Raw genomic sequence first — 144179 nt, forward strand, 5'->3', positions numbered from 1 at the left:
GAAAAATGAATTTTCTTCCAGACATGTTTATAATAGAGAAAGAATGGAAAATAGTTATTATAACAATTATTTTTGTTAACATTATCACTGTACATGGTGGGTATACTTTAAACACCAGTAAGTCAAGTATCTAAGGACTGTTTGTGTTATTTTTGAATTATGCTTGTAGTCCACAAGTTTTAAAATGCAATTTCAGGTCTTAGATACAGGCAGCTGACTGAGCACTGAATAATGATTATTGGCTGTTGTCCACTTTTCTCACTGAAAGACATCTGATACTCTCTCCAAACCAAACAAAAACAAAAACAAAACAAAACAAAAGCAAAAAAAGAAAAAAGAAAAATAGATTACTAGTTACATATTCAACCAAGAGCAACATACAATCATTTTGTGAAATGTGAGTTGTGATTTTTTGTAAGATGTGAGCATTAAATATATTTAAATAGTTATATATTGCCCTCATTTCTATATATTATTTATATTTCTATGTATTAATACTTACATATACACGTGTATTTATGAAGAGCAAGCCATATATTCTAACATATTTACACCATGTGAGAAATTTATTGTGGTTATTGGTGGTTATCTGTATTATATAGTTAGAAAAGTGAACCTTATTTCAAAAGTAAGTACTGTTCCCTTTCTGACATTGATTCTACCTATTCGGAGCTCCTAGTAATGGGCTTGAGGCAGTTAAAAGCTCTGTAGTCGTGTTTATTACACTCATACAAACTGTTAAGAAGTAAGAAGGTGAGTGGTTCACAGCACGGTTTTGCTATACCGCTGGACATATTTCATCCTGTTCTAAACTCTGTCTTCTATTAAAAGAGAAAGATAAAAGACAGAAGGACATAACATCCTAATTGCAAAACAGTGCTCTGTTCTTTTGCTAAACAAGTTCATTATTGGATACAATTTTCAGGTAAATGAAGAGAACATCTTTCCAGCTGCTGGACCCTTGACAAAGAAACAACTAGGCTGACACTCTCCAAACACTTGTTTAAACAGTAAAGGTCATGAACGCAAGCTTTGTCACCACAAACTTTTCACTGAATGACATTAATGGATATCAAGTTAATCCTAAATGACTTGGCAAAAAAAAACAAACAACATTTTCTTAACATCTTTTGTGTGAAAAATGTTAACAGAGTTTTGGTAGATGTGCTAATATGTATTTTGAACTTGCACATTCACAGAAAAAGAAATCAGTCTCAAAGATACTAGTATTCTTTTCTGGTTATTGGTATTTTGCTGAGGAAGGGACTTCAGTAACCCTCAGACTAAATCAGGCAGAGTGTTAGAGATGAAAAAACCTGGGATGTAATATGTTGAGTGATTGGCCTGCCTGCTGCTCACTAATGCAGAACTTATCAGAGAGATCAAGAGCAGAGGTAGCCTGAGGTGCAGAGATTCATTATAGAGTACTCAACCTTTAGGGGTACAGGATAGGTAAAAAGTAAAGTGAAGATCCTAAGCTTCAGAAAGCCACTAGTGCATAAGATCCCTTGGGAAATGTCACGGTGTTCTGATTTTTGGTGCTGGCATTCCACATCATAACATCATGTAGTGCATTGAGAATTGAAGAGTTAATGCTCCAGCTCTGTGGATCATCGATAGTTATGGGTATACCTGTCTCAGAAGAGAAGAACTACATTCCCCAGAGGAATTTGTGTTGCTTTGTATTTTTACGTTTTTCCACTCAGAGGGAAAGATAAAAACTGATTGCTTGTCACGAGACACTCTTCTTTCCTTTTGGATCGACTCAGCAGTGGGTGCTTGCTGCCGTCTCACCTTCAGCATCAGCGTAAGGCCTTCGGTTTATCGGACACTCTCTCTTGCTCATTTTATTTATTAGGTTTAATTACAATTGTATTGTATTATATTGCGTTATTTTGCATTACGGTATCTTATTTAGTAAATTAGCTTTCCTCCTTGGATTGTAGCCGCTGTTTTGTTTCTAGGACCATTTCCCTTCTCTCTTCTCCCTTTTCCCTTTCCCCCTTTCCCTTTCCTGGGGCGTGGGTCTGTGGGTCTCCCACACCAATTGTCATGGAACCGGGCTGAACCAGCCTGTAAACCATTGACAGGAAAATACTTTCAGAGGTAAATTAATGAAAGAGATGGTAGATATTTTAAAAGCTTTTCCTTAGGACACAAGGGTACTCAGTCCCAAAATGCAAAAAATGGGAGGGTGAGGCAGTAGACCAGCTTAGCTAAGTCAAGAACCTCTTAGCCAGGCTAAAACAAACAAATAAAATGCATTAGTAGCAGAGGCAGGGATACACATCCTGTGAATATTACAGAATCACAGAATCATAGGAATTGGAAGAAATTCAGTCGGCAGATCATCCAGTCCAACCCTCTGTTAAAGCAGCTTCCCTGGAACACAGGAAAGTATCCATGTGTGTTTTGAATATCACTAAAGAAAACATCACAACCTCTTTGGGAGGCTTGTTCCAATGCTCTGTCACTCTCACAGTAAAGAAGTTCTTTTTCATGTTCAGATGGAACTTTCTGCTTTCCAGTTTGTGCCCCTGGCACCTTGTCCTGTCAATGAGCACTGTGGAAAGGAGTCAGGCTCCATTCATTTGACTCCTCCCATTTAGATATTTATAATATCTGTTGATCCCCTCTCCTCCTCTCCAGTCACAAGTCTCTTAGACTTTCCTCACCTCTTCTTCACTCTTGTGAGATGCCACCTGGAGTATTGCTCTTCTGCTCTGTGTTCCCAGAGCGAGAACACAGAGTTGTTGGAGTGAGTTCAGAGGATGACCACGAGGATGATCAGAGCACTGAAACACATCTCCTGTGAAGAAATGCTAAGAGAGCTGGTCTGGTTCAGACTGGAGAAGAAAGGGCTCTGGAGGGACCTTATAGCAGCCTTTCAATAGTTGAAGGTGGCCTTTAAAAAAGCTGCATTCTTTATCAGGTAGTGTAGCGATAGGACAAGGGCTACTGGTTTTAAATCAGAAGAGATGAGGTTTAGATCAGATTTAGGAAGAAATTCTTCACTGTGATAGTGGTGAGGCACTGCAACTGGTTGTTCAAAGAGTGGATATTGGAAGTGGATATATAGCACTGGAAGTGCTAAAGGCCAGGTTGGATGTGGCTTTGAACAACCTGGTCTAGTAGAGTGTGTCCCTGCCCATGGCAGGAGATTTTGAACTAGGTGATCTTTTCCAACCCAAACCATCCAGATTCCTTGATTTTATGACCCTATAACTACAATTAACTTAACTCAAGACAGAAGTCTAATGTGATACAAGAAATACCCTTTGGTAATATGTGTATAAAGCTCTGAGTTTTCAAAATGTACCTAGCGCTCTTGTGCTGTTTAGAACTGTGCTTACGTTTTCCTTTTACCAGCATGAAGCCTGTCTTAAAAGGGTAGGGGGAGGGTATATTTCTGGGTCTCCTGGAGCTGATATGTAGCTGGTGCACTCAAGAAACAGACAAATGTTTTAGGGTTTCACAGGTTATATTTGGACATTTAAAAGGATTACTGATACATCTAAATATTCCCTTGATCATTGCAGACTTTTGGAAGAAACTTTAAACTAACTACATGACAAATAAATAGATCTTACATACTTAGGAAACCTCAAGGCAGGCTTTTTCGTTGATCAATAGATATTTGACATATAGTAGCTGCAACTCATAATCTAATTAAAGGATTATCTGACAGTTAACTTCTTTGGTACCTAGCTCAAGTACTCCTGACACAGCTCTCCAGAGGTAAGCAAGGTCAATATTGTATAGAACTACAGACTTCAATTACTTCCCAGTGAATTAAAATCATGGTATTAAAAAAAATCTTATATAGAGTCTACTAGATTCCATAGAATCAGTTGTTATGACTCTTCCAAGGCTATTGAGAAACTGCTGAAAGTAGTTGAATGAGGAGGTGTACGTGACCTAATGGAGTTTGGTACACAAGGCTTCTACATCACCCTGAACTGTTTCTTGCTCCCAAGGCCACAGAGCGCCAGCACCCAGCACACATTTTGTGTTTTCAGTTCCTTCTGAAGTAGATCAGTATCGAGGAACAGTAATTCTAGCACGTTGGAGTAGGGTCAGGAAGGTAAATGGGAAAAAAGTGTAAATAAAAATGTTGAGACATGGTCCTGTTTTCCTTCCTAGCCTTCTTCTGTTTCACTGTGTGAGAATTCACTGTAGTACTCAGTACTTAGCTGCAAAATTTCTGTTTGGGATCTTTGGTTGCCTGCTATTCTGAAACTACTGTCTGAGGTTTCTAATTCAAGTCCTGTTTAGACCGTTCTCAGCCAGACCTTCTTGGTCGGCAGAGAAATGAGTAAAATGATGTGTGTGTAAGAATGTTCACACTGTTTCAAAGGAGTGGCATAGGAAATTTTTAAAAAATAATTTCAGCGAACTATTTAATTTAATTTGACTTCAAATCTGCTGTGAGTCAGAAACATACCTGAACTCCTGTCAAGAATCCCATCTTCTATTTTTTTATGTAGTTTCATGTACACAGGCCACTTAAAGTTGGTATTATTGCTACCTCCTTCGCATCTGAATGCTTGGTGGTTTTTTTTTTATTTTTTATTTTTTTCCCCCATAATGTATATCATATTTTGGGAATGTAGGCCAGTAATGTAGAGATAACTTCAGAATATAGCTCAGAGGGCTTTACTGTGATTGTCATTTACTGAGGTATTAAGCCTTCGACCTCAAGAGGGTATAGGGTAGATATTTTAAATATTTTCAAATGATAAGACAAGAATTCAAAATATAATAGAAAATAACATCCTGGAATATAAAATTGAGTTATTAGGTTGATAAACACTTGCTCATTCAGAACTCACTGTGCAAAAATAACAAAAATGCTAAGCAAGTAATCATCATATGTTGTTGTGGTCTTCATCTGATCAATATATTTACATAGAGGCGCTTGCAAGTATATTCACCCTCAGACTAGAACACTGATTAATGCTGATGATATAGTCCAGGATTATGTCATTGTGCAGTGAAATGACTATATTTAGGCAAGAGCAGATGCATTTCATCTCAATGCAAACTCTTACCTCAGGTTTTCCTTTGCTGTTGATGGCATGCAATCACTTCCATATGGTATGAGATTAAAATGGGCTGCTCAGGGGAAAGAAAATAAGAGATATGGCAATTATGTCCAATAATGAATGCTTAAGGAAGATAAATCAAGGCATCCTGTGTTTAGTGTTGAACAAAGGAAGGCCAAATATGCTGTGCATTCTTTTTAGATACATCACAGCCTATGGGAATGTCAAACTCATTTTACAATGTATCCTAAAATTCATAGAAAGTTTTTCTAGATTTAGGATGCATAAGAAATAAAAAACAGTATACTACACAAGAAACCAAAAATCTAGGGAGAGATTTTTGAATAGAGATGAGATTTATCATCTGACTTTATCAAAATTAATTGTAAGACAGAAGTTAGTTACAAACAATATACAGAAAATCTGGCATTTATGTGCTGCCTCTCTGATGCTCAGTTGATGAAACAAAGATTAGAAACTGAATTTGTAACTTGTCTGATAACTTCTAAGAAGGAGCCAGTTCAGGCAGAGTGCTGGCTTCTGACATAGTTCATATGTTATTGTTCTAGGCATATACTGGAAGTCAACTTTTCTTTTTTCATATATATATATATTTATGCTTGTAAATCTTATCTTGAAATTTGCCACATTACACGTGAAAACGAGCAATTAACAAAAATTAACTCATATTTGATTGATTAGTTCATTAATTTATTTTTTTTTAGGATGCATAATATTCAGAATCACAAACAATGGAACTGAAATTAACCTTGAAGAAGGTTCCTGATCAAAGAGTGATTGGATATTCCAGGGTGGGTATTCATGAGTCCCTTTTGTGGAATGTGTTGTTTTATGTAAACAAATTAGTCTTATTATTAGAAGTTATTAGCATAACTTAAGTCCTAAAAATACCTGTTGGCCATTCTTTGTGCCACAGACTTGTCTCTCCCCCAGGCACAGCATTCATTTCCTCTGGCTTTCATATAGAGACATTTCAGCACCTGTAAACACAAGTGCAGCCTTCCAACACAAATGTACCCAGGCAGGTCATTCATATGGTACTAACCCACTGTACTTCTGCTGTGAGCTTCAGTATCATCCACTATTCCAAAATCTAGATTAGCTGAGGAGTTTGCCAAAACTCTTTGGTTATGGCAAGCACCTGGAGTGTAAATAAATCAGTTCCAGTCTTCTGTATGCTCACCCTTGGGGCTTCCTGTCACAGAAAATTGTCCTACAAATATGAGACTTCTATATTTTCTTCCCATTTGAAATGATAGTTCATTCCATTTCTAAGCCAACAGTCTTCGTAGAAGAGAAATGAAATGTAAAAGTTTATGACAACACATGATGGTTGAAAATTAATGTAAGATTAAAGGAATTCTTCATCTGTATGCAGCAGTGCAAGAATGTCACAAATAAAACTGCTGATAGATTGTTAAAGAAAATGCATATGTGTCCTGAATGCTTAGATACTTTTAAAGGTATAAGTGGACTTTAGTAGCAAAGCTTGCTATTAATCTAGACCATCATCTCTCACAGCCTCAAGTGAATATTACATTCCATTGAATTTTGCCTTTAAAACAGTTACAGCTTAGGAAGCCTAGGAATGAAAGGAAGCATTTTCTTTGTAGCGTTAGATCTGTGAAAGAAGTGATGGTGTGCTTGAGGTAAAATACTGATTTAAGTTTTACTGTTTGGGAAGAAGTGGCTTTCATTTGCCAGAAATACGCAAAACATAAGTTTAATGTTGCATATAAACAATGTATCAATCAAGATCAGTATCAAAACCCTCTAAACCTTAGGGGAAAGTGAAATCACGTGCACTGAATATAGCATTTAATCTGTGGAGAGAGATGTTAAACTTGACATATCATTACAAGCTACAGTTCATTTTTATTAAGAGATACACAATGAAATAGAACGCTAGTAAAATGTGATTAGTTGTTTCATTGATGCTAGATATAGCCAGCCTATTTTAAATACCAAGTGTACTGAACAGGGTCAAGAGAATATTGCTGTTGGTGAAAGGGAAAAGGGCAGTGATAAGAAATAGGTAGGGATGAAAATAAAGAAATTTCAAAATATCCATGTTAAATTTCACATAGAAACTCCTCAGGCCTCTGGATTTTCCTCAGATGTGGCTTATACTGTGCTGGTTGATCCAGTGTAAGAGCAAAGCTTTGAAGGAGAGGACAAAGCAAATAACTAAGGCACGTACCATCTTGAGTGTAAATTGGAAGTCACATCAGACTTTCTGAGCCACTAATTTCTTCCCCCAAATCATTTTCTTACAATTCTAGTTCCATCCTCACATGTCCATGTGTGGCTGTCAAAATCATTGAAAATAAAGTTAAAAAATAATAATTATTGAGAAAAAAATTAAAAAGAAGCAAGAAATCAGATAACTTCCTGATCTTTTTATTACAAATCTTCCTGTTCTAGACTTGTAATTATGATGGTATTTTATTTGAGGCCATTTTATTTCTTAGTATGGGATAGGGAGAAAATTTATGGTTTGGTAGGGTTTCTGACTTGAAAAGTCTTAGAACCTGCTCATCAATTATGTCATATCTATGAAAACTCGCGATTATTAATAAAACAGAAAATAATCTGTATTGTGAGTCACTGAATATGAAAACCATCTAAAATTTCCAATTCACAGAAATTGCAGGTGGCTCAAGGACTACACATATTAAAAATATGATGTGAGAAAAATTCTTACTGCTGGTCATACACGTATATAATTTATGTGTACATGTGTATGTGTATATGTATTTATATGTGTATGAAATGCATACAGTACTTCAAGTTAATGAATCACATTAACTTGAGGAGGATATAGGTAGCCGTTTTCTCTTTGTGGATAAATAAACACAGTAGAAAAACTTACAAATTAAGTCTGTAGCTGGCTGCGCTTGATGCATGGCTCTCAGGGACAAGTTTGGCACCTCAAGATGAAAAGAGGTGTCTAATAGTGAAAATTTTGCCTGCTTCCTATATGCATCTGTTAGTGCCTAAACACATTGAAAAACGCATCACATAGCTCCCAGGGATACAAACCATGCCAATATTTATGAACAGCAGTTAATAGGCCACCATTAGGAGCCAAATGTTTGCCTGCACATCATTTTAAAGCTGGGTTTTGGATTTCCAGCAAATAAAAGGTTAAGTTCTGAACAGATAACAATGAAGTCTTAGAAGGCATATTTGTGTGAGTTTTTATGTGTGGTGACATATATCAAGAAGATATCTCAATAGTTAACACTCTTTCAGTCTGAAAATACCTCTTAATCCCAGACTACCTGATAACTAGTGTTATCAAGTTATCAGGTCTGGCAACAGATTCTTCTAGCCTCTTTCAGACCTGTTTTCACTTTATATAAGTAATTAATTGTTCCCTGAAGCAGGACCATGAATTAGCTATCCAATTCCTAGGTATACTCCCAGCATTTGAATTTGTTCTACTTTATATAAATAATGAATTGTTTAACTGTATATATCAACTGTAAAATACTGTATATTTGAGTATGTACTTAGTATGCATTTTAGACATATCTATAAGTAGATCATATATTGGTGCAGAATAATTGTCATTTATGCCAAAAGACAAGGTTTTGAAAATTTTCTTGCCATACTGGAAGTACAACTAGAAATCCACCCATTTTTTTCACTTGGAAACAAAGTGATCAGTACTGACCTGAAAATTTAGAAATGAATGCATCTAAATTTGGTTTGAACAATTTTAGGTTCAGGATTCTATTTTTAAACTATAAATGCTATGTCTCAACAACATTTATTGCTACCATAACTATTTTTTTTCCTAATTCGTAATTATTTATTCTGAGTTTTGTTGCTGCCAAAATTGTAAGCTAAATTCAAGAATGGTCATAAACTATGGACTATTTAATCCATTAAGAACCTTAACTCTGAGTCAGTTTTTCAGAAGCCTGTAACTTATGCCATTAGATAAAAAATATGTTCTGTCCATACTGAAAAGAAATGGAAATATGTTTGAATAATAGATGTTAGTCCTACAGGGAAGCAGGGAGTCTGTAGGCTGTGTCTCTTGTTTGCTCCAAATGAGATAATCTAATAAAATTGATGGCTGAAGTCATTAGAAGAAACCATGTCTGGTCCAAAGGCCATATCTTAGTCCAAAAGCACATAATACAGATGAGATAACTCACTGTAACTGAAATAATGTGATTGTAAGATTTGATGTTTCATGATCCATCAGCAATAACAACTCTCATCTTTCCTTCCCCCCTTGTATAGCACCGGATACCTTTTCAGTGTTTGGAAGTTATTACAGTTTATAACTGCTGATTAGTGAGAACAGCATGCTTTGTATGATCGTTTGGTTTCCAAATGACTTATGGACTTCAATATCTTATTAATATCCAGTGCACTGCTGAGCACAATCCACAGCTGCCCAGTCACATTAATCAGTAAGGTTATGACTGAGGGGAAGAACAAATAGTCTCAGGATCAACGCTGGGCTTTGAGACAGAATTTTGAGGTAGTTTGCACTTACATGCTCTTTAGGGATAGCTCTCCCTGGGGGGATTTGTTTTGCAGGAAGAAACAGTTCAAAACAGAAAAGGGAGATAGCCTAACAGCTAAGGAATGCTGATGTTCAACAGCTTTCCATACTTTCCTTGAGTTAGGTGGCTAAATCATTAATGTGTTCACATAGAAAACACTAAAAGAATACACACCTGTGCTCTGTTACACTCAACATCCAGCATTTAAGCTGCTTTGGAGATGAAAAAGCACTTTTACATTACTGCTCTCACTGGTCTGAACCTGTGTCCCCTAGTGCCTAAACCACCAGCCTATGGGATATGCTATAGTGCATGAATCATCTGATGTGATCCCAGCTGAAGAATCTTTGAGCTAAAGAACAGGTGTAGAGGCAAGAAACAGATTCTGTTCATGAGTATTCAAAGGATCCAAAACAGCTGGATTTGGTACACTCGGTGTATGATTTAATTATGTACATAAATAAAAAAATGCCAATCTCCTGATGGTTAGGACACCTCTTGTGCTGGGCTGTTGCAGATGATCCCTTTTGTCTGGTGGTCAGAGATCTTCTGTACACAAGAGTGCCTTCATCACTGCACAGCTGAGGACGGTGTACACAGAGAGAACTACAACAGATCATGACAGAAAGTTTTATTTTGGGTGTCCATTTTGACACATGAGGCATTCTCTGAGAGTCACACGGGGTTTTGCAAGCAAAATAAACTTAGGCATCAGCTGGGATGCAAATATAGGCATCAAAATGCAGAAGACTGTCTAACAGGAAGATAATACCTGTGGTTACACATTAGCCGACCGGGAGTTTTAAAAATGTCGATGAAGGATAAATATTGGACTTCAATTTCTAGAATTACAGTTATATTTTTAGCGAATTTTCTTTTTTTTAATCAGTCAAATATGCCCAAAATTGTAAGAAATGTCTTAAAAATAATTCCTCTCAGTACACTGGAATTGACAGTTCTACCTGTCTAAATAATCCTTGTGGACAGATTTTCAGCAGTTATAAATACCTCTTTTCTTAATAACTCATTTCCCCTCCTTTGAGCTTGGGAATCATCTTTACCTGGCCATCTCATCTCCCCCTACTAGATAATCTTTTAATAGCCTCAGTCATTTTCTGGTTGTCCTTATCAAAACGTATGCAGTAAATTAACTCACAAGATATTCTTGGCTGGGTAAGTACTCTCAAATGCATTAATTAAAAGAAACTTTTTCATTCTGTAAAGAATTTTGCTGATATTTGTAATTGTCAAGATTTTGTTCTCCTTTTATTTATTTTTTTTGCTTATTTATTTCCAAGCAGCTGGGGTACATGTGTAGGTAAGAATTTTGCAAGTCTTTTGGTTGCTCATGCTGAGAAGTTAAGACATTTACTACTGGACCAGGATCAGTAGAAGTTATAGATACCTGCCAATGGCCTTTTAAGGAAATTATCTTAAACAGCCTTCTGCACAATGATTCTTGCAAAATGTAGCGGAGTTCAGGCACATTTAGAGGTGACCCATTCCCCATTAATTCTATTTTGCTGAGAAAAATGCTGAGGGTGTTACAAAATAGCAAATGCCTTTCACTCCCTCAATAAATTCTCTTTCCTTTTTATGCTATCCGCACATATTGCTACAATTAAGCCACAGTTGGATGCAAAAGTACAATTATGCACTCTGCATTATTGTAGAAAAGAAAGAATTACCTCAAAATAAATGCCATTCAAGTACTCTGTCAATCTCAGTGGTTTTAGATGCATACACTTTAGGACTATTTTAGATGAGCATTTTGCAGTCCAAATTCTTACTGAAGATGTTCTAATGCAAAGTTACATATAAAGTCTTTTGTAGTTTAAGAATTTACTTTGACACATAGGATTAAATAAAGAGAATTTAAATAAATCATAGAATCATAGATTTATAAAATAAGTTTGTATGGAAGGGACCTCAAAAGTCATTGAGCTCCAACCTCTTGCCACAGCCAGGGTTGCCACCCACTAGATCAGGCAGCGCAGGGCATGATCCAGACCACCTTTGAATAACTTCAGAGATGGGGTACCCACAACTTATCTTGTTTCAAGCTTCTCCAGGTCCCTTTGGATGGCACCCATTCATTCTGCTGTAACAATTATACAACTCAACTTGGTGTCATCTGCAAACTTGCAGAGGAAACGATCCCGCTGTCTAGGTGATTGATAAAGATGTTAAAGAGTACCTCCATCTTTCTTTATGGCCACTGTTGTACAAATGGGATTTTCAGAGATTTCACAGAATTTTGCAGATTATTACTTGCCAGAATCTGGACAGATTAAGGCTTCATATCTTGATGAGAAGAAAGAATATCATCTTCATAAATCTTTGGAGCAGATCTTATAATTTCTAAGGACTTCCATTAAAGCTGAGAATTGTAAGGCATAAATGAAATGAAGTATTCATTAAATTTGTCTCCCATTTTCACTTTTTAGAACAAAAAAATCTGTTACAAATTCGAGGGTATTGTATCTCAGGAGTACATTGACTGAGCAGGTAGACTACTTTGGTTTGTTTCTACTTTGTATGACCTATAGTACAAGACATTCAAATGCGAAGAACTGTGCAATCTCTTCATTTTGGAAAAGTATCACGTGCCCTAGTGTCTGTAGTAAGACCCTGATTATATGTGACATTTTTCTGTTATGTTGTTTTTGATGCATTGAAGGCCAACTGAGAGAGGGCTCAGGAAACTTCCTCCCCAGTGAAACGCTACTTTCATCAGCATTCATCTTATCTGAAATGGTAGAATGCAAACTTGTTAGTTGTCTGCACATTTTTGTTGGAAGTGAGCATAGATGTTTAGAAAAGGTAAAAAAGGTAATCTCTTATTCTTTTTTTAAATATTTCAAATAAACAGAGTTTCTGTGCTCAGTGATAGTTTCCTTTTGCCTCCTGCTGTTTTTGTTATTACAGAATCAAAGAATCACAGCATTGTAGGGGTTGTAAGGGATAGCTAGAGATCATCTAGACTAAATCCCCTGCCAAAGCAGCTCCCTAGACCAGGTTGCACAGGTAGGCCTCCAGGTGGGTCTTGAACATCTCCAGTGACGGATATTCCACAATCTCTCTCGGCAGACTGTCCCAGTGAACATTGTTGTTCTTGTTAAAGAAAATAACCAAAAAAACCCTGAGAAAAAGCTATACTCCTGAAGATTACCCTATGCTTACTACTGAAAGATTGTTACGGATAGTTTGTCAGCTGATGTATAAACTCAAATGTCTGGAAAAGGTAATACAGAAGGTTTTAAAAAACTTGCATTGCTTTAATGCAGATGTATCTCTAGGTTACCTTGTTTCAAAGTGACCCTGAGGTTTCAGAGGAACTTTTAGGAATATCCTGTCACTCTCCATTGCATGAATGGTCATTTATGCTGTTAGGGTAATAAGTAAAATGGCTTTAACATGATACAAATACTATATTTGAGTAAGCTTCTGGGAAACCTCTGCAAATTCTCAAAGTTAATGGCTTAACCTTAAAAGTCTCCAATGGAAAATAAATTCTAAAGATTTTACAAACTCCATCTACATTTAAAGCCATGAATTTCCCCTAACTCCACGCTACCTGATTCCTGTTAGCTGCTAAAACTAAACAAATAACAATTTATTATCCGAAATGTTTTGTGGAAATACACTGATAATTGTCTATTCTGTGTAGGAAGAGCTAGACATTTCTCACCAGATAATTGGAGCAAAGAGGTTGGAAACTGTAACATTACAAGGTCATTTTATAATGCCTGTAAATATATGCAAAGAGAAAAAACATGTGGGGACATGAAGAATGCACATGACACTTAGTAGACTAACATCAGGGTGAGAGGGTATTTGTAGATGTTATATCTGGTTAAGGCCTACTAGAGAGAAATAAATATATTTCTGAACACTGGAAGTTTTGAAATTCTGCACAAGCAGACATCTTTGGCACAGTTGTGCTAGGTTACAAAACCATGCGTAGCGTTTCTGAACAGTCACCTGCTTCACAGAAAAAGATCTTACAAGAGTATCCTAAACCAAGGAGGCAAACATTTACCATGCTGGAAGCTATTCTGAAGTATTTTGAGCGATAGTATTTTGTGTGTGTGATTTGAGGTCTGATACAAAGAAAATATTTCTGAGGGATACTGGACCTTCAACAGGCATTTATAGCATCCTAGATTTTAACTATTGCTATAAAAAATTGCCTGTGAAAGGACAGGAAGCAAGGATTAACTATACATGCTAGCAAAGCTGCGACATGCAGTAAGAACTGGCTCCAAGGTGATAGAGAGAAATTCTGATTTTGACATTCAGTTTTGGTAGTAATGAAATGAGTTTCTGGTTTGTATCTGCTTAGCAGTAACACAAAAGCATTTTCCAGCCAATCAGTGTACAGGACACGCTTTCATGGGTTTCTAATCTTGTTCTTTTCTTGCCTTGTTCTCTGACTTTGCTAAACAACACACATTGTATTAGTTGAGCAATGCATATTGATGTTTCTTAGTATTACAGTGAAAAGGGAATACTGATCTCCTTGCTCCCATTATATGTTAGCGCTATCTCTCTTCAGTGGATTACTTGGAGTTTATGCAAGTGCCCCAGAGTGATTTGTAATCACCATCCTTAGTTTCTCTGTCCTTGCAATATAAAATATTAAATTGTTTGATTTTATATCTTTGCCATGTATTTAAAGAACGTATAATATAATGATGAAGGGCCAGATTCTTCTGCTCCACACTGTGTAAAATATTTTGGGATTGGCAGAAAACATAATGTTGTTTTGTATATGTAAAAGAACAGAACACAACCTGCAATAGGTTCTATCATCCCTGGAAACATGCTGGGAGAATTTTCTCTTTTGAACAGTATTTGCAAGCCAGAAGCTCATCGTCTTCCCAAGGTGCTTTGTTTGGTTGAGTGAAAGGGCTGCATACTGGCCAAAGACATTGTAACTACCTGAGCCAAATTCACATGTAAAGCTCTGACTTTAGAACCCTGTACACTTTGCTGTTGAGTAGGTTGGGTTGGTGAGCTATTCTTTGGGGATAGATTTGGGGAAGATGGCATTGACCTTTTTTTTTTTCATGGAATTCCACAGAATTTGCTTTTCCCTAGGGGCAAGAATTTGTAAGGTAAATTGTCAGTCTTTCTGTTTTGTACATCTTTGCTGGAGCTGATGTCTCCCTTGTAAATGGTCCCTGGGACCTCCATTACAGTGCTCAATGGCAGTCCTGTAAGATACTAATTAGTAGTTTGGCGTGACATTCCACTATCCCAATTGAGACCTTACTTCCTTGATCCTTTGTCATAAGACTTTTTCTTCAGGGGAAAGAACCTCTGTGGTCTGGGGTTTGTATTACATAACATTAACTTGGAGACAGAAAAAGATACTGTACTAAACTACTATGGCCACGCTACATAGCAAATATCAGGATCTTCTGCTGAAAGGTTTACTTTAAAATCTAGACTATGGATGTTTGTGTTAGATGCTACTTGTTCAGATATTGATTGTTGAGGAGAAAAGTCTCTCTTTTCTAAGTCAGCTTTTAACGTGGGAAGCAGAAAATCTGATAGCACCCTGGATATTTCAAAATACCAAGTCTTGATAAAATGATTCATCACTACTTCTTTTAATGGTGTTTCTGAAAGCCAGAGAAGAGAAAATGACAGAAAGTAGCTACTAATACAGTTAAGAATCAGAGTCAAGAAACAGTAGTATTATCCATTTTATTCTAGAGAATTTTATGGTAAGAGCTGAAGACAATAGCAGAAATCATGAGCCTTGCAATGCACATTGTGGTCTCTACCAAAGAAAGGTAAATTAAACAGTTTTGTGACTGACTTCCAGTGCACAGGTATAGATCACATTGCCAGTGGAAGAATCTGCTTGGTGATTATTGGAAGATGGTGCTATTTGAACTCACCTTCTCTAGAATACATGGTGAAAGTCTACTCACGATCCTTCAATATCATACTCACATCATTCTTCTGCTGAATCAATTTTATACAAGTTAGAAATATATATATTGATATATTAATTTTCATCTTCCTATATCTGCAGTATACTATTGAAGGCATGTTAGATGTTCAGCTGTATGCTTAAGTTGCTCCAAAATTAGTATCTCCTATTTATTTCCATAGAAACTATGACAGAGACCAAGAGTACAGTAACATTATTTGATAGAGCAAATGGTCAGCTACAAAACACTACTTGTCCACATAGTCATCACCATCAGCTATGCAGTTTTGCCAGTGATGAAGAAGAGTCTGCATGTTGTGCTCATAAAAATCTGCACCAGTGACCCACTGTTTCACAGCTGCTACGATGATGCCATTGCTAGGTTGCCTACACAGTCCATATTTCATCAGCACATACAGATGGCAGTCAGAAGGCACCAAACCCGGACTATATGGTGGGTGTGGTAGGACAGTTCAGCCAAGATTTGCAGTGTGCTACATGGTATTTAAATGTGCGTGTGGCCTGGCATTACTGTATTGGAAGAGAAAAGTTGTCTTCTTCTCTGTCCTGACTCTGAAAGTTTGAGCCTTCAGCTTTGTGCTATCCCCAAACACAGTGCACATCACTTTACTTATGTGAGGGTGGTGAGACACTGGAACAGGCTGCCCAGTGAGGTTGTGGATGCCCCCTCCCTGGAAACACTCAAGGCCAGGCTCTATGAGACTTTGAGCAGCCTGGTCTAGAGGGAGGTGTCTCTGCCTATAGCAGGGGGTGGAACTGGATGATCTCAAAGGTCCCTTCCAACCCAAACTATTTCATGATTCTTAGATTCTATGATTGTATGTATATTCAATAGTTAAAGTCATAAGTATGACATTATTTGTCTCTTAGATGTTATTTGTCTCTTACTTCCTGACTTCCAAGATGCCTACACACATAGTAATAATAGTGATTTAAAAACAGTACCAGTGGATCCCTTAGGTACATCGGATTTCTGCACCATTTAATCTACTGCCAGTAAAAGTGTGAGAAGTTTATGTCAAAAGTAGTTACGAACAATATTTCAAATGCAAATGTAGCATAAGTTTTTGCATAAACAGAACTAGGCAGAAATGACACTGACTTTGCTGGCTGTCGCATTAGATAGCATGTGAGCTTTAGGAGTTATCAATACACATTGGATTATACAGTGAAATATTTTAAAAATATATGTTGCCACAATGAGATGTAAGAACCTGGATGAGCTTTCCTGCACAATTTTGAATTAGGAAGTGACAAAAATTAAAGTCTTTCTATACCATATTTGGTTTAGAAACCACATAACTGTATCATGTATTAGAGCACTGTGTCAGGTTGTGATGGATGAAAAAGGACCTTCAAAGCGATGCTAGGGGGGAAATAAGAAATATATTGTTTTATCAAAAACACTAAAAAACCTCCTCTTTTTCTTCCCATGTAATCACACACTACAGATTATCAGACTGAAAAAAAATACAGAATGTGCTTTTCATATTTTTATGAGGAAATTTCTTCCACAGACAGGCAGATACTGAGAAAACGGATTTGTGTTTTGCGTAAAGATGTGGAAATAAAGTTGCCAGATTGGAGGTCTCCTAGATGTCATGTTGTTCTTTAAGCAGAAGGTGGTGCTGTTGAATAGCGACAATACAGCCCAATGTTCTCCCAACAAAGATGATCAATTTGCTATCACTGCAGTCATTCTTTATTGAACTTAAAAGAAGCAACCATCTGGAACTTATTCCAGTATTTGACTTCAGTTACTTTACTGCTTAACAGTGACCTACAGAACAATTTAACCTCCACCTTTTTATGTAAATCAGAGAAAGCAGCCTGAGAAAATAAGAGGTATAATGTGATACATAATGTTTTGTTACTTGCATTAAAGCATAACACAATCTGTTCCAAATAATAATAATAATAAAAACAATAAAAAATGAAAGCATCAAGATATTATATGAGGAAGTCAAAGGAAGGCTGTTATAAAGAAAGTAATAAAAGATTCAGATATTTTTTATCCAGGTGTTCTCAGACTTTTAAAGATTTCTATTCAGCAGAGCCTCCGTATGGGAAAAGAATCCTTTTTTTTTCTTTTTTTTTTTTCTTGTTTAAAATAAATTCTGCAGTACAATGCAGAGTTCTAATGAAAATGTTTAGTACCTTTAGTGCTTGTGAAACACTGCAGATATCAGGCCCATACTTGGAAAACTGTAAAGAACAAGAGCTTGCATTATGATTTTTCTTTCTCATGCTGATCTTATTATGTGGAAAAAAAAAAAAAAGTCCTGTGATCAGAGCTGGAAGGCTGCTCTTTTGGCAGTATGGACACTTTTGGTGATACAGTCAGTCAGGATTCCCATTGCAGTTGTATTTTTTTCTTCTGTTCACTGCATCTAACTTCATTTTCAGGTAACTGTGCTTGCAACTAATAGCCGCTAGAGATTGCAGCTGAACTACAGTCTTATTTTTCCACTAAATGAGCTCAGGATGCATTAACTTTTGGCCACAGGTTAAAGAGCTAGACTGCAATTTGGAGTCTCCTGTGACATGTTTCCTAGATGATGGGTCCAGATGTAGCCTCCTCTTCCTCATGCATGTGGAGACAGCAGGAATGCTCTGCAGTCCTTGCCCTCTCCCGAAGCTCCCACCCCTCTCACATTCTGTTTTCTTTTCCTAGCACTAAGGCTGAACTGGCTTGAGAGCTGCAACCACAAGCAGCTGGGCTTTTTTTCTCCAACTTTTTTTTTTCTTTCTTTCTTTCTTTTTCTGTCTAGAATCACAGAATCACAGAATCATAGGATGGCTTGGATTAGAAGAGATTCCAAAGATCATCTAATTTCAGCCTTCCTGCTTTGGGCAGGTTTGTCACCCACCAGATCAGGCTGCCCATGCCCCATCCAACCTGGCCTTGAACACCTCCAGGTGCAATACAACCACAGTTCCTCAGGGCATCCTGTGCCAGCATCTTACAGGGAAAAAGATGTGGTACTCATTTCCATGGGACTTAATCCTTCAGGAGCACAGCATATAGAAAATGCTAGACAAGTCTTCTCCTGACAATAAAATCTGATCCTGAATCAGCAGGACAGGTTTTACCTGAGGAAATTATCAACACCTATATCTTGCCTCTGGAACACCTTTCCCTTTTGAATCCCTTTCTCCTTTTTACTTTCACAGCATGTTACAGTAATTGATTGCATTCTACCATTTAAAGGGATTATGTGTGGAAAAGTATCTTCTTTTTTAACTTCCTGATGAAAAGAGTCTTGGGGCAAAAGTGGCCAGAGAGATGTCTCTTGAGTAGCTTTAGGCAAATGAATGATCCATTAGTCACATGTCTTTTCCACATATGACTTTCAAGACTTTTCCACATTACCCTGTTTGTTGGTGTATTTCCTAAAGACTCTTGCTGTATTTTGGCTCTATGAACTATACAGTGTTTCACATCCACAAAACAACCATCTGTGGGTACCAATGGGCAAAGAATATACTCACACTTTGGAATATAAAAACATTAAAATTAGTATCTGTAAAGCAGTCAGATCCTCAAAATAAATTAAATTTATTTCATATTTAGAGATGAAGAAGCAGAAACGTAAGTCCCATCAATTTAACTCCTACAATTTAGATGTTTACAAACAGTGATGAATTCCAAGTGAGATGATTTACAAGTTCAGAACCTGTAAAACAATACTAATTCCCTAGGATAATGTTACTGTTAAGGATTCTGGAGTTACTGAACTTGCTGCTTGTATTCATTACAGAAGTCTGACAGTTGGGTTTTACATTTTGGATGTTAATTGTGGAAAAATCCTCACTACAGTCCAATGCTCTGGATGTCCATAGGGAAAGATCTGCTCAAAGAATGGTTACCAAATTTACTCTGCCAGATGCAAGATTTACAGCTTAGCTTCCGTGAGATCCCCAGGTGCATAGCTGGACATCCACTAGAGAGATTAGAGATGAAAATTGGTGACATTTCAAGATGCTGCAGGTATCTGAGAGCCTTCAGTGCAAATTACAGAATGTGAGACTGTTCTATCAAGAATCCTTGGAGAGCATTGTTATTTTCAAAGTGCTTTCAAGTGCTTTCACAAAATAGACTTCCCTTACACTGCTCTATGCAACTACTCCTCCTGTCTCTTTGCTCCTTACGTGTTTCTCCTGCGACCTGAATTTTTACTTCTCAAATTGATTTCATTTTGCTTCTTTACCAAGAAATAGGATCTGTGAAACTGTTTCTTTTCTCAAGCTTCTTATTACCAGAAAACTTTTTCAATTCTATGACATAAAATTGTTTCCTATAAAATTTTCATTTTATTCTGTGCTTCATAGTCTCTTACAATAAAATATTAGTCATTAGAATATACACTGTACTTATGATATTTTTACCTTCTGCCTACACAGCTCATGGCTGCATCTGTACATGCAGAAAGAAAATAGTGCAGAAAACACATGCAGCCATACCAGTGTTTCCAGTTTCAAGTTCTTTGTGTCTGAGGTTTTGACTCATAGATAATATTAGTACACGCTGGTGTAGAATACAATTTGTTTTTAAACTATTTAACCCTTTTGGTATTTTTTTGTGGACATGCTGCTTTTATGGAGAAAGAGCAATTGTGAGCTCTTGTGTTTCACTTTTTGCTTTCCCAAAACTAGATTTTAATAACCAAAATTACAAGCTGAGGATCTTTAAAACATCAGGAAACTGAAAAAAATTGCCAGTGATAAAACTGCTGCATGCTGTGTAGAAAATATTGGTACTCTGAAGTCTATATTCATTCCTAATTTTGACTAATTGGTATGTCCTGTCCTGCTAACCTTCTATTCCTGTGGATGTGGCTGAGAGACATCCCCGTATTGCAGGGTGGACCATAAGGACTTGATGGTGATGCATTTTCCATTATGGGCATTGTCTTGCTCCTTTTATCTTGCGACCAGTGCAGAACTGGTAAGCTGAATTGTAAAACTGTGGGTTTTCTCTTTGTTTTTGGAGCTGATTTGTAGAACATGCATGCATAGTGTGACCATAGTTATTTTATGCTCTATCAGTGTTATACTTGATTTACTTAGAGAAGGGTGACAAAATACATGCAATAAATGCTGATGCTTTCTGTCTTTGAATATTATACTATATTAATTATGCCATTGCTCCTCAACAAATGAGATAATTGTGCTTATAATAATATCACGGGCAGCAGTAAAAATAGTAACTCTTTGTAACAGTACCTTCAGTTTGAAACTGGCACTTTGAAAATAAATTAGCTTATGTACTGAAAGAAGTTCACATGGAAATTACAGGTATCTGGGAATAGTATTCTTATTGCAAAGCCTCCACTTGAGGGATTTATTCTGATCATCAGAATAAATATTGTTTCTGATACCCTTTGCTTTCTCACAAACCCCATATTAGGCAGCTCTCAGGATAGTCTATTCATGATACTAGTTTATTTTAGCATATCAAGTTCAGATGAATTGCTTGAGAGTACTCACACTGTTAAGATTGTGTCAAGCAGAAGAATTATTATCATTTATAGCAAGAAAATTGTATTTTTCTCACATTAATGTTTCTGTGGATTATATGTGAGAGAAAGTGATATACTAGAGGCAGGAAAAACTGATATATGACAAACACTAGCAATTCACTATTTTTTATATATAAATATGCACAAAATATCAGAGTATCTCTGTGCTTGGTCCAAGATAATTCCTGATGAGAAAGCTCATCTATTTTTTATGTAAAGCAATACGAGCCTGGGACAGCACTTCTGATGCAGAAGGAGACTGGCAGCAAATGTCACTATAAATTCATTTGAACTACCAAAGCCAAATGATCTGTTCCCTTCTATAAAGGAGAACAATTCATAAAATATCTGCAAAGAAAATGAAATAGTTAATAGTTTTGCTGCTGTATTTGTAAAACTTCTACTATACTGACAAACTGTTCTTTTGGATGAAGAGCATCACTGCTGTTATGGCTTTTTCCTACTGTTTGGCACTGCACAGAGACCCATTCCATGCTATGTACAAGTTCTACATCAATATCAGAAAAAGTTGTGCATGAGTGAGTAATAACTTCACAAATGGTCCCTGAACCATTCTGTACATGGTTACACTTCCATTAACTTCAATAATTACTTCTGCTTACAGCAGCACTTAATTTTTCCCCATGTAATTGCAGTGATGTGCCATGATATTTCAAATCTATGAACATTTGGCAAATTCCTGGAATAATTTTTATAGGATGTCTTCCATAAAGTGCAGGTCTTCCCTGTATCAGAAATAATAATAATACTGGTATGTAAGAAATGATGAACAGGGCAGTTACTACTTTAACTTTCCCCTGAATATTCTTCCTTTCAGAATTTAAAAATGACTTCTCCATAACATCTTCTCACACGAAAGCTTTCATCTACTTACTGCACCTTTTTTTGAGCCTACTTTCATGGTAACTTACTTTAGTATTTTTTGCTTACGACATAAATAGGAAATGTTTTTAGACCCTGGATATTAATCTCCTTATTGCCTCTCTTTGAACAGAAGAAGAGTGTACTCTGCCAGAGATGGCCTGAATGTAGTATTTCCCCATGATAAATATCTTTTCCTTTTCTTCAGCCCTGCAAAGTACTTTTGTCCTTTATTTGCCACTAATGCTTATGATAAAAAATTAAATTACTGTTCATCCTTTCAATAAGTTTCCCTCAGAGAATCTCTGCTAAAGAACAAACATTTAAAAGGGATGCAGAAGCTTTAGTTTTATACACAGCCCTACTATATTATTCATTGCAATGCATTTTTAATGTCACAGAAAGAAAAGTAAAATATATTTTAATTTCTGGGACTAGGCAGCCAAGCAATCCAGGGAATCATAAATTCACAAAGCCTGTAGACAAATGCATACAGTGAACAAAAAAAAAACCCTGAACCAAGCCCAAACTCTCTTAACCTCCAGTAACCCTAAGATTTTCATGAGAGAATTGTGAAAACTCTTTCTGGTTGAAAATCCCCTGAGACTGTCACCATGGCACACAGGCACTGGGAACCTCTGACCTACAAGCATTCAATGTGCTTCAGACAATCTTTGTGGTTTTCTTTTTTTTTTCAGCGTAGAAATAGGTCACTAAGATTGAGATAATAAAAGAAAAAAACACTGAAAACAAAGCTATAGCTATTAACATAGCTCTGAGATTATGATCTTCCTCTGCCTCTCCTCCTTACCTTTAGTTTTTATAAAAAAGCAACCTTTTTTCTTTCAGTACATTTGCTCATAAACAAACTCATTTTGACTAAATAATTGCAGTGATTTATGTGAGCATCCTTTTTAGTGTTTGAAACCTGGATACTATTTTACAAGAACAAAGAGTGAATAATGTTCTTTACTTTGTTTATGAATTGTCAAAGCTAATGGTTTTCTTTGTGTTGTATTCTCTTGGAATTCAGCAATTTATCTTCAATCCACAAGAGTTAGAGCATCTAGTAAAGAATCGATTTACAAACCTCTCAGAACATAAGACTGCAGATTAAACCTTATGGACACTGCATTCTTCAAACATGGATGCACCTTTTGTGCTGCACATTGATAGAATTGCATCATTGTTTGATATGATAAACAAAAAGAGGAACAGAATTTTCAGCTTTTGTTCTGCAATTCACAACAAAGAGTCTAATCAACTGTAATTTTCAAGCACACATTTTGAAGTTGGAAAATGTGTATAGTTACTAGATATTTCTGTAGATTAAGAAACTTGATTTGCATTGTAGTCTGCCAAACAACTGATAGCAACCCACCCCCTGCATGAAATACGACTTATTAGACATCTGAGAATAATAAGGACAGTTTACTTTTAAATGGTGATTGCAAGGGCTAATTATTTTAAAAATGTAATTACTTTTATGATGAAATCATCATATTACAAAAGCAATTCTCACAAGTTGATAATGTATGAGAACTACTCTGAAAGTAATGCCTTGTATTTTATGGTGTTGGCCCACAGTGCCAGAGGCAGATGTTGGCCAAATGGCAGAAGATGTTGAACCTTCCCAGACAGAATGGCATCTGACATGGAAGTGTGTGTTAAGCAGAGGTGTTTCACTGAATTCCTCCATAAATAAAAATGGCTCTCATTGACACTCAGCAATGCTTGCTGAACATTTCTTCAGACTATCCAGTGGATGTGAGCACAGTCAGGAATTGGATGACTGATGTATTTCAGCAATGGAAGCAGCGACAGTGGGTACCTCTGATGGTGCAAATTTTTATGACTGTGACATGCAGGCTCTTCTTCATTACTGGCAAAAATCCTTAGCTGATGGTGGTGATGATGTTGTGACAGTGTTTTGTAGCTGAGAATTTACTCTATCAAATAGTGATATTGCATTCTTTGTATCTGTTGCAGTTTCCATGTAAATAAATAGGAGACATTACTTCCAGGGCAAGCTAAGTTTCATAATTTCAGTGGCTGCTATGGATTGCTAAGGACTTATTTTTATGAAAAATGAGAATGCATATCAGTGCAGGTAGTTGATGATTTTTGAGAGAGGCCTCTACTTTTATTTTTGTTTATTTTTTTTGTTTATTTTATTTTTGGAAAAGGAGTTCAGCTGCTTGGCAAATATACTGAAAGCTGTGTAAATCTTGATGATACTGCATTCCCTCATTCATTTTATTTTTTTCTCATCTTGACCAAGGCAGAGTTCAGTGTTGCCTTGAGATGCACAGTCTGATTATATATTGCATGTGGAGTTCTTGTAAAGATATCAGAGAGTTTTATGGAATTCACCACTTACACAGCCTAAAAGAAAGAGAGAGCACTTCATTATTAGGCATTGGCTGGTAAAGACGTTAGATTAGAAAATGCCTGTGGTCTTTAAAGATCTGTGGAAAAGAGGATTAAGTAAAAAAATCCTGAGGCTTGAAAAATAGTTACAGTTGAAGACAAATTTGATTTTGATGGAAAGGAAGTTCTACAAGGATGGCATACAAGGTAACATTTAGGCAGTTTCTCAGTCTATTATTTCATTTTTATGAAGAAATTTTATTACAGACTGGGCGGGAAATATCCAGGGAAGCAAAACCAAGTGCAGAAAAAAATATTATTGGAGGCTAAACATGGCAATAACTGGTTACACTATCAAATAATTAAGATACAAAAAGAAATCAAAAAAGTTTTGGAAAGAACTCAACAACTTAAAAGACATCAGGAAAACAAAAATAGAATGAACTTACAAAATGCATGAGCTAGGAAGAAACAACAGCCGAAACAAGGTCTGATAAAAAAGAAGTTGGGAAAACTTCTGACTGCATTCAGATTTGATGGAAACTTGTTTGGGAATTAGAAGAGAAATGAAAGAGCTGACTACAGTTAACAGCTGAACTTACTTGATAATAAGATCCTGCTAATAATAAGATACTGTTAAGAAACACATCAGAAAAATCCCAATGAAAGCGGTAATTCGTAAATAGAAACAATTTGCTGCACATTGCAGATGATGGGCAACAGGCACAGACTGGAACATGGGAAGTTCCATGTTAACATAAAGAACTTTTCAATGTCAAGTTGATGCAGCACTGGAACTGGCTGCTCAAGAGAGGTTGTGGAGTTGCCTACTCTGGAGATATTCGTTGCCTGCATGGACACATTCCTTTGCAACCTGCTCTAGAGAACCTGCATTAGTGGGTGTTTGGACTACATTAACAGAAGTCCCTTCCAACCCCTAAAGTTCTGTGATTCTATGATGTAAGTGACAACATGGTAATGTTCAGCCAGATTGAAACTACACTGACCGGATATGCATAGCTTGATGGCTGATAAAAAAATGTGGGAAGACCAATAAGGATGTTTGTTATTGACTTTTGTTTTGGCTTGGTTGGAAGCTGTGGAAAGATGCAAAATCACATGGCATTCAGATAAAACAATTGCAATTACAAAAGTTATGCTTGAAGACTCCTGCAATGCTGCAAAATTTAATGAAAAAATAAACAGCTGGTTCAAGTTATATCTGGATATAATATAGAGAAGCATAAAATCACCGTAGATTTCCATCATGTTCATAAACTAGACAGTAAGAATGATAAATGAGGTAAAGGGCATGACTTGAGATGATCTAAAGTTTAAGTCCTTAGCTAACATAGATGACATCATAAAGTTGGGAAAAGCTTGAATTATTGATGAATGAAATTAATAATTAACCTCAGAAGATTGGTTTGGTCAACTTTGACTCATAATAAATGCCAAGAAGATGAAGTGGCCGTAACACAAAAAAGATGCAATAGGAAGGGCAAGTGAAATGTGACAGCAGTGAAGTTAAAGAATGTGCAAGACTCCAGTGTTCGCAGAGAAAACTTGAGCAATGGTGTGGTTACCATTAGGATGAGAATAAAATGATAACTGCATCACTGAAATGGATGATATTATAAACTGATGAAAAGCTTACTTCTCAAAGTGCAAATATATCAAATCTTTGCACTAGCAGAACAGTATTACTCTGTGGCTTGGAAGCAGTTAATTCAAATGAGAGGGACAACATTTTGCATAAGAGCAATTTTGAAGATGAAGTCGAAAGCTTTTAAGTAAAGAGATTGGAAAAAAAATAGCAGATTAAGACAGGGAAAATTATTGGACATATTGAGAAAATAATAGGAGTAGCACTGCAGAAGACTCAAATGTTCACATAAACATTAAAATAAATCATGTAATTATACAAAAGTCTGCCTAGAGGTCAACTGCAAGCTCTATGGCATGATATTAACTCAGGGATTAATAAAGCAAGATGGCCTGCATGGAAATGACCTTGTTCAAAAAGATATTCTGAGATGAAAAGATGAGAAATGGACAAAAACAGTGGATGACCTAATTCCCTAAACAAATGATGTAACTTCTAGACAGGAATAGAAAGGAATAAGTAACCTCTTATATGTCTTCTCCAGACATGCCCTACTGGGCATCTAGCTTTGAATTATTTGAATTAGATGTGGACACTTACTATATAGCTTCATAACTTCATTTTCAATTTTTATGCTGTTAGAAAAGAGTAGAATTAGGACTATTTGGAATTTTTCTTCTCCCTCTCTGATGAACTTTAAACAGTTAAAACACAACTATTCCTGATGAACATTGATCATACAAATGAATTTGAAAAGCTTTTAGATTATATCAAGATAGAATCATAGAACAGAATCTTAGAATGGTTTGGGTTGAAAGGGACCTTTAAGATCGTCTAATTCCAGCCTCCTTCTTATAGGAAGGGACACCTCTCTCTAGATCGCTCAAAGTCCCATCCAGCCTGGCCTTGAATGCTTCCAGGGAGTGACATCCACAATCTCACTGGGCATACTGCACATCCTTCACAGGATTCCTTACCCTAGTTCTTGTTTTTATGGATTCACAATGCAGACAAATATCACTTCACTCACTGAGGTTGGGCTTGATAGTTGATCAATTTACTGTACATAAGAAAAAAATAGGGCCTCCTCCACCAACCTTTTCATGAGTAGAAAAATAAATTGTTCGACCCATTTCCACCACAAACTATTAACTTATTTACAAAATATTTTATGAATTCTGTATCACTGGGCCTCAGGGTTACTCTTGACATTAAGCAGAGTGGCTCATGTGCAGCAGTGCTCTTGCTAATGTCAGTGCATGCCATAACAAGGAATCTATGAGTAGCAGATATCTTGCAATAGTGTTAGTGTCTCTGGTTTATCAATATCTGCTAATTTATTTCATCCACTTCATCCTGGGTAGCAGTGTAGAACTATCGGAAGGCTCACTTCTTTTCTTTCTCAGTATTGTCTTTGGCATTCCTTCTAGCATGCAATTCTGCTGCTAGAAAACTGGTACTTGAGCATTTGTCTGATCACTTCTTCATTCTTTGTAGTCCCATTTATTATGCAACCTATTTTATTCTGATCAGTGTGAATATGAGAACTACCTAAGACATTTCAAAACATTTCTAGGAGAAATTCACTTATTTTTGAATAGCCAGTGGTTGAAAAATATCCTTTATTAAACATTGTTTCATTTTTCTTTCCTTAATCTGCCCCATCTCTGTTTAGAAATGATCCTGTTGCCTTATGTGAAGGAATATATATTATCCGCATATGTATTCCTTTATCCGCTTAGAGTTCAATAATGTAAACCATCCTGCATAAGAACTAGGTGAAAAATATTAAATTCAGAACACATATCTACCATTACAAATTTATCAGTGCAAATAAAAAGAAAAGCACATTCTTTCTGTCAAAGACTGTGCATGAAGACATGACATTTTGTACTGGCAGCATCTTTATTAGATTCAGTCTTCACACTCACTTATCTGAAAGAAACACACTTGCAGGACTGGAAATGAACACTTTTCCCTCTTTCAAATTCATATATTATTTAAAATTACAAAATATTACTTTGAAACTCACTACATAAATTCTGGAAAATGTGTAATACTTACCCTACAGCATAACTAAGTTAAACTCAAATTGACTCTATATGAGGAACTTTGCCAGTAAGCTAAGTGAAGTCAGTAGACATGACTTGATGTATTTGTTCAGTTTTCAAGGATATCAGCTAGGTGCACAGATTGAAGGCAGTTAAGTTACTTGCAACCAATTCTTTTTATTTTAAATCTACGTGGTTGACATGCTCCCTTTACTACAGTACAGCAGAACAAGCCTTTGAAGCCCTATTTTTCAGATGTAAAAACTAATTTTCAACATGCCAGTTGCTTTGTGCCAAAATTTAACTTGGTCACGTGACCTTTGGATTTTTTTATGTGCTTTTATTGCAGTCTATCTCAAAACAAGTGTATTTTTACAGAAAATTGCATAGAATCATTGAAGTGTGATGTATGACAAATACTATCTTTCTGCTTTAATTGTTTCTTTTTTCTTTGTCTCTTAAATTTCTTAAATTCTGCTAGTTTTGCTCCGCAGTTTAACACAAAGCATGACAAAATATGAAAGACAAACATCAAATTATAAAACAACAGATTATTTTGGATTTTTGGCACACAAAATTTGTATCCCCTCTCATCCCTCTTAGCAAGAGTTTTGGTGCTTTTTAGAACAAAAGTGGTCTGTAAAATACAGAACTAAGGAGAAAGAAACATCTGAACAGTACTTCAGTGTTCTTAATTTATTTTTGTAGATAACATATATCCAACACATACTATTAACATTTTGGTTTTGGTGCACAAACTTACAAAGACTTAGAGGTTTCCAAAGAAATTTTAATTTTCCAAACAAATCATAGTCTCCAAAAGCAGTCTGGCATCTTTTGCAACAAGTATACAATATATTTTATGTTAACATTAATTTTTTTCTCAGAAACTCTATTCTCCCAGTTCTTAATTATAGAAATATTTATGAGAAAAACATAATTTTCTTGTTTTCTATCAAAGATTGCATATACACATATGCAATAGTAATTACAAAAGCAAGAATATAAAGACACAGGAATATAAATATGAGATTTGAACAAGAACATAATGCTGTCTGTCTTTCATGTAGTACTTCCTGACCTGAAGAGGTTAGTTGACCTTCAGAGTTTTGGGATGCTGAATACAGGAGAAAATGTGCTCTGGAAGTCAAAGAAAGGAAAGGTCTCATAGTGGTTCATACTAGTTGAATAGACAAGATGTCACAAGGCTAATTGAACTTCTATCCCAGCTCTATTAGTCACTTACTACTATGACCTAAGTCAATTCTCTTCTCTATTCCTTGTCTTCCTCTTTATGTTTTAAACTGAAATTACTGGTCAGGCTAAAACAGTTCTGAGAACATGTATTTGTAGAGAGCTTGACAGACTGAGAAGCTGATCCATTTCAAATGGTTAAATATTAATACATACGAAAGAATTGATAAAGGACATTTGGAAGCTTATTATAAGATATGTTTATTTATTTATTTTGCTGTAAAATAGCTGAAAAGGTATCCAAAACTATCATATTCCAGACTATTTTTACCCTTGTACTGCAGTTTATGAGCCTCCAACACATACCAGATTTTCGTGGGGAAGTGATAGTGGGATAATGAAAAAGGCATTTTGAAATATGGATAATTTCATTTATCTACTGCAGAGGCTTGAATATATATATATTTATGACAATATGAAAATGTTGAAAGGATGCAGAGATGTTCAGAATTCTTCAGTCTCATATGCACCATATCCCACCATGTATGTATATAAATCTACAAATTTTGCCTTAAGGTTTAGAATATTTTCTCACAAATTCCAAAATTTATAGATTTACATATGTATATATATATTACATATCTGTTTTTTCACCTGTCTAGACCAAGGTCAAAGCTATAGCATATCTTTCTCTTGTAAAAATTAATAAGCAATTAAAAGCAGTCTAAAGACTGTAGTTCCCTGTTCTGCCCATGGTGACAGCTGAGCAAATGCAGAGCAAAATTAAAGAGACTGCAGGAAAAACTTTTCATTTGTTAACTTTTAAGAGAAAAAAACATATCACAAACTACTGTATGAAGTGATTACCCATATGGTTCCATCCTCTGACTTACAGAACACCTTATTTCTTAAATATGCATATATCCTACAATGTTTACATTTGTTGCTGAGTACTAAAGCATCAGTGAAGTATCAGCTTATTGTTGTAGTAGGTGTGTAGGTGTGGCTGGGACATCAGGATGTTACAGGACAGGACCTCCCCTGAGATCGAACCAGGGAAGGGGAGGTCCAGTCCCGTAACATCCTGATGTCCCAGCCACACCTACTACAACACTTATCAAACTGGGTGAAATTCTGTGCTCAGATTCTGTGCTCAAATTCTGTGCTCAAATTCTGTGCAAGAAAAAAAGAAAAAGAAAAACCCTCTTTCTTACATCCAATCTAAACTTCCTCTCTTTTAGCTTGAAACCATTTCCACTTGCTCTATCACAACAGATCCCGATAAAGAGTTGTTCCCCTTCTTTCTTACAACCTCCCTTTAGATACTGATACATTTTTGAAAGTTAAAGAGAGATTCTCTCTCTTTCAAAGCCTTGGAACTATATTAAGGTTCAAAGTATGATGTATTAGAGGTATTTACCTGATAAACAACTGCATATTGAAAGTTCTCTTGGAGGTCTGCTGAAATCAACCACACAGGGACTATTCATCCTATATCTAGGACACTTTCAGATGTCCTGTTTCTATTTGACATTTGTACTTCTTAATATCCTCCTTTCTGTACATCCTCTTAATCTATTTTTACTCTAGAGCTTATGAATTTCACATATTCTGAAAATAATAATATTCTGAACTACTTTCCTTTATATTTCAACATGGATATTTTTCTGAGCTCCCACTGCTCATAGTAATTTGTTAAGGCTTTGTTTTTGTTGACAGATGTTATAAAGAACTCAGTAGAATGTGATGTCTACGTGGCACTGTGAGAACTTGAATGACCCCATGTAGATAATTTTATTTGTGTTGCATGTTTATATAAATAACATGCAGGAAGGTGGTTGAGTTGTACAAAATTGTTAACAGTGGCTTTGGTAATGCAACATGAAAATATGGTATCTGGAATACGTCACAGTTTTTCAGTAATAAGGAACATAACAGTGTAGAAAAGGACTTCTAGAAGATTGTACATTGGTGCAGATAGATTAAATATTTGACAAGTTCACAAATTGTTCCAGCTATGCCAAATAAATTACTAGCATTACTACCTTCACTCAAACACTAGCCTTTAGGAAAATCAGTTTTCATTTATTTATTTTCTTAGTCAAATTAAGACAGTCCCAGAGGAAACTCACTGTGCTAAGTATACACTTCCTCAGGCCACTGCTCAATACCCTCTGTCTTCCTGCACCATTCCAAGGGTGTAATCAACATTTCTATTTATTAGGAACTGAATGAGTGAGGAGTTTAATTGTGCTGAGTGAAACAATTCACATTTAAATAAAATTTCTGAAGAAACCTTCCTGTGAACAAGAAAAAGCTTTTCCAGTAACAGTAGAGATTCCCATTAAAGGTCATTGCATCTTGTATTCAATGCATTCATTGCAAGGAAAAATTTATGCTTATGCATGTGGGGCAATTGCAATAACAATAGATGATGCAGATGGTTCTGTACACAGGACTAATAGTGAAACAGAAATAACAAAGAGGTAGTTCATTGTCCATGGGCCACATTCATCTGATGTTATAAATGAATAGAAATAATGAAAAACTTATTAAGCAAAATACTAAAACTCAATTTTATTTGTCTTACTGTTTGAATCTTTTTCCCTCACTCTTGATGCATGAGACAATTAAGCCCAGATTCTTGTCTGATACTATTGCAATACGAATTCTATTAATGAACGATCAAAGAAAAACTTGACATTGACTAAATAGTTTGCTGAAAATACTTTATTCACCTATTTTACTTGAGTCACTGACTTTAATTCCCCTTCCATCTTTTCACTACATTAAATAGCCTCTTATTTAGCAGTTTCCAACTTTCCTTGCTGTTATTTGAGAAAAGCAAGGAATTCTGGTTACAGGCCAACTCTATGAATGTTCACAATGTAACTTTGCTAAAAACAAACAAACAAACAAAGAAAAAAAACCCAACAATTGAATTAAACAATATATTGCAATTTTTTTTTCCTAAATGTGGATTGTAAATTCAGCACATTGTAACTGCAAGCCATGTAGATGTTTTTTATCACAATGCTACACGCTAACATTATTCAAAGACAAATGCCCTTGATAAACCCTATCATCTTCACACTTTGAATGTTAAGTGTTGAAAAAAAAGCTGATGAAACAGTGTTGAAGTAGCATGTTATTTTCAACATTACCTCTATCATTTGCCATTTATCTCAACACTATATATTGTACATTAAATACTTATCTGTCAAGGAAGCATTTGATGACTGAAGATATGGAGATGCCTCTGAGCAGCAACAAATACTGGGGCAACACTGATGGGTCAGAGACTGAAGGAAGAAGAATGAAGTGACTGAATACTGCAGGGCTGAAGAATGCTGGAGTATCTTTGGAGATCGCAGACAGTGTGATGTAACACTAAAGCGGTTTGAGAAATAAGTTCTTCAGGATAATAATGAGACTAGATGGGTCTAGCAGGTCACTATCACACACTTTTCAAAACAGAGCGCTGAGGGATAACTAGCTGCTCATAGCAGTAGAAATTTGTGGTTGCCTTGATGCCTACATGGGTGCCAGATGCCAACACTGCACATAGTTTCATGAGTATGTTGCAGGAAACTCTCACTTCTGTGCAATGGAAACTTCCTTAAAGAATATCATTCATGCTGCTGAAGTCCCTTGTCATCTTTTGTCAGTCATTTCAGAAAAAAAAAAAGATAATTTTTAAAGGATTTTATGGAAAATTAAGAGTTCTTTATCTGGCAGCAATAATAATTCAAGATACGAATTCGAAGTGTTAGTTAAAGTGCATTAAATCCTTATGTGAACACCTTTAAAAGTGACCTAAGTGAAATACTTCCACTATATTTCTAAGGTTGTCCACACAACTGTTTAATGTTCTTTAAATAATCTACTTGAGATAAAGACCTTTAATTAATTCAGGCTAATACATCTTGATGCCTTTGATTCAACACTCTTGAAAATAAGCTTTTCAGCACTTTTTTTATGGGTAAGATTAGAGAAAAATGTAGAAATAGAGAGGACTGTGCAATCCATTCCTTCATTTTTGCAGATTTGCATCAGGATTTGAACATACTAGGGAAAATGAAAAGGTTGGAAGAATGATCCCTTTTCTTTTGTTTACATTATCACTTATTTGCCTTATCACTTTCTCCTAATCCTATTACTATTTAGTTCCTGACCTATTTCAGCTGATCTGGGCCTATTGTGTTCATAAAGTGGTACATGAGTATCTAGGACACGAGATATCTCACCAGGATGACATCTCACCTAGTAAACAGTGTTTGACCCATGACTTCTGGGCTTTGTGATGAGTTTTTTTCTCTTGAAACCTAAACTAAAGAAGATGGTAATATATTCTCAGAACTTACCAGTGGATGGACCATTGATTGTTCTAGGTTTGAGTATTGAGACCACTGTTACAGCAAGAAGCAGCTAATGTTGTTTTCTGGACAAGACAAGCTGAACAAGTTCTTGTTTTTATTTCTTTTATTCCCTAGATTTTCACTAGAAAATTGGACAGGAAGGTAGATTTTTTTTTTTACCTCAAAGGAAAACATGTTTCCATTAACTGATACTAAAAACATATATTTGTACAGTGGTGTGAATGTGGTAAATTCCTGGCACAGGAAAAGAATAAATAAAACTGCATGTGTTCTACAGAAGCTGCTTGAACACACTTCTGCGTTTTTGTACTTATATTGAAATTAACCAACAGCAAAATATTACTCAGCTACTTCACAGATTAAACAAAATTTAAACACAGAAAACAGCCTAATTTAGGTATGATACTGAAAATTAGGTTACACTTCTTTAACATTAGGGAAGGTTACCTTGTGTTGGGGAAAAACTTTTATTTTTAATGTATTCTAAGACAGAGAAGCTACTTATTCACAGATCTAATGTGTTTGCACTATACTTAAACATAAAAATGCTACACCTAAATTATACATTAATTGGCTTTTCTTATTCTGGATGAGTTATTTTAATTAAATAAAAAATAAAACCAGTGTTGACCTACCAATTTGATTTCTTTTCTGGTAGAAGTACATGAACTGAAATATCTAATGTTCTCCCAATATGATAGTTATCTGCTGGGAAATTTAATCTTTCAGGAGCACAACTTGAACTGACACCCTGCTGTGCAGTGTTACATATGGTGACATCATACTACAGTGTATTCTGCAGTGATAAGGCATGCCGGATCATTGAGTTTTTATTTTTCAGCTCATTCTGAATGAATGGACCAAAATAATTCTGTCTTACTTCTGTTCTGCTGTGTAGGATCTGAACCACTCTTTTTTTTTTTTTAATTTTCTGAGATCATATCGCATATTACTTCTCAAATAAACCCATAATTTAGCATAAGAGTTAAAAGCTATCATAATATTCACATTTACCAAGTATACCTGAGTAAGCCTGAAGAATTCACGTCATTCCAAAATCAAATGTGATATAAAAGTACAGATAAAATTGTGTTCAGTGGCAGCCTCAAAAAATAATTCCAGACTGTAATTTTTACCATATCTCCTCTTATGAAAAAAAAAAAAAAAAAAAGAGTAATGACATGCTAAATCCCACTCATGTACTTTTTCTATTTACTTGCTGCTGTCATGGTGTTCAGTAATGTCTTTTTGCTCCTACTTTCATATGTTGACAACAAAAACTCATCTCTATTGTCACCTGGAAAGATTTCTCAAAACCTGCAAGCAACAAACCAGAGATATTCATATACTTCTGATAGTTCTTTGAAAATCTAAATTGACTTGGTCTAAATTATCTTATCTAGCTTTGATCATTTTGCATATTCAAAACACAAATCTAATAATAGATGTGCAAGATACTATGTTCTCCTCTATATACCAAGAGTATCAGCGGTTTAACCTCTTTCAGTTTAAGAATAGTAACTTGATAGTACTGCAGAGAATTTCTTCCTGGACATGTGTGAGAATGCTGCATTTGATCCTTTCATTGTAGTCCATAGTTGCTGTGGTCTATACAGAGAAGAAACCTTACTTATGGTCTTCACATTCACACCAGATAAACAGCTTCCCCTCAGGTATCTCCTCCAAGGTACGAACCTCAAAAGCTGAACCTACCCAGGCATTTCTCATAGCTGCTGCATCCTACACAGTCTGACTCACCCTGTGTGCATACTTTGTGTTATACTCTCACTCTCTTGAAGGTCTTCATGGCAGTTTAAGCAGTAACATAGAGTGAGCAACAGAAGACTGAAAGCAAGTGTATTTACAGTGTATAAAATCCTCAAAATCTAAAATCCTATGAAAACACAGCAACTATCTTTCTTTTTCCATCATCCTTACCACTTTTGATTTTTAGCTACTCCTTTTATATTCATAAGCATTTTTTCTTCCCATCTATCTTGGTCTTCTCTTCTATTTTGGGTTAGTGACAGTTAGTGAGATAAAAACTCTGGAAAAAATTGTTTTCAGTTTCCAATTTCTAAGACACATGAAGCCTCAGCATAAATTCAAGAAAAAGGCTCCTTGAGAAAGGTTAAATAGATCCTGATGGTCACCTCATTTGATGAAGAATGATCCTGCTTAATTCTCTTCTTTTTTCTTCTTCCCACTTCTAGCTGCATGCTCTCGCATGTTTTTTTTCCCTGTGAATTGAATCAGCCTTAGGAAAGCTCTAATGAGCATTGGTGCTCATTAGAAAGGTGGAACTGCAAAAGAAAGCTAAAATACACGAGAAGGGAAGACTGATTTTTTGTTGACACTTAGACTGGTTAAGCTTTGTGTGGAAAAATAGCTCAAATGTCTTTGTAAGTAACTCATTTAATAATTATCACTCAACTACAGTCCAAACTGGGAAAGTTCACTGTTGTAGGCTTACACTAGAAAAGGAAGATTATCCAGTCTACTGATTCTTAATTACACTCTCTTGTTACCTTTATACTAATAAACAATGAAACAACCTTGTGATATGCCATTACTAATTTCAGATCTGTGGAAATAAAAAAGTGAAAGACCAATATTATCTACAAAGACCTTGGAATCCTCAAACAACATTTGTTTTGCAGACGGATGTGGATGCATACACATGTCTGTGTGCACTCTTATCCATCACATGGAATTCTGTTTACCCATTCTAATCAAACTACAGATTTAAGACGTTTGGTCCTGGGAAAATCTTAGATGCAGTGAAGTGATTTTAACCAACTGGTAGATTCTGACATACTTTGAGGTCATAGTCTGAAAAATGGAAGAACCATCCAATGCCATCGAAGATCAACATAACTGAAGACCAAGCATTACCTGTTTCATAAGGTTTATCTTTTCTCATGAGAAATGCCTAATCTCTCCAATGAAACAGAGTGGACACTGAGAAGCTTAGTTATATAATAAGTATCATATTAATTGTTATTTGTCACTGATTTTTATATCCTGTGTTTAAAGATATTCATTTCAGAGGAAAGTATTTCTGTTGTGCTGAAAGCAGGGAGGTTTATTCTCTGGAGAATGTTTCCAACAGAATTATTAAATGATTTTCAATCATTCTTGTGCCAAAACACTCATAGATTTACACCTACCTTTGATAGTTTGAGAAGGTTATCTAGACTTTTGTTGAATATAAATGACTAAATGCAAATGCAGGAAACTCCTTGTGTGAAAACCGCCCTTACAATGCAATGAACTGTGTTGGAGTCTGAATGCAGCAGTCTGTTCCAACTTGCCTCATGGCAGGGAGCTCAGACTGCAGCTGCTCTGCTTTGAGAGCTGGCTACACAGGGACTAGAGCATCCTCAGATCTTCTCCCTGTGATCCTAAATTTTAAACAAAATCAAGTCATGGAAATCCAGCAAGCAGTAGAGTGCTTCCACACAAACCCTGAAACATTTAACCCTTCATTCCTTTATTTGGAGTTGATATAGCTTCCATAACCATAGAACATAAAACTGCAGACATTGAAATGAAGAGGCAAGCCTAAAGCAATGTACACCAAGGAAGCCAACGAAAACGCTTTGGGTGCTCTCTTTAAAGCATGAATAAAAGTAACTGTGAACTGGAAAGGACACATTGAAGAGATTGATCATCTTCCCCCTGGGTAAATACGCCAGTACTGGAATAATACTGAAACTCTTGGAGGGCTTTTTCAAGTTTTCAGAACTTCTCTTTTTTTATAGTTTTGATAGCTTAACTTTCTATGGGTCAACTTATTCCTCCTTCCTTCCCTAACTGCATTAAAAGCATTTTAAATTCAGCATTTAATCTTACTAGTGACAGCTGTGAAAAAGAGTTTGGTTGTATAATGCTGATTCTATGATAATTACTGATGTTAGTTTCAAATGCAGGGTTTTTTTTTTGTTTTGTTTTTTGTTTTGTTTTGTTTTTTTTTGTTTTCCCAGAACATTTTTTCAGGGCTGGGATGGAATTTCTGCACCAAGTGAGCACACTGATGTTTGGACTAGTTATATCAGATGCTAACTTCCAGGCATGTATTTCTGACTTCTCAGCAACATTAAGAAGATGAAAGGATGCAAATTTTCTATTATTTTCTAAACTGGAAAAACTTTTGTTGCTTTTTTTTTTTTTTAATCAAGACAAGCTAGGAAAGAGTTTCTGAAGCTCAAGTCAAAATCATTTGTTTATTACTTCCAAATCATGGATTTTTTGCTAAGAACTGGAGAAGCAAGAAAGAAAATACCCACAAAACAGGAAGAGAAGTGCTGTATTATGTTTAATCCATAATCTAAATAAAACTCATAGAACTTGTTGGCAATTTTATGACATTTTTTATGACAGTTTTATGTTGGCAGTTAAATAACTAAAATACTGGCTGAGGAATTTTGCCCATTTTCAGTGAAAATACAACAACTTTATCACAATTTTTTTCTCCTTTAAGATTTCAGAAGTACAAAGATTGTCATAAGGAAATAAAGAACTTTATATGATTTCTCTGCATAGCCAATCTTATTATTTCTTTTCCTTTCTCATTATACTTTCCTCTGTGAATAAACTTCTTTAACCTGAATTAGGAGAGACTTGTGTTGGATTTCTCAGCTAGAAGTGTAACTGAAGATGTACTGTGATAACTCTTTGTTAGCAACTGGAGAATAGGCTTATGAGGATTCAATAACCACATTGGTATGATTGCACAATTCATTTTGCTTGCAGTAGCTAGTAGATTAATATGGGCTTTCAGAAGTGGTCTGGTTACTCAGACTAGCTACAGACTAGGCACAATATTTGCATTTTTTAAATTCTCTGTGCTGCATATTTCTGTACAGAAAGCATCTGAACATTAGTGTAAAGGAATATATTATTTGGAGATGTTGTGGAGATAACTTACTCATGACCTTTTTACTTGCATTATTTTCTCTATTTTCCATGAGGATACCAAGCTAAAAATTTACGCTTATCATAGATGCATTTAAAGACAGAGAAAAGAGGTTAAAACATTAAAAATCTGATAAGCAATTCTTTTTCAAGTCATCAAAATAAAATATTAATGAGCAAGTTCTATAAGAAGGATAAGTCAGATACTGAATGGGCTTTAAGTGAAGAAAGTGTTTGTATAACAGCTGATAATCCCAGTCTGATCCTAGCTGGTATTCAGTAGATTCAAATATCAACCTTTAAGAAGCTAGAATTGAATCAATATGCATGTTGCACATACACTGACAGAGATGAATTAAGCTGTTTTATCTATCATAACCTCTGGATTATTCATACATTACTTTCACCATGTCTCATGAAGTAAGAGTGATTCAAGTTTTCTATACCATTGTGCCTGTCATCTTGTCACATTTTAATGTCAACAGTGTGTTTATTAGGGACATTTTGCCCAGAGGGATTTTCATTTTTGTCATTCAGCCAGTGACGAGAGAAAATAGCACAGCATCTCTGTGTTTCTGCATAGCATCTCACCAACATAGTAAGTAGGTGACTAACAGTGCTGTCATAATAACTATCAAGGCTTTATAAAATGTATAATTCTACTTCTTTATTGTTTAATGACTTCCCTCTTTTATTCCCACTGCTTCACATGGTGCAGCTATAAGTCTGCAAACAAAAGGTGGACTGAATGAACCAGAAAATCATTATGGTAGCCAAAAGTTTGTGAAAAATGGCCTTTCATTAGGGATGGAAAGAAAAAGTAAACAAAGCATCAGAGAAGCAAGCCAGTGAACTGACATGACTGTCATGACACATCCAGTTAGAGGCTGAAGGTAAACGGTAAAAGCTAAGTAAAAGCACATACATAATTCAACATTTTCCATTGTTGCTATGAATCCATTTTTGAGACATAATTTACTAAGCAAGATCAGTAGCTATGTCCACTATAGCACTGGTTTAATCAACTTTATTCACAACATTCACTACTTCATCACAGAAGGAACTGTATCTTTTCACTGAAGTGGTCTCTGTTTTAATTTTGAACACTAAGTGCTGAAAAATATCAGGGCAAAATGCATGTTTATCTTCAGAGGTATTATGTATGATTGTATCTTTTATACACCTCTGAGATACTATTTTTCTGGGATGCTGGTAGATTGATCTGGGGATAAAACATTGGCTTAACAGGTTTAACAAACTGATTCCATGGACAAAGAAACTGTACAGGGTGGTTCACCCTTATAGAAAAAGACAAGTTATTATGAGAATGGGCTTTTTATTCTTTGAAATTTGTTCCATCTACTTGGCAGAAAGTTCTACCAAAAGTATAGAACACTTTTTCTTGCACCTTCAACCAGAAATACTGAATACAGTAATATTTTTGGACATTTTTGGTATTTTATTGACTTTGATGAAATAAAGTTTTATGTAGAAACTAATTGCTTTGATCATAAAGCCCTCCCCTTGCAGAGACAAATCTGGTTAAAACTGCAATTAAAAAAACAAAAAACTACTGGGCATTCAGCCATACAGGAGAAATTACAGGGTCAAGCTACAGAAGGAGGAGCCCATCTGTGAATAATTAAGTCTCTTAATTATTTGGAGGAGCATCTGAGTTAGTTTATATCCCTAAAAGAAGACATAAAAAGAATTTAAGCACCAGAAATGTACCTTCCCCACCCCTGGCATCATGGGGCTCTAGGGGTGCTGCATTATTTGAGCTATGAAGTTCTGGCCATGACTAAAACAGGCTGCTGTCCCCTTGTTGGAGCTGGGAATAGAAACCTTAACTCTGCTCCAGGAGCTCTTTATCTCTAGGTAATAGACTGACACAGCCTTTTTACACTAAAGAAAAAGTCAGATTACAGAATTATTTGTAGTAAGACTATTTATGAGGGATAAAATTTAAACCGGAGAAAGGCTAACCTTAAAATACCAAGGCATGGAGAATTCAGGGCTCTCTGGGGAGAATGGCTAATAACTAAGGAATGGTCAAAAGAAATAAATATTTACTTACTACTGAGTAAGTGTATCTGTGTATGAGTGGCATATGAGCACTTGTGTTCTCTCACGTGAAATACTGCAGTCTTTTTAGGAGGATTGTAGGAGTGTTTTAAGCACACTTCCAGCTAATCAAAATCAAGTGGCCATAGAAAAAGAAAGAATAAGCAGTAAAGTTGATATATTTAAATCTAACATTAAAATTCAACAATAAACCTACACTCTTTGAGCGTGCCTTTACTTTACTAAGTATTTCAATGCAATATAATTAATTTATTAGCAGTAATTAACATACTGGTAGCAATATCCTTGAACAAGGGCTTTAACTCAAGAGATCACATTTAACAAAAAGAATTACTGTGCTTCTAGTGATTTCTACATAAAGGGAGATCTGATACCCAGATATTTGAAAGTGAACAGGGAATCAAAACATATTAATCAGGAATTAGAAGAGGACTTATTATGCATTATGCAACTATATAGTATGTTTTACAGAGAGTTGCTATAGCATATGAACATCACAAAATGAGAGAATATATTGTCTTTGATTATTAATTTTTTTAATAAACTTACAGGCATGCTCAGTTCCTTTGTCTTCTTTGTGACAATCTGACACAGCTTGGGAGAGCAAGTTCACTGTTCATTAGAGAAATGCCACCCAGAGGGTCCTTTCAGAAAGCTTTGTATATTCCAGCTGGGAAAAAAGAAATCTGAATGTTTTCTGCAGCCCTGCACTTCATCTCTGATGTACTGTCATTACCTCTACTGCAGAAAAAAATGTGATATTTCTTATTGCACTGCCTTGTAGACCAGTGTCATTAGGGAAATATCACAGACTGCTTTATCGGAAACTGTCCTATTTTAGATGTAGGCATATCATAAATAGCTTTATATCTGACAGGTTTCCTTGGATCGCAATACTTTCTACCAGGTAAGTATCTTCCTTTATTTCCCCTATATGATAAAGTGTATTCCCTACTTACCACTTTTTTCTTTCTTTTTTTTTTTTTTTTTTTTGTCAATATATAATTTAAGAACATTTTAAATCACTCGAGTTTTAAGAAATCAGTCAGCCTCTTCCCAGTGTGTTGGTCACTGTCCTCCATTTTTTTTTTACCTCAAAACCTGTATGATTAACTTCTGTCACCTTAAAAGCCATTCACGCAACACATTGCTCTAGTTATTGAAGCATGTGTAATTATATCCAACAGAACCTGTCCTGGGGCAAGCTGATTTCATACAATTTTTATACCACCTTTTTTCATTATTTAAGCAGAGGGAAATCTTTAGGACAGTGTGATTAAACTGAAATTGGAACTGTTCAAGGTATGTTATTCTGAGAAAAGGCGAACACCTGCCATATTTATGAAGAGTTCATTTATTTATTTTTTTGTCTTTATTTGTAAAAAGAAGTTCAGTCCACCTGGCATAGATATCAGCCACATATCCAAGACTGTCATCATCATGATTTTTCATGAACCCATATTACTGTTCATTAGTACTTTATGGCTTGGATTGAAGCTTAATTCAGTGGAAATAGACAGTGATTAATATCACATTATAAGCATGTCTAAAAACCTTTTCCATCTATAATAGACAAAATCTGTATAGATAAATCAGAGAAGTTAAAATGAATCAGGTAAACATTACACTAGCAATTCCAGCAAGGTATTTCTTAAGAGCACGTAAATGCCACTACAGAATACACAGATAAAGGTTGTAAACATTACTAAAGCTTGCTGGGATGGGAATTTCTGCTCCATGGGACATTCCAGATTGGATGAGAACAGAACACCAACACTGCAGTCTTCTGCTTTGCAGAACAAACTATTTTGGGCTCACAACCTCACCCACAATCAGGCAAACTGGGCAGCATGCCAGTCTGCTGGGGAGCTGGGCAGCAGGTAAATTGGCCAGCAGACAAAAGGGAGGCTAGGCAGCTGGCCAGCCAGGCAGTTGACAAGTCCATCTGCCAGTCAAGCAGCCAAAAGTCTGATATGCTAACACGTGGGTTGTCTCCCTGACTGCCCAGCAGGGCAGGTTGGGAAGTGGTTAGCCAAGCAAGCCAACAGTCTGCCAGGGCAACAGCAATGTAGCCCTGCTGCATGCTGCTCCTTACCAATGAGTCAGAAGGAATGCATGTATTCCAGTGAAAAGTGTCAATTCTATTCTTCTGATATCAGACTGTTCTAGGAGAATGTGTCTAACCAGCCCTACTTCTTATAGGAAATATGTATATTTAATATATTGAAATACAGTCAGCTACAATGAGGGATTTGATTGTCTAAGGAAAGACTCAGACACAATTTAGGATTAAATGTATGAAATGTGATCTACCTGCTTCTTAGTTGCATATAATTCACTGTTCAAATTTGCATTTTAAAGATGTTCTGCTGCTGTGTATTTGCAGTACTATGTCATGTTCAGAAACTTGCCACCTTCTGCTGCTAAATTCCACATGGGATCAAAGAATTAGGTACTTTTCTGCCTAAGTTTATGATTAAATTGTATCTGGTGCATGTTCTTGGAATATAGTTAGGTGTTCTTGGAACACACATAGCTGTATGTCACAATGACACTACAAAAAGCATTTGCAGTTGCTGCTTAGAAAAAATGGTTATTCTGTTTACGAGAAGAAAAACAGACCTGTGTGTCCCTTCTGAATGAAGGATTTTAAAGCCACCTCCAACTTTCTGGAAATGCATCCTAAACACAAAGTTTGAAAGGAGTAGAAAGCAGAAAACTTTGCCTGCTTTGCAAAGATTGTACTACAGCAGAAATTATTGAAGATCTGAGAGAGAGGATGTGGCATGCACTCCTGCTGGGCGGCTGGTGTTCTGATCCTTATTTTAGGGCTGCTTCTATATTTTAAAGTAAATATTCTCCACATAGAAATAAAGAACACAGTGAGACTAGGGGTGGAACTCCCATCTGCTTATTTGCAGATAAGCATCCTCAGTATTGGCTGTGCATAGTTATTCATATTTATCATTTTCACCTTAAATATTTAATTTTTCTTGAGCACCCCTGCTTCAGTGAGCAGGGTAGGTAGTACTGCTCCATTCATACTGCTCTGCAGCCTCAGAAAAAGATGCTCCATTCTACCACTAATGTGAATTTTAACTTTTAAAGCCTGGTGTGCTTTAAAAGATGAACAAATGGCTATTGAACTAGTCAAGAGAACATAACAAGAACATGTCCCCAACTTTTGTTTTGTCTATTTGTGTGTGCATTGTGTGCATTATACAATATATACATCTCTATATGAATAGATGTAAATATAAATAAAATACAATATATACTGGATATAGAGATTATACAGTAGGCTGTATTTGAGGGCATGGAAGAAAACACTGTATCTGTTATAACCTCAAGGTTTATTAACACTGTTAACTGCTCTTGTATCAGCATCACAAAGCCTCAGATCAGTAGTATGCTGTGAAAATGTGTGACATGGGATCTTTCTACAAGCAGCATCTGGTATCTAGCCACATACTGACTATCTCAGACTGTATCTCATGTCTATTTATGAAGGACTTGGTATATTTTGAATGATATACAAGGTCAAAAGCGGGAATGAGTAGAATGAGGGAGGAGGAATCCTGCTGTTTCTGACTTCAAATTGGAAGAACAGAAGAATCAAGGGACTGACATTGAAGAAAAAGTTTTAGGAAAACAAAAGAAGAGACAACAAGCAAGTAGTAAACAGAGTTAAAAACATAAAATCAGGTTAAAGCTTTAGAAAGGAGAAAGTTTTGGATTCATGGGAGTCATAAAAGTAAGATTTTCCTTTTCTTGTGTCTTTTTGAGCAGTATCAACAATAAAACGCTAAATTACATTAGCAAACATAATAAAAATAAACTTCTTGTAAAATATTTAGTAAACCAACAATAAGCATTTTTCAGTTTACTATTAGGAAACAATCTCAGTACTTACTGCAAAAAGATGATAATGAGATTTGAAAGTAGCAACAGGGAATGGTGGAAGGCTTCTATAGGAACTTAGAATATATCTTCCTTCAGCCAGTGCTTAACCTGAAGATTGTCACTGCTTGATAAACATGTTCATCTCACATGCTCACAATCTGTCTTCTGTGGAAGGCTCATCATTCTACTTCAACATCAAGGAATCATTATCACTATTTCAAGCTAACTTTTCTCATTTTCTGAACTTCTTGATTTTCTGATGGGTGACAAATTTGAATCTTTTTCTGTTTAAAAAAAAAAAAAAAGTAGAAATGTCAAAATAGCACAAAGATTTCCAGTGTTTTGAAATGCTGGACAGCTAGTCCCTAGATTCTGGGAAGCATTGGTGAGGGTAGGGTTTTTTTTTTCTTAATTATCTCCTGCCACCTGACTGCAGAGTCTGAAAGAGAACCTTGAGACTTTTTCTTGGTCAGAATGCTCAACTTGTCAGCTTTCAGTGAATAGCTTATAAACAACACTGCACACTTTTATTAGAGTCCTGATACAAAAGCAATTAAAAGTTCTGTTTTGGAGGATGCAGTCTTGAGTCAGCTCTAAGTCTCAGTGAGCTTATTCTTCGCTCACTCAGCCCCACAGAATACAGGAACATTTTTTCTAGCCTCTGTGACTTCTATCCTATGACCTACACTGCTTTACTAGAAGTGAAAGAGGGAAAAAAGAGGCCATGCTGTACAAGAATCAAAGGCAGTAATGAAAATATCATGGTAATGCCACTGCATAATTATCTGATGGGATTTAATATTGATTACTTTAGAATTACTCCATTAACATAACTTCATATGTTGTCCATGTCCATCACTCCTTTTTACCATTTCCCTAGTGCAAAGAGAGTTAATCTCAGTTCTTCTGCTGGCAACTTCCTTGACACAAAAACAATCATTGTCAATAGGAAGACCTGTTAGTCAGTTCCTTCTATGCAATCCTTGAGGAAAGAGAGCTATAGATCTGCTATAGAGAAAATTTTATTCAGTTCTACTAATACATGACAATATTGGTAAAAATAAACAAAGAAAAAAACGAGCTTCTCATGGAATTTATTTGTATTAACACAGCTGTATGATTATTTGCAATGTATAGCCAATGGGTTATTGAAAGACTGGGAGATTTTCAAGAGCTACTGAAAATTTCAAAAAAAAAAAAAAAAGACCAGACAAGAGCCTTTATCTCCTATGGGATTTCTTTTTACAGTCCACAGCCTTAGAAAAGAAAATCCTAACTCACAACAAAATAACTGTAAATTTGTGTCAAAAGGGAGCGAGGCTCTTTTCAGTGGAGCCCACTAACAGGACAGGAAGCATAAGGCACAATCTGGAATAAAAGAGGTTGTGTCTAAATATCAGGAAGCATTTATTCACTTGTACAGGTGATGTATTTCTGGAATAGGTTTCTCAGAGAGACTGTGGATCCTTGGAGATACGTATCTTTAAAAGACACCTGGCTCTAGGTGTTCTTGCTTGAGCAGAGACCAGATGGGAGTTCAACCAGATGGTCTCAAGAGATCCCTTTCAGCCTCAGCCCTGCTGTAATTCTGTAATGCTCACAGAAGTGATGCAGAAGTGGACATAGCTTTTGTGTCGTTAATGCTGATAAGCACATTACAGAAGTAAGTAAAACACCACTGCAAAAGCTGAGTACAGCTACAGAGATGGTAAATTTCAAAATTCAAAAATTCTTCTTCATTACAATAGTACTCTTAGTGGAACTGCTTTTTAATTTAAAAGTTGAATCTTCTTTAATATTAATCTAGTCCCTGAAGATGGTTTTCATAAGTCCGATGAAGCCAAATTTTGTATATATTTTCCTCCTTTTGTGGGTTGAGCATTTTGCTGTTTACCAGATCGCTTAATTAAACATTTCTATTCTGATGGACTTTGCTTTCTACCTCCTACTTTGTGGGAAGGAAGATAAGAATAAGGCTGAAGATAACACCTTTCTTTTTCTTTGAGCTGTGGTGTTAGATATTATAACACTCAAACAGGATGTGATATTGATCTTTTACTGTTATTTGGGTCAAACATAATTATAGCTTTCTTTTGTTTGCATTGCTTAGTAACATTACAAGACCTGACAGCTGTATGAACATCTTAGAAGAAAAAAGAATCTTGCAAGAAGATTGTTCAGATCAAGTTTTGTGACGTATATGCATTTTTTATACCTTGCTTTGTACTGCAGCTAGACTCACTAGGCAAATTCACATCTCTGCTTATTTACAAATAAGTGGTATTCTTCCTACATGTATAAGATCTGAATATGAATTATAATCTCTTGCTGAAATTTGAAAACAAATGGAGGAGCTATTTAAAAAATAGGTAACATCCTCAGAAGACTGGAAATGGAAGGCTCAGTTTCTTCCCCTGTTTGCCTGTATCTTATTCTATTACTCTAAGAAAGTCACTCAGACATCAGCCCTATTTTTTCTACAGTCCTGGCTTGCTCTATATGCTTAGATTGTAAACGTCTGGGACAGAATATATCTTTCCTTCTCTCTGAGAAGTAGGTAGTATGAGCTAGCTAGAATACAAATATTGTATTATTAACGAAATTATTTAATAATGTAATATAGTATATAATATAATATAAATATATTGTTACCACAGATGCCTAAATAAATAACTACATTCAGAAGATGACAGTTTTGCATGAATTTCAGGTTTACACACAAGACAAAAATCTGTCTGTTGCATATTAGCAACTTATTTTCCCTAGTTACTCTCCCAAGTGTTTTACCAAGTGTTGCATTTTTATTTTATGGATATTTAAATAATTTGCATTACAGCCTTGTCCAATGTAAGTTGTCTCTGAACTGAGGAGAAAAAATAGATTTGATTCTTTTATCTTCTTTGTTAGCAGCAATTTATGATACTAATCCTGTAGCATAATTCATGAGTTGGAGTACTGAACCTTCAGGTAATCATTCAAGGTTTAGAGGGTGGCAGAGCATTGATATCAGCACATTAAAAATACCAAGAAAGAGTTGATGATAATTTCTGGAGCAAAAATGGTCTTGCATGTATCCAGTTAAGAAACATCTAAAATGTGACTAATGTTACAAATGGTGAAGAAATGCAATAGATCTAAATTCTATTAATATTGGTAATATAACTCTCAAGATTTTTGACAAGACTATGTATCTTAGGGTAACTAGCATTCTGTCTTTATTATTTGACAAGCTTCTCACTGACTTGATGGCTTTACTGGCATCTGAAACGAGTTTATGCAAACTTAATAAATAAAGTTTATTTTTTCCTTAGTGAGGAAATTTATTTTGTCAGTTATGGAACCAGTGTCTTTTTCATACAGTTGCATATGAAGTGATTCAAATAGCTTATTGACTAACCTCAAATGAAGATCATAAAAAGTTTTTCATCTTATGTTGAATTATGATCATGCTGGTTCACTCATGCACCGTGTTAAACAAATGAAATCAGGCAAGACATATTAGGATGTTGTCTTGCTCCAATTTATAGAATGGTTCTTTGATATATGTATACCCAGCATGAGATTAAGAAACAAGGGTTCAGTTGGTCCAACCAGTTTATTACAAATCATAATCAGGGAGATGGGGAAGGGGAGAATGGACACTATTACCAATTAGAGTGATGAGGAAGGGAAGGGAAGGTGGGCAATAGAAAAGATAGAAAAAAAGCAAGAATTGCTTTAAGCGGGAATAGTCACCATCTGCATCCAGTCCCATTGCACACCATTCCAATGGTCTAAGGCAGAAGAGCAGGATGGGAGAGCAGCAGCAACGATGGCTGGCCTTGGGCAGCAAGCAGTTACCAGGAAGAAGCAGCAGAGTACAGGAAGAAGCAGCAGGTCTCAAGTAGCAGGCCCAGGAGGGACTCTCAGCATGCAGGTATCAGCTCATGAGGGTTTCGGTGGAAGAACACCTAACCTCATGGTTTTTGGTCCCTCTTTTAAACTCCATTTTTCCTGTCTACGTGACATCCCCGGATGCTTGGGTAAGTACGATGTGAGTACCTCCCTCAAGATGAACCCACACAAAAGATTGCTCTCCAGCCATTGAGCTGCAGCTTATCTCTTTCTCGTTACCCCAGGATGTGTCCATCTGTGTCCCTCAGACAAAGGATTTTGCAACCCTTGCCCAGGACTTGCTAGACTTCTTCAGTAAGCTTTGAGGCCATGGCATAAAAAAATAATAATGTCTTACACATGTTAAAGTTCAAATCAACAAGTTTAATTTTTTCTGAGAAAAATATTAAAATATTACAGCTTGCTTGTATTTATAGATGTATTTTGGAGCCCAAAAAGAAACTCAGAGTGCAATTTAAGAAGACTCACTTCTTATGTAATAGTACTTTATAGAAAACTAGTAGGCAAAATAAAAGAGGGCTGGGCACGTACAGAAACATTGCAACATCATGAAGAGATAACTTGTTCACATAACAAGATAAAGAAGGCAGAATAAGGAAGCACAGATGAAATAGAAGATGATAGGGTTTTTCTTTCTTTTATTTTTTTTTGACTTCAGAGTGACATTTCTGTTATTTCTAGGGTCATGACTTAGATAATCTTTCTTGCCTCTTGGGGGGCTTTTTAATTTCTTTTTTTTTTTTTTCATATACTTTCTGTTCTCTATATCAGTCTATAAGAATAGCTCTATAAAGTTACAGAGTCTGCAAAGCACTTGAAAATCTCATCTAATTTATTCTTGGCTGACGGCAAATTCAATGATACCTATATCATTCCTAACAGATGTTTTTTCCTAACTTCCACTGAGAGTTACTTTACAACCCACCTGGACAATCCTTTCTCAGGGCTTGAGATGCTAACACTTAGCAATCTGAAAATGAAATTGCTCATAATTCATAAACTGCTTCTTTGTGTGCCTTTAAATGAACTTCAGCTCACAATTTCCAAGAGATTAGAAAATATTGGACACAAATACCTTGCAACCTTCTTTTTCAACATGCAGAGTTTATAGACCCATGTCACTGATACTGGTTGCAATAGCTGTCTGATGATAGCTATACTGCTTGACAGTGTTGTGAAGATCTTTTATACCACTGTCTTTGAACATAGATTGTCATTAACTTTTCTTATCCTCATAATAATGTATCAGGCTTTATTTCCTGATCTTCAAACTTGCTGAATTTACAGCTGCATGTATGTTATTCCTCCTCAGATTTTATTGATGTTCCTCTTTTTACATTCGTGCATCATTTTTTAATTTGTACTTAAAAACATAACTTGTATGCCTTTCTTTGTGGTCACTGAGCATTTAGCAAGGTTGTTCTTCTGCAGTAGAAAATTTTCACCTTATTTCCTGTAAAGAACTGCTTGCATCCTTATTCCTTTTGAACTAAGAGGCTCCAAACATACAGGCAGAGATTCAGATATATTTTTTTGTTTATGAATTCTGAGTTTACTGAAGTTGTTTTCCTGAAATCTTTTTACTTTGTATCTTAGTCCTGAGAATCACAAACTCAAACATTTCACCAATATTTCCCAGACCTTCCTTTAATAATCTTTTAGCACTGTGTAGAATAAAACCTGTTCTGAAGCCTTTGTTGAGAAAAGCCTTATTATTACTCAATTCTGCTGTGTTCTCCCACCTTATTTAATTTAACACCTTCCCACTCAGTCAGCAATTAACTGGGAAGGAATGATGTCCTTTGCTCCTAAGGTGAAAAAACCCTTCCTTGTTCAACATTCACAGCATGTCATCTTATTATCAAGAGAGCAGAAGTCTATTTGATAACAACAGTTACCTTGGGGTTTACACCTCTCACTTGATCCTCCAGTGACAGGACTGCGAAAAGCACTGAATTCTACCTCTACTGATGTACCTCAGAAATTATATATGAGTTTACATTCCTGAATGTTTTTACATTGATTTACAAACTCTGAAAATTTAAACATGAGTCAGTAATGTAAGTCAACAAGATGATGAAGGATCATTTCTCCTGTAAGAAAAGGCTGGGAGAGCTGAGACTTTTCAGCTCATTAAAGAGGGGCTTCAGGGGGGAACTCACCAATGTCTGTAATAAATACCTGAGGGGAGTAAGCAAAGTGGATGGAACCACGCTATTTTTAGTGCCAGGAGAAGAGACAGTGGGCACAAACAGGAACAAAGAAAATTCTGTCGAAATATCAGGAAGTTCCTTACTCTGCAGGTAGTGAAGCACTGTCACAGGTTGTCCAGAGCTTGTGGACTCCCCTTCTTAGAGATAATCAAAAGCCAGCTGGGCATCTGACTCAGGGTGTCCCTGCTTGAGCAGAAATTGGACCAGACAAACCCTTCCAGCCTAAACTATTCTGTGTTCTCTATTATATCTATATGGAAAGCTTTACTGTGGCAGTAGTCATGGTGTTAGATAAGTTACCACAAAATTTCAGAGGCTTCTTACATATTTGCTGCCTTATTTTCAAAATGCTTGATCCATTCACGTGGAGTACTTCTGTTTCCTTTTCATATTCTTGCCTGCTTTGTGGTGTCTTGCTTTTCATTTCCTTTCCAGCCTCAACTGCTTCCTACTGCATAACTCTTCCTCATCTCAGAGATTGACTATTTGCAGGTGGAATGTACCTAGATTTTGATACTTACTGTCTTTTTTGACTGTTTTAACACAGTCTTTATTTTTTAATAAAGCTAATGTCTTCAAAATAATAAGTACTGTTCAAACAGAAAAAAATTATCTACTAATGTAATATATCATGCAGTAAGAAAATGGTTGAGTCAGAATCTTAGATACTTTCTGAAATTCTTACATATTCTGTAAAAATCAGCCCCTTCTTTTTATACTCACATACCTTCTTTACCTAATTACAATATGGAGATGACAAAAGTAGACTTTTCTGCACATCTCCATGCAATGAATTTATCCTTTTGGAAGTTACATATTATTTATAAGACATCTTTTTAATTGTCCACCAGATGGTTGCACTCTGTAGCTACTGTTTTTGTGGATTACTGCTAATTGAAACATTAACATATATATATATATACAAGGAATCTGCAGTGGTGTTCCCATCAAAAGCTCTATGGCTGTGGTCTGACAGGGTGGTATATTCTGTACTAACTTTTTCTTTTATATCTTAAAATGAAAGAAAGAAACAACATAAGAAAAACAGAAACTGAAAAAGCAATGCTGGAAGAACTTCCTAGAAACTGCAATTTATCAGGGGGGAAATGAGGTATAAATCTTTTTTGCTTTTTGATTTTATATGGAATCTCTACTGTTTTCCTTAAATGTGCAAGAAGACGTTATTAAACTATTAGGCATCTTACATTAAATTAAGCCTATAAATATAAAAACAGTCAGAAGTGACAATTCACTCTAAAGCAGCAGCTTTCAAATTCAAGACTGTCCTTAAACAAGTCTTTATAAAACCTAAAACTCGTAATGTAATGTTTTCTGTGATTTTATAAAAGATCTAGAGCAATTAATGTAAAAATATGTACAGTGCTGAAAGTACACTGCAAAGGGCCAATAGGATAAAGATATAGCAATACCAAGCAAGAGTATAAAGGGATGACAGGAAGACTGAAGTTGGGCGTAATGCATGACAGAAGAATGAAACCTGAAAACTATAAATGAATCCTGCTTCTTCGCTAATTATCTGCAGTCTCTACTAATAGATATGTTCTTATTCACAGTTCATGAAAACTATCAGAAAAGTTGATAATGAATTTGCAACTGGGAATAAATGTTTCACACAATACTGGCAGAAAGAAATATAAGGAATTTGGTCATCAAGCAGTCAAGCAGAAGGTGGCTTAAATAATAGTGCCTTTTTTTATTATTGTTTGTTTATTTTATGATAGGCATATTTAGGGATATATTTTAATGAGAGAGAAGATATTTATCATTAGAGGATATCTACATTAGAAAGTCTGCCCTTCTTTTGCAGCTTCACTTGCTAAAGATAATATCTACTTTGGAAGGAAGTCAGCTGAAGAGTCTTATTTTCCAAGGTTTATCGAGAAGTTAAATTATCTTATTTTAGTTCTCTCCTCCCAGGACACTTTGTAAGTCTGCTTTCTCATTTGTATGTCACTTAAAATGCAGTGCCAGTACTGCTGACTGCTTTAATCTATAAACAACTTCTCATACTGTGCCTCTTGTGAATTCTTCATGTTGTCTTCCCTGGGTATGAAGAGGAAGATTGGTTTTCAATTCTTGATCCCAATTTTTCAGATCACCTAACTTAATAGCGTCGGCCCCACATACATTTAAGAACTTTTTCAATCTTAAGCTGAATGACATGCATCACATTCATTTTAAGTATCCCACTGTTGTGTCTCATCTCAAATACACTCCTACAGGGAGTAGGAGTTCCTGAAATCCATTACGTTTTGAATTTCCTGATTTCTAAACAGCACTTTATTGCCTCCTTCCAGTGATATTTCCTGCAAAAAAAAAAAAAAAGATAGTTTTCAGAATGACTGTTGATAGCCTTTCTATTCATTACTTACTTCCCAAAAATATTCCTACCTTTGCGATTACATATTTACATCCTGAGCTGTGTCTTTTTCTAATTTCGTATATGCCCATCAGAAATTAAGAATCTCAATCAACATACTTTTGAGAAAACAAGCTTTGCTTTTGAGAAGAATGGTTAAATTATATGTATTAATTTAAAAATAAATTGTGAACTTCAGCTTATCTGTCAGATATTATCCTATCTAAATACATGGTGATAAAACAAAGGACAAGGATGAAGAGAGAAGATATAGAAGCAAGGTGAAGGTGCTGTCATACAGGGTAGGGAATGTATTTATAGAGCAAATTATTGATTGTTGTCTGTCTGCCTGGCAATGCAAAGTCTAACACAGTACATTTCACAACCCCCATTTAGACTCAAAGAGTGCCTGTTCTTTAAGGATGCTGGCTTGAGGGTGCAATATATGGAGAATGGCAAAAAAAAACTAACTTAGGGTAAGGATACATGGCAGCTGGTTTAGAAATGAATGGTCAGTTCTCCTCAGAAATATCTGAAAAGTTATGACTTGAAAGATCGTGAAGCTGTTGAGGTGAGAGATACATAAGGAATTTATTGTTTTTATTCATTTCTCTGCACACTACTTACTTTTGGATGAATAAATAATGTACCATTTTGACAAAGGCATTTTTAATTCACTTTAATCTCCTTCCATCATGTGCACTTGCAGTTATGAATGAAATATATATGTAGCTTACATAGTATAGAGTCATACAGGTATCCATAATTTGGAATATGAATCCAAAAACTTCTTTAAACTAAACTGTGACATAAATCGTCACTGAAAAAAATACTATTATTAGGCATTATCTTAGTGGGCCATAGAGAAGCCCAGAGAATAGAAGACTAAAAGGTGACCTGATAGTGACCTAAAGTGGAAAGAAGGGGACAGACTCTAGCAGGATCTGTGGTGATAAAACAAGGGGAAATGGCTTCAAGCTTAAAGAGGGTAAATTTAGGCTAGACATAAGGAAAAAATGTTTTACAGTGAGGATGGTAAGGTACTGGAACAGATTGCCTCGATATGTGGTTGATGCTCTGTCCCTGGAGACTTTCAATCTGGATCAAGCCCTGGGCAGCCTGATTTAGCTGTGTATGTCCCTTTTTGGGACTTGGACTAGATGACCTTCAAAGGTCCCTTCTAACTTTAAGGATTCTATGATTCTATGAATCTATAAATGCTTCTGTTATGGGTAACCTGTTAATATAGAATGGTCAAAGAGCTAGAAACATGAGATATGAATAAATATATCCATTGGATAATTTCTATGCAGTGACTCTTGTTTCCCATCAAAACTGTGTAGATAATGTGTACAAAATCATGAACTATATTTAACTGAATAATATCTCAGTATTTGGTACAAGATCTATACAATGACTTTGTCTCTTTTTTTTTCTGATGAATATGCAAAATAATATTTTATGAATGAGACAGCTAGAAGTAAGCTAATGTGCATGGTATTTTAAACCAAATAAAATATATTTTTCCCAATATTATTCATTGATTTAAAGCTCCATGTCATTTTTAATTTACAGAAATATACTCTTAAATATTCATCCTTCTCTGGGCTTTCTCTTAGGAAAAGAGTATCTATCTGTACTCTAATATCATGACACCTAAAAAAAAAAAAAAGGAACTGTTGATATTTTTCCACCCTGCAGTATCTTAACACTATGCAGCGAAACAAAAATACTCCCATCACAACCAAACCTCTTATCTCATAAATAGAATGCAATTTAAACAGGATATTGAATATTGCTGCAATGCAGAACCACTTATTTAGATTCTATGCAGGAAAAATATTGTGTTGCTGCAAAACAATGTGATGGACAAAAAATTAAATGTTTGTCTTTCCTGTAGCCTACAAAATGAATAAAAATCCCAGAGTTTGCAGTTTATTTAGTGTATTAACCTATGGACCTCAATATTGTAGAGTGAAAATATGGATCAACTCCGACACTTAATTTTCGTAGGACAAATAGAGTTCGGATTAAATATTTCTCAAGAATCTTGGGGAAATCAATAGCACTTACAGGGCTAGGAAAGCTTAGTTTAGATAGTAAATCTTAAACCTTTTGTTCATAAGTTCTTACCTGTAAAGTCTTTAAGGTAAGCTTTGTTTCTAGGGTTTTGATGTTGTCTTGGTGACTTCAATTGTGAATGTAACAAGACTTAAAAAACAAGAGAAACCAAAACAGACTTAATGTTTTTTATAGATTTTCTGTCACCAAATTATTATTACTGGTCCCCTGTTGGTAATATTGCACAGATGTCTTAAATGCTACTTCCAACCATTTGATTGAGATTTTTCTATAAGAGTTAAACCCCCAGGCAATTGTCAGAAACCTCCCCAGAATACTGAGAGACACAGAGTCAAGAAAACACAAACATCCAATGATTTAAACAGAAAATAGATCTCTACTCTGAGATAATCAAATGCATCCTGAAAAAGCTTGCATGCACAGACTGTATAGGTTTCACATGAAATAATTATTTAACATTTAAGATAGATGAGTAATATATATGAATACTATTAAGATTAAATTTTAAAGTGGAATGTCTGCTTTTCTTAGTGCTAGGTAATTGTTTTCTTTTTACAGTTTTTCAACTGAACAATTCACTTGGAAGAAGAGGAGCACTGAAGTGAGAAGTGACTTAACCCACTTGCAGAGCTTCTTCTTTGTATGGTGATAGAACTGTATGCTATAATTAACAGAAAGAACATCATAGATTAAAAGATGATCTTATATGTCACGAACATCTGGAAAAAGAATTGCATGTGAAAGCATGGTAGTTTACTTGCACTATGCAGTGAGCTAGAACAGCAGGGGCTCATTGAAATTAATAAAAGCATTATAAGTTAATGAATACACGTCCTTAAAATATTTAAGAAACTGTTACTTCTAGGCAGCTACACACATCTATGTTCAACTTATTCACTCTGGACTTTCTGTATAGTTAGAGGGAAAAAAAAGCATTTACACTGGGATTGTTCTAGCTTACTCAGACTGAACTTAGAATGGATGAATTACTCACTAGAAATACAAATCTCTCCACTATGAAGAGTTCATGTCATTCAGACATACCACATATAGAAATCTACAGCTGGCCAAGTCCATTATGGACTGCATCTCCAAATGTCCATTGAAATAAAATTTATGGAAGGAAGGTACCAGTATGTTGTCCCTTAATACTCAAATTTTGTCATAAAATGTTTACTTTTATGAAAACTTTATCTGAACACACATTCCAGTATGCATTTTAAGAAAATAATGGGTCTGTGAGAAAATACTGATTTATTGTTCTACTAGCTCAAGTAATGTAGTTTTTCATTTTTCTACAATAAAATAAGATCTCTGTCTATGAATTCATTTAAATTCTTAAACAGGTGGGTTCCAAAAAAGCCACGATGAAGAGGAGAATATTTTTTTAATCACAACTCCAGTCTGATCTATTCCAGTGACTCTGTGAGCTCATTTTTTCTTTTTTGTGCTGGCTCTGCTCCAAAGACCAAGAACGAGACAGGGAGTCCAGTAAGTCACAGATATGAAATTTGTAGCTGCTTATGAAGTTTATAATTCTTACCCATGGAGTGTGCATCACTGACTAAAATGGGATGTGGCTCAAATGAAAGCTTTACTGATTTAGGATTTTCTCAGAGCAGGCTCCAGCAATCAATTAAAGCCAACTGATTATCTACAGAGAAGACTTAAAGGAGCCAAGTATCACTTTTGGGGACTTTTTTCCTCATCATAACTATAAATCAGAAAAGCCATCTGAGGCACAGTCATGTAAGTGCACCAGCTTACATTATAGCAGTTCCTTCTGTGAAATAATTAAAGTGGACTTTTACAGTCAGAGGGGAAAACAAAGTGTACAGGATTAATGTTTCTTTAATAAGAAAAAAAATCTGGTTTATTAATAGCTTTTGTGTAGTTAATTAACGCTTTAGTTTGAAAGAGACAGTAGCCTTTTAGACAGTGGATTCTGCTATATGAAGTGAAAATGAGACTGGGAAACAGTGAAGTAATAATAGTTTCCTGGAGAGGGATAGGAAATGGATACTATAGAAACTAGAAAATATGATTGTGCATACAATGTGATATCTCAGTAGTTCTTCATAGGATTTCAGTAAAGACAAATTGTTCACATGAAAGAGAAATACTTAGAGACGTCATCCAGAAGAGCACCAAATGTTATAAAAATCTCAGAGTGGTTCCTTTCAACAATAGTATCCTTGTAGCAGATAGGAAAAAAAATGATCTTAGAGTAACTATATTCACCTGGCCGCAGAGAAATTCTTTCTTTTTCCCTTTCAAAGTTTACTAAATCATTTTACAAATTGTTTGCCCTACCTATATGAACTTTAAAAACCTTCTAGGGCGTTTGTTTTTGCTTGAATTTTTTTTACCTGGTCATTTCCCTAGAAGTTCTTTTTATAATCAGGAAAGACATCACTTGGTGAGCAACCTGTGTCAATGGGAAAGAACCACAATAATGTAAGTGCTGTTCTGGATACCATCATTTAACCACATCAATTTTCTTTATCTTGGCTGCAGATTCTCACACATTGAGGCCAACAGAACTGTTTGAATCCAGGCTGAAAAGAGTTCCAGCAATTTAAGTGCCAGCTACAAAGCAGCTGTGCCAAGAGAAGAGCAGTTGTGATGAATAAATGAGATGAAGAACAGTTGTGATGGGAAAGTGTAGAAAATAATTCAAATGTGGAGACCATGGGAGAGGGAAACAAAAAGAGACAAACATTTGTGTGTCCAAACCATAGAAAAATGAAGAAGAAAGACTCTGCAGTTCAAGGTAAATCATTTATTTATTTGTATATGTACATATATATATGGATATACATATGCATTATACAGATATGATTTGAAATATTGCACACACATCTATACAGATATAATATATGAATATTATACAAATGTATACATATTCTTGTATTCACCCTGTGCATATATACACCTTTAATGAAAAGAAGAAAACAGACCACGACATTAAGCTAACTCACAGAAGTTAACATAATGGAGTTGAGAATTCACTAATTGGTCCATCCAGAAACTCTGGAAAGTGTGAAGCAGTAAAAGTGATGTCTAATGATCACTCCAGCCTTATGTATGATAACTGCCATACATACACCTCCTCTGGTGGAAGGGACTCCATCCTTCACAGTAGTCACATGCTTCTATTTCTACCCAGACCTTAATCCTAGTCAACAAGGATGGGAGCTGAAGAAATTGTAAGTGCATCAAAGGAAACAGGTTTCAGCATGTTCTGCCCTCCTGCTGCACAGTCATGGTTTGGATTAGGAAATAATAGGCTACAGGCAGCCAGAAGTCAGAACTGAGTACATTTGTTAAATCTTTAAAGGCAAGCAAAAAGCGTAGAAGCTGTGCATAATTTATACCTGTCTATCATCCCCCTTCTCTTGATAATCCAAAAAATGTGAATCCAGGAACTAAAGTAACTACTTAAAAAAAATTTCTAAATCTATGTCTGCTAGTTGGTATTGATTTAATCAATTACAGTTTGTTTAGTTCTCAGACCATAAAGCAACAGCACTCAAAATGGTTTTCTATGGGATCAGCATTATGAACTTATTCAAATAACTACTTTTCACAATTTCTAAATCTGATGTTAATTTTATCCCAGAATATTCTTGAAGCTGATGATCTTTTTATTATTATACTCATCATATGCAGAAAATTAAGTGTAAAAGTAACTAAAGGAAGGCTTGAGTTGCAATTTTAAAGTAAGAAATTTTCTAAACTTTCTTGCTGACTGGATACAGGGAATTCATTCTTATTTGTTAGTGAAAAAAATATATATTTATATATATTAGAAAGCAACTCTCTGTATACTGAAGAAAAAATAAAAATTAGATTTCATTTCATTTTCGTTCTCATCTGTTTAAAATAACTGTGCTACTTTCAGCAGTAATTGTTTTCTACCTAAAAAGGTGTTGTAAACTAAAAAAGAAAAAAGTACTTTTTATTTGAGTTTATTTTATTACATAACACATTATTAATAAAGGTCAGTGATTTACATGACCAACCAAAATTTTAGGTGTAGAGGAACGTTAAATTGAATAATCTAAAATTAAAAAAAAAAATGGTTGAACACCCATAATAATTGTAATTAGCAAGATCTAATCTGATAAAATACATTATGTTTACTTCCAAAAGAAGAATACAAAAAACAACACACTACCATTTGAACCTGTTCTTTGAAAAAGCTTTTTATCACTTTTAGCAAAACTATTTTTTAATTTTACTACCTTTACTACTGTCTTAGACAAGGCTTATGATCAATATTTATTCGGAGATTTATTTATTTATTATTTATATTTGTAATCATTTTATTTTTTTTTCTATTTATATTATTTATTTATATTCATTTATTACTATTTATTTGGAGATTGTGGGTTTGATAAAATTCTATGATAAATCACAAGCGCGGAAATATTTTGCCTCCCAGAGAGTCTTTTGTAATCAGTCTTTTCTCCAGATAAATTGAAATGATATTAATAATTGATATTTTTAATGTATAAGTCCTAATAAACACTGCATCAGAGCCCATGCATAGATGCACAGATACAGAATCTAGAGGGAAAGTCTTCATGCACTGAGAAGAGCTTGGTGGCAGCAGGTATGTATGTTATGGAGATTGAATACGGTTGTGACACCTTTCAACAGTCCATCTACTAAAACATTTTCCACAGTATTTCTCTGTGTTACTGTTTAATATATTGTGATTGAAATACCTTTTCTTTTATATCTATTAACAATTTAAGGTTTTTTTTCACTTAAAAAGCTAATTAATTACTTCACAAATCATAATTTCCACACATTCAGCAACAGACTGTTTAAGATATTCTCTGAACTCTGATAGGGAGAATAAAAATGAACATTCAAAAAAGATATCTTGCTTCATCATTGCTATAACTCAGAGAAAACAAACAAAACTAGTGCATTGCTCAACCTCATTGCTAAAGACATTTGCCAAATGTGGTACACATAACAGGGATTATGTTATTATGCCATTCATCATGCAGGTTTTGCTTCCACAGTATTATGGTTACAGCACTCTTACAGATTTCCTTTGTGTAGTTTTACTCACATGAAACTTCTGAGATATTCATTGGAGGACTGGATTCAAAATACATCCATTCCAATTACAAAATCTCATCACAAATATTAAACACAAATTTGCCTATGAATAGAAAGGAGTAGTTTATAATGCTTAGGAAGTTCCACACAAACATGCGTGGGAATTTCTTCACAGTGAGGGTAATGGAGCACTGGCACAGGCTGCACAGAGGTTATGGAGTCTCCTTTGGAGATGTTCAAGACCTGTCTAGACACCTTCCTGTGCAACCTGGACTAGAGAGTATGCTTTGGCAGGGGTTTGGACTAGATGGTCTCTAGAGGTCCCTTCCATTCCCTACAGATCTGTGATTGTGTGAAGTTTGGGCAGTATTTCCTATTGTGACAGGCACTTAATAAGTATACATTTCTGGTTCTTGTGCAGTAGAGTCCTCATGGTGAGATCTATGAGCAGTTCAGCAAAATTCCATCTGGCAGCAAAGCCTGCCAGAAAAGCAATTTAAAAACAGTGAGTTGCCAAGTGGCTCAAATAAAATAAAATAAAATAAATATAAATATATATAAAAGGAAACATGTAATTTCATTTAATAAATGTAAATTAAAATATAGATCCAATAATAACATATGGTTCAGCTGATTGGACATCATTTATTAAACAACTGAATATAATATTGTTCATTTTATAAAGTGTTAGTGACTATGCTGATACATAGTAAAGAACAAGAGGTCATATAACTAATTCAGCTCTCTTATTTTCTTTTAGCTTTATAGCCCGAGTTTTAATTTTCCTGGCTGATTTAGTCATTCTGATTTCAACTTCAATGTAAAGTCTTTGTCATACCACCCTAGTAACTTAAATTGATACAATTTTAATTATTATTATCATGTTGGAAAAATGCTTTGTTTCCAGCTACTAGGCATGTCAGCACAGTCTCTGTTGATGCCTACTGCATTCTGGGATGTAAATTTAATCCAAAATCCATTTACTGTGCCCCAAGAGGATGATACTGCAAATATTTTTTCAGAGTCTGCTTTCTAGAATACATGGAATTTTGTCTGTCAAGGTATATCTTTGGCCTCTTACACATCTTTATAGCACAACATTAGCTCTTGCCCAAAGACCCACAGATACCCGCAGTGGGGGAGAGCAAAATGTGGAGATCATTGATGGATGATGAGTTTTCATCTAGGAAGTGGTGAAGAGTTTGTGGTCTGTTTCTTAAATCTTAAGAATTTGTGATTGTACAGCCAGAATCTTGAACAGAAACTAGAAACTAATGACTGGCTTGGACAGATCTAAAAGATAGACAAATCTGGAAGGTAGACTTGATATATTTTCATTGACAGTTATCTCAAAAGGAGTGAGTCTATTAGAAAAACTACAGATTCTAGCATATCTTGGTCAACAGCCTTGCAACACCGAAATTAACAGCACTGCATAACACGAAAAGCATAAAAAGTCACACTCATCTGGGCATATGTGAAAGGAAGTGATGGGGTTTTTCAGGCATGTAGACATGAAAAAAAACCTCCAGTTTAATAACATAAACTGTGAAGATATTAGGTGACAGTAGGACTGTACTTTGAGATTTCATATCATTTTGGTAACAATTCGGCTGGGACCTATAATGGAACATAAAGTTAGCCTTGATACAAATCATTCTTATATTCCCATTAGAATTACATTTATTAAGTTTCAGCCGTCTGTTTCATACCCAAGGATGCTAGTTGAGCCTTGTGAAATACTCCATATGATGATTATTAAAGAATAAATGCAGATCCCTTCTATTTGCCAAAGAGGGATTTTTTTGGGTTTCATTCTCTACTTCACACAACAATGGTCACATTCATGGCCAGAAAAAAATGAACAGGAAAATTAGTTCTGTTGACTGCAATTAGATGTTCATTCAGTATCAGAAGGATAAACCTGAGTTAGTATATATCTGACAGCACAAAACTCAGAGCAAAGCTCAAACTATCATTTTTACTTTCTTAGATTTGAGGAGAAGAAAATGGAAATAACACTAATCTGAGTCAATTACCTGGCAGAATAGTCATTTCAGTAGCTCATTCGTTTATGATGGCAAGACAATACATCCTTTTTAGTGATTGTTATCAGTCTGGTCGTAGCTCTAACTGCTGCTTGTTGGGTTTTTCTAGGATTGCTGAAGGACAAACCACAGGGCATCTTCAATTTCTGTTATTTTTCAAGTATTTGAACAGTGTTTTGATTTTGGAAATGACACCAGTCACCTCTTGGTCTCTGACTTCCCCGCAAAAGAAGTTATTTCCTGCCGTTTATTTAAGCACATCCAAATTTAGTGTTGGCCTCTTTGAAAAACAGAAGTGTATATCATAATTAAAATAAGCTATAAGTAGTAATGACAAATGGCCTATAAAATATGTGCCAGTTTGTGATTTCTTAAGCTACAGTGACAAAAACAAAAACAAAAAAACCTAAATACATAATATTCCAAGTTTTTTATGAACATCAACATTTTACATGAGGAAAGTAACCCTATTAACAGAACTGTTAACTACAATTTTAGAACAGCGTGAGGAATGAGCATCTTGAAGATGTGGGGCTACTACAAACAAAAACCAAATCTTCATGGAGGTGTGATTATGTTAGTATAAATGTTGCTTGAGGAGCCAGTTTTTGTTTGTCTTGGTGTAGATTATTTGTGAAAAAAGATGTGAACAGAGACTACTTATTTAAAGTATCCATTTATTAATGTTCATAAATAAAATGTATCTACATCAGAGAACTACTGTATTGAAAAGTGTCATCCATTAAATAGAAATTCTGATAGCTCCAAAAATCTAGCTGAAAAATCCTGTCCGAAGAAACATCACCTGTATGCTGAGAAGGCTCTTCTGTCTTTCCCTGTTTTCATGGGAATAAATTTAGTTGTCACATCATTCCTTTTAATCCACCACCTTGCAAAACAAAACAAATAGTTAAAAAAAGAAAGTAAGAAAAAAGATAAGCAAAAAATCACCTACTATAACAGAAATTATTCTTCATGATCAAGTATGCTTTGTTCCTTTAAAATGAATTTTTCCAGGGATTGATTTTCTATTTATTTTTATTCTACAGCATTTTCTATTTATGCTGTTAATAAAAATATGGTGGATTTTTTTTTTCTGTAGAAATTATCAAATCTAATTTATACATTAATATGCTGAGGAAAGCTAAGTCTTAGGATGTTATCTCCAGAACAATATGAGATAAGTGGTTCAACAAGTTAATATTTTTGGAAGTACAATGTTGCATAGTGAACAGTTTATGAAATTGTTTAGGAATAAAGCCACATACCTTTTAGAAAAGTTGTGCTGTTTATAAACACACATCCACAAAGAAATTTGAAGGTGACATTTATTCTATATCCATCCATCAGTAAGATGGAAATGTGTTTCACATAAGCACAAAGTACAATGAGCATTGTAAATCTGCATGTTATATTTCACATATATAGAAGTTTATTATTGATTCAGAACTGTTTAGTGACAATATTTAGTTATATATGTTCTGTATAACTCAGAAGTTTTAGATAAATGTCCTTGAAAGCCCAGCCACCGTACCTCTATGTTGATGTAAAAATATTATATTCAATTAATATTTCAAACTCCTAATATTAATATCAGTGTTTTTAAACCTCTTAAATACTTTTAGCACGTGAATTGGAAGCTGAGTTTAAAATTAACTGTGAAAAGATTGAAAATGTTAAGTACCATTTCTGCAGTTCACTGAAGCTCTCACTTTCACTGTAGATCGAGAAATCCCAGTGAGGCAGTAATCACTGCCTGGTTATCTGGTTCTCAGAAATCTGACAAGTCTAATGTTACCGTAAGGATACACCAACCATCTTCTGGACACAAAATATTTGTTCACAGCAGTGCCTGCACTAGGAATATATCTTTCAAATATCACACTTTGAAAGTAAGAGCGTTGAGAAATAACAGTAAATAGAGGTTTGGAACTTAATATTATGTACAAAATTGCTTCTGTTCACATCTCTCTGTGATGGTAAACAGCCAGAAGAATATGTTCTAAAATGAAATACACAGCATTTCACAACTGAAGGTTTGAGACATGATTCAGTCCTTTACCTCTGATTTTCCCACAGCTTTAGTTTTTTAATATTGCAATTTTTGTGTCGGTACTTTATAATATATAGTGAGAGCACTGGATTTGTATGAAATGAGTGACATAGCTTGTAATTGGATACAGTCAAGCATAGACCACAGAAAATCAGATGTATCATACTGAATATTGAATAGCATACTGACACTTCTGTTATACAATGATGTGTACATTTGAATATTTCCAACTCTTTGAAAGTATGTTTTTTTATGATACATATTTCTTCATGTTGCTCAATGGACTAGCATCTGCAAATTGTCAGCAGGGCAGGAGCATAAGAACTCACCATAATTACTTGTTTCAATAGCTGTTTAATCCTTCTATCACTGATTACAGATGCTTTGTAGTGTCTCACACTGAGATGCATTTGCCTAATTACACTTTTTCTGACATTTTACTACCTTGTGAAATAATTTTTAACACTCTTGGGAATTCCTATCATTGGGTAGAAAAGCAGTGATATGCTAAGAGGGATGAGGGTACATTTCAGATCTGTCATCCTCTTCAGTTTATGGAGTTTGGATATGAATGAGATGTAATTGAGAATAAAATTTCTGTGTTTGCTGAGCTAAGCCTAAATTTTCTATCAACAGCAACATCATTGCAGAAAAATATCATAAAGAGAGTAAAAGTAAATGTACAAGTCTGTTTTATGAATAGGCATTTTTGCAACATTTTCACTAGAGCATGAAAATCACATTAAACTAAATTAATTCAGTTCAGGCAAAACCATTTCATTTTTATGTCAGATTTATAGCACAAATCCTAAGAAGAAAGAATCCAGAATCCATTTGTGCATCCACAGTTTTGCATAAGATTATCTATTTGTGCATGTGTTTGGGATTTTTACTGCATATCCTGCTGGAATACCTCATCTGGTTATTTTCACACTGGCTGAAACTTGGATTTTAACTGTGAAAGCTACAACTTGGTCTTCTGGGTTGTCAGGACATCTGTGTGGCATACATCAAAGTTTTTCTGCTGAAATTGTTCTGAACTCTAGCAGTAGTAATGTTAGAGGCATTTAAAGCCTTACTGGTGAAAGATAGCAGCATAAAACAAATCTATACATGTAACTTCTTTATGTTGTAACAGTAAAATGTGATTCTGTAGTTTTAAGTACTGATGTATTTACAGATACTATACCATATCTAGAAATAAGACAAGATTTGAAATGCTGATGGAATAATCTTCAAAGTCATTCTCACAGTTGTGCATTTTAGATAAAAATATAAGAATGTTCTCCTTTCTGAAAATCCAGGATGACTAAGGAAATTTAGGTAAATTTTGTTGCCCACATAAAATTCATTTCAACTTTTTAATCTGCATGCTTAGAACAAGTCTGCATGTTGTGCCAGTGCACTGTCAAAAACACCACATAATGAATTCCTCTGTATAATACTAATTATCCAGGCTCTAGTTGATTTCCCCTTACCAGAAACTACTGTTCACATTTCTTGCTTCTGGTCTTTTCTCTGCTTTCTCTTATCTTCTGCCTTTTGAATTTCTCATATTTCTATTTTTTTAGTGTCTTTCTTACGCTTGGACACATCTATCGTTTCATGATCACAAAAACTTTTCTGAAAAACAATTTCTTCTATCAATACTCCAATATTTATTTTTATACCACAGATATTTTTAAGCTTGGATGATAAAATTTATTAATTTATATTAACTGAACCAGCGATGAATGTATTTTATTTAGTTTTCTAGAAGAATTGAGTCTTAAGTCTCTTAGGTATCTAAAAAAGACAGGTTTATGTGCAATACTTCTGGGCTGATGGTGATTCATCTCACTTCTTCCCAAGACAAGTATGCAGTTGTCTGGACAGAAAAGGGTGAGAAGATACAGGTATCTGATTCATTTGTGGATTATCAGTTACATTCTGCAACATGATTTATAAATCCAGCATGATGGTTTCACAAAGCACCACAGCTGAATATTTGCGATTTCATAGATATTTATATAAATGTTCTCTATGATGACTCGAAAGAGATCATACTAATGGTATGCTGTGATAATAGTCAATGAAGATGAAGAATCTTAAACACTCTGTACGTAATTCTACTTTCTCACACTTAGTGCTAAACTAGAAGTCTTCCACTTTGTTGTTGTTGTTGTTGTTCATCTTTTTCTTTAGTCCCTGTTCTTCACCATGAAGTGAGCGCACCAACACTACAAAGGATAATGAATTAAAAACAAGTATGATGTTGTGGATTTTTCGTGTAGTTTGTTCCAGATAACTTAGTTTGTAATAACAAGAAAAATTAAAAGTTTTGATGTAGGCATTTCAATCAACACCTACTTTTCTATTGCAAAATCAGTATCCATGTTTTTTGGTGTCATTATTATAATCTTCTCAAAACAAACAAACAAACAACAACAACAAACCATGAAGGTAAGAATCTAATTTTTGCATTAGGATTTTCTTTTGCTAAGTTTCAGTCCACAAGTAAATATGCTACATTCAAGTGTACTATTAGATAGATAGACTATTTGTAAATATTTGCATATCCTGTCTTGCTTGGAAGTGCCTACTGTACAGTTCATTTTTTTCCAGTGGATTCCTATAAATGATACTGCAAAGTCATGTAAAGTTTTCAACATAGTTTTTATTTTTGGTTCTGTAAAGAGAACAAGATTTGATATCTTAGAATTATAAATTCATCAAAAGAATAATGAATCTTCTGGCAGAGCAAAATACGTGTTGAACAAAATAGAGCTGCTCAATTGTTTTTCCTAATACTCTGATGCATGTAGATAGCTGGACACTGAACTGGACACAGTATCCTGACATCGCTGAATAAATAGATCACCTCCTGCAATCTGCTTTTACATTGTGGTCTAGGATTCCATTAGCTTTCTTAGTACAAAGGGCACAATGCTGACTTTTGTTTAATACTGAACATTTATAATTTAATTGAATATCTCATTTCTTCAGCACATACCAGAACACAGCAGCATCTTGTAAGGCCATTTTGGACTTTCTATTAGTCATTTACTATGTGACTGCATTATATTTAAGCCAATATTTCTATCTAGTGCAACTGAGCCTATACTAATAATTTTCATTACTAAATTGATATTTAGTTAATCTAGGAAAAAGAACAACCATTTAAAATCTGTTATGTTAATTTTCAAAGTTTGATTACAGATAGATTTCACTTTTCCAGAGGGCAACTGATTTTAGAAGACACATGTATATTTTTAATATTACGGTAGTGCCTAATATCTATCAGTCATACTATATTATAAAATGTGACTAAGAATTGGCAAGCACTGTATCTATTTTGAAGATAAGTAAACTGAAATATGAAAAAGTCAGTACCTTTATTAGAAGCAACATAGCAATTAAACCCAATAGATTCTTTAATTTTTTTGTTGTTGATGATTTTTTTAATGCATTCATACTTTTTTTTTCTCTGACTAATCTTACTATATTTCCATTCCAATTTCTGTAGGACAAGTAAGGATATGGCTAGCAAATTCAGGACATCTGTAAGCTAAGTATATTTTCAAATCTAGTTATTTCAATTCCTTCTTATGAATAGAAATAGATATTTTAAGAGGGTGCTTTTCTATTTTTAAAGATCAGTGTTGAGGATGGAGTGGGTACTTGGATTAGTGATACTTGATCCCTTCCCACCAGCTGAAATGGGAACCCACCTCTTTAGATCACTGTAGTACTGCATCTGTACTAAACTAGAACTGTACAACTGTAAACTAAGCATACTGTGGTCTGTTATCTGACGCTTTAGAGTAGCCAGTGCAGGAGGTGTCTATTGACTCCACTTTTTCTCCAGAATAAAAACTGATATCCAAACTGACATTTTTGAACAATGTCTGGCTTGGGCTAAATCCCAGAATAGATGAGTTGTTAGGAATGCTAGATAGCTCAGAACAAAACTATACCAAGGACCATCTTGTTGATTGAACTATAAGCACAACTGCATTGCTGTACAGTTTTATTTCTTAATGCAGATACATCTCAGATACTCAACTTTAAGGCAACAGGGTTACCATTGCCATTCCAGTTTTTTCTAATCATTTTTAAGGCCAGAGTTTAATAACTGTAATTTGTTTTATGAAGTAAAAATTCTTTTGAATGTTTGGCGTACTGGACTACCCTGTAGTGGCACTCTGAAGATATCTATGTAAGAGGCAAAAATTTCTCACAGCACTTCCCTCCAAAATTAGTTAAATCAGATAAAATGAGAAATAAATCATTTTAATTCTTAATAACAATTTAAATTTAAAAAAATCAGGTAATTGATGAAGATGTTGATTATTTGAAAGATAAGTTCTTCAACTTTGAGTCAAATAAAATGTATAATATATTCAACAGAATTTCCAAGGAAGAAAGAAGCATTGCTACAATTTGTCCCCTACATAAAAGATTCTTTTGCTAGATACACTTATAAGAGATAAGAGTCTGCTCAAGAGCATATTGATCATTCACTGAACAGATGGAAAGCACACGTTACTTTCTTCTAATTTTCTTACTTTGATGGCACTTACTCAATGTTTATAAACTAGACCACACTGAGAGCCACAATAATATGTATTGATCCATATTTAGGTAAGAGTGTGGTCTAAAAACTTGAAATGAATTTCCAGTTCCAGCTTGCAATGTGTTTAAAAAGTCATATCAAAATGAATATTTGCATAATCTACAAATGTTTTGTACTCTATGAAGCATTACACTTAACACCCATAGAAACATTACACTTATTGCCCATATTTGAAAAAAAAAGAGATGGTTTGCAGTCTCCTTATCTCCTACAACCAAAAGATATCTCCAAAGCTAGAAGTATAAGTTATTATTTTAAGTTATTTTGCTGCAGTTGTACAGGGGAATCAGGCCTAGCCAGCATGCATTCATGAAAGCCAGGTCCCGCTTGACCAACCTGATCTCCTTCTGTGAATGAGTGACCCACCTGGAGGACGAGGAAAAGCCTGTTGTCATAGTCTACCTAGACTTCAGCAAAACATTTGACATTGACTTTCACAGAATTATCTGGAAGGAGTTGGCAGCCCATGGCTTAGACCAGTTCACTCTTTGCTGGGTGAGAAGCTGGCTGAATGGCAAGGCCCAGAGAATGGTGGTGAATGGAATTAAATCCAGCTGGTGACTGGTCATAAGTGAAGTTCCCCAGGGTTTGGTATTGGAACCTGTCATGTTCAATATGACTTGGATGAGACTGAATGCACCCTCAGTAAGTTTGCAGATGACATCAAGCTGGGAGGAAGTACCGATCTGCCTTGGGGGTAGGAAGGCCCTGCAGAGGGATCTGGACAGACTGGATAGTTGGGCTGAGGTCAGTGTTCAACAAGACCAAGTGCTGAGTCTTGCACTTTGGTCACAACAACCCTATACAAAACTATAGGCTTGGGGCAGAATTCTGAGCTTTACATTACAAGAGAGATATCAAGGCCCTGGAGTGTGTGCAGTGGAGGGCAATGAAGCTATGAGGGGTTTGGAGAGCAAGTCATATGAAGAGTGGCTGAGGGAACTGGAATTGTTTCATCTGGAAAAGAGGAGACTCAAGGGAGACCTTTTAGCTCTCTATAACTCACTGAAAGGATACTGTGGTGAGGTGGGGGTTGGCCTCTTCTGCTTAACTAGTGGTAGGAGAAAAGGAAATGGTTTGTTGTGCCAGGAGAACTTCAGGATGGATATTAGGAAAAATTTATTCTCTGAAAGAGTGATCAAGTACTGGAACAGTCTGCCCAGGATGGTTGTTGAATCATAGTCTCTGAAGATGTTAAAGAAATGCATAGATGTAGCAATAAGGAACATGGTTTAGTGGGAAAATACTGGTGGTAGGTGGCTGGTTGAAATAGACAATCTTAGAGGTCTTTTCCACCCTTAATGATTCTAGGATTCTATGATAATTTGAAGGCAGTGTTTTTCTCTAGAATTTTGCAACACAATTACATGCTTAAAATTATTTGCGGTTTTTCTTTGCAAAGGTAACAACAAAAAATGCTTTCTATTTCCCAATCTTAGAAAAATTAATAAAATAACAATTTTTGAAAGATGTTATCAGGGCAAAGTCAAGGAGAACTATTGAAGAATTTCATCCAAGTGGACCACTATAGCCAAGTGCTAGTCTTTTTCTCTAGGTACATGTTAAATTATAGGCTTAAATGGAAAATTTTAAACAAACAATATTAAAATAATATCATAGACATTTTCAAGGTTTTAGCTTTTTCAACAACACAACATTAATTGTATGTTGGCCTTTTTTAAATTCTGTGTAATGGATTCCTAACTCTAGAATAGCATGGAAATGTGATGAATACATGGTAGAAACATTATTTAGAGCAATAAGCTGTACTCAAGTTGCTGACTTCTACGTTTCTTCCCTCTCTCCTTGGAGGAGAATTCTGGTGATGATAGTATGGGGGTTCTCTTGACAGGTGAGTTTAAAATTTCATAATTTTCATAGATAGTAGCCATTTGAACTGGACTGCATTGAATTCAGTTTCACTAATGGAGGTATATTTTACGGCAGACCACGCAAATATGATCAATAATCAAGGATACCACTTCCTTACTATTTCTACTATCCTCATTCCATTTCACCCTACAGTGCTCAAGTAGAGTTCTATTTTAGCTGTTAATTAAACAGCAAACACTGAAAAACTTGTGCTTGGTGACTAATTTTCTGACCAAATTTCTGCCTGTCACACTAAAACTGTTATTTATTTATTTTATTTTGCATTTATTCTTATATTTGAGAAAATATTCCTCTGCGCAAGGGCCTGTGAAAAGCAAAAGTAAAAATACTAAGAGATCTTGAAACATTCTGGAATAATCATTCCCACTAGATACTGTGTTCTACACACATGCCTTTTGTGATCACACAACTGTTATATATTAGAATCATAGAACAGCTTGTATTGGAAGGGACCTCAAAGATCACCCAATCCCCCTGCTGTGAGTAAGCTTGTGAACCACTAGGTAACTAGGACATTAGATCACTAGATATTTAAGAACTTAGATATGAGTTATCACTTTGTTTTTCAGATGACTTATTTCTGTAAGATTTAAATTCATTTCAGATTTAGTTTTCTGATACTATGTTAAATTATTAACTTCCAAGTGCATGTTTGACTACTAGTGGCTCTGTAATGACTTTCAATTTGCTTGCATCAAATTGACCTGGCCTGCAGTGGTCACTAAATCTATCACAGTGAAATGAAACAGGGGGGACTTTTCTCCATGAAGATTCTGTATCTTCCATTGTGTGTGTCTTTCAGGTTTCATTCTTTTTATTTTTAATTTCAAACTGTGTAACCTGGCTGGCTCATACAGTGCACTTACATACTTGATTATTTGTTGCATCCAGATCTATTAGCTATTTAGGTAGAAAGACAGTTTTTAAATGTCTTGTATCTTGCAGATAACATATGTTTAATTTAATCAGATTGTTAGAAATAATGTTTTTCAATATCTATTCAATTTTTTTTCTCTATTCCAAGGTGACATATCATAAGAAAAATAGATGTTTCAGCAAGATCTACTTGGAATATTCACATTCCAATTTTATATAAACTGATAATATGAAAGGATTATATGCTCCGAAAAAAATAAAAACATTAACAAATAAATATAAAACACCATTCTGCATAGATGCAACTGTTTCTAGTAAAGGAAATGTTATGACTACACGTGAATATTCCTTACAAAATTATGAAGCACTTTGAAATCTTTTACATAAAAAGATAGCTAGTCTATCTTGACTAAAATCAAACAAAATATTAAAATGGAAAATTCATGTTTTTCTGCTTGAATATTTAATCACATAGCACTATATCTGGATTGCAGAATATTTTTATATTTGATGAAAACTCTGAATCTTCAGTTCATATTTTGATATAAACAAATTCATAGTTTCATCTTTTGTTTGAATAAAAAAATTCAAGATATATGACAGTTATATTTAGCTACCAAAATTGGGTTAAACTGTGGATTCCTGAGGTAGTCTACATAAATATATTGAGAGAGACAATTACTCTAGAAAAGTCTAATGTATCTAACCAGTCTAGTCTAATGGTTAGATCTAGATCTGAATCATTTTTGTTGGGTGATCTGAATTCGACTTACGCTTTAATAATTCTGAGTACAGAGAGGAGCTGTTCTTGTTACCTGAGATCACTCTGAAGTGAAAGAGACAAAACAGGTGAAATAGACTGTCAGATGTGTCATCTCCCTCACAGCAGATGGAACTTGTTCTATACTCAGTGACCATCAGTTATGGTTATTGTGTGTCTCCTTCCCTCGTGACAAACAGCAAATTCATAACTGCCTATTGCCTTTGGAAGTATCCCAGGTTGTGCCACATTTCTAGTTTAAATTATTTACAACACATTGATTGCACTTGTTCAAGAATCTTAAGAAGACAGAGAAACAGAAAGAAAACTTGTATAAAAACTTCCTGAGATTTTGTTTTTGTTTTTGTTTTTTGTATTTTTTGTTCTTAATAAAGGCAAGGCAAATTAAGTCTGTCTGAAGGAGGTAAGATATACAGTGGTCATATCTCATGAGAAAGGTAGCATGTTTTTATGGCATTGGCTGTGGTCCATTTGACCTCATATGTATTGGTTTAGCTATAGTGAGGAAAAAATGATTTATTGCAGTAGTTATTTTCTAGTATTCACTGAGGAAGAGGGAAAAGAATTTGTCTTCTACCGACCTGATAACATGATTATACTCTGCTAATACCGCATAAGATCAGTAACTGAAGCCATATTTATTCCCTTAAATTCCCACAGGATTTTACTCAACTGGAGAAATAATATTCTTTTATTCCAAAAAGACAAAATAGAAAAGAGTAAAGAAGCAAAAAATCCCACAAGACAAATGGCCATATATACAGATTTTATTACCTTTGTGATTTTAGTATAGGAAGTTCCCTGCTCTCATGTTCTCAAATGTAGTGTTTTTTCTACTATGAATATATATATATATATATATATATATATATATATATATACTCAATAAATTAATATATTCATAATTATTAGGAAGTTTTTTGTAACACTTTGCTTAGTTTTGTAGACTGAAGTGGTGAAATGTAAATATTATATTCATGAGAAAATTCCTTGTTTTAATAATTCAATCTGAGATAAGAAAATTTTCCAGATCTTTGGCCTAAACTTCTTAGCTTCATCCCTTTGCTATGTTATAGAGGTTTGTACGATCCTTATCCCAGCCCTAGGCAAACAACACAAATAAAGCTCTCATTGTTTCTTTGCACTGCTCCTTTTTTTATTACATATAAAAACAAAAACCTCCAGAAGTCTTCAAGTGATGTTTTGGAGAATACTTACTGTTTTAATCTGTAGATCAAAATAAATATTACATACCAGTTTACTGTCCTGTTTCTCAAAGCTTCTGTTAGTGCTTCTGGTTTATGAGTTTCTTTGCCCTAGTTTCTGTATATTTTTCAGTTTATTTTTGCAGATGTTCTATTATTATAATTAGTCTTTCAAAATCTTTTAGCTTGCTTACAAACTAATTTGAACTGTTTTGTCTAATTAAGTGTTTGCATAATAATATTAAATACTTTATCAAAGACATTTCTAGACTACTACAGTTCCTTCTTTTATTTATATTCTTAAAATTTGAGTACACTTGGCCTACTCTGATTACTTATTATGTCCATAATTTTATTAAACACAAAAAAAAAAACATTTACAGAGCACTAAAAAAACAAATTGAATTTAAATGAATAAAACTGCTGAGTCTAAATCACAAAATCACATCTGTTGGGAACTTATGAACCATCTTTTATCAGTTGTCTGACTAATGTTGTAAGCACAAACATATAGTCAGGCCATTCAGAAGTTAAACGCTAGAATTTTTCCTTACCTTCTCTGTTTCTCAGGATTCAAATCCAAAAAGATTTTTTTTTCCAATATATTACCTGTATAAGTTATGTTTGTAATCTATCTTATTTCTCTCTAAGACAGTTTTTCTGTCTTATTTCACTTGGAGGCGATGGATTAGAAGGAAGTGGAATAGTTGTAGTTTTAAACTATCCTGCCTTAGGTATAATTGGACGGTATTATGTAGATGACCAGGTTGAGAACTATTCAAGCATTGATCAAACGAATACTGCCACAGTAAATTCTGGTCATATTTTCTCTCTATGGCAACAAAAATATATTTCAATATTCATATCATGTAGCATAATATCTTCAATAAGTATATATGAAAGCAATTTGTAACCACTGTGGGTGACTCTGGGTAAATATTTTTTTTTCTTTCTTTTTTTTTCTGAATTGTTTATATTCTCTCCATAGTTGATGGAGAGATTTTAAAAAGCTTTCTGAATTAGATGAGTTTTACAGACAATGATGAATAAACAGAAAAAACATAGATTTTCAGACAGGACAGACAAAAGATCTTTAAACAACTTACCTGTGTGATTCCTTTCTTTCATCAGAAACATTTTGTGTTTGCTCAGATAACAGATATTTTTTTCTTTTGTTTGAGCTGTCTACATATTAATTTCATTAAGTACACTGTACTTTGTTAAACATAGGATTAAAAAATTACATGAAGCTATAACCATCTGTTATTATAATTATGCATCTATATTTTTGCATTTCTGTACCTTTTCTGCACTTCAAAATTCTGTAAGAATTGATGTTGTCCCTGTGAGGTTTTTCGTAACTAAGTTGGAAAGGATTTTAACTCAATGTGATCGATAGTAGCCAAGAAAGACAAGAATTCACAGAGGAATGAATGTAGAAATGCCACCTCAGTTAATATCTGCAAATGTAAACTCCATTTGAATCATCAAAAATTTGTAAACACATAATTTAAAATATAATCAGCTGTGAATATAGCACCATCTCACATCATCTTCTTAAACATACACTAGTCAACAGCAAAAGTATATTTTTACAGAAACATGTAGAAGGAAAAACAAATAAGAAAGAAGAATTTAATTCCAACATCTATTAAAAGCAGAATTCAAGGAGTATTTGATCCAAAGTGCATAATACTTATGTCCTTTGTATGAGGGGTCATCAATGAGAGATACCATATTAAAAATTAAAAAATTAAAAAAATATATTTAAAAACAGAGGCAAGGCTTTGCTTGTCCCTTTTAGGTTATTCTCCCTTTACTTTCTAAATGAGTGTTCATTTATCCAAAAAATTGCTGGAATATATATATATTTAATAATAATCAAGTTAATCATTCAATTTCATATCTATTTTAAGATTTTAAAGGCAGTTTTGCATTATAGAAGTCAGCCACTGATCTTAAAAATCTGTGATGTGTTTACATTATCTTAATGACCTCTAAAAATATCTGTTATCAAATATTGCATCTTTCATTCCCAAAGGTAGTAAAGCAGATTTTACAAGAGATGTTGCCATATATTTATGGGTATCTTAAATTATCTCAAATGCTGATACAGTGAACAATATGTAAATGATAAAAATCAACATGCTATGTCAGTATTTTTACAGACTGGGAAATAAACCCACTTTCTTTTCCACTTTCATACTACATTTGGTTATCATCCCTTCCCATAGCTTACTTTTATATTTTATGCAGATAATAAATATAACACACCTAAGCCTGCTTATAGCAGAGGTTTCATACCTGCCAACACAAAAGCATCCATGCTTAGGCAGCAGAGATTTTCATTAGATATAAAGACATTTTAGGCAGGTTAAGAGTTCCACAGGCCACAAATCCTTATTGATTATTGCTTAGGAAAATTTATGCAATCACTGAACATCACTTCTTAAGTCTCTCCTCTGAAGATTAAACTAGTTTTATTTTATAGGCACTAAATACCATTAAAAAAAATAATGGGAGATGGAAGGATCTAGTCAGTTAAATAGGATTATTGAGATTTGTTTTAATTCTCTTGCATTCAGTTTCCTTTTCTACAGTAGTTATTTTTAAATAGACTCAGACAATAACAAAGTGAGGGGAATTTTACAGATTCACTACTGATAAGAAAAGTGTCATGTATTGCCTACAGTCCTTCTCTAGAGACTGCTTGAAGGTGGATCTTCCTGATCTCTGCTACCCAGAGGAGCTGGCCTTTTTCTTTCTCTTTCCTCTCTGATTCTCTGATGATGCTTTACCTGCCAGACACGCTCAGGGACTTGCAGTCCTCAAACTTTCTCAATTCAGAATAAAAAGGCTGGGTTCTGAATAAGGCTGTCTAGGCTTGGTCATACCCTTAGGGAAGCAAACTTTACAGATTATCCTGTAGATGTGGTGTAACTGAAATCAGATTTTCATGCCTTATATTTGTTTGCTATCTCTTACACAAGATACATGAATATTACATGCACAGTGACTAACAGAAGTGTTCAGATTGAATCTGGAACAGTGTTGAATTAATACAGGATTTTGCTACCCTAAAGTAATTCAAATAAGATTCCAGTATCAGTAGTACATTCTAGGATAAAAGTTACTGCTCAAAGTGAATAGCAACTGGCAGTAGAATATGACACTTACTGTCTATTTAGTTTATGAACTTGAAGTACATTGACTTTGCTTTTGATCTAGAAGCTCATTAAAGGAAGAGAACAAATCAGGGTTGATTTATCACTTCACTCTTTATAATGTTTTATAAATAAATGGACCCTTGCATCATGTTATCCTAGGCTAACCCATCAGAAGATGCACTTTCATGTAGTTCTGGTATATCAGAAGGAGGTGGCAGTATATATTATTCTCTGAACCTTTGTACTCACCTAGCAACAAAAGGAAAATCAGTGTAAAACAGGGTCCATTTTAAACTGAGACAATGCCTCCATATCACTTAACTCTACATCGAAGAAGTATCAGGAGAGGGCTATGGGAGAGATAGAGACTTCTTACTGTGGCAGAGGTGGTGGCCTTTGCTGACGCTCATTCCTCCTCACTCCTTGTGCCAAAGCCACAATGCAACCTATCAAATTCTTCATCATAGTGAAAATAAGCTATAATTAATCATGTATGCTGTACGTACAATCATAGTAATTGCTAGATTTAAGCCTTTAGTTTTATGAATTAAGAGAAATGTTTTCAGTATAGAGGCAGTCTAGACAAAGCTAAAATTGTGGATGCCACAGACAAAAATGATGGACATTTTTGGAGTAATGAAATATATGGCTTAAATAAAAAAAGTAAAATAAAATGACAGAAAACAATTTAAGTCTTCTAATTTCATTTATTTTAACCCTTTTATTAATATTAATTAATTCAATGTGTTTTATGATCATTTTCATTTCACACTTTTGAAGAAGGCTAAAACTAAGTACTAAAATACCTTTATCATAGCTATTGGAGTGGCTCTTAGAAGGGTCAGACAGTATCACTGAGGTGTTACACTTTTTATTAGCAGTGAAGCACCCAAGATCCTTGGTCCATCTTGAAGCAGCAAACTTTCAAAATTTGTGTATCTTCTTTTTCTCTACATTACAAAGAAGCAAAGTCAGATGAAGAAAACTGAAATCCTGTCAGTAAATTAATTCCCATATCAATTGACACCTACTGAAATAACTGAGAGTGAAGTATTACAATAGCATTGTGCACCTTATTATACAATTTTACTTTAGAAATCCAATGAGCATAAACGGAGAAATCTATGCTTGATAGATTGATATAGTATATCTTGGTTGATAATTATACTAGTTACAGAGGAATTGAGAATACTAGCTTCATTTAAGTAACCAGTAAACTGTAAATCGTGTAAACTGTAATACAAAATCTGATTTCTTGGAATCAGACTTTTTCTTTTGTTGCTTCATAATGGACAAGGGCTAAAGGGTGGTTTTTCAGAGGTCATTTATATTCAGTTTGTGTATTCTAAGAGGCTATTCTTGTTAAACTGTAGAGAAAAAAAAAGTAAAACATCTCTGGTCAAAACCAATAAATTGATAGCATAATCTGAAATCAGATTAATGTATCTATGCTTCCTAGAATTATATTAAAAGATCTATGTGAAAATAATAAATAATTGAAAATAAAATAATTTATGTGAGCAATTATTGTCCTCTGGGAATTAAATTTTGAATTTTGAGAGGATAACAGATAAAAGGTTTTAGTAGCAGTGGAACCACTAAAAAAATTCTATGAAATATTTTCATAGGAAATGGATTTTCTCTTCTATATGATTTCATTTGATTCTGCATAGGCCATGGAAAAAAAGTTGATGAAATTAGGAAGAAGAATTAAAAAGTGAAAAAGAAAAAAAACAAACATGATTTTTTCCCAGAAAAATAATTCAACAATGTAATCGGTTAAAGGATAGTAAAACACAATTTCATAGTCTTCTTTTAATTATCAGTTTAATTATCAGTTTGCAGCTTATAATTCAAATAAATAACATGTATATATATAATCTTTTATAGAGAACCCCTATTTCTCTACAAGAAAGAAGTCAGAAAATTTCCTGACTCAGAGTTTAAAGATGTTTTTCACTGTGAGACAGACATTGCCGTTACAGATTAATATGAACAGTTCTGTCTTCAAAAGTTGAATTTTCAGTATTGCAAAGTATAAGTCTTCCCACCACTTGTACAAAATAGTCTTGCTAATGGAGTACTTACTATTTTCATATTTTTTGAATTCCTCCTTGCCTACAGAAAACTTCCTCCCACTACAAATGATGTCAAAATACACTATAAAGCCATTTTTTTTATGCTGACAATCTTATTTTTAAATTTTCCTCATTGCAGCAGTAGTAGAAGTTTTTCTGTTGATTTCACTTATTTATTGTCTGCATCTTCATTCTATAAAGGGATAATATCCATTACTTAAATTGTCATAAGGCCTTATTTTCACTGTACAGTAAGTGCTTTTTCATGTTCATGACTTCTGAGGTATTGTGGCTGTTCTGCTGAATGACCTGAGAGTTAAATGGTGATACAGTATTAATCATTATGATAGGTAAGCTTGGAAATTCATAGACTCACAGGAGAAGAGTGTTTTCAGGACAATTTACTATTCAGACCTCGTGTTCACACTGTGAATGATTGTAATTACATGCTGTGACAATAACACATTCATAATACAGTACACAAATGAACTTGTATTTTTAGTTCTTTATTTAGGGCAGCAATTCACAACCAGCTATAGAAATAGGACAATACAGAGGAAGAAATTTACCACTCACTGCAAGTTAGCAAAGAAGAAAAATAATTCCATTAAGTTAGCTCTTGGAAAAACTGCTGGTTTAGTGAAAGTCCAAAAAGTTTTCATCACTCTAACAATTCTGATGATGCTTCTGGATACTTAAAGTAATATTTCAGTAGCATAGAATTATAGGCAGGGACATGAGAAAAAGTGTGCCTCCTTAAATCTTCATGTTTGAGAAAGTTTTTGTATTTCCTAACAGGTTAAATCTTTTATTTATTAGGATTTATGACATAGATCCAGATTAATAAACACTGACTCTTTCTGTGTTGGAGTAAATGGCACTGATTTGTCAGGCTTAAAGAAAAACAGAACCAGTGGCTTTTAGGTGATGCTCACCTTTTTCTTAATACAAGTTATGGTTTTGAAAAGTGTGATGATTAATTGCACCTGTTATGCTATGCTGTCTAAGGCTGACTGCTATGTCAAGTTTTGCTGTGGTACATTTAAAAATAACCTTATATTTTAGATCTTGAACAGCAGTTTACATGATCTCTAAAAGCATGGTTTTAATTGTTGAAATACTATTTATAAAATGTAAACTAGTTAATGAGTATCTGAATTAAATGGAATGTCTATGGAGTATAGCAATGTGTAAACTGATCAATAAAATCAAATTATACAGACATTTTTGCAGTAGTGAAACAGCTGAATCTGGGATTATGGGACAAAGAAAATACCTGTGGACAACAAAAGAAGCTCTGCATTAAAAGAGAAAGGTCAACATACACAGCAGTACAAATAAATGTTTAGACTATCATGTACAAAACCTGTGGGACTCAGTTAATGAAGTGGAGATATAAGTGAACAAAATGAAGGGAGCCAGTTCTGCCACATTTCAGAGGTGTGCCAAGTGTAACAGACACTACCAATGGTTACATTGGGTAGGGGTCCCAAAGCCATGTAGAGAATAAGGATTGAAAAGAGTTGGATTCTCATACAGAGATAAAGGATTAAGAAGGATTCCAAAACCATGGGGAACTCTCTTTCATCTATACTGAAGGTAGTCAACAGAAACAAATGAGGCTGGAAGAGGAGGTCCCACAGTTTTGGGTCTCTTGCTGACAAGACAGCATACCTCTGGGAAGCACATAAACACCTGTGTGTGTCATGCTGGAGCAATCACAGTAAATAAAATTTTAATTGAATAGAAATTATGTTCATTGCCTCCATGGTTAATCTGCACAGTAAATTTTATCCCACGACTTTTCAAGTTAGTAGAAACAATTCAGATTCCTTGAGCTAGGTTGGCAGTAGGTCCCTATGATGTTTCTGAAAGAAGCATGAAGCAGGATGGAGATTGTCCTAGAAAAACCACTTTTATACTTAACACAATTCTCAGAAAAGAGTCAAAAACTTGCAAACAGTGCATTCCAGCTCTTAACACCTTGATAGGCAGCACTGTAGTATATCACATTATACTATCTTCTTTTTTTACTACTCAGTGCTCTGATCTGTATCATATCTGTCAGGGCAGTATTAATCCATGAGTGCCTATAAGAGTGCTCCATTTCAGGAACTTTTCTCTGTCTCCACTAAGCTGATGAGCTAATGTCTTTCCAGAGTCCTATGTTTGTATGCTTTTTTAAGAAGGTCATTGCAGAATAATAACATTATTTAGAGTTCATGAATCAGTGTTGATCTGTGGGGAACCAGCTGGTCACTCAGAATTGTTTTCTTGTGTCCAGCTGAAAAACAGAATTAAATACATCCCTAAATCTTCGTTTTTGTAAAACTGCTCTCTTTACTCTAGCTATAAATGTCAAAAGTCTGTGAATTGGTGATTAGTGGTAGAGTGTCTTGAAAAAGTGTCATCAATAAGACAATCTTCCTGTTCAGATGTGTTATTTCTCATGAAAAATGTAAAGATTTTTATATTAAGAGAAAAAGTTACAGGCTTGTACTAATGACTGGGAGAAAACAATTCAGAGGCAAAGCATGAGGATCAACGCTGGAATACATTTGAATAACATGGAGCATAATAGATAGCCCTGGAGTAAACACACGGCTGTATTTCACTCAAGAACTCAGCTGCAGTCATAAACTTTGAGAGGTTTATGAATGGTTTCAGAGCCTCAGGAATTAATTCAGCCTTGCATTCACAGAGATGCCATATGTTGTTATTTATAACACCCACTTTATAATTACCACTACTAAACAATTTAATATTTGTAGTTGCAATATTTCAAAAATTAAATCATTAACTTGAAATGCCGTGCTTCCTTTAGGTAAAATCATCAAAACGACACTTGATTTCTTATCAAGTAAGGTATTAGGAGGACTATATTTCACAACAAACTGAATCCTGCTGACTGATATTTTACACCACAAGGAAGTATGATCTTTAAGGCTTTTTTTTTTTCTCTAAGGAGTACAGAACCGTGCTACTAAACATAGATGTAATGGCCTCAATTTTAATTTGCAAAAATGTACATTTAGATTGTGTCCGTTTGATAGTTACAACATACAGCCTAAGAAAGTAATAATATTTGTTCTATAATATATGACTGTTGTGAAATTAGTGTTTTATACAACTACCCAGGGTCAGCATTTGAAATGTAGATGAAGAAAATACACCGAAGTAATAATTCCAATAAAATATTAATATATTTGAACAATCTCTTCTTAATTCCTACAAATTGTCTTGAATAATCCCTGGAGACAATACTAGTCATGGAAGTTTACTGCAATTCTTGTCATAATAATATCCTTCATCTTACTCATTCTTTGCCATTTCCCATATACATAACATTTTCGCAGTACAACCATCATGAGAAATCAAACATGAGAAGGAGAAAAGCATTCCTGCTCCCTGCAGCACCTTGCAGTGGCAGACTATCTGAATGCAATTAAAAAACAACTGTGGGAAATCATAACCATCTCACAGAAATCTTCCAGACTCCTCCATTCCTACCTCTCTTTGCATTTTTTTTTTTTTGCATTTTTTCCCCTCCTGTGGGCCTTGTACTGAGATTACAATTTATGCAGACAGAATGTGGCCTTCATTCATTAGTTATAATTTATGAAACAACTTATTATTTTTCAAACTTGGGTCTGGAGCACAAGTCTTATGAGGAGCGGCTGAGGGAGCTGGGATTGTTTAGTCTGGAGAAGAGGAGGCTCAGAGGAGACCTTATTGCACTCTACCACTTCCTGAAGGGGGGTTGTGGTGAGGAGGGGGTGGGCCTCTTCTCCCTGATAAATAACGACAGGACGAGAGGGAATGGCCACAAGTTGCACCGGGGAAGATTTAGATTAGACCTGAGGAAACATTTTTTCTCTGCAAGAGTGGTCAGGCACTGGAATAGCCTGCCTAGGGAGGTGGTTGAGGCACCATCCCTAGCGCTGTTCAAGAAGCATTTAGATGAGGTGCTAAGGGATTTGATTTAGTAGCTTAGTGGGTTGGGATGGTGATAGGAGGATGGTTGGACTAGATGATCTTGTAGGTCCTTTCCAACCTAATGTATCTAAGAATCTATGAATCTATGAAACTGAAGGTTCTCTTATTGGAATATATAAAAAATTTTCTTGTCTCACACCCTGCATAGATTGCTTAAGCCATATCCTTGTCTCACATGTTGCAATGTCTATATGAAATGTTTTTGTTATATTGTATTCAATATTCTTGTTCTGCTTTGATCCTTGTTAAGATGGCATGCTGAAAATTAAAGAATTAACAAAGACAAGGAAGATATTAAATTCATTTTATCCAGTTCTGATTTGGGGCCACAGAAGTAAAGTTGAGTGATGCAGTTGACACAATAGAAGGGACCACTGAGAGGGACCTGGATACACTCAAAAACTGGGCATATAAGAATCTAAGAGGTTTAACAAGGCCAAGTGCCTTGTGTTGCACTTGGGTCGGGTGATCCTAGTATATGTATAGACTGGGAGAAGAACTCATGGAGAGCAGCCCAGTGGAGATGGACTTAGTGATCCTGGTGGATGAAAAACTTGATGTGACAACAATGTGTACTTGCAACCCATGCCAACTGTATCCTGGCCTGGACTACCTAATCTGCTGAGTTGCCACCCTGCTCATAGCAGGGGCTGGAATCTGATCATCTTTCAGGTCCCCTCAAACCTAAACCATTCTATATTATGATTCTATGAAGTCAGGATTTGAACATTCCTTGGTACAGTTCCTACAAGCATCCTTGCAGAGGGATTAATCAAGATATAGGGTCAGTAAGCCCTGCCCCATTTTGTCAAGTTTTTTGCAAGATATAAATATCTTCCTGTGCATATTTACTGGTACTGAAAAGATCTCTCTTTTCATCATGATCATTAAAAAAAATTCAAGGAAGGTAAAAAAATCAAACCATAATTGCACTGACCTTTTCAGGAAAAGTGCTAAGAGATTATTATTTGTTCTTTTTTTTTTTTTTTTTTTAATCTCCAATTTGGTTTTCATATTTATTGTGATTATTTTCAGTGAAACTTTCAATGCAAGAGAATTACTTGGAGAAAAATGCTGTAGTGAAAATGTCATGACTTGAGCCTGATTTTCAGAACATTTTCTTATTGTGATTTAATAGAGTAGTAGTCTAGAAATTTGATATATATGGGGAAAAGTAAAGGTGAGCTCCAAAAGGCTATGCACTATAAGCATGATTCTTACATGAGAAAGAATGAATAACATATATGTTGACTTCAATCTTGGAGATTGGACTGCTGAGGGCTAGGAATCTCCCCACGCTAGGGCAAATCAAGAGGTCACCGGCTGTGTGCTATTCCAGCTATGCATTCCAGCATTCAGTGCATGGCAGAGTTTGTAGTGACTGTGCTTTTTCTATTTCAGTATTAAATCAAGTGTGAATTAGATAAGAAGTGATGTTACTAATGTTGGAGTTTATAGAAATAGCACTTTTAATGTATTAAGAATGCATGGTGATGATGTTATTAGCCTATCAATTAGCTCTTTTCTAATTTGTTAAGACAAACCTGAAAAAGAATCCTAGGCAAAGGGATAATTTTGTGTTTTAGAATGATCAATTCTCTTTCATCCACTAATCAGAATTTTAAAAATATGACTATGCATAATATGCATGAGATAAAAGCACACACTGTCTGACTTCAGTTCAACATATGATTCTAACAGAGAAATATTGCCCAACAGATAGTTAAGTTCACTGATTCCTTTAATTAGCATCCATATTAGGAACCTAAAAGCCCCTGACAGAAGAATGATTTTGGGAAGGAACAAAGTATTCTGATAGCTTTAAGGCAACTGATATTTATGACTGTAAGTATTTTAGATAGAACTGACCTTGGTAGTTTATTCTGTTTTGCAAGCAGGTGTTCCTTTCGGATTCTGCATCATGCACTGGCCATGCGTATGCAGTGTGCAAATGGAAAAAACTTTGCAAACTCTGAGAAGAATTAAAGCAGGAGGAAATCTGTGATTGGTGAGAGAGGAAAAGTGCACCTTGAAGCAGAGGACGTCCTGCTAGCACTGCCTATCGCATCCACCACTGGCATGTTCCTTTTCTCTCTTCTTTCTGGTGATTTGCCGTTTCTCAAGGGTTAATAGCTAATAATGCACTTGCTTAGGGAGTTTCTGCTTCATGCTTACTCTTAACTGAAATGAATGTCTGTGTGTTAATAGTTTGCTAATAAATAATAAAGGTAGCTAAGAACATCTGACAGAAGGTTCACGAGAGCCGTCCACGAGACTGCAAGAGATCAAGAAGCAGAGAAGGAAGATGGAGCAGGAGTCGTGACCAAAGGAGACACAGAAGCCATGATAGATCAGAAAGGTGTGGACGATTACACTACCTTGAGGACAGACTGAAGATGTCAACAAGTAATGAAGGAGAGATACCTCTGAAAGGTGTTAACAGATGGTATTATGTTATAGATAGAAGAAATCACAGATGAACTCATGACTAAGATTACAGTTTAAGGCTTTTTGCAATAGGGCTCACAATCTTTGTATATATTTTGATCTGTCTATCATGCTTTATAGAATGCTTGCAACTGTGCTTTGTAGGATGCTTGCAAAGCTGCCTGCAATGAATGATGAAGGGGACTGATGAAGGGGACTTTTGTCCAACAGAGGCTGAGTATCATGGGTTGTGTGGGAGGTTATGGAAGGGTGCAGGCTGCGTTCACTCTCTAACGGGCAAGGCTTTACCGAGCATATGGGAGGGGGAGATGTTGTAGTAGGCGTGGCTGGGACAGTGGGATGTGACGAAATAGGATCTCCCCTGCTCTGTGATTGATTATTGATGCATGCTTAGGGGTGTAGATGATGATAGACGTAGGTATATAAGGAGCTGCCGTGCCTTATTAAACACCATTTTCTACATAATCAGATTGGTGTCTGTGATGGCAGTGGCCCTAGCATGGGGAGATAGCGAGCCCTCAGTGGTCCAATCTCCAAGAACAGAGTCAACACATACAGGACATACAAATCTTAATAAAGGCTTTGTTTTCCTCTAATTTCCTCATTTAACCTTAAATTCTATACATAACTGAACAATTCAATTTCAGGAAGTATTCAAAGCCTGGCCAGATGGGGCTTTGAGCAACCTGTTCAAGAGGGAGGTGACCCTGCCTATAGTAGAGATACCAGAACTAGATGATCTTAAGAGTCCCTTACAACCCAAACCATTCCATTTCTAAAGCATACTTCAAGTTTATGTAGCTAAATATTTCTGGGCATACTAGAAATCTTTCAGTAGGATTCTAGAGATTACTAATATTAATTAAAGCAAAGATCCTTGTGTTGCTCTGGCAAACAAGATGCTGTCTGTTTGTCAACACTGTTAAACTTAATTTATATGTAATATTAAAGTAAAAAATTATGGAGAGCTTCATCTTGTTATCTTTATGTTTTGTATCATCTAGAAAAAGATAAAGATACCTGATAAAGGAATACAAGTGTATCTTAGTTAAAGTAAGACAACGTAATCACATACTGTAGAAGGATCCAGATTTATAAGACCAAAATTCCAACCCCTTTTCAAATAATGCAAAAATAATAATGTGCTTCCTTTTATTTTAATCATTAGTTCATCTTCAAAAGAAGCAAAACAATACAATTCACAATTGAAGTAATGCAGACTATAAATATGACTTTAACCATTGGAGTTACATACATAAAGGAAAGCTGAAAAGTGACAAGTTAAAATTGGAGCTTGATTGTGACAGAGTGTATCAACTGGCTGAATGCTAACAATGCAAATATAAAGTACTCAAAATATTTGTGAAGGTCCTGTAGGGTTTCCCAGGTCCCACAGGACAGAAGCAATGCATTTTAAATAGTGAAAACAAAAGATTTTTCTGTCTTTGCAAGCTTTCTTCTGTTGGGAAACACTGTCTCTAGGCTACCTTTTAAGAACAAGGAAGTCCAATGAGAGTAGCACCCTAGACAGAGCTAGTGTAAAGATAATGTCTTTTATTATTATTATTTTGGAAAGAGAGACCATGGCTTTCATAACAAACTGGAAATAGAAAAGTAATTGACCTCTAAAAGATTCCATATTTAAACTACTATTGTTTAATGTATTATAGTCACAGAATTGTTGAGACTGGAAGGGACCTCTGGAGGTCATCTGGAGCATAGTGCAATGCTGTATGGTTCTGCCTAAGATTGTTCCAAAGAAGACAGCCAGAATCAAGTAGAGACATATGAATATGGCACAAAGGAAAGAATATTCTGTGATTTCCAGTGATTTCAAATAAAAAACTTGGATATTCATCATCCAATTTTATAGTAATTCAAGACTTGCATTTAGTAATGTAAAATAAAATTAAAAATATGGTTATTTCTAGACCAAGATTTTCAAGACAGAGTGGATAAAGTGTGGCATGGGAGGAAGCAGCTCTAAAGGGGCTTAGTTGACCATCTTCAGCATTAGCTCACATTGTTTTGACATGATATAGTTGCATCTACACAATAATTACATATATATTTTATATATTATTATTATTTCCCCATTTGGATTTGGAAATATTTGTCCTTACATTTAATAATAACTTTTTAAAAATAGAGGTATATCTAGCAGAGATCTATATTTTTGCAAAAAATACAGTGCATTGCTGGTAGTTTATTTACTTAGAATATCATAGAATCATAGAATGGCTTGGAGTGGAAAGGAGCTTAAAGATTATCTAGATTCAAATTCCTACTATGGGCAGGGCTGCCACTCGCCAGATTAGATTGCCCAGGGCTCCATCCAACCCGAACTCGAACACCTCCAGAGCTGGAACATTCACAGTTTCTCTCGCCAGCTTGTGCCAGTTCTTTACCACCCTATGAGTAAAAAAATTCCTTTTAATATCTAATCTATATCTCTTCTCTTTTAGAAGAAAATTATTCTCCGCTGTCCTATCACTATCAGGTCATGTAAAAAGTCAGCCTCCATTCTCATTACAGGCTTCCCTTAAGTACTAGAATTCCTCAATTATGTCTCCCAGAAGTTTTCTTCATATAGAAAAGTCCAGCACCCTCAGCCTTTCTTCATCTAAGTGTTCCTTCCCCTGGAACTGCTCTTATGGCTCCATGTCTTGTGCTGAGAGTCCCAGACCTGGATGCAGTATACAAGATGAAGCCTCACAAGGACAGAAAAGAAGGGGATAATCTCCTCCCTTTTCCTGCTTGCCAGCCCTCTTTTGTTTCAGGCCAGGATACAGTTCGCCTTCTGGGATGTAGGTTTACATTATTAGCTCCGATAAAATTTTTCATCCACCAGTATCCCCAAGTCCTTCTCCACAGGGCTGATCACAATGATTAATGTTTTGTTAAATTAATGAAGCATGGATATGTACGTGAATGTATTTTCTTTTTCTGAGTACTGTTAAATTCTCATCGACTTTTCAGTTTGGCAGTGAACTCCAGAAATCAGTTATACATTTTATCACTAAATATTTCTTTTTATGATTTGCCAGGGAGCAGCAAGAGCAGGGTTGTTTCTGGTGTGAAGGGGTGTTGGGAGCTGATGACAGCTGTAATACAGGCTGTGCTGTATCCACTCAGAGCCTTGGCCCACAGTGGGGACCAGCAAGAGAAGGCAGGATTGTCAAATAGGCCACATTGGCTCCATGAACAAGAGGAGGACAAGGCAGCAGGCCCGTCTCAACCCAGGAGATGCAAACAACAATCAGTACAGGGACACGGAAGCAGAAAATGATGGTCTTCAGCTGATCTTGAATAGGTTCCTATGCCCAGTGTAAATTGTGAGTAGGCCCTCAGGAGTCTAGGCAGGGCCACTAGGGACCATAAGTGATCTCAGAAGAGTTAATAGTTAAAGTTAGGGCAAGGGTCAAGGAAGTCTGACAGTTTTTGCAGACATTTATATATAATATCTCTTCTTTGTGTATGGTCTGACTACTGTTAAATAGCTTCTGTACTTTGGATCAGCAAGTATCCTTAAATCAGAAGAAGGTACCTCAGATTTGGGAAGTGACTGTAAAAATGAAAAATGGATAAAAACTGATACATTTTGAATTGTCATCTAAATAGCCTTTTTTAAAGTCTGCAAACTGAATGACTTACGGAAAGTCAATGATTCCTCCTCAGAACACCAGTCAAATTCAGATGGCCCTGAGCCTATGAACAAAAAAAAATTATTCATTTTATAAAATACTTATTTCAGATTCCATCTAGATATTCCAGTTATATTAAAATTGTTATAATTTCCAAGGCTTACCAGTTAAATTAAATTAATTAAATCTCTATTAGAATATCAATGTTTCCATTGCTCTTGAAAAATTTTGTCAGTACTTAGTGCCTTTCTGTTTGCTGCAAACCCTAAGCAATGGGATATCACAACCTTCGATTTTGTAAAAGAAGTCTGAGTGAGTCTTACCAAATATGTGTTTTCCCAAATTTAAACACTCAATATATGTTATATTCCTTCACAGATCCATTTTGTCATCCATTATATATTAATATAATAATGCAATAACAAGCTTCAGAGTTTGCTCATATTTTTTAAGCTCTGCACTCTTAATTTTATAAAATCAAAGATGCAAACGAGAAAATTAGATCTTAAGTTAGAAAATGGATTGTCATTACAAAGCTAACATTAGTGCTTAATGACAGAGCATACACATGCTATCATAACAGAACACAGCCATAAACATCATAAAATGCAAAAATAATTAGGTGACCTTTTCACAAACTATTTCCAGTGACAGAACTGTGACCTTCTTAGATTGTATTCTGAACTTTTGGCATACCATTGATTGCAAAATCAGTGTATGTAATGAAAGCAAGTCATAGTATGCCATAAATTGTTTCACAAGGCAGAGATGACAGCATATGAAATGTGTTGAAAGCTCTAATGTAAATTATTTAGACTGCTTGCATGATGCAAACCTCTCTGCTTGAAGAGTCTAATCAATTCTTTCATTTGATAGGAATTTTAATTGGGTACAACTGCCAGGGATGCAAATATTGTTTAACTACCTAATTCATTGGCCATTTAATTGTGGCTAGCCTAATGTTGTCATTGTTGCTACATATATTACAGCAAAGAGACAATATTTAGATGATTTAATTGTGGATCTTGCAGCAGGAAAGACTTAAGCTGTAAACAGTGTGCTGAAAATACAGCATAAATATTACAAAGATAATTATATAGTCTTGGAACTGTATAGCAAGACGTATACTCCTATCCATCACTCCTGGTGGAATATATCTTCTAATAATATAAGCAATAAAGTAAATATATCAAAGTGAAGGAAAAATCTGCACAAGATGTATGCCATTGATTTGTCAATTGCCTACTTCTTATTAGTTTCTTAAGGTACTATACTTAACAAATTTAAGTATAAAAATGCCTTTACTTGGTTAATTTCAACTTTTGGAACTGTTTTCTCTTATAAGAGACTATCAGGTCAACCACTTAAAAACTTGTCTATATGAGTATACAACAGACTATGTTAAGCACACACCAAGATATATTTTTCTGCTGAATTATACCCCAAAACAGTTACACAGAGGGTTAGAAATAAGTACTTAAGATAAATCATTAGGATGTTTTGGTTGTCATTGAAAGGTACATGTTTTGAGAGTAGTAAATTTAGGAAAATAAATGAAGAGCAGTTATTCAAAAAATAAGACATACTGTGTTGAATGAAGGTCAAATTTCCCTGATATGAAATATAGGGAATTTGAAGTCCTGTCCTTCCTTGTAGCTCAAAAAATTGAGAGTGGTGATTACTCTAACCCAGCTATTATCTACAGAAATAATGTTTTTGCAGAAGCTAGGTTAATGAGGTAAAGGCTGGTGATCTGCTGATTAAAAATCTAAAAATAGGACTAATGATAAATGGTGTGTCAAAATATCCTAGCTAAGTAAGTATCCTTAAGTTAGCAGTGATCAATGCACAGCTCTGATTTCATGACACTGCATATTCATTTAATGAACCTCTTCTTTTATCTGTTAATTACTACTACACTCTGTATTAAGACTGTAACACATTAGGAGAGTTTGTGCATTGTCTAGCTCAAGTTTATTTATGAATATTTATTAGTTTGCTAGCATACCAGAATCTCCTTACTAGCTGACATATTATCTCACACTAATAAGGGCTTTTGTTTGACATAGAAAGCAGTTGCTTTACACTGGAAGAACTGTTAAAGCTCAGCACATGTGTTTCAGAATAGCAAAGAAAACTGGAAAGCTAAATATGCAGAATACAAGCCCAGATGAATTATGCAACCTATTTACAGCATACAACACTAAGAGTGATAGACAAACCCAATTTTAATTTTAAATGGAAACATCTGGCCAGTAATTCTACAGTTAATGGCAAATCATCTTTCCAGTTAATTCCTGAAAACAATATTTATTCCAAACTCAATGCTGCAGAATGTGCATTCATAGTAAAAACTTATTTTTGAAATTCAACGCAATTTTTTTTTCACAGAGAGAGAGTGGTGAGGTGCTGGAACAGGCTGCTGAGGCAGGCTGCAGATGCTGTGTCTCATGAGATGTTCAAGATCAAGGTTGGATGGGCCCCCCAGCAACATGATTTAGTACCAGATATAGAGGTTGGTGGTCCTGCCTGTGGCGGGAGGGTTGGAACCTGATCATCCTTGGGGTCCCTCTGAACCCAAGCCATTCTATAATTCTATGATAACATTCTGGATAATATTGATGCTATTTATCACTTTACTGAAGTATTTTATGAATCTTAGTTAAACGTGAGTAATTTATTTCACTAGCAAATGTAAAAGTGTGATGAAAGATTTTTTCGACAGACCAAGACCAGACAAAAAACTAAACCAGAACAAATGATAAGAATGAGAAAAAAAAAGTGTCAGAACTGAAAGAATGCAAATGCAAATAATCTGCACTATTTCAGTATAAATAAAAGATCAAGTTCATGAAAAATTACCAAATTCTGGAAAAGAACTGTTAGCATCCACTGACCTTCAATAGCGAGGATCCAAGAAGCAAACTCACCTTCTGCTCACATAAGCTGACCTGGTAAAAGTTATTAATTTCAAATATAGATATGTCAGTCCTATTGAAGTTAGCGATAATCAGCACTCAAGAGGCCTAAAAAAAAGGATTTATTGCTCTGGAATAAAGTAAAAGACATTGTCTATTTTTATGCATGGCCAGAATTTCTCTTGGAAGGCCAAGGTTTCACAGTGACTGTTTGAGATACAGTTAAATAGAAACTAGCCACAATATAGTCATAGTATCAAAGGTTAAATACAACACTGGATACTGAAGTGTCACCTGGAGTCCTAATTCTGTGATTTCTTATGCTGCTCATTAAAGCCTTATGATACTGTTCTATTTTTATTGGACAAAAACATAAATGTGAACTGGGGACAAGGAGGACCTGGTGCATGTCACATCAGCCTTTGGGTACCACTGTGACCTTCCATACACTACCTCAAATATAACTCCTCAAATGTAACTACAGAGTTGAAGGATGGAATGCCCCAAATGGCCAAAATGGGCATTTAGTCTATTCAATCCAATGCATAAAACAAGCCATCAGATTTCATACAGTTACTTTTGTACTGAGTCTGCTAAACTATTCCTGAATAAAATTTCTTTAGTGCTGCTAAAGAATATTAATACATTGTGGTGTACAGGAAAATAAGCCAGTAGACTTGTGTGGAATAGAACACGGAGAAGGAGTAAAACATGCTGAAATGCACTGGGGGAAGAAGCAGAAACACGTTCTGTGTATGAAGGGAAAACTTTACTGTAAATAAAATAAGATTGTAAGGACCACTCCTTGTTGTAATCTATAGAGAGTAAGTAATCTACAGACAAAATTCTAAATAGAGAAGCAAAGAAACAATTATAATTTCCACATTATCTCTAATAATTCACACACTTTTAATCCAAGTCAGTAGTTATTTAATACATTATTCTTAATGCTTGTCAGGGCTTTGCTAACAAGAATTTAATTTTCCACTCTGAATCATATTGGCTGCAGTATGCTTGTCTTTCTAATTGTATCTTTCCTCTGATTTGACCTGAATGAGATGATTTACCACCTGTACCCTTACCTCTAACTGTGCCAGCATATTCGGCTCCAGATTTAATCAAGCATTCACAATGTCAATGTTTCATTTTCACCTTTACTTATTTTATGTGAAATGACATTGATCAGTAGTCAAGTTATTAGCTGAGATTGTTTGGCTTTGTCTCCACTGCTACTTGACTGCTGCTTTATTTTTTTCTTCATTGCTTACTGCTGCATGCAACTGTTGTCACAAGAGCTTTAAATTCATAGCCTACATATTTTTAATAGTGTCCTGGGACCATAATGAAATGCAGTCTCTTTCTTCTGTATTCACATCTGAACACAATATGTTTGCCATCTGTCCAGTGTGCAGGTATGCTGTTCACATGCTTTGTGAGGTATGTGTACTTCAGATATTTACCATTTGAACTCTGAATCACCTCCTCAGTGGTTTCTACACCACTTTGTTGACTGTACCAGAACACAAATTTTTAACTGTCATCTGCAAATTTGCACCCAAATTACACTTTTGAGTAGACTGTGCAATAACCCCACTGTACATGTTTCACAGTTTGATTGGTCAAGAAATTATGTCTGACTTCAGTCATTTCTTTTTTTTTTCCTGTCAAAGTACAGTGATATTCTTCCAGCAACCATAAAGATTAGATTATGAATGAACTTGAAGACTATACACCAATCGCAGTTATGCTCTTAGGACCTTTGATTTTCACTGATATTCTAGGTGATTTTTAATGGCATATGCTTGATTTAACTTTTGCTATTAATTAGACACTTAGAGGTGTATATACAAATGGAAACAAAAAACATTAAAATGGATATACTATATTTAGTATATAAATACTGTGTTCTACTATCCATCTTCTAGTATGACTGAATCAGATTTTTTGGAGTGTGAGAGGTATCAATTCTGGAATTCAGTAGCCAGTCTCTGACTGTTAGCGGGATTGGGAATTTACCACTGAAACCAGGATGTCTCCTTTGTCAGAACAGAGATTTTCCAGCTTCTGGCATGATTGAAACAGAGAAAAAGGATCAGTATAATTTTTACAAGATCTCACTGATGTCTATTGTAAGTAAATTTTCAACTCAGTAACAGAAATTAAAAACAATATTAACACAAAGCATCCAGCTAGATAAATACCAAATAAAATAAGTAACTGCTCAAATCCAATCAAAACATCCAATTCTTTTCATGTGAGATGTATGAAAACATTTAATTTGAGGTATGTGCAATATCAGTTGAACAAGTAAAAAATGCTTTTGTGTGTGTGTGTACCTGGTAGCTATGCAAGTATTTAAAAAAAATAATATTTAGGGTTTGTCAGTCAGATAAACCCATTCACAAAGAGGAGATCTACTCACAATCAGAACAATAGTTCCTCTCTGCTCTAGTTAATATCATTAGGTCACATATAACAGAAGATCAACTCAAGATGAAACTAAGGTTGTAGATAGACACATCTAATCACCAATAATTGTTTGAATGAATTGTTTTATCCAAGTAAGTTGAAAATAATTTAAATCAGATTTGCACTCTCTTTGCTGTAGTCTGAACTAATACTGGTTTCTTTATATTTGCTGCATGGGTAGAACATGCATGCATATGTGTATACATGCTCATCTTTGGTTGGTGGATGGAAGGAAATGTTTTAAACAGTACTGAAACTCTGTACCCTTTAATTCTGTCTATTATCTTTGCACTCAGTCTTGATACTCAAATTTGATGTTGAGAGATAAACCCATTTCAGCTGCTTTGGTGATCTAAACTATATTCAAATTTGAACCTGTACTCTTTTATTTTCAGTGTTGTGAACTACAGAAATGCCATATATAAAATATAAATATTTTTGATATATATGTTTGTTGATTTCTAATTTACAGCTGTAGAGTAAAAATAGAAAGTCTTGAATTCAATGATAGTGAGATTTAACACAATTTCTAAATAGAGAACTGAATGTATTTCCTAGTATATCATCACAAGGTAACAGCTTTCTTAAAATTATAAGATGTAGAAGATGACTATAGGCAATCTGCAAAACACTAAAATTTATCTTTTCTTTAAATAGTTACATTAATTTTGCAAAATCCCAAGCATCTCAGTAGAATACTACATTTTAAAATGAAAAACAGTTCTTGTTTTATATCATTTAGGTATATCTTTTATTCCTTTCTTCTTTATTGTTCATAATTTTCGAGATGTAAAGAAAACAAAACAAAACAATGCACAAGTGTATGAAAAAAAAATACTCCAAATTGCTCACTGTATTATCAGAAATTATGTGATTCATGATTTTGGTAAGTAAACTCCACAGGTAAAGATATGGGAAAGATGTAATCCTGGCCTTCTAGAATGTTTATTCATATTAATACACCGTCATTAGAATAGTCTTTGTAAATACTTGTTTCAGACCAATTATAGCAAAAAGAATAAGGAAGGCAATTATAAAAGATTTAATGAAGTTCTATCAATTGAAATAGGAAATTTTATATGAATGTAAGGGTGTTCATCTTTGCCAGGATTACCCATACCATAAGAAGGAGCTATGTAAATAATGGTTCTGCATATGCTTTTGAATAATTAAACACATTTCAACAAGAAGCAACAAATTCTAATCTATCTACACATAATGACCACTTACTATATCTATAAAAACTAGTTTACTCCTCATTGACTGTGCGTGCAAAACACCGCGATTGGGGTCTGTAGCAGTCTTCAAAGCCACGTGTTGTTTTTTAAAGGAAGGAAGATTTGTAGAAAAATAAGTGGTAGGGATAGTTAATGTGTTCTCTTCAGGTGATTTTAAGCCTTTATTCTTGCACTGGAATATAGTGCTATTAAGAAAGATCATTGCTGACTTTCAAGGTTGATAGCCAAGGCCAGTGTTACTTATTACACGTGTCCATCACTTCTAAATACACAGGTCCAGAAGTTCTTGTGCTTCTCACAGTTTTTACAACGAGTTTAAAAATAGAAGCCAAGAAAAAAAATGATATATCAATGGTTTCTGTGCCAGCAGAGAGCTTGACACTATTATCAACAGAGTATAAATTGCACAATACATGTCAAAAAATGTTATTTGAAAGATCCGCAGCTAGGGGTCATTCCCAATATTTCTTCAAGGACAATCAGTTTGTAGCAAGCATGAATAATGTGGTAGGATCCATCATAACCACCATAGTAAACATTACTATTACACTTCCAACTCAAGTAAGCAATAAACTAATGAAAAGGAAGACTGAAAGATGCAAAACATCTCATTTTGTAGCAGATTTATGATCAAGAAAAAAGACGTGCAACAGACTTCCTTTAACACCAAATGGACAGAACATGGACAGTTTGCCTGAGCACAGTAACACAAAACATTCAGAAAACTTGTTGGCCTGGTTACTTGTTTTGATTCCAGGTACATATAAACGTAAAATTCATCAACCTTTTCTATCAAAGAGGTTTTCTGACAAGCTTCTATTCTGATAACATTAGAATATTTTGTGCAATATTTTTTTCTGGTCCATAAAAAAAATAGATTAGAATTGTATAGTGTGCTGACAGGAAATAGACTTCTAAAGCTCAAAGACTGTGGAAATATATATGCAAAAAATCTCTTTTGACAGAAGTTTGATTTTGCCATTAATATCTTCATCAGCTAATCTGATAGTTGCTTTAACTCTATGTGCTTTCTCTACTCCTTATCCCAACCTGGAATAGAGTTCTATCAAAATGCCACAAGTACTTTTATTCCCTGGGTGTGGTTTTTTTTGTTTCAATTAACGTGAGGAGGGACTGATGGTGATTCATGACTGAGTTTTGTGCTCTGAGAAATCCTTACCTAAGAAATTAATTAATTCGCAAGAAATATAACAATGTCTCATACTATAAAGAACTTTCAGTTGGTACAGAATTGGCTAGTGGTCCTGAAGCATTCTTGTTTGAATTTTTCCAGTCATTGAACACAGGGGTTTGTGGGGATTGGTAAACACACTACCAGCTTAGACTGAATCAAACTGGCCATGGTTTTCACCTATCATGTAAGACACTTTTCCTTATGGAACAGATAATAAAACTATATTGCTGTTAAATTGACTAGTTTGTTTAAAACATATAAATAGATCAGATTTCTTCTTAATAAAATTTATGAAATATTAAATGGCATAGAGGAAATCAACAAAACTTTTTTATAAATATTCTCTGCTCTTACAGTAAGTTCTCAATAACAATAACTTGCATATTTTTATAATTTTGCTGCACTATTTTAACATTCTTCTGCCAAAGTATTAAGATAATGATACTTATTTAATGTCCCCATTCCCAGATTCTTAATACACAGTGAAAGTAAGTCAGTAAGATATGACTGTACCTATTGACATTTCAAACTATAACACTGTGCAGAAAATGTCTTAATTTAATCAAGAAAAGTTTGTATTCCCTACATTGATTTTTTTCTGTTTCAAACTAAATTTCAGCTATTTAATCATCCTTATTTTAAATAATCTTACCATATCTTATTTAGAAAATCTATCCACATTTACATTGTGGAATTTGGGCTGAGGTGCACAAGAATGTATAAACTTCAGAGAAGTACAAAAAAAGTTCAGATAAGCTTGTGAACCCTAGGAATATCTGAAAAAGACAGACACATCAGATAATACATGAACATGAGAAAACTAGGATGTTGATGCTAGAATATGTAAGGCAAAAAGAACGAAAAGATTTACATAAAGGTTTCATTCAACCTAGGCAGAAGTTCCACATTATTTACTCCACTGAAGGAGAGTGGACTGACAAAAAGAATAACTGATGGAAGAATTTTTTTGAGAGCTGTCAAAGATAAGCTTTTCTGACTGTAGTCTTTTGATGAGACATGCCACTTCAGAGTCCCTCCTTATGATATTTCTACTACTTGCCATTTCAGAGTGGTCCCTTTGGCATTACCTACCTCATGCTGGGTTGTATCTAACATTCAGTCAGATCTCCCTCAGGCCTACACTTTCCCAAGCCTTAGTCTTTTATCTTGAATGGAGTCCTACACCACTGAGAAGTACCTTGCCTCATTATGTGGGCTTTCCTTCTGTTCCAGTTACATCAAACGAAAGGTTAATGCTTGCTCTGTTGTACTCAAGAGCTCCTCAGCAGTTCACATCTCCCCTTAAAGATAAGTTACTGGAGATAGTCACGACTGCTACATTTTGTTTTTCTAATTTTCCCCAATGCCATGCTTTTCCAGCTTTTCCCACTAACCATCATGAGGTCGTTTTTCTCATCCTCTCTTCAGATGGGGAATAAAACAATACCACCATAAGAATCTTCATAACCTAATTATTTTCTTACTTTTACCTTTTGTTGCCTTCCTCACTGTGAACACACCCTCTTCAGGTGTTCCTGAATAGGGCACATCCAAGCTTTTTACTCTCTGCAGTCAGCTCCACTGATTTACCTTTGTTGAAGAGTGATAGCTGTCCTTGGTGGGCTGCTTTCACCTAACAACTGATTGATTATATATAAGTCAGCTTCTGGAACTGCAGTCTATATGGCTACATGAGAGGACATAATGACTATTTAAGCTGTCTATGTTTTGTATTATTGTGTATGGAATAGAAACCATTCTCATATGGTTGCAACCAGGAAAACAAGAGCCAGGAAAAGTTAAGTACTCAATGTCTGTATGTCAGTCCTGAATGGAAAGGAAAATAATCAGCTTCTAAAACACATCATAACTGAGGACTTTTCCCTTGGTATTGGAGAAAAACAGATTTGTTCTCAGTGTTTTACTCAGGATAAACAGAGCTAACCCTTAAGTAATTTTAATTGTGTGCCCCCAACAGAGTAAGAGGATTTTGTTATTGTGCATTGACTGACATAGCTGAGATAAATGTTCCTTCACAATTACACTTTCTCTTGTTAGTCTTGTCACTGAAACAGAGATGGAGTTGAGTTCAGTGGCCAAATTACATCAATAGGTTTACTTTGTAATGTTCTGGGTATATTCATATTTGATTCAAATTGAAACAAAATGCATTCTAAATGCTTAATAACATTGGTTTGACCCCCAATTAGGTGATGCATGTCTGCAAGTAACTGTGAGATACAGCATGTTTTCAGTGTTTCGTTATCTTCTTTTTTCCAGTCAGTCTCTCCACTACCTGCTCAACAGACAGATGAGTCTCTTATCAGAACTAGCAGATGGTAAAGCTGGTCGGTTTGAATTTTCCAACATGCACTCATAAAACATTTCTGCAAATTTTGTTAAAGTGTATTATATTACAGCACAATTGGGAATATAAGCAGACAGATAGAACAACTTCTGTTCAGGAGTGGATTTTCAAATCTTGTCACAGAGTTCTGTAAAGCAAAGAACATTCTGTAACTCAAAGAAAGCAGACTGAATCTTCACTTACATTGTCTTCAGACCCACTCATTTCAATGACTGAATTCAAAAGATGAACCTCAAAATTATCTTTGCAGTTTTTGAACAGGGAAAAAAAAGTCTGATTTACCGAGAACTTAATATTCGTTAAATGAATTACACCCTGTTTAACACCATATACTGTAGAATTTCAACATAGTCATGAACAAAAAATGTACCGAATGGTTAATTAATGGATGATACAAATATGTAACAGTTCCTTGGTACTACATGTAATTATTTCTGGATGGTTACATCAGATTTGTTCTGTTTTTCAGGTGAGAATTAAAAGCAAATTAAAATCACTTCCCTCCCCCATCTACACTCTTCTACTTCTTCCCCTCAGTAGAAAATTGGAATGGGGGATGGGGACTGTTATCAATCCAAAAATCTTCATCTCTACTGCTTTTTTGTGGTTTCTAACTTCCCCCGATGCAGTGTGTAGTGTCCTCCCCAAACAGATTCTGTATGGTCTTCCCACAGACTGCAGATCTTCAAGCACTGCTACAACACAAGTCTATACCACCAGGCCCCTGGGAGTAGATTGCACTAGTACTGGATGCCAATGGGAAGAAGAGAAAAAATAGAAAAAAGACATAAAAAACAAAAAAGAAAGGAAAGATGATGTCAGATAACCCAATTCTCTTCTTTCCTAGCTAATTGTGCACCCCAGATTCCTCTCTGGCAAGTAGCATGAGAAACAAAATGTCTTTGAGGAATAAGCACTAGTCAGTAAAACATCCATTTGTTATCAGTGTTATTTTCATCCTAAATTGAGAACACAGTGCCATACCAGCTTCTAGGAAAAAAAAATCTATCCTAGCTCAAAACAAAATAGCTGGATGATACATGGAAGATGAGTAAGTTAGAAGAATAAGTTATTGAACAATGAACCTACTTCACTGGATAAATTCAGATTATACTCTGGTCAACAGAACATATCAGACATTTGAGGAATTAAAGAAAATTTTATATTGAAGTTGCTAATTTCTTTCTCCTTAACTTCTCCTCATAATAGGAACAACTGATAAAACTTAAAAATCAATATGTACTCATATTGAAAAAAATATAAAATATGCCTTTATAAAATATACATAATTTAAAAATGATTAACAAACAACAATCAATGTTACAAAACACCCTGGAATAAGATCTGTTCATTTAATTCCATACATTTCATTTATGATGTCAAGTTTGTTAATAAGGTTAATAAAGTGCCAAGATTTCCTTTTAGATATGAGTATATGGAATGTGTCTCATATCACAAACATGGAACTATACAGTACATATTAGAAGAAAGAATTTAGTTTTGGACATGTATAAATGAAATTAGGGACACTGTGTACTACTTGAGCACTTAGATTCTTACATATATGTAATTACATACTACTAATACATTAGACAAAGCTATATTACATTAAAAATTATTGAGGATAGTTTTGATTCACATGAAAAAATGCACAAACCATTGATACAAAAACTCATGGTGGAGTTTATGTATAGAAAAAGGAAAGAGTTATTAATCAGAGTCTATGAAATAATTTTTGTGTTCTTATTATTTAATCAAAATATTTCCTGCCCCCTTCTTTTTTTTCTAAGTGGGGAGGGGTTGATCACAGTAAAAGCTTAAAATGGCATTAGAACTACAGGGGCTAGTTAATTATCTTGAGCTCTGAAAAAAGTCAGAAGTTGCCTGATCTCACCTCCCCAGTCACCCTTTCTCCCTCCCTCCTCCAAGTATTATTCCGTCCTTTACATTCATGTCATTATGCCATATTCTTTTATAACAGAGAGAGCTAAAAATAAAAACTAAACTCATAAAAAAATTAGTGTTATAAGAAAAATATTGCAATACTGTGCTCAAATAAATTGATAGGCAATTTTGAAAACACTGGTATTATAATTATGATATGACATTGTTTCTAAGCAGTAATAAACTCAATCTGTCACTGTGGAGTTCTGGGGTTTCTAGCCACAAACCTGTAACACACTTACACTGCTGCCATGAAAAAGGTGAATTTGTACTTTGACAGTACCTTTTTGTTAGATCAGAAAATAGCACATTCTTCTGGAAGACAGACAGTTTTCAGCTCATTTTTGTCCAGAATATGTTTTAATCTCCTCTGTAGAGAAATTGTTAGAAATAATTTAAGCTGTATAAATTCTGCCTTTACTTCGCTCTTGGAAAAAGCTTAGCTGCTCTGTCATATCTTTGTTGAAAATTAAAATCTGAGATGAACATACATGGAAGCAAACAAAATGATAATCTCAGACCCTGGTGTGGCTGTCCATATTCATGAAATGATCTTGGCAAACTTCACAGCCTTACGACACACTAACAAGATTTTGTTTTCATCAGCTCCTTTTGGCTTTTCCAATATGTATCTAAATTCCACTAAAATTACTTTCTTTTCTTATCAATACAGGAAAAATAATGAGTGAAGTGTTATCTATGTGTATGTGTTTTTAAGCTGTATGTTTCAGTGCTGATAAGCACAGATGCAGTAACTGATAAAAGAAGAAATACAAGAAATGATGTTACTTGCTCAGACATTTCTAAAGAAAGCCCATAGCTTTCAGGGTAAGATCACTAAAGATAATGTTGCATTGAAATTGAAGAACTTGAAATTATAACTTTCCAAGAAGCATGTGCAGTCCATTACATCAAGTTAAATAAAGTCAGTGTATAGAGATGATATTTATAGCTAAAATGAGACATAATTTATACATGTTAGATTTAACAAATTTGTTTGGAATCTTAAAGATACACCAACACATCAGGTGACGCACATTCATTTTTACATATTAGCTATGTTGTAAGCACTGTTATTATATGCAGATAACAAAACCAAAAATTTCTTAAGTTGTTCAGGCTGCGTAAATAATTTGAGAACTCTATGTAGAATCATCCAAGCACTATGTGCATCAAATTCTACTGTGAGATACTATCCCCTCATAAATTTTGTTATTAAAATTTATATCTGAAGTTGATAGGACTGTATATTTAAATAATTGGAAAGCTCATTCGATATTCACTGACTTAGATTCTGCCAAGGCTACCTAAAATATCACCTCACAGAAAGAAGCTTTAGGAAATTTGCTATCCAGACATTATTGATCAGAGAACAGAATTTATGAATTCTCCAGGCAGCAATAAGTGAAACATGAAAACTTTCAGTGACTCCTTGATTATCTCAGGAAGACCTCAAAGCTTCTTAGGCATGAAGTATTGGGCTTCTTTAAATAAAAGTTATCAGACTATTCAGTACAATATATAATGCATGACAATTCTACCATGCAAGCTTGATCAAAAGTTAGCAAGGAGAAAATCTTGATAAGAAAAGAATAATGAAGAATATCGCTCAGTGATACTTGAGGGAATCAAAATTTCTACTGCTAAAGCTGCTAAAAATGTCAGGGGAAACAACATATTTATTCCACCATTCTACATGCAGATTAAATATTCTAACCCTGAGTCAAAATTTAAGTTTTGCTGGAACAAAAGGAATGATATGTGACTGAAATAGATTAGCTATTGGTATTTGCTGCAATGTGTTAGGAAATTTAATAGATTGGGTTATTTTGCCCACTGTTTCTCATCTGCACAGTGGGAAAAACATAAAGACCTGCAAAATAGGCTTTAAGTACTCTTAGGATCAACAGGAAACTATATAATAGTGCACAAAGAAAATTTGTTTTGATCCATTTTGTAATACATTTAGGCAAATTTCATTGCAAGTCTCTGTGAGATCATATTCTCTGTTTGAAAAGTTAAGGAAAAGGGCTGGCACGTGGCAGTGATCATATACAGCTATAGGCATTGCACAGATTTACTGTTCTATTATGATGACTCGTGTTTTTTCTTGTATGGTGGGAAAGCTTGCTTTCATCAACAATATAGGTAACTTCACCTCTTACAGAGGGATACAGTGGACAACAGTGGATATTTCTATTGTATGGAGTTAATGAAGATTTCTATTCACTACTAAAGTTCTTACTATTTAGATGCACTAAATTTGGTGAACCGTTCAACCAATTCTGGATCCTTTCTTCATTTCAGCCATAACATTTGTCATAGTAAATATTATCAACTTCAGGGCATTTGATAATTTTTGTTGTGTGAGACAACACACAAAAGAATCTCAAACTCAAGAATGCAAAACATAAAGAATATTGGTGGTTGCTGATTATCAGTACTAGTTTAGTTTTACTAATTAGCTACATCACCTGATAATCTTTTTTGTTAAAAGCTTTTTCTGAGGACCAAACATGGAACAATAATTGGAATATCTGGGAGTTCTGCACTACTCAGAAATTGAAGGTTTATTTTTAGCTGAAAACTTGTCTTTTCTGAAGTTTTTGCCTCCAAAATGTGCTTTTTTTTTTTTTTTGTAAGTGAGACTGGTGACACACAGATGGAACTCATTACCTGCAGTGCCACATGCTGCTCAAGAGAAAGTTTAATGAGGGTGAGAAAGTGGCTGAGACTTTTACCCATTGTCTTCCATCACAGATCATCATGACAGCTTCAGGAGGTGTCACAGCTAATACTGCTTCTGCAAGTGGTTTTGCATAAATGGACTGCACTAAACATTTTCCCCAAAAGGCTAAACTATCAAAGCAGATTTTACTTCTGTATATAATAGTCAAACATTCCAAGAGAATTAGCAGATTCTTTAAAACATAAGGCCATGGATTTTACTGAGAATGATACGTTGATGAGAATATAAAATACATTTAGGCAATATCATCATATGAAAGTAGCATATTATGTATAATTATAGAACCTTATATTGAAAGGAAACAGAATGGTATTTCTGAAAGTTAACAATTGAGAAAAACTCTGTTTCTCCAGCACTAACTTAAAACATGATGCTCAACAGAAGAACAACACACTCACTTGACAGAAGGAATACATGTAGTAGTTGGAGACAATAATATTCAGATCCACAATTTTTCCATCATGTTCATTCATGCTTTAGATTTTGCTTCTCTTAGTTAAAACACTTCATTTTACTCTGCTCCCTGTTTTCTCCAGGAATTTGGTCCTCAAATTGTCTGAACTGAGGATTTTGTAGCTGTCCTGAGTGCTGACTCCCATTATCACAACCTTGGACATAGGGTCTAGCTTAACAATCTTCTCTAATCACACTGGGACAGTTCTCTAAAGTCTGATTTGGATCCTTGACCACACAGGCAAAGGACTGAGGTACCTGCAGTGGCTGTTCCCATGATAAATATTTGAAGTTGTTTGTCACTGCAAAGTAGCACTCAGTCACTCCAGGTTGCCCATGTGCATTCTTAGGCCTTATAAAGTTATTTTCTATCTTCTGAACTTAAATCAGTATTTTTACTTCTCTCATACCTGACAGCAATAGCCTGACAGGGTGCCTGGAGTTGCAACTTTTTTATCCTAACTACGGAATCCTATTCCATTAACCCTTCTTTAAGTTGTCTCACTTTGATCCAGAAGCATCCTTTTATTTGTTTGTTTATTTACTTATTTCACTTTATATTATCATTATTTTTATTATATAGGTGCACTGGTCTTGGTATGTGGACCTTTATTTTTTGACTGTGGCTGTGGAATGGAAGTAAAAAATATCCCATGCATTAGAAATCAAAGAGCTTAAGAGTGAAGAACTTTATATGCTACAAAAGTAGGCTTATGCCCAGTCAGAAGTACTATTGCTCTGCTGTCATTTCAACAGGAGCTACAGGCTAGATGTCTTGGTCTCTAACAGAGACAAGATATTACTGCTTAGCATCAGCAGGCAGCATCCTTAATGTAAGCAACAGTCCTTCCATCAGTCAAGTTGTTGCAATGTGTGCAAGCACAATGAGCATTGGTATTTAGTTTAGTATTTCTATCTGCATCTATTAACAAGGCACAGGATCTTACAAACAGAGCTCAGGTCCAGAATTCCAGTTGGAGTCCAGCTTATACAATTTAGCTCTAATCACATGGATGTAACAAATCTCTGATCACAAGGTTAGAAAAAAGTTCAGAGAGCTTGAGTGCACTATCTGCCTAGACATCTCTATAACTTACTCTTTATTTTGAGATAACTACTGAAAGAGAGAAAAAGGAAGGTAAAATACACTTACTTAAGGGACTGAAACTAACATACAGAGACTGTTGACAAAGTATTTGATAGAAACTTGCATTTTGTACAGATTGTATACTTGTTGAAAAACAATAAACAATTTATAAAACAGTAATTACTGTAAGCTTGGAATGCATCCTATCAAAATGTTCTTGAAATTCTCTTTTATTAGATCATGTAGAAGCTGTCTGTGCACAGGTCCATTGCCAGGGCCTAAAAAAAATGCACTGGAAGAGAGTACATTAAAAACAAAACAAAACAGAAAACCCCTATTATTAAAGAGGGTTATTTTTAAGCAGTGTTTTTAATCTCTTTCTCTTTCTACTCAGGAGGCATAAAACTACATTTATTTTTACATTTTGCAGTCCTTGACATAGCATAAGGTTTGACCTCAGCTGCCTTTGTTGAAATCTTCCCTTGTATTATTCTATATCCTACCATGCTGGCAAGTAGGAATCTGGAACATATCAACATGCTGTCAGCATGAAGTTATTTCCCTCCAGTCTTTTATCCAGTAAGAGTTTGATACATGCTTGATATAAATCAAGGAAAATGGGACTGTTTGATTCATGCTCAGAATAGCAGGAGTTCTACTGTCTTGTGCTTGCCAAAAGTGTTTCCTGGAACACTTGGTGTTAACTGGCAAATATTTGATAAGGTGGATGGGGAATAGCTGTGAGTAACTAACAAGTCAGCATAAGAATGGAACAGCACATAACTGGTTGCAGATTTTTGGCTGCAGATTTTCAGTGCTAATAGAAATGAGCATATGGCTGTTACACTAGTGACAGATCTTCTCTATTAAATACCTGTTATAGGAATAAAGGGAAGAGAGGAGCTGGTAAACGCCTTGTAACTAAGATTATGAGATCTCTTCTGTTTTCCTAGACAATCACAAACACATCTCTTAGGATAAAAGGTTTTAAAATAGTTTCCTAAATTTATGTAAACAATTTATGTCCTTCTATGATCAAACTGGTGTCAGTGAATGCCTTGAGGTAAAGAAAAACAACTAGTTTGAGAACACTTTTGCCATATTTTATTCACTCTGAAAGAGGATACAAAAGAGAAAAAATTTCCACCATTAACATCTGTGTCCAACAGAGCAAGGTATAGTTAGATGGATGCCTGAATGGACCTTCCACTAAGAATAGCACAACAGAAGAATGTAGAAAAAAATAGGATTATAGCAAAAAAGTGTAAAAGAAGGAAGTTGGTACAGCATAAGCAAACTGGAGAGAAGCAAAGAAATTTTTGCAGGTATAAAGGATAAATGCTTTTTCAGGCTGCAGGACAGACAGAAGACTGTTTCATTATGGAAAATTCTGGGTTTAACAGTTTTACTATTTAGGACAAATTTCCTTATTTTCTGAAATACTCAGTATTCACAGCTTTTCATTAGAAATGTAATTACACACTTGGGCTTAGAAAAAATGCTCTTGTCTGTCTGTTCCTATTCATTAGCTTTGTAGAACTTGTTTTAGAAAGTGTAGCAGTAGTGCTTTGTTCTTGTTTTAAAAATGTTTTGGAAAAGGGAAATGATGCAGGCTGCCGTTCAGCTACAAGAATCTCAGTATTTCACGACTCTTGTCAGGACCCTGTGATAGGACATTATCTATACGGTTTAGTTCTGATTCAGAGAGAAGAAATAAAGATGCTTTTCCCAATAAAACAAAAGACTAGGTTATCTATGATCATTTTTAAACACTAATTGCCCATAGGAAATTGAGTCCCAGAGAACCTACCGAACCCAATGAAACCATAAGACTTCAGACCACTGTTGTTCTCTCATGCCAGCATTGAGCTGTTCCTCCTTTCCTATCTCCTATTCTGTAAAGAAAAATACAACACAAAACAACAAAACTAGCAAAGACTACATATTGTAATCATAGACTTCCTAGAAGCTTAGTTACATACCTTCAGTAAACATTTAATGAAGGCTTCTGTCTAAATTAGTTGGACAGGACTTTTCAGAGCTTTTCTGTATCCACCTGATTTCTTTCATGGTCTTTTGCTTTGCATAAGTACCCTATTTCTAAATACATTTTTGTTTTGATTGATACAACTTTAGAGAGTGCCTTGGAGAGAAATGCTGAATTATTATGCCTTGAATATAGCTGGCTTTCATCCATTACAGTACCTTTGTCACAGCCCAGTACTTCAAAGCTAATCTTTGATAATGAGCTTTTTCTTTTTTTTTCCTTCTGTCTATACTTAATGCAATTTCTGCTGTTAAAATTACAGTCGACATGACTTCAAGAAATTATTTTCTAAATCATTACTTTTTTTTTGTTTGATGTGAACATCTACAGAAAAGTTTTTCTTCTATTTCCCTCTGATTTTTCTTTTTTTATAAAACTTTTACAGAAGTGCTTTTTTAACTCACATTTTTTCATTTTTTTCTTTCTTCTAGTCTTCCATTTTTAATTTTTTTTCTTTTTTTTAATGAAGTAATACTGTTCCAATCTGATTTTAAAAATGACATCCTGCATTTGAATCTCATTCTTACAGTTTAGGAACTACTTTTAAAAGCTCTTTCTAAGACACTACCATGAAAGAATTAGGCTGAACTTTTCTTTAGCTAACATGAAGATTGAGATTCTCATGAAACTTGGTGTGACCTTTTATACTTTTGATGTGTTTTTATATTTCTGAGGTTAGCAATCTTTATATCTCTATTCCCATAGGGAGCACAGATCTCTGAGAACTAGCAGGGGATTGAATAGGTTTATTCCTCTCTTTTGATTGTTCTTATGGAAACAGTAATCTTGGGGTTTTTTGTTATATTCTAGATTTCTTAGTCTATTTCATGTGTTCTGGGAATGTCCTTCCCAGCCCTTCCTTATATTTTTTTCTTTGCTCTTTTATGGTACAGTTAGTCTCAACTCTATATTTCTTAATGATGGCTTCTGCATGTGCAGTGTCTGAAATATCTGCAAATTTCATGATAAGTTATAAATCTGGGTCATGGTCCAGTATTCACTGGGTGAATAAAAGATCTGCTAAGACCAGCAGCAATGGAAGAGTTTGCAGAAGATGAAAGATTTTTGCTTTTTATGTCTACACTCCCAGTGAATGCTATTTTATTTCTGAAATTATATTTTAAACAGATTATGATGCAAAGTTTCTGTAAGATTTTGTGAACAGAAATAGAAATATGCTCATCAGAAAAGTCAAAGTTTGCAGCATGGCTTCCCCTCATTTGAGGTACATGTATTTGGAGCTTCCTCTTTTTTTTTGGTAAGCATTTATAAAAAACAGAGAAGAACCAAAACTGTTCTCTTGTACAGACTAAATCTTCATGCTATGATTTCCACTAACATTGTCAGCTCTGTCTGTGTCACATGGATGCTGCCTCACCAATTGACCAATTTGGGGTAGACAGAGTAAAAATAGTATTTTAGCATAAAAAATCCAATTTTTTTACTGAAAAGGGAAGATCATCTGGTCAGAGTTAGTCTGACTGGATCTGCACAGCTAAGCAAGCTGACTTAGAGGTTGGAACACAGTTTTCAATAAATACAAATTGGTGCATGAAAATACTGTTGCAACACATTTGTGTAAACTGTACTATGGTGCAGTCTGCAAAGTTGTGGGGGAGACTCTCCTACTCTTGGAAGAAATTAATGTGTGATCATCAGAAAAAATGACCATGATTCACACTGAAGTATGCTTTCCTTAAACAAAAATATTGACATGAAGAATGTTGATGCAGTAAGATGCTTACTTAAAGTTTAGTAAATCATATGTAACTCAATGCCATGATGCTGAAATGTTCTCTCTCTTTCTTCTTAGTAAGTTCAGTTTTAATCTCAGTCTCTAACCATTTTTTTTCCTATTTCTCTTCATCACTAAAACCTTTGGAAACAACATGTTTTACAGCATTAACACATAGTCTCTTTCAAATCCAGAAAGTCTTCCCTCTAGTGTAGGTTTTGTCTCATTTTCAGTCTGAACAATTTTTAGGAACATTTTGAGCATTCTCTATACTGCGCCTTCATCTTGTAATTTCCCTCAGTAACTGTATCTTTGGATGTTACACACCAAAAGCATTTTTTAAATGTTATATTCCTCTAGTCTGAATCCATTCTTTTATTTTTCAAAGTTCCTCTAGTCTCTCATTAGGTAAGTAAGTGTCTTTTTTTCTTCTTTTTATCTAACAGATGGACTCCACACTTTGCTGCATAGTTTAAAATTTTCTGGTACTCAAAAAGCAATACACAAAGCTTTTTCTGCTCTTCACAGAGTCACAGAACTGGAGGGGTTGGAAGGGACCTCTAGAGATCATGGAGTCCAACCCCCTGCCAAAGCAGCTCCCTAGCCCAGGCTGCACAGGTAGGCGTCCAGGCGGGTCTGGAACGTCTCCAGAGAAGGAGACTCCACAACTTCCCGGGGCAACCTCTTCCAGTGATCTGCACTGCACTGTGAAGAAGTTCCCATGCACATTTATGAAGAGATTCCTATGCTTCAGTTTGTGGCCACATCCCCTCGTCCTATCACCACACACTGCTGAGAAGAGTCCAGCCTCATCCCCTTGCCTCCCACACTGTAGATATTTATAGATGTTATTGCCCTCTCTTTCACTCTCATCTGCATTTAGGATGTGTTTTTCCTATCCCCTTGGAAAAGCTACCTGGAGTAGAAAGGGACACATTTTTAGGTGAAAGGTAGTGTGATGCCCAGAGATCATTGCTTAACAGCAGCATTCAACAATCAGCACACTAGCACACTCAATACCCATCTGCGGTAACATCCAAAGCAAAAAAGAAACTGGAAGTAGTTAACTGTCACATATTATTTTCCTTCCCTCATAGCATTTGTGCATCTCTCAGTTGAAAATAAATACCTTTTTTCTCCACTGTTATCTGCAGCATAATACTCTCTTGGCTAAAGCATCATTTAGTCATTCTAATGAAGAAAATCTTTAATGTATATACTTTCTGTCACTTAGCATACTTGAATGTACAGGATTTAAGTATAAAACTCTTGTGTCAGCTACAGTTTACCTTTTTGTTCTTCATTAGGCCACATGCAGTGGCTGAATGAGTTTGAGCTCATTACTAGAGGGTTTTTTTTTGATAATTTGGGGCACACTTTTAATTGATTCCTACAGGATTGTTCCAGAAGTTCTTCTTTATTCAAGTGCCAATAATACAGTTCACTTGCTGTTCACTTGCTTGTTTCCACAGCTGACAGAAAATGTACCTCATAATTTATTTATCACCTTTGGCTGCTGACTTCTAATTAACAATCAACATTTTAAATAAACATAGTAATATTTTAAGTAGCAATAATTGTTATTATTATTTGTAAAGCCTTTATAAGTCATGATCACGTAAATTGTTGTTATGAGCTGTTTCATCAAAAGACATGATAAGATACTTGAAAAAAATTTGTAGTATAGCTGGTGGAAGTTTATGTAAATCAAAAACTCTGTGCTATTTTGTAGCTTCAGTTTATTGAAATGGTATCACTGAGAACCAGACAAAAGAGGGCAGAAAAAAACACTGACATGCATTAGTCCGGGCCTGAGAAGATAAGATGCAATCTGCTCCCTGTCACCTAACTTACACTAAAACTTCAGAGGTTGTTTTGCTCATCTGCTTCAGATCGTCTATCTCTGTAAAGAATATATCCATACATCTGTTCCTTCCTTATGAGTTCCTCAAATAACAAGTGCTTCATGAAAACTTATTTGAATATGATAGAAAAGATGGAACTGGGAGAAAAGGTAAATATACTTTTTTGACATCTAATATATTTCAAAGAACCTCCAAACAGAAAATGAAAAGGAAGAAACTGAAACTAGGCTAATGAATTTGTCTATACCATGCAGGAAAAATTGATTACTGTTTGACATGGGTAAACGCAAATGTTTTCCTCTAAGATGCCTATATTTTTGTCATTATATTCCATCCCTGTACTCAATTCCAGACAAGCAGCAAACTAGGATTTGAATACAGGCATCATCATTTATAAGTCTTTGAATGGCATGAATACCCTGCTGCCTGGAAAGAAACATCCAGGTAACGTCCAAAGTAGACTTGCCCAAAGAATAGTCTGGAGCCAAAACCAAGAGTTCTTTCACTTTGGCATTATGCTAATTGGCACAGACTCCCATCAGGTTTTTTTTGTTTTGTTTTGTTTTTTTTTTGTTGTTGTTGTTTTTTGTTTTTGTTTTTTTTTTATCTTTGACATAGAATTAATCTCTCAAATAAGATCCTCTTTGGTGTAGGAGATATTTTAATTATTTTTATGTGTCCGTAGGCAACATACAAAAACAAAATAAAAGGATCTTAATGAGTAGTGGCAAAAAATATATGTATGGGGGCCTTTTTTTTTCCCCACATTCCCTTACATCTTGTTATTAGATTTGTTTGCTCTCAGAGATTGTAGTTTTTATCATCTTGATTTGTTTTGAGTGAAAGCTAAGTGTTTGAAAACATCAGGACTCTTGTTTGAGTGTGGAGATATTTGTGGAGATGTTCAAAACCACCTGAGTACAGTCCTGGGCAGATATCTGAGGTTTGGATCAGATAACCCCAGAGGTCCTTTCCTACCTCAACCATTCTGCTAGTCTATGATTCTTCATGTTGATCTCTACTGGTTTATATCATTGCATGCTTTCCTGCATCTTTTGTCATCTAAGTTTCAATAACATCAGAAGTAATTCAGCATTGAACACCTGCCATAGTATGAAAACGGAAGGCTGCAGCAGAAGTGGGAAAAGTAAGCAAGTAAAACTACTTTGCATATTTCAAAATTCAAGCCTACAATTGTACCGTAAGATTTTATGTCTACATACACTATTTTCTCAGCATTTTGATGAAATACTGTTGAAATTTGTAATGGCATAATTTTCAGTGTTCTGTGAGAACATGTACTATATTTGGTTACGATTACAAAGAAAGGGAAAAAAAAGCCCAGCACCAAAATCTCAGAGAAACTGATTTTTCATTTTACTACATACACTTTTATCTCTTAGAAAATAGCCAGAATGTCTCTTTATATAATTCTCTTTATTCTTTGTAGAATCACAGACATACATGCTGACTGAACTATTTTAAACATATTTTGCATTAAATTCAACATATTTCCTCTCTAACTACAACAAAATACTTGAACTTGAAGAACCAGGAGCATGACAATCACTGTCTACAGCTGTATATAAAACTGATGTTAAACTGATCAGAGAAATTAGCATTAGAACGTAAACACATATACATTTCTTACATCACAAGTCTGACTATAGAACATTTTCTGAGTCACATAATCATTCAGCGCCACAATACCTTTTGCTTTTTGATATGACCTACTGAGTGCTTGAGTTTTCTATATGTTCTGCACTTATTTTTCTTTCTTTTTTGAAGATTACTGAGTGGTTCTATCACTAACAAAATCAATTTCAGAACCTGGTTTACCACACTCCTGGGTGAGTACACTAGCTTTCAGCTTTTGGAGACATTTCATTTAATTCTGTCTCCAAGGACGGCATGGCCTACAATCACTTTCCAACTGACCAAAGATTTAAATTGCCAAAAGCATCCTTTCTGGAGCATGAAATACAAAATTTAATCCAATAACTTTTCTCTCTGTAAAAAAAAGTGAGATACTTTCTCCCCATTAGTACACATATAATATATGTATTTACTACGTTCATGGCCAAGACTTAGTGAACTATAAGAAATGAATTTTAACTTAAGTTTTAAATATTCCTTTTTTAATAAAAAAGAGAAAAGCTACTTATTTGAAAATGAATAAATAAATTATATTGATTTTGGCATAATTCCATCAAAAACCTTATGTCTTTTTTTTTTTCTTTGTACTCTGCTTGGAGACATTTTTAAGACTGAACTCAGTTAATGAAGGGTCATCTATGACTAACATTGTTAAGTCTGGAAGTGATATATAAGATGAACAGTATGTTTAGACTTTTTAATCTGGGGTCCCAAACCTATAGAAGTGATCTTGCAATTTGCACATTGCCATATGCATCACGAGTTCAGTCTTAGATTCTTGATGAGGAACATATTGAAGCAAAACATTAAAATACAATTTCTAGAATATTATTTTAATACCTAAAATAAGAATAGCTTTGAAAAACATGATTATGGAAGACAAGTTAGTAACATTTCATAGTTAATTTCAAATAATTTTAGTAGCCTTATGTTGATTTTCAGTCTTGAATATAGTCACAGATCCTCTCATTGCACTCAGATACAAAGATTCATAGAAGTAAATAAAAGACATGGAGAATACTAGTTTTATAAATTATTGCTATTTCTCTGTCAATTACTCTCTTCACTGATTTTTTATCTTGTTTGTTTGTTTGTTTGTTTGTAGAGCTAACAAAACCTGAATCAGAATACTTTCATGCTACAGAAAAACACTTGGTAGAAGCATGTTTCTTATTCTTGTGAACATGATAAATGATCTTTCCTTTGACAGTAACAATTAGGGCTAAAATCACCAAGAAATGGAAGAGTTGCTTGGTACCCTGTAAGTCTTTAGTTTCCAGAACTGGAACAACAGAGTGAACAATCAAAATTTATCAGGAAGTGAAATAAATCAGGAATTATTGTAAAGTGTCACGTTTTCAGGTACCATGGGGAAACTCAATGTTAATCTATAGTCAGTGTTGTTAATGACACTACTTTATTTTCAATTAAGTTATCTTAAAATTAATAATTTTAAGAATATTAAATATAGAAAAGTAATTGGTATGTGCTGCAGAACTGAAATTTCTAGAATTCATAGCTGAGGCACAGATAGGCAGCATGACCTAATAGCAGTAAAATGAGACAAAGGATGGAGATTTGGGCTTAAAAAAAAGTGGGAGGTTTTAGGAAAAATTGCTATAGAACTAATCTACAACTGCTATGCTCCTCACAATTCAAAAAAAATGTGGACAGACTGGAGAAGAACTTTATCAAAATGCTGAAGAATCTCCACTATGAAGAAAGAATTGGGTCCTTCAACCCTGGAGAAGGGTCATGGAGTACCTCAATATAGTTTTCCAGTAGGTAAAGGGTAGCTACAAAGAGGATAGAAACTCTCAGTACAAAAAGAGCCACATGGATAAAATAAAGAGCAGTGGGTACAAGCTTTACCAAGAGATGTTTTGTCTTGATGTTAGAAAGAAATATTTTAAATTGAAAAGAATCAATCACTTAACCTCCTGAGAGACACTGTTGAGTCACTTGAAGTTTTCAAGATAGTGTGGATATGGAATTAATTGGATGGTTGCAGTTGAAGGATAATGGTCAAAGTCCTCCATCCAGGTTTAGGACAGTGATGAGTGGTGTTCCTCAGGGGTCCATCTTAGGACTGGTGTTCTTTAATATCTTTATCAATGACATAGATGATAGGCTTGAATGCACCCTCAGCAATCTGCAGATGACATCAAGCTGAGTGGTACAGTTGTTACAGCAGAAGGAAGGGATGGCATCCAAAGGGACCTTGATAAACTCAAAAGGTGGACCCATGTAAACCTATAGAAGCTCAACAAAGCCAAGTGCAAGGTGTTGCACTTGGGTTGGGACAATGCAAGATACATACTCAGACTGGGAGTAGAACTCTCTGAGATCAGCCCTGTGGAGGACTTGAGGATCCTGCTAGACGAAAAGCTGGACGTGAGCCAGCAGTATGGTCTTGCAGCAATACTGCAGTCTTGTAGAAGGCCAAATTGTATCCTGGGCTACATCAAAAGAGGGGTGGCCAGGAGGGAGAGCAAGGTGATTGTCCCACTCTACCCTGTCCTTTTGAGGCCCCATCTAGAGCACTGTGCTCAGGCCTGGGGCTTGCAATACACGAATGATACTAAAATTTTGAAGAAAGACGAGAAAAGAGTCATGAGAATGATCAAGAGGCTGGAGCACCTAGAGAGACGGCCTGAGGGAGCTGGGCTTGTTCAGTCTAGAAAAGAGAAGGCTCTAGGGAGACCTTACTGCATCCTACCAGTATTAAAAGAGAGATTATAAACAGAAGGGAAATCAAAATTTTACACAGTAAATAGTGATAGGAAAAGGAGGAATGGTTTTATACTGAAGGAGAGGAAATTTGGATAAGATGTCAGAAATTTTTTACAAAAACGGTGGCGAGGTGCTGGAACAGGCTATCCAGAGAAGCTGTGGATGTCCAATTCCTGGAGGCATTCAAGGTCAAGCTGGGCAACCTGCTATAGTGCTTGATGTAGCAGGTGGAAACCCTGCCTATGGGAGGCAGGGTGGAACTGGATTATCTTCCAGACCAAGCCACTCCCTGATTCTATGCAATTGAGCAAGAGGCTAGATAATCTCACTTAGGGTCCCTTTTCCCATGGAAGGTATGTGTTTATTGTCTTTCAGGATCCATTTCAACCTATTCTGTGATTTCATGAAATTTGTTCTCAGGTTCTTTGTGGTTGTTTCAGAACATAGCTTTTACAGGAGCTGATGCCTTCTAGATGTCCCAGCTCCTGGGAATCAGCAGCTTGGGAAGTAGGGAGCCTCAGGGGAGATGAAAACATTAACAACAACAACAGAACATTACTAAATAACAAGATTTTTAAGATTACATTACCTATAATAACCTGATCTGTAACTGCAAGAGGAGGAGGTAGAAACATCTTCAAAGCTGAGTTCTAAGTTCCATCTCTTAGACTCTGTTCTAGCACTGCAAGTGGTTTGATAAATACGCTTAATCTATCCTAAATCACAAGTTTTAAAGGTACAGCACAGTGTATTCATTAAGAAAGCTTTCTTTTCCTGGTTCTCTCATCTTTTTAAGATATTTCTGTACATATCTGCATAACTAGAATCTATATTTTTCATACCTTTTAGGATATTTTATAGACATTTCTGTTCTATTGGACTATATTATGCATTAATCATCAGGCATGAGCAGTAGAACTATTAACATCTTTGCAGAGCAGGAATCAATGATTTGTTGTTTTACCCATCATAAAATCACGTGTGGAAGAAACAGTGACATGAAATGTAGAAAAGTATGGTTAACAATTTAATAATCAATATGTCATCATCCCATATGATAGAGGTTGGATTGCACTGTTATAATGTAGAGTGTAAGAGTACACTTTAAGATAACAACTTCAATTTCTGACATTGTGGGTTTTTCTCCGTCAGAACAGAATACCAACCATCCTTGCCAATATTACATACAAACAAACATATTGAAGCATATCAACCTTTCCCTTGCAAGTCGATACCTGAATTATGGATTTTTGTCAGTAAGCATGACCAATCTAGTCATGCATAATATTTGTGTTAAGGTGTAAATCTGGGTATGCAAAGCATATTTCTGGATAAAATAGTCCTAACTGTGGCCGTGCTGAGAAAGAGGAAAACATGAAGCTATTTGTAGGCATAAATGTGAGTTCTAATAAAAGACCATTTAGTACTAATAAATAGTGTGGCATTCTTTTTACTCTAACTTGAAACAAAGCTACTTAGTTTCAAATGAAAACTCATCAATTATTGATGTATGAATATTCTTAGTTTTAAAGTAGAATTATTTCCTATCCATTAGCATTTATCCAAAAGTCATTAACTTTTGTATGTGTTTGGGTGACGGTATTTGAATCATAAATAAATCTGTATTCCCCACAATTTAACCATGTTTAACATATTCATGAAATAGTTTAATCAAAAGATGTAGCAGGGCATGCATTGCTTTGGGATAGAGTCACATTAGGTAATTATATGGTACTGTGCTGCCTACAGCACCACCTACTTCATTTAGCACCCAACAATGTGAAAGAACCCATGCGCCAATGTCTCATGTGTTTGAGATGGAGAGACCCCAGTGAAAGTACTTACAGAATATATTCAAGTTAATAAATTCACATATGTTAATATAATCTTTATGCAAAAAAAAAAAAAATCATAGAGATACGTAAGCAAAACCATGACCAGAAAATACAGAATATCATTGTTTCAGTATTTTTCTTTTTTTTTTTAATTTAAATATATATACTGAATATAGAAATTCAATATATATATATATTGAATATATATTGAATTTTTATATTCTAAACAACATATTTGTTGTGTAAATGATTAACACCTAGAAGGAGTAGGTAGATCTTTAAAAAATATCTGACAATGGAAACAAAAACATAAAACTACTTAAAAGTAAGGTGAAGAAAAATATGGACAGCCAATTGAAAATATCACTTAGAATTGCTAAACAGTTGTATTATATCCAGATAAGTGTAAAAAACAAGGTAAATATACTTAAGTGTAAACATACTTAATGCTTCCAAAATTAGTAACAATTACAATAAAGTATGTTGGTTAGAAAAAGGAGATTCTTAATTCAGAAGGAAGGAGTACTCACCAAAAAAAGTTGCAATGCTATGAGAAAGGACCCAAGATTGAGTTTCTAGTGGATTTGTAAGGCAAGTAAGCCATGTGCAAGTTGTAATGATATATCATAAGTGCTGAGCCATGTTATCTAGATGAGCCCCACAATGTCAAATATAGCCAGATGAGTAGAGCTCATCACTGAATACGTTAGTTAGCAATAATTTAGTACTGAACATTATGGACTTGCTAAACACTGTGACTAAGTGCTCCAACAGAGAGGAAGCTAGCAGTTTCCTAGCATTCCTCTCTCAATGTTCCTGTTTCTTTCTATTGCCTAATCTAAGCTAAATTTTCTAGAGTAACCTGCAGTAAATTAAATGAAAAAATTAACAATGCTGTGTCTTAAATAAGGTCCATGACAATGCACTAACAAACAATATAGAAATATTTCCTTTAGGGCAGGATTTCTGCTCATTTCTCTCCAGACTTGGTTAGAGTTAGTAGTATATATTTTTTATGATGCTTTTATTATGCTATGAGGGCTGCTCAGAAAGTAATGATTCCTATTTTATTATCTTGGACAATGTCAGAGGCAGATATTGGTGGTATGCCTGTAGAGGTTGAACTTTCCTGCCAATAATCCATTACATTTTTGTTGCTGTGTGACAAATGGCAGCATAGAGGCAATCTGATTCATTGGCACCCAACATGGAAGTTCATATGAAGCAAAGGTGAGTCACTGAATTTCTGTACAGAAAGAATGGCACACACTGACATTGTTAATGCTTGCTGAACATTCATGGGCACCAACCAGTAGCTGTTAGCATGGTGAAGTGGTGGGTGGTGTGTTTCAGCAGTGGCAACAACAGTGGGTCACCTTTGCTGGTGTAGATTTGTACCAGTAATAGTGGTGACTATGTTGAAAAACAGTGTTCTGTTGCTGAGAATTTTCTCTATCAGTGTTTCACTCTTTATATCAGTTGTAGTTTCTATGGAAATAAATAGCAGGCATTACTTAGTGATCTCTGCACACTGTGAATGAAAAATCGAGAAGAGAAATTGTCAAGAAATTGACAATGAAGAAGTAAAAAGGTAACAACACAGAAATAAATTACTGTTTAACCACTTGGCAAAATAAATTTGAGAGTTTTTTTGTGCCCAGAACTGAAAAAAGAAACAAAAACCCCAAAAACTACAAAGCCAATCAAATAAACATGTATACCAGAAAACAAAACCAGCCATGTTCAGAAATAATTTCTTAATATTATTTACTTTTCATTACTAACATTACATTAATGCAGGCTCTTAATTATCTAATTATTAATGACCCAGTTTTGTTTGCTTGAAAAATATTTGACAATTAAAAATCTTATTTTCTATAACCCCTATCAGATATTGTATTGCTTACAGATTGTTCATGATTTTTAATAGGAATGATTTCCCAGTGAAAATTTACTTTCTGTTTATTCACGTTATTTTGTTTAATGATCTTATTCACTCTTGTATTTGCTTTTCTCATAGACTTTCAGGAGACATAATTCAGATGCTTTTTGTCTTCTTAAGGACTTGGTATCCGTGAGGACTTGGGAACTCAGTGGCAGCTAACACACTTAGACTTTTGTCACCTCAGTTGTCTGTTTCTAAATACAAACATATCTCACTCTTAATACTGCTGTGAAGACCATGTTCTAAGCTTCAGTCCCATCTGTTATCTTTCTGTTGCTTCCTGTATCTAGGGAATCAAGCATAACCTTCTTTCCTCACTTTCAAAGCCCTTTATAGCTTTGTCATGTTATCACCTCTCAGTCATTACTAACTCCTACTTCTGTTTATGCCTGGTCATGTGTTATATTTCAAGTAAGCACTTACAGACACTCTTTCTCACACTTGTGAAACTGCATCTTGAGCAGTAAATGGGCTAACCACTTTTCATCTTTCCAAGTTCTTTCTCCTGACTGAAAAAGACAATAAAAATCTTGAGAAAATCTCTCCTGCTGAGATGTCAGTGAAGCTTTCTAATAAGTTTTATGTTCTCTTTGTCTCCCTCGCTTAGCATGTGCTCCTCAGCTAACATTTAGTCTGTGCATTCTTTGGGTAAGGTCTGTGCAGTATTTACACTTTGCCTGTCTAAGAGAAGTGCTAGTCAATGCTTCTGTGCGCTATGACGAAAAAAAATAACAACTAATTGTAAGTGGGGAATTAATGAGTAATCCGTCTCACATAAGAATTTTAATATGATTTATTACCCATTTTCTGAACTCTGGGAGATATAGTTCTTTGCATAAATCAATCAACTGATTCCTGAGTAACTATAAACAAACAATATAAACATTCAGCTCACAGTCAGATTAATTCATTGTGTTTAATTCAAAATAAATGTTTTCAATCAGCCTCCCTTTTCCTCCTAATTTTCAATGTATAAAATAGCACATCAGTTAAGAAGCACAGATTCTAAACAGTATAAAACCAAGCAAATGTAGGATTATGTTTTTAAAGATTGAGACACCAAACCTCTGAGGGATGTTTTTCTTTTAGTAATATTGTCAGTGATTACATGTAAATCAAGAAATAATTAAACTTTTACCACTGTAACCATAGAGGTCTGAAAATAACCAATAAAATACCAGCTGGGAAAAGCCTAATTACATAAGACATTAGATTTAACTTTATGTTTTCCAAGTAGTAATTAGCAAAAATAAAGTATATACTATAAAATTATTCACAGGTGCATTTATTCACATTATTAGTGAATTTTGCTTTAAATATATATGCATCTCTTTCTGTTTGCTTTCTGCCTGTATTCAAGCTCTAGCTTAAAAAAAAAGTTTAATGATATTTATCTAACTAAAAAAAAGTAAAAATACCAATTGCAACAACAACAACAAAAAAAAAAAGCAGTGAAAATAAAGAATGCATTAAAAAATACAGATGGAAATTTAGTATTATTAAACAACAGAAAACAGGTTTCATTATTTTTTGCTATATTAGATAAAAGTTATATAAAATATATCAGAATAAAAGAATACTATACAAGATTGAGAGCTATATAGAAAAAGTGGTACATTGAATATTTTTTATAATACACAGTCTATATATGTATTATTTTTTTCCCTGTAATCTCTAGAAACCTGTAGTAATTTCTTTTCTCAGGCAGTAGAAACACAATTATTTAATGAGCACATTCGTTTGTAAGAGCAAATAGACAGAATTATGTCATTTACTTAAGTATATTACTTCAGCAAAAGAGAACGTAAACAAAATAAAGGTATACAAAAAATGTTCCCAACATTCTAAAGTAGTTAAATAATTCCTTACTTTTTATCTGGTTGATGCAATTGTAGCTCAAAGATATACTATACATGTGTGTCTTCTAATTAAAAACACAACTTGTTTTTGTTATAGTCAATTGCTTTTTGTACTATATAAATACTACCATTACATTTTATTCACTGAGATGAATAGTAAACCTTTTAATGAGAATATGGTTTTCTTTAAAGTGAGCATGGTTTAGCTCTTTCATTCATACTCAGCAGTGGAGAACTCATACAAAGGTCACTTCAGATGTCCAAATGAATGATGGCTTAGAATCAGCTCTATCCTAAAGGCACATCTGCAATTCCATAGTATGAGGGCTTTTCCTCCCCACTGCACACTTCTTAAGTAAGCATTTCACAGAATCATAGGATGGCCTAGGTTGGAAAGGACCTCAAAGATCATCTAATTTCAATCCCCCTGCCATGGGCATGCTCATGAACCACTAGAGCAGACTGCCCAGAGACACATCCAGCCTTGCCTTGAATGACTGCAGGGATGGGGCATCCACAACCTCTCCAGGTAGCCTGTTCAAGTGCGTCACCACCCTCTGAGTGCAAAACTTCCTCCAAATTTCTAATCTAAATCTCCCTGTCTTAGTTTAAAAACCATTCCCCCTTCTCCTATCACTATCAACCCCTGCAAACATTTGTTCCCCCACCTGTTGATACACTCCCTTCAAGTACTGGAAGACAACAATGAGGAGCTTTGTTTTCTCCAAGCAAAATAAGTCCAGTTCCCTCAACTTTTCCTCACAGGAGACGTGCTCCAGCCCTCCTCTGGACCTGTTCCAAGAGCTCTGCATCTTTCCTGTGCTGGTAGCCCCAGGCCTTGATGCAGTACTCCAGATAGGGCTTCACAAAAGTAAGTCCTGCAGAAATTATCTACCTCTAATGTTGGTATTCAGTGCAAAGTGGTACCACTTTTCTGTGTAATAAAAGATTGGATTTTTTATAAATATATTAAAAATGTATAAGTAAATTCCAAAATATCATTATATTTTCATCAGTTTCTATTCAAAGCACTTGAAGTTTATTAAACATAAAAATTACTATAAAAAGTCATAATTCTAAGACACTAATATATTAAGGAAAAAAATCAAATGCATTTTCTACACAAAAATATGCTTATACAGAAGTATTAAACTACGTGCACTGTCTACAGATACTATTTACATAAAAGTATTTCACCTCCTCCTAGAATTCAGAGATAGTAGGAAGTCTGACTTAACTATTTGTAGAAAACTTATCTTAAATAATAATAATTTCAAAGTATTAACTTGTTGAAGAATGACAGCTTTGTGTTGCTACATTTGGTATTCAGCAAGCAGTCATTCAGTCACAGCTGCCAATGCTGACAGATAAATGTTCAAAAGAGCCTAGAAGAATATTGACAAACCCTCATCTTGTGTGTAGTATGGAGATAAGGATACCAAAATTATATTTACTTATGCTCCTAGTGTAGCATGAAGCTTCACAAAATAGTTTAGCTAGTTTTTTCCACTTTTTTGTGCATTTTTTTTAATTTACTGCTATGCGCTGTGAGGTTCAACTCATGTTCAGTGATTCAGTGCCTGGATAAAATTACTTATCTCCATGAGTGTGGAAGGAGAGAAAAGAAAGAAAACAAACTACCAACAAGAGTATTTTATTGCAAACACCAAGCCCCATCCACTATTAAAAGAAAGGGGAGAGTGGTAAAAGAAAACAGCAATAAAAATGCAAAAATAAGATGCAGTATTTTCTCAGTAATTTCTGTGTAGGGCTGATCAACAGGAATTTAGATCCTGTTGTATTTATCTGGAAGATCTGTATAGATTAAAAATTCTGTTTTACTCTCTTGACACGTGGCAAAAATAAATTATAGGAGCTTTTAAATTAAGGCCACATCAAGCTTTGTAATGAATTATTCCACTATTTGTTGGACTTACAGTCTTAGACTTATAAATTAGTGTATATGTTTTTTCCTCACCAGATCTGTATTCTAGGGACAATTGGAGTTCCATGTAATTTAAATGGAAATTGCACAAGAGCCCCCTTCATCTCATTTATTTCCATGCTAATATTTTGCCTCCTGGATACTGTTAAAGACAAAGATGTGCAGCAGAAATTTACAAACTCTAAAGCCACATGCTGGAAAGATTTATAGATAATCTTTTCATTTTATCTTCTTCAATAGGATTTTTAGTTCTCTTGCAAGTAACGTCACCCCCACGGCATCTGTCAATTCAGCAGAAACAGAATTCATTTCATAGCACCCTACATATAACAAGTTTCACATTCTATTGAGAGGTTGAGAGGCTGTTCAAGTGATGAGTCAAGAACTTGGGCTTTAAGGTTGTGACACTCTAGAGGAGATCTAGAGAGTGGGTGTCAAATAGATGGGACAGTGGACTTTTTGGTGATTCCCAGAAAAAGGAGATGGACAGTACCATGATTAACTGTCCCTTTATTTTATGCTAGAAAAAATAAATACAAATTATACAAAAATGAGAAACTGGACAAGTTTAATCTTTTCATGATACTTTTTTTTCATATATATATATATGTTACATATACATATACATATGTATACAATATATGCAATGTAAATTGGATATAAAATACAAAATAAAATTGTATATAAAATACAAAATACATGAAAAAAATACTTTTTCCATATATATATTATATACATACATATATACAAAAATAATAAATAAAATAAATGATAATAATATATATTTATTATATTTATAATTCATTATTATTTATATTATTTTATTTATTATTTTATTATTGTACTTATTATTCATTTAATAATACATATATTTATTGTATTTATTTTATTTATATATTTATGAATAAATAAATAATGAGTAATAAATAAAAAGAAATAATTCAAAAATATTTCAAAGCATTGGTTCATATATTATTTAGTATGAAAGTACCATAACCCAGGAATACATCAGCATAGATTCAGTACATTCAGATTGATTTTATCTTCATACTACCTTTAATTTCAATGCCGGTAGGTAAGCTGATTGTGTTGATGCTTTGTCTGACAGATATTCTTCAATGCACTCTGCAGTAATATCAATTATTGTTCCAGATTTCTCAGAAGAGTGGAGAAAAGTAAATAGGAGACTACTTCATTTCACTACAGTTAGTAAGCAGAAGGCTTGTGTTGATAGAACAACAAGGAATTACTGAAGGCAGATTGCTTTTTTATTGCCCCCAAAATCTGTCACTTGAGTACCCTTTTTAACAAATAGTCTTCAGGTTTAGAAAACTATGTCAGACAATGTTAGCTGAAATGATAAAAAGCTCAAAAACCGTTGTCTCCATCTGTTATGCCAAAAGATCTAATGTCACAAACAGAGTAAGCACACTGACTTGCCAAAATGCACATAACTCAAAATTGTAAATCCTACAGCTTTCTGAGCAGTTTGAAGGCTCATGCTGCTGTTCACAAGTGAACTATGTGCCTGGCATAAACTAAAGAGCTGTTAGATTGAATCATGTGTTTTTTGTATATTTTTTTTATTTGGATGCTTGCAATTGAACTTTTATTACTTGGAGGTGCCTGCTTCCTTCAGCTGGATTTTACTGGTGTAAATTATACCTATGTGAAAAGAGATCGAATTAAAGCAAAAAGAAGATAAGTATATGCTTAATAGATTTAAGATGCTTGTGAATTTAAACATGTATTTAAAGACAATATAGTCTGGGACAATAACGGAGTAAAAGAGCTGACTCTCATTTTATACAGAGATGAAGACATGCAGAACTTTGCAACATAAAAAAAAAAACCATACAAAAAAACACAACAGCACATGGGCTGGCCCATAATTAATTATTTCTGTAGCTAAAGATGGGCTGGTAGAAGATGTGTGTGATATTATATATATGGATTATTCTGCAGAGCAAATTAACCTCTCAAACTTGTCCACTGTCATTTTTGTGTTTATACCTACTATGTAACTATAACTACATTTGGAATGCCCTGAATTAAAAAAAAAAAAAAAAAAAAAAAGCAAAGCAAACATAATATGGAAATATAGAGGAATAAATTCTGAACAGTCTCCCTCTTGTAATATCCCCTTGAGCTCTTCAAGTTTATCTCAGTAGTTCTTTCTATTCAGAACCTCTTGACTGAATGCCTTTATCAATTTCCTGTCAATATGGATTTCTGCTTTGTACAGGAATATAACTGGGAAGTTCTGGAATTATTTTAAAAGCTAACAAAGCAAGAGAAAATGTCATGAAGGGGATAGAAGAAAACTGCCATATTTTCTTGCTCACCATCATCTGACAAATTTTCTTAATTTCTTACATATACTCTGTAAATAACTGAATTATTAGACTAAAGAATTAAGTCTTAGAATCAGCTTAACCAGCAATCAAAATCTGTAAACACAGTGTGATAGGTCTGTATAATCTACCAAGTGCTCAGACACATATACATGCAAGTATGTATGTTCTCTAATATCTAATTATTCTCATAATGATCTATAATAAAATATTCATATTGCATTCCATTATAAGAACCATAATACGTCTAAATGCAGAAGTATTCAAGATGACTTTTAATTATTCAACCTGGTGCTAACCAGCACATATTAATTTTTCAGTCTACTCTGTCTTGAAGTAGTAAAGTACATGCTTATATGAGGCATAAGTATTTCAGTAGTTACAAAAGCTAAGCTGATTATAAGCTGGCAAAATGGGTGACAGTAGGAGTGAAAATAATTTCAGAAGCCAGCAAATCATTGCAGTTCTCAAAAAAGTAAATCTTGCCAAGAAAAAGACTTATTCACTAGAACAGCCCAACGGGGTTGTAAGTACTGTGTTAAAAGCACATAATTTTCTTATAAATCCATCAATCTCCAGCAGATTTTTATTAATAAATTGCATGACATGAACATCAGTGTGGAGGCCTGACTACAGTTTGTGCTCTGTGGATCTCCAAAGGTTCAGATGTTGCTTATGGCTTAATTAAGCATCTAAAAAAAATAATGCTTAATATAAGCTTATGTGATTGACAGTAACTGTTTGAGAATGACTGCATTTATTCTTCCTTTCCAATAAGCTTAGTATTGTTGATTTCACAAAATGAACGTATTTCCTAAAATAGCCACTCAGCAACTCTCTGTGTATATGTAACTGCAGCTTTTTAAAATATATTTTTCTAAACAGGGAAGCCCAACCAAAGTCCTACTGTTTTTATTTAGACATAAGGCAAAGTCAAGAAAGTCTGCACAGGTTCATGAATAGGCTGAACATGGTCAGTTTGTCTAAAACCAGTATGGAATGGCTATAGGTCTTTATTTTGCCATTGCCTCTCATGTGAAAAAATGATAGCCATCAGAGGAACAATTACCTCTTCATTCTTCAGAGTGTTAACCTAAGCCTTGTTTACTTGGATAAACTCAAGTTTAGCCTAGCCTGTGAGAATACAATGAGTCTATTTTTCATTGCACTCTTCTTTTACAAGGCAGAGAGAACAGACGTCAGACTGATGAATGAAAATTTCACTGTGAATTGGATTTCCAGTACAAATTCACAAAGATAGTCATCCTAGATTCCTTCTGAGGAAAGAGTAGAGATCTGAAGAACAATAAACACATCTCTCTATTAGCTAAGCTTTAAATGTTTGTATTTAAAATCGGAGAATTTAAATGGCATTACAAACTAACTTTTCACATAAGAGAAGCAGAGAATTTTCTCTTAGGACAGAAAATTTTGCAAGTGTGAGATATTACAGGAAGAACGATAATTGTGTTATCTTCTTGTGCAGAGGCTTTATGCTGAACCAATAAATGAATCTTGTTTTATCCATATACCTTTGGATAAGCAGAACTGCAGTCACCAGACATCTGACATTGAATGCGTATACATTGAATAATTATACTTTTCTAACTTAGCAGAGGAGAAACATTCATACAAGAATTAATTATTTAATATTTGCATTCAGCTTGAAAATGTAACACAATTCTCCTTTATAAATGCTAGCTACTTCAGGTGTTCGGCAGACATCCTTCAGAAAAGGTGGGTGTGAGAAGGGAAGCAAAAAAATGAAATAAATAATTCAGCAAATATGATAGTAATATAATTATTTTTATTTTTTCTTGTTATTCTGTAGGCACTTCTATGTTTTTTTTTTTTTTTTTTTTTTTTAGAATTTTAAATCATGAGCAGCTACAGCATTAAGAACTACGAAACAGTTAATGGAGTTAAGAGGTGTGACACTAATGTCTTGTCATATACAAATCTGATCCCAAGATCTAAAGCCATCCTCCTACCTACAGTCAGTCAGGTCAAATATAGGAGAGAAAAAGAACAACACATAATCCATACAAGAAAAATTTAACAAAGAATCATATTTTCAAATACTAAAGTCTCCTTCAGATACTGTTCCTATTTTTTTCCTCAAGGTGAATATAGATTTCTTTGTACAATATAAGTTGCCAATTGTAATATCTTTTTAATAATGTGAGATGTAAAGGCTTGATTTATTCAGTGTATGAATTTTTGTCATCTTTTCATTAATGTGAAATCATATACGTCTTGCCTGTTTGCTGCCCACTCTTTAAAATTTGTTTTAACATGAAAGGTGCTGTGTAAATATACATTATCAGAATATACACTGTTTAATTGGGGCATGCTGTGTCACTGTAGCTGCTTTATTGAGATGTCTCTTAGGAAACAGATTTAGCCTACTGATAGTGAATGGTAATATGGTAATAACCACTGCTTAATCAGGACAGTAATTAGCATCAATTCTGTTTAATTGAACTGAATTTAACTGGAGTCAAGAAGTAAAGTACTGATTAACCTCCAAACTATTGATCAGTGCTCATTAATTCTCCCAAGACACAGAATAATTACATCAATAAATGACATAAATGTCTAATTTTACAAATCAATCAGTATCCGGAAATACAGAAAAGCATAAACAGAATTCCTGCATGGAAAAAAATCATGACAAATACATTAACTCTGTAGTCACGATTCCTTCTCAATTTTGAATTGTAAGGCTAAAATGTACATGGTTGATGGCATTTACCTGTTTATGGCTATCTACAGTGGCTTTTTTTTTTCAGTACCTGCATACCAGCTGTCACTCAATTCCACTGCAGAATTCTGACACAGATTTTACAATCAATGAGAGCAATGATACACAGTGGCAGAAAGCTACTTAACATCTGGTTTCTTACTGTTCACATCCTGATACTTGTAGAAATATGCCAGACAGGGCTTCATTTGCTCTTCACAACTTTTCATAGTAGTATATTCATGTCTCAAAATGTTGCAGATTTTCCCAAGAGCAGCAGTCATGTGTTACAACTTTCATAGCAATTAGCACCCTGGTGATCATGTCATTCACTGTTTGATTCAAAGAGCTCAGAAAACTTCATCATTTTTTTACACTCAGATGCAACCTTTTGCACTTTCACAGACCTTTAGAGTTGATTATTATGATTCTACTTCTCTTCTACTGAAATTCCTGTGCAACTATTTCCAGGCAATATCACCAATCAAGAAGTGATGGCTATTTTTTTCCATCTAATAATGATAGCATTCTTTTGAATTTCTGACTGTGCTTTACTTAGGATTTCTTCTTTGTAACAGATAAAAAGGGTCATTGGAATTGACAACCTTGTCTTATACATATCCTCAAGTTAAACCAATTACTTTGCTCATGTTTTATTCATGAGAATTTCTCCTAGGATTTTACATCAATTTTATGATGTTTTCAGTACTTCATGCAGCTGCAGTTTTCAAAAAATTCACTATGATATTAAATCTGTAAGTACAATCCATGACAATTGAACTTTCTTTCCTTTTGTATTCCAGTGTCTTATACACACTACATTGAAATTCTGCAGCAATTTTCTGAAGAAACTACATCCACTGTTATCACATTAATACGGTACTCATGGTAACCACCTTTGTCACATTTTTTCATTAATTCTGTTTATATTTCATATAAGCTTGTCAGAAACTAAATCATTCTTCATTCCAGCATTGTCCATTAGCTCAGCTACTAGAAGAAGATTCCTCTAACAAGTGTAGCTTCTCGTATACAACATGGATATTAACTTTCTCCTTAATTTCCAGCACACTGTCTTTTATCACACTGTATGTACAGGGGTGCTCCTAAAGTAATGCTTCCTATATTATTATGTTGGCCCACAGTGTCAGAGGCAGATGTTGGTGGTATGGCAGTAGAGGTTGAACATTCCCACCAATATTCCATTACACTTAGTTGCTATGTAACACATTGCAGAAAAGGTGCAGTCTGACAGAATGGCATCTGACATAGAAGTTCATATGAAGTAAAGGTGTGTCACTGAATACCTCCGTGAAGTAAAAATGCAGTGGTGATAGCAAAAGTGGGTCACGTTTGCTGGTGCTGAAATAGGAGGTATTAGATCTATGTAAACTTGTTTAAGAATTCTATATATTTAAATGTTATATTGTTAGGTATGAAATAATGCAAGAATTAACACTGAAATTGTACTTCAAAGTATATGAAGGACCTCTCAAATATATGTACTGTAATGCTTACCCTTCCATGTATTTGCCACCAAGACGGGCTAAGAAGATATAGCAAATACCAGATGTATATTTTGGAATATACACATATATATACATACATATAATAATAATAATATATATATATACATATTTATATTTTGGGGTGAGAGAGGGGTTCCCTATTAAAAATATGCTTAGAATTCTAAGCATTTTATCATATTTTAGTCTTTTTTAATTCACCTTTTTTTTTAATTTGTTTCTTAGATATCACTATTTTCCTTTAGTATGCTGTTCTTTCTCAGTTCCTTTCCTTTTCTATTTTGTTATGATTTATTCCACCAGGTAAATTTAAAATTCAACCAAGATAGTACTTGCTGTTCATTCTTTGTATGAAATACCCTTCCTCCTCTTATTGTATTACTTGTTTATTAATGTTTCTCACTCCTATATGTTTTCTGTCAGAAATGTGATGAATCTCAGACAATTCTGTAAGTAGTAATGATAAAAAATATATAGGAAAGGTGTTCAAATGAATTTCTTCTTCAACTTTATTGTGATATTAACTGAATCTGTTAGCTTGGAATGAACTTTTATTTTGCATAGGTTTTGTACTTCTGTACAAAGTAAGAGAGTTTGCTGCAGAATGTGGCATTTGTGTCTGAAAAATTAACTGTTACTTATTTTCACTAATAATTCTTAAACACATTTCACTACATATGTGCCTATGGATAGAATTTTAAGAATTAGTGGTACTCAGACAAGATAAAGATACTTTTCTCAGCATTCAGTGTCAACAGACAGATTTCTGAAGAATTCTGCTTACAGATTGCAAACATTTGTAAATATCTAGGTTTTCAATAACCTGTTTTTATATATTTGAAATTCACCTAAGGGCAGATTCCAATTGTGTCAAATACGAAAGTCAGTCATCATGATTATATCAAGGTGGATAAAATCATAAGAATAATAAAATAAAAATTTGTAAAATATATTATAATATTTACAATATTTTTTTTATTTTTTTCTGATGATAATTACAAATAATAAATATGCTTGTGTACAGATAAATTCATGAAAAATCTAGAAATAGTAGTTTCTTGTTTGTTCCAATATATACTGCTTCAGGACTCTGTAGAGAAGTCTTTGGAGAGTCAGGGATTAATTAATAGGAATTGCAGCACTTCCTCAGAATGATTCAACTATTTCAAATCAGAAATTTATGACAGAAAAATATTCTTCTGAAAAATTTTCATCTACTGACAGAAATCAACTATATAGACTATGCATAATTAGATATTCAAATTAAATGTTTAGTTAAAAATAATTGTTTGTATTAAATCAAAGGTGGTAATATTTCCAAGTCAAAAATGAACTAGCACGTCAGAATATTTTAAAATACTTTCAAGTACTACAACTTAATGGATTTCTTAATGGATTACTGAATGGATATTAATATTTTTCTCCTAGTTAAATTCAGAATCACCTTTCGTGTGTGAGTAATATGTGAATAAACACTCAGGCTTAGTCTATTCTCTTTGTCTTTGTGTGAACTCTTTAGAGAATGACCTTTGCCAACAGAATAGTGTCTCAGAATATAAATGGACATTGACTTTCAAAGCTTTTGACAAAGTTAACACATACAGAGAATATGCTGCGATGAAATTAACAGTTCTGCCAGATGGTTTGTACCTGCAAGCTTTGCAGTAATTACAATAACCTCATCATATTGCTGGTCTTTCTTCACCTTGAATATTTTTATTGCAGTTGTACAGACATCTTTAAGGATTTCACCTAAAAGAGTGAAGCTTTCATTTGGGTGAGGAATTCCATCATACAACTGCAAATTAAGGAAATGATCAATCTCATATTAATTACATGTTTTTAAGCTCCTGCCATCAGTTATCCCATGCCTTCAAGACTGGTAATTTGCTTGAAGACTCAAGAGAAAAACTGAGATGCCCTGATCATGGAACTTCCATTGAGCATGCCACACATTAGGAATTTTTGAAGCTGTTCATGCTCCCATCACAGTTGGCATAAAAAATTTCCCAGTGCTCTAATGGAAGTATGATGTTTCATCATCCCATAGCAGTGAAAAGGCAGGAGATATCACTCACTGTACTGCTTAGATTTGAAGAACCATAATTCCTACAAATATGACTCAAATGCACTAATTATCACGTGCCAGGTTTCCATACATCCCAGTACCACAGATGTTTGAATCAAGCCTCTCTGTTCTTCAACAGACGTTGCAACTGGCACTGAGGAAAACAGATATTCTCTTTAGCTCATTTAATTGCTACTAAAATTAATAAAATACTCCTCTGTGAAGAGAGGCTATAAGGATAAACAATTTAGAAGTATGAAATACACATACAGTACTCTGCTGGGGATGTATGAGTATTACAGACAACATGGAACAGTGAACTGAAAGAAAATGGTTAGCCTAAAGTATGGTAAACAAAATGTATAAACAAAAATAGAAAAAATAGAAAAAAAAAAGAAAAAACTCTAAATTAGCTCTATTCCTCCTGCTTGACAATTTTTAAGTTTTCAGATAAACTTCTGTCTTCCCTACTGCTCTGTAAAATGTCCACAAAATCATCCAGTGACATTAGAAAAGGGTATTTCTATCTCTTTCCCAGTTCAGCCATTCTTTCTGCTTCAACCAGAGCTCTAGAAGGCAACTAGTGAAATTCTCTGCTTTCAGAATGCTGTCAGGTTAAATAAATAGAAATATCACAGAAAATATTTTTCTTTTAATCACTTCAATTACCAATGCTCCTAGCTCTCAACTGTCACAACAATAGATAGAAAAAAAATATCCAGAAAAAGTGTGATTATATTGATTACAACAGGATCATATACTTTTAAACATCAATACATCATATGCTCTTACTGAATAAGGCTTGCCAGCCAGCTGCCAAGTTGTATAAAGTCACGTTAACATCCCATTAACAAGTAGAATTGCTGCCTTCTGGTACAGAGTAGTTTATCTAACTCCCACCTGAATTCATTCTGCATCAGATCATTTCAGGCTAGCTGTAATTTCCTAGATGGCAAAGTAATATCCATTGTATTGATTTGATTTATTGCATCAGTTTCAATAAGTCATACTGGGACAGTTCAAATCAGCCTGTATTGTTATATTTGAGGATCCAGAGCGCTATACTTCTTACATAAACCTATAGAAAGTGTTATTGAATAATCTGGAAATGGGATTCTCACCACTGTCTAAGCAGCTTGCAGGGTTGGCCAAAAGGACACACATCATAATACAAAGTGACAAAATGAGAGATAATGAGTTATAAGAGAGACAGGAACTTCTCAGAGGATGCTGGTTGCATTTATATTATCTGCGGCACTTACGCTCCAAGATACTGCTTGTCATGCTCCAATATAAAGGTGGGAGGCGAGATTCTTAGATTATGTGTATACACAGCGTGAGATTAAGAAGCAGCGGTTCAAATGTTGGTCTGACCAGTTTATTACCACTATAAACCAGGGAGATGGGGAAGGCGGACACTGTTAAGGGTGATCGGGAAGGGAAGGCGAGTGATAGGAAAGATAGGAAAGAGGCAAGAATTTGTACAACGCAGGGAAAGTCAGCAGCCAGGATCCTAGGGGCGGACCGGTTGCAAGCGGCTCCGATGGTCCGAGGCAGAAGCGGGGAGAACAGCAGCAGCGACGGGCAGCCCTGAGCAGCAAGCAGCTGTCCTGGAGAAGCGGCACCGGGTCAGCACAGGAGAATCAGCATGGGGAAGGTCCAGGAACAGCATCAGTCAGCACAGGAGAAGCAGCGAAGGGTCAACCCCAGGAGGGGCAGCAGCGAACAGTGATGAGCTCGGAAGGGTTCAGATGGTAGAACACCTCAAAGGAGCGGTGATGTCCAGGAGAAAGCAGCACGTCTCAGGCAGCAGGCCCAGGAGGGAGTTCAGCAGCAGGGATCAGCTCATGAGGTTTCCGATGGAGAAACACCAACCAATCTCATGGTGGTCGATCCCTCTTTTATCCTTCATTTCTCTTGCCTATGTGGCAAATCCTGTGCTAGCCTGCCAGGCAAGCATCTCCTGAGATGGCTGTCTCCCCACAGAGATGGGTACCATACAAAAGAGTGTTAAGCGGCCACTGAGCTGCAGCTTATCTCTCTTTCGTTGCCCCAGGACATGCCCATCTGCTTGTCCCTTAGACAAAGGATTTCACAACCCTTTCCCTGGACTTGCTTGGACATGTTCGTACACGTTCATCAGCAAACTTTGAGGCAATGGTATAAAATAAGTCTCTTACATTGCTGAAGACAGTAAAGGTGAACAAGAAAAGCTTAGAGTTTGATACAGCTGTGGATAAAAAGAATATTTGAAAGAAATCACGTGACCAGCCAAATCTCCATGGTCTACTAACAATAGGATTACCACTAAGAATGAACCTGATTCTCCGTGGGGTGTAGACTCCATGAGAAGTTAGTCGCAACCTTCATCCACAATAACGTTATAGGACTCCGTGCAAACAGAAGATATAATCTCTCACCACGTCTTTCAAAAAAAAGCAAGTGTGATCATATGCTCAACTCTCTTTATGAAGAAATGAATAGAAGAGTTCAGCTCTTTTTCTATCCTTTTTGTAAAGGCTTTTATACAAACTGTGCTAAAATGTTCTACAGGAAGAAAGACAGAATGAAGGGGAAACATTTTATAGAACTAGGAATAGTTACTCTCATATGGATAGCTAGGGGTAAATGACATACTGTACAGTGATACAGACATGTAAAAGAACAAACATATCAAAACTCTAAAGCATTGAGATGAGAGTGTTCTCTTTTAGCCCAAAGTGAGCACAGAATGGAAGTGTGGTGCACTGAACAGAGGGGTGATTTATTCACAGGAAAAAGTGAAAAAAGGAGGGTTACAGGGTGAAACACACAGAGAGGAAGTAACTCAGTAGGAGGATAATTTCTGGAGCATGGAGTAATGCAAGTAAAAGATGTGCTCCATATCTAGCTAATCCCAGAGAAAAAGTAAGACTGAAAATGTATCCTGAGAATTAGTTTTGCACAAGGGCTAATTGCTGATTTATTTTATTATTACCGTAAGTTCACTATTTCTCACTACTTTCACAGTTATTACAGAGATACAAATCTAGAGATACAGAGATACAATCTGAATGTAACTTAACTAAATAGGTTCATAGGTTCATAAGGTTGGAAAGGACCTACAAGATCATCTAGTCCAACCACCCTCCTATCACTATCCCTACCCAACTACTAAATCAAATCCCTTAGCACCTCATCTAAAAGCTTCTAGAACAGTTCTTGAAATGTTAGCTGTTTTGGCTGGACACTGGTATCACTGCCTCTTTTTACTTTGCAAGTGCGTAGACAAAGAGTTGGTTTCGTGACAGTATTCAGAAACATTTTGAAACTGAACTCTCCCTGTAAAGACATTCACAAATACTCAAGGGAAAAAAAAAAACAACAAAACAATAATAATAAGGAAGTCTTTCATTTTACAGCAGATGCATTATAAATAAATTTAATAACTGAAATGAATGCCATATATATTGTTTTTCCATGTTTGTTTAAATGAGAAACCTAATACCATTAAAATCAGTCTCCCTATTAGTGATTAGGCTCAGAGAGTCATTTTGCATTTTTGTTTGCAAATGCATGCTTGAAAACACCATATTAATTATGAATTTGTCAAACTAGTTGAGTGGCTTTTTTCTATAGATTTACTTGCACGTGTTTGAGACATACCAAGAACACTTCAGAAAGTCAAAAGGTGCTTTTTGTTGATCCTTTACAGGCACTGATGGACATGGTTAGTGGGCTTGGTGGCGATCGACTGATGGCTGGACTAGATGATCTTAGTGATCTTTTACAACCATAATGATTTTATGGTTGTAGTAACTCCTAAGTTCAAAGATTCTGTGAGATTTTTGCCTAGAATAGATAAAATTTTGGAGAATTGTGTTATCTTTAAGCTATGTCAATACGCTCAAATGCAAGTATAAGGGCAGATTCTGTTGGTATACCCACACCTGGTTTCAAGTGTGCCTAAAATTAAAAGTGAGAGTAGGCTGTACTTGTCTCAGATCAATTCACCTGTCTGAATATTATCTCAGAGACTAGTAAATTTAGGTGCTTGGGTTGACATTCATGCTGTAGCACTGGCAACATTTATATAAAACACTGTGTTGAACCTAGATGGTGTTTGTATATGCTTATACTGTTGTGAAACATCAAGAGCAGTATACAGAAAGCAATAATAATCATAGAATCATAGAATCATAGGGGTTGGAAGGGACCTCAAGAGATCATGGAGTCCAACCCCCCTGCCAAAGCAGGTTCCCTACACCAGGTAATGTGGGAATACACACAGTGAAAAAGAAGAAAAAAAGAGCAACTTTAGATCTGGAGAGTTCTCAGATTCGTTAAATTTTCAAAAGTGTTTTAATTCAAGAATATTCCATAAAAAAAAAAGTAACAGCAAAGAATATATATTCTTTATTCTAATTGAATATACATCTCTCAAAACTCTTTATTTGAAATGCAGTTAAGTAATTTAATAATTTGCATTGTATGGAGTCGTGCTTCTTCTAGTTGTGCAAGGCAACTTTTAATTCCAATTGCTTAAATTCCAACTTTTAACTTCTTTCTGCTTTCTCAACCTGCAGCAATAATTAGCTACATTCTTCTGAGGTGGGTTAGAGACAGGGGTGTGTAGGAAATAAAGTGGAAGTTTTGGTGTCACTATCTTTTAAACTTCATTATAATTGAAAATGAAGAGAAGCCATGTTTACTGTCTATGAATGAGGGCTTCATTCTTGTGGTTTCTGTGGAGAAACTGCTGAATTCTCTGGGTGTTTGCTGTTCTACGGGGAACAGCTCTGCACCTGAAAGTCCAGCAATCCACTAACAAAGAATCTCAAGAATGTTTAGCTTTTGAGCAGAAACTAAACCAAACACAGAAGACCTAAATTTTTGTCTGATATTTGTGGTGATTTTTCTTTTTTTCTCATGCTCCAAAGTCATTTTTAGTTAAAATTCCCCATATCTATTAGTTTTCCCCACATTTTCAGTAAACAATATGTGTGAAAAAGCAGTTAATTGGCTTGAAATGTGGGCATATTAAAGTACAACAGTACTAATGCTTATATATATGACTTTCAGAAGTTACACATATTACAGATTACTAAAGTTTTTGACATGTTGATGGTATATAACTCATATTTAGTGAGAAAAAAAATTCAATGCAAACATGTATAATCTCTGTCTTGAAGTTGACTTTATTTGCTGGCATGGGGAGATAGTGCTGACATTTCTTGACATAAAGTACAGGGATAGGAAAAAAAAGGAAAATGCATTTGAAGAACTTCTTGAGTGCTCTGATAAAAGTCTGATTAGTCTATGACAAGAGCATTTTTTCCCTAGTATCATGATCTTGCTTTGATGGATACTATTCTGTGACAGACCATTTGGTTCACTATGATATGTGGATTTATACCCTCTTTCAAATGTGCCCTTTTGTCCTTTGATATTATTTATTTATCACTGCAGTAATGCTCAGTTTCATTTTTAACACCTTTTCCTCACAAGTGAGACAGATTAAATTATTTCCTGTGAATCTGTACCTTTGTAATCCTTGTTTTCTTTCTCAAATCATTTATAAACAGATTACTATCAGGTGATTAACCTTTTTCAGATGCTGAGGGCTATCCAGATGAATTATCTCACTGAATATAATAGGCCTTCCCACATATGTGAGTGTTCAAACTAATCTTGTGACTGCGTTTGTCAAACAGTTTGAGTAAATGCAATTTCTGTATACATTCTTTGAAAAACATTCCCTTTTCCTATCTTCCATCTGTGATATATTGTGTCGTCATAATGACTACATTTTAAACAGAAAACACATTATTGATTTTAAAATGTGCATGAACCTTTGTGTTTGTGAGATAGAAAGACAAATCAACCTTAAATATTTGTTGTAATGCTATTTGCATGTGAAAGAACTATTAACGTTTTACCTTCTCTGACATGAGGTCACTGACAAGCATGACAATGTGGGCCATATTCTCCCTTTTTTGTGATGTTATAAAATGGGAAAAGCTTGACTGGCTCTAATGAGAGACTGAAAATGGAAGTTTGGAATATCCATATTTTGAATTAGATTTTAAGGTATGTTTTGCCTTTTCTCCAACTTATCTTTTAAACTTGGGTTATTACATATGTATTAAAGTTCAGCTATTAGTTTAAAATATGTAAACTCCTATGACAATGCCACATTTATTTGAAGCTTCCACTCTGATGCACCCTCCAGCTCTTTTCATCTAATTAGAATAAATATTAAAAGAGAAGAATTGTTGAACAGAGTGAATATCTCTGAACACTTCAGAATTTGGGTTAGTCTTCAAAGAACAAATTATATTTGACCACTGACTTCTATTGCAAATTATATCTGTCACTTTTAACTATGCATCACTCCAGTTTCCTTATTTAGAATTTTCTACTTCGAGGCAGAATGAAAGTAGAATAATAACTGAATCAGGTACAAAGAAAAATCTGTTTCTCTGCCATCCTCTTTACCTCTCTTGAAATGTCTGTTATATTTTTTTATTTCTTTTCCTCAGTCTTGGTATGCACTAAATTTTTCTGGACAAGAATAAATGAAATTCAAGCTAGGAAATAGCAAAAGTTTGCACACTTCTTTAAACCCTACCAATAACCTCAAGAAAGACTGAATTTTGTTCAACAGCTCACAAGAATAACTACTACATAATTCACTCTAAATAATGAAATCTTTGTTAATGCTTTTTAGTTCCTAGGAAAATATATTAAACAAAAGAATTAGAGTTAGTAGATTGATCACAGGCTAAGCTGCCAAAAAAACTCATATACGTCATGTAATAAATAAATCTAGATTTTATTTAATGGACAGTTTATCTGAGCAACTTGCCCCAAACAAACATACAACAAATAAAAATAAGACCTTGGAAATAAGCAGCTTCTCCTCTGCTGGTGGTATAAGTATCATTAAAACTGCTTAATTAGTTGCATAGAGGTCTCACAGTGAAGATTTCTACTCTTACACCAGAAACTGAAGTACAAGTACATATTGTGATGGGTAGAGGGGAGACATACTGTGTTGAGGAAATATAGATGTAAGGAAATGCAAAATTATACAAGCACACTTCTTGTGTGTTTGAAAAAAAATTGTTGGGGAGGGGGCAAAAGAAATGAGAGTTAAAGGAAAGGAATATATGATATAGGACTAGAAAGTTGAAAAGCCATTTTCTTTTCCTGTGTATAGAGCAGATACAAGTAATTTGCAAACCTAGATAGTTCAACTAGGGATTATTTTTAAGATTTTTTTTCTGCTGATATTTTATTTTAGGAAAATTTTCTTTATCATTCTCATTTATCTTCAGAAACTAGAAAAACTGAAACATTTTCAATATTTAAACTTAATATACTCTTTTCCAGCAAACTTGTATATCACCTCTGACAAAGACACACTGTTACTAAATGTGAAAGAACAGCTAATAACAACAGTCTAGACTTTGGTTAAGTATTGGACACAGCTCCTCTGCAGACAATTGATCAAGGAGAAATGGTTTTAAACCAGAAGAGTGTAGATATAGACTAGATATTAGGAAAAAATTCTTTACTGTAGATGTGGTGAGACACTGGAACAGGTTGCCCAGCAAGGTTGTGGATGCCCTATCCCTGGCAGCATTCAAGACCAAGCTGGATGGGACTCTGAACAAGCTGGTCTAGTGGGAAGTGTCCCTGCCTATAGCAGTGGCTTGGATCCAAGCAATCTTAAAGATTCTTTCCAACTCAGACCATTCTATGATTTCATTATCTTTTCTGATGTCCACTGGAGATGGGAAGTGTCATTTCACTAAAATGTGAAATTCTTTCTGTGTGAACTGAAATATGATCTTCAGAACGTTCGTAGGTGTGCTGAAAACATTAATGACAAGTCTAATTCTGAGAAACTACTCTATTTTAATTTCAGTATAATTTTAAATTTGTTAAAACATTCCTGCAGTACTGCATGAGCTTGGACATTAGAAACACAAGTATAGTGTATAAAGTAATTTATTTTCTATTAATGCGATTATAAGAATTCTGCATTTTTTTTAAACATTACATTTATGAAATAGCCAAGAACACAGTTTGCTTCTCTTACAGTCAGCCTGCCATCAGTTAACATTTGGAGAAGATAAAAATATATTTACACATATATTGAAAGGTAATCAAGGCAGATTTACCTTTAGAATAACAAGTTTTCTGGTGATACAATATAAAATTCACAACAAAAATATGGTTGTTACTTAAAATCTTTCAGATATAAAGATATGTTAATTCAAAGAAAAATTGGGATTAACATATCCTGACTACAGAATAGTCTCCTAATACTGATTCATTCTTTCACTGCTAAAATAAGTTATTTACCAGTTATGAAAAGTGCCAGTCCTCACCTCTATGAATGGTACAATCACAGAATAATACAATCACATAGGCTATTTCTGTAGTCAGCAGTACACTTGTATCTGATACTAATCATAACCTCTTTCAGCCTCTTCAGATCTTTTAAGCACAGTGAAAAATATCTCTAAGACCTGACTTAGAATAATTATTTTCTGTGGGGAAAAGTATAAAAACGAGTAATAGATAGAATCATTTGTGGGTAAAAGACATTGTTTAAAGTTCAAATGTTTCATTACATCAAAATAATTACACAGGGTGGATGCAAATCCAGCTGCCAGTTTTCCTTCTGGAATGAAAAAAAGAAAGAAGGGAAGGGAGAGGGAAGAGAGAGAGAAGGGAGAGGAGAGTGAGTGGAAAGGGTGAGGAGAGGGGGAGAAGAGAAAGAGAAGTGAAGGGAAGGCAAGGGAAGGAAAAAAAAGAAAAAAGAAAAGAAAAAAAGAAAAAAAGAAAAGAAAAGAAAAGAAAAGAAAAGAAAAGAAAAGAAAAGAAAAGAAAAGAAAAGAAAAGAAAAGAAAAGAAAAGAAAAGAAAAGAAAAGAAAAGAAAAGAAAAGAAAAGAAAAGAAAAGAAAAGAAAAGAAAAGAAAAGAAAAGAAAAGAAAAGAGGAAAGAAAAAGGAGAAGGAGAAGAAGAGAGAAGGAGGAGAAGGAGAAGGAGAAGGAGAGAGGAGAAGGGAAGGGGAAGGGGAAGGGGAAGGGGAAGGGGAAGGGGAAGGGGAAGGGGAAAAACACAATCTCTTAAAAATTAATGCATTTGCTTAAAGAGTTGGTATGGAAAGTTTCCAATTAAAGCTCGACATGGTACTGCATCAGTCAATCACATCCTATCAATAAGACACGACGGTTTGTCTGTACCAGAAGGTCCTTCAGCCATATTCCCTCAGGTACAGGCAGTGCAGCCAAGTGCTCATTGCATGAGGCCTCAAGTGCCTGCCTGACTGATTAATACATGATCTAAATTGATGAGGATGTTTTTTAATGGTAGGAAGAAAAGATGTAAATGCTGTGGAACAGTACAATGCCTCTGCTCCCAAAAAGCCCACCAGTGAAGAAATCCCAGTTCCATATAACAGTTCCTCCTAATTAGCATTTTGCTGTGATCAATTAATAATAATTACAACATGCATAATTACAAAGATGATTCACTTGGATGGCTGACTGGTGCAGGGCCATGTTCTGTTTAACTTAATGGTGTGGGAGTGCAACTATGCTGTGATTGCTGGGTACATTTGTTATTGTCTGTAGCGCAGAATAGTATGAATAGAAGGCACAAAAGAAAGTACAGAGAAATAGTAAGTTCTATTTTTTTAAATAAGATTTATATGTGAAAGGATATTAAGCAATTTACATAGATAAGCCCAGTAAAGTATTCTTAGATCTTCATATTATATTTCATTTTTTATATAAAACACTTCTGAATGAATTCAAAAGATTTTTAGTGTGTACTTTATCTATTAGGAAAAGTTTGAAGTATTTATCAGTTTTGTCTAACTAGTTTACTATCTTTAAAAAGTTTGGTTAGTTACGTTTTTGGAGCTGTATTTTTAATATATCTTTGATGGAGCCTGAAGCTAGGAGAAATTTAATTATTTCTTTTTCTTTCCATCCTAATTTCTAATAATATAATAAGCATAGGGATTAAGACCATAGAATAGTTGCTGAAACTCATAGCTAAATCATTCTCTTCTCTAAACTGTAGAAAACGTTCTATGTTCAGTTCTCATCATGAGAACTCGAACAGTCTTACATTTCTAGTTAAACTGGAATAATTAGGAAAACACAGTGAGAAAGGCGATGAAATACACAGCATCTACAATACACACCAGATAGACATGTGAAAACAGGGAGTCCTACTCATGCAGGCCCTGAAAGAACTATTCTCATAGCAGAATCAGCTTTACAAGCTGGATGCCTGAGCTCCACGTGTAACACCAAAAGGGGTTTAATCACAACACTGTGGATTTCAGCACAGTCAGTGCAGTGAACAGTGGAATGCCTTAAGCAGACATGTAAAGATTTTCCTTAGTTGCTCAACTTCCCCAGGGCTTTGAAATTTAATTCTGGATTTCAAAGAGAAATATTCTCCATGGCCCCCAAACCATCTAGAGAATGGCTGCTTACATTTTCCTTTAAGTGAGAATAAAGGTTTATTTATTTTAATACATAGCCAGCAAAATATCTCAGGAGAATGTCTGTGTTGCTATTCATACAGACACTGTCACTTCAAGTCCAGGAAAGAATGTGGAAAAGGAAGCACAATTTTGTAAATAGTAATACATGAATCCTGTTAGAGTGATCCCTAATTCTTATTTCTATTCTAAAATATACAGAGGGAAACCATACTTTGCAGAAAACTAAAAAGCCTTTCTGAGTTTGTTGCTGTATTCTGTAAACACCAAGCATGTCTGTGCCATAAATTCTCTCTCTTATACATGAGTCACAACAGCAATGAAACTTGCATAGAAAGAACAGAATAGGGGTACTAAAGAAGAGTTTCTTATACCAAAATGTGCCAACGACTGACCTACCTCCTCAGTTGCCCCTGCAGAACAGGTACAGTGCTCTGCAGGAACAACTGGACAATGGTGGGGATGATGATTCTTCCCACTTGGAGGTGTCACCAAAGTCTAACCAGACTACCCTTAGCATTAAAATCTCCTCAGCAAATTAAAAAAATACAGGTCATTGTCATTGGTGACTCACTGCAGAAGGCCCGATATGCAGATCAGACCCAGTACACAGGGGTGTCTGATGCCTCACTGGGGCCCAGGTTAAAGATGTAAGGAAGAAACTTCCTTCCCCATTACATCCCTCAGACTGTTATCCCCTATTGTTGTTTCAGGAGGGCAGCGATGAAATAGATTCATAGATTCATAGATACACTAGGTTGGGAAGGACCTACAAGGTCATCTAGTCCAACCATCCTCCTATCACCATCCCTATCCACTGAACTACTAAATCAAATCCCTTAGCAGAGGGACTTCCCTAAGGGCTGTGAAGAAGGACTTCAGAACCTTGGGGCGGTTAATCAGGGTTTTGGTGGCACAAATCATGTTCTCCTCTATCCCACTAGTTATAGAGAATAAAGAGGGACTGAACATGATGGGCCAACAGATTAATACTTGGCTCCAAGCCTGGTGTACCTTGCAGGGGGTTTGGTTCTATTGACCTTGGTTTGATTTGCATGAGACCAGGCCTGCTGGCAACCAATGAGAATAGCTTATCCCACTGGTGGAAAGGGGTTTTATAATGGGAGTTGGCAAAGTTCATTGATAGAGTTTTAAACTATGTATGATGGAGGGTGGCAGTGAAATCGGGGTCACTAGAATGTAGCCTGTATGTAACATGCCAGTGCTTGTGGGATGGGAATGTGCTACTAAGATCTCAATCTTGTGTCTTGGTGAAGGAGGTGGAGAACATACCTTTTTGTAGGAAGAACACGAGGGTTGGTTTGAGGTTGGTTGCTATGGAAACACTTGAGTAGGGTCAAGAGGGTATTAAGGCTTCTCCCACCAAAAAGTGGCACAGGTCAGGTGCATTTACAGGTATGCATGGGTAACAAAAAGGAGGAGCTGGAGGCCATTGTGCAGTGGGAAATCTATGATATGGTTACCACCACAGAAATGTGGTGGCATGACTCACACAACTGTGTGATTGCTGTGATTGGTGGATACCAAATTTTCAAAAGACATAGGCAAAGGAGGACAGACAGTGGTGTGGCCCTCTATGTTAACTTCTTAAGTTTCATATTTATTATTCAGAAAAGGTATATCAAATAACCCAAGATTTTAGTTAAATTATTGCAGTTATTACTTAAGAATCAAATTTATCAAGTAGTTTCTGTGATGTATCATCATAAATCTTGAATCATACATTCTCGGTATATCATAATGATAACTCTGCATTACAAACAACCAGAGTGAAAAATCTGACATATTACATTACAGTAGCAGTTTAAAATTTACTCTTGATTTCTCAGAAAAACACATTTTTTAAATAATAAATCCAACTATGAACAATTTAGCTTGTAATAAGCAGGCAGATTTTTAACAAACACAAGTTTACATGCACTGACATGTTAACAAAAATGAACAAATTGTGTGAACCAGAAACAAACAAAAAAAAAAAAGTAGAATGGTCC

This window comes from Cyrtonyx montezumae, unplaced genomic scaffold, assembly GCF_038088225.1.
Source record: "Cyrtonyx montezumae isolate F1298 unplaced genomic scaffold, pur_monq_1.0 scaffold_8, whole genome shotgun sequence".
Taxonomy (NCBI): Eukaryota; Metazoa; Chordata; class Aves; order Galliformes; family Odontophoridae; genus Cyrtonyx; species Cyrtonyx montezumae.